This window comes from Chionomys nivalis, chromosome 14 (genome assembly GCF_950005125.1).
Source record: "Chionomys nivalis chromosome 14, mChiNiv1.1, whole genome shotgun sequence".
Taxonomy (NCBI): Eukaryota; Metazoa; Chordata; class Mammalia; order Rodentia; family Cricetidae; genus Chionomys; species Chionomys nivalis.
This window is the reverse complement of record NC_080099.1, coordinates 40183924-40328102: the sequence shown is the minus strand read 5'-3', so window position 1 is coordinate 40328102 and position 144179 is coordinate 40183924. Positions and strand designations below refer to the sequence as shown.

Genomic DNA, 144179 nt, shown 5'->3' with positions numbered 1-144179 from the left:
GTGTGTGTGGGGGGGGTGTCGGAGGTCGACCGTGTGGAGCCAGTGATTTCCTTCCATCTTTATCTGGGTGTATGCCTCAAATCTACACCAAACACTTTATTTGCTGGGCCATCTCACAGTGGTTCTGGCTTCCAGCTTTACGCAAAGCTTACCTCACAAGTTGTACTGAATCCACACACAACAGGAATTTAGTAATTGCAGGCGTCAGACTTGTCCTCGGTTATGCTCCCCAATAACTGACCCTTCCGGTAACTGCCCCAGAGCTCCCTGGGTAAGGCCCTAGAGAGCATTTCGCTGGATCCTGGATCCTACAGAATCCTGGAGTGTAAGGAGCTCAAATGTATGCTTGGGAAGAAGCCCTTCATGGGTGACTCCACCCCTTCCTTCAGCACAACCAGCAAATGGGCGTGGAAATAGAGGTCCGCTGCGGGGAGGAGGACCTTAATCCCAGCCTGGAATTCCAGGGGAGCTCTGGGAGGGACCAGAAGCTACCTCCCGGGCGAGGTCTCCTAGGAAGGTGTTTGACCCTGCAGGCCCCTTCACCACTCCTTCCCCTTCTGGCGTGCTCCCCAGGATCCTGCCCCACTTTTCCCCAGAACCGGTTCGTTGGAGATGAAAGGCAAGAAAACGCAACAAGCCGTCGGCGGCGCTCACTGGATTGATTTTTACACAAAATTTGCCTTCATGCACGAAGGATGGAAAAATGATCCCATAAATAATGGATAACAAAAACAAATGCAGGGAAGAAATCAATAGTCACACACTTGCTACTGCAGGGAGCTGGGGGAGGAAAATAAGGAGCCTGTTCCAGCCAAACGGCACCTCAGGGAACCCCTTCTAGCACTTCCTGCTGGGGAGGGAGAGGTACGGCTTGTCCCTGGGGACCTCTGAAGCCAGAGTGGGAGGTCCCGGAGGGGAGGAGAAAGAGAGTTGAAGCCCACGTACGTTTTGGCTTCCGAGGATCGTAGGGAGGTCTCGTTTTTTTTCTTTTCAGTATTCTTGGTCCGCCCTAGGTTAACGGAATCATCTGTCCCTTAAGGGATGCCCTGATTTCCAGTTCACGTTCCTTCTCTGTGCTGTCTTTGATCTCTTAGTAACTCAGGCTTTCCAGAGCTGCCAAAATAGCTTCCATGCTTTTCTGCGGTTCTCATTCAGCAGAAGCTCAGCCGTCTGCCCTACCCTCATTTTAAGCTACAGCAACATCCAGTGTGGTCCTGAGACAGGAGTCCGAATCCTGGTTCTCAATTGCTCTGCTTTCTGTCAGATGGAATTCCTACAAACGCTTAGCCTGCTGGGAGATCCATGGCTGGTGTGCATAAAATTCTGGTCATTTATATAGCAAATAGTCAAAACAGGTAAAAATTACCCACACATAATACCAAAATGCACTCTTTCTCTGCTTGCTGTCACTTCTAGACTGGACATATACAGTAGCCTTTGATTCTCTCTTCATGTTTTGTTCTCTCTCTCTCTCTCTCTCTCTCTCTCTCTCTCTCTCTCTCTCTCATCGATGTATCTTTAACATCATGTATCTTGATCCCATTCATTTCCCGGTCCCTTTGCATCTGCCCTCCGCCCCTGCACCCCCCAATAAAGCAAAATTTAAGAGAAAAAAGGGGGAAATTAAAAGTTTCATTATGGAAGCTGCAGTGTGACACTGTGAGTCATGCCATGGATCCCTTTGGTTCATAGATCTTTACTTGCAAAGAGTCATTGGTCTGGTGTGCAGCCCCTGGTCTCCACTACATAGTTGATGCTGGGTCCCCACTATTCCTGGGTATTCTGTTGTTGCCCAGTGTTGTGGAGATGCTGCAGCTTAGGGTCTGTGGGTCAGGTTTCTTCACAAGTTCTGGCAGATCATAGATGGGGTAGATGTTGGGTGGGCCAAGTCATACCCTGGGCCTGAGCCTGGTCCACCAATTGTAAAATGGGGACCGCTCTCCCATGTCCACTACTTCGGGACCAGCTCACCCACACCTGTGCTAACTGGGTTGGTTCTATTGTGCTGCCCCGGCAAGGTGCAGGGCCTGCTCTCCCAAGTGTCGCCGCTGGTGGCTTGTTTTCTAGAGTCCGTCCTTTACTAGAAAGCATGTTTAATTGTGTCCTGTGCATACAGTGATACGCAGCCAGATTCCTTCCTTCTATTCCCATCAGCCCAAACACCCACTGAAGATGTTTTATTAATAATAAGCATGAATGTTTATATGTGTGCATAAATACACCTATGTGTGCACGTCTTCATGTGTTCTTTTCTAGATGGCAGCAAATTGTCTATTAGTCTATACTTTTATTATCTTACATAATATATCTTGGTATTTATTCCCTACCTGTATGTCTTTTTTGTTGTTGTTGTTGTTGTCCTGGAACTAGCTTTATAGACCAGACTGGCCTAGAATTCATGGAGATCTGTCTGCTTCTGTCTCCTGAGTGCTGAGATTAAAGATTGTGTGCCACCACCACCACCAGGCATTTTTTTAAAAATTTATTCCACTCTATGAATGCACTATAATTTATTTAACCAATCCTCATTGATGGCGTTAATTTTTACCTAATATTTTGCTTTGAAGGTGATGCTGGTATAAGGAATCTCATGCTTCCTTTGACAGGTGTTCAGCGCATCAACAGGATAAGGTCCTACATGTGTAACTCCCAGGATAAAGGGGATACACACTTTTCATTTTTGATAAATGTCACCAGTTTGTGCTTCATAAAGAGTTTACCCCCTCTTCCCGTGGGAAAGCACCTATTCTTCTCCCCTCTTTAACCATGCTGAGGAAGTCTTCAGTATGCCTCATTCACCAGCTGCACTTCTCTCCCTAGCAGGAGCTGTCTGCTAAGTATTCATGAGTGTCCTCATTTCCCCATTCCTTGCCTGTTGTTGTAATTCACTTGCCCTTCCTCTGCCTGGCAGAATTCTGTTTACCCTCCAGAAAGCCCTTGCTCAGATGCCACCATGCCTGTGACACTTCCCAGTGCTCTCTAAGTAGAATCAGCATGTAGGTCCTCTCTCTGTGGTCCCAGCACTGTGTACTGAATGTTACCATGGAGCTTACCACAACTGTCATATTATTTACAGGCTTACACCCTGTTCATATTGTAAGCACTGAATTAATATCTATTGGACAGATGTGCAAGCTTCTATGCTAAACACTGTTGGGAGAGCTGTACCTTAAAAGGCCGTCTCCTGGCCCTCAAAGGACTTACATAGCTTTTTGGAACTCTGACTCTCTAAGTGAAGATACATATTAATAATTTCTGTAGCTGTCATATGAGACTGGACATACATTGTACACAGCAGTGGGAGAGTGCATTTGTATTTAAGAGAGTGGAGGTTTATTTATCAACCCCCCCCCCCGCCGTGTGTGTGTGTGTGTGTGTGTGTGTGTGTCTAGGCTGGTATCCAGAAAGGCCCCATACACCTCCCTTCTCTAAACCTCACAATGCTGGGATTATAGGTGCCTAGTTTGCTGCTACACAGGGCTTCTTAAATGTGAGCGCTAGGATCTCAACATAGGTTCTCATGCTCTTGCTTGCTAAGCCATTTCTCTATCTCCCACCTTAACCCCATTCTTTGCTTAAACAACTTTTCTTTCTTTTGTGGTGCTGGCGATTGACTCAAGGGTCTTAGACACACTAAACAAGTATCCTATTTTGAGTCATGCATGCCAAACCTATCCTTCTCCCTTCCTAAGCTCAGCCTCCCCTTTTCTCCTACTCTCCCTTCCTACCTTTTTGGAAAAGGTGTGGAAAATTGGCTTTGCTGGAGTAAGTGGGAAACACCGAACTATGGGGTCCATGACAAGAATGCGTACAGCTCCGCTTCTCAGGGAACACACCGCGCCGTAAGTCTGAATCAGAGGGTCAGAGGCCAGGAAGCAGCAGTGACACGTGCGGTGACAGTTCAAGAGATCACACAAGGTAAAGCTACAGGAGGCCGAAGAGACTGAACAGAGAAGGAAGCAAACGCTCAAGAGTTCCGTGTGAGCCGGGCGGTGGTGGCGCACACCTTTAATCCCAGCACTCGGGAGGCAGAGGCAGGCGGATCTCTGTGAGTTCGAGACCAGCCTGGTCTACAAGAGCTAGTTCCGGGACAGGCTCCAAAACCATAGAGAAACCCTGTCTCGAAAAACCAAAAAAAAAAAAAAAAAAAAAAAAAAAAAAGAGTTCCGTGTGTGCACAGCCGGACCAATCACTTAGCCGAAAAAGGTGTCAGTTTCCCCATCCCCTTGATAACCTGATTTGAAACCCCAAACCTATCAGAAAGCTTGATCCTTAATGTGGATTATTGTTTTATAAATTATTAAGGAGAGCAATATCTCTCCATTTACTGAATGTCATAACAAAAGAGATAGGAGGGAAACCAAGACATTGTCTACCCAAAGAGCCTAGCATTTGGACGGTGTAAAGTCACTAAATAATTCAGCAGCTATTTGAAAGTATAGTGTTTTGTAATTTCGACAGAACCATCTTCGTCTGGCTCTATGTAGTGCAGAATTTTAAAAAGATGCTTGCCTCCATAAAGGCCTGTTTCTAGGAGAAATGGGAGTTGGGAGAAACGCTGGTCAGGAGAAAGAGGGCTGTCTAATTAAAGAGCCTTATGTTTGCTCAGATTTTAAATTTTCATGAGACTGTGAGGTCTAACCATTTTCAAGTAATATCTTTGATTTCTTTCTCTGTGCCCACATGTCTACTATCTGATAATACCTATCCATGCCTTCTTTTCTTATTCCTCCTTCCGTGAACACCCATGGAAGGGGACCCAAGTGTGAGAGGTGATGTCAGTATACCATCCAAAAGGACAAGATAATGAATACGGCTACCGCAAACCATTGTGGTGGAACTGATCATGCCCTGCCCTGGCTTACTCCATGAAGTCAGAGCATGAAGAGAGCGCGAGGCGAAACTGAGGAGGACTGGCCTGAAAGGAAGCCATCATTCATGGCTTTTGGTTTGCTTATTTCTAGCGGATCTTACTAGAGAGGATTTATGTAGCTGACCGCAGTACAGAAAGCTAAAATAAAACACTGAGTATTACTGGAAGCCAGCAGAGCAGTGGTTCCTAACTTTCCTAATGCTGTGACCCTTTAATATAGTTCCTGATGTTGTGGTGACCGCCAACCATAAAATTATTTTTGTTGCTACTTTATCACTGTAATTTTGTTATTGTTATGAATCAAAATGTAAGTATCTGTGTTTTCCAATGGTCTTAGGTGACCTCTGTGAAAGGGTCATTTGACCCCCAAAGTGACCATGACCCACAGGTTGAGGATCACTGCAGTGGAATATTTTAGACAGGAGAACACATATGAATGTATAGAGTCCCTACCAATCACGTCTATGTGTGTTGATAATAATCTGTGTGCTTCAGTGTCCTGATCTTTAGGATATGTATAATAATTGTGTTTGCCTACAGAGTTGTCATGACGGTTATACCAGAAGATAAGGTAAAATGACAGAACACTTCCTGTCACATGTCCAACACATGTCAGCAGTTTCTATTTCTATGCCTCAGATCCTTTGGTCTGAAGACTTAGGGTCGGTAGGTAGCAAATTCCAACAAACAAGAGTTCTGCATTTAATGTGGCTATTGAATGAGAGAGAGAGACTTCTGTAAGTACTTATTGGCAAGACGAACCCTTGTGGATGAGTTATGTGCGTGGCATCCCAGAGGTCCCGGTATAGATGCAAACCAATTAAGTTAAGCACTTACCGCAATCACAAGTGCAGCTCATAGGTTGAAAAGTGGGATGAGAGCGCATGTGACCTTGGCTTTGCTTTGTCAAACGTATTAGGAAGGTGGTCTGTGAATTCTTCCCTCTAGCTCTTCTAAATTCTGGAGCACTTTCTGACTAACAAAGCAGAGAATTTCCTTAGCTGTGTAACCTTATTTAGGGTCTTTACAACTCTCTTCATTTGCAAGAAAAGAAAAGAAAATAGTTTCAGTGCTAGAAACAGAAGTCACTCCAGTAACTTTGAAGCACAAGGGGTTATTTAACATTGGAATTAGGTACCCATAAACTTATTTGGAAAGGATGAGATGTGGGCTTTTGATTAGGCATTTGGAATAATTCATAAAGTACTGTCAAGAGTCAGGGAAGCAACTACCTTTGCCATGGCAGGGATGGTAAGGGAGAAGCAACTTGCAACTGGGGCAACTGGGGGCTAGAATATATTATCTTTGGCCACCATTTGTACTTCACAATGTCTCCATTGCTTCTTAAGTCATCTGGTTACCAGACAGCTGACTAGCCACTCAAGCCACTAGCAGTACCTTTGGGAGCTGCAGATGAAACACTAGTCTCTCTGCTGGGGTATTTCTACTTCATAGAATTTATTTATTGCACATGTAGACTTTAGCTGCAAGGGAGTCCTGGAATGAATTACCTTTTTCACCTCTGAAAATAAAGAAAGGTTCCTAAAAGAAAAAAGTACATACCAACTTACTATATTCATTCTGGAAAGTAAGGGCCATAATCACACACACACACACACACACACACACACACATGATATAGTTACTGTGGGAGGTTGAATAAAATAATAAACTTTTTTGAACACTAGCAAAAAATGTGCAAACAATAAATTCATTATTTCTGTCATATAAATATAATGTGCTTCAATGTTTCAGCTTCTAAGAATATCTAAGGAGAATAATTCTTCAGTTGATAGCTGACTCTGATGCTAAATGTGGGAGAATTCTCTGCCTGACTCAGGGTCCCCAGTGGCCCCAGTGACTCCCATCTTTACCCAAGATAATGCCATAGATGCCTATTTAAAAGACTTTAGTCTGTGTGCCAGGGCCTCAGGGAACTTTCTACATGACACCTCCTGCCTTTCATCCTGGACCCTATCATTCTCATCCTGTTGCTTCAGGTCAAGTGTCTGAATCTCTGCTTGCCCTCTTCATAGTGACAGCTGAGTAGAAACAGATTGCTTGACTTGATCTCAGTTTCATATCTATTCTGTCCCCACCTGGCCTGGGGGACACAACACTAGAAACGGAGGCTAAGATTTGTAGCATAGGAGTTCAGCAAGGAAGCTATAAATAATTAGAAGCTGGAAGAAAAGACTGGGAATGAACAGATCAAGTCCGTCTGAAGCAAGCACATAGACAAAAGTTACCAGCACCCCTATCTGCTGCTCCTTGCTATTTCCTGTTTAAGTTTGTTGGTTGTTGTATTTGCTTATGTGAGACAAGATCTCATGCAACCTAGTGTGGCCTCAAACTTATATGCCTGAGAGTGGCCTTAAGTTTCTTAGCCTTCTGTTTCCTCTCCCTTGTGCTGGGATGACAGGAGCTGGCCGCCATGCCTGGTTTCCCATTTATATATCAGACTTCAGAATCACCTTTTCGTTCAGACATTCACAGTCAAGTTTACTTATTCTATGTTTCACCTTTTTGGTGGATCTTATAAAGTGATCACTTTATGTTCTCAAAGCTAACCTGGGCCTCAGTCTAGTACAGCAAAATTAAACCAGCATTTCAAGGGCATAGGTGAAATCCAGGCAGCAGAGGGCTGAAGAAGTTGCCCAGGAGTGACAATGATAATTGCTGCTGGCACTGAAAGTGTGGAGTGAATGAACCTGACAGAATGATGAGGGCTGGCACGTCAGTGGGAGCAAATGCCTTCAAGAACTGCCCCACCTGCGTGATTTGTTCTCCTTCACACGCACTATGTACAGTTAATACACAACTCAGAGAATGGATGCTGGACAGCATGCTTTTCAAGGCCTCAGAGTAGTGTAAAACAATTGGTACAGCCTTAAGATCAGGGTAATGTGTTAATATCCCCCGGTTATAGCAAACAAATGATTTCCCTACTGATTCCGAGAACCAGTCCTGGGAGTTAATACTCAATTCTCCATCTTTTCTTCTTTCCTTTTTTTCTTTCTTTCCTTCCTTCCTTCCTTCCTTCCTTCCTTCCTTCCTTCCTTCCTTCCTCCCTCCCTCCCTCCTTTCTTTCCCACTCTCCCTTTCTTCTTCCCTCTCTCCCTTCCTTCCTCTTATCCCCTCTCCTTCCTTCCCTTTCCTGTTTAAACAAACAGACAGACAAACAGACAAACAAACAAACAAATAAACAAAAACCCCCTCAGGATCTCATGTAGCTCAGACTAACCTCAAACTAAATATGTAGCTCAAGACAGCTTTTAATCTCTATTCCTCCTGCTTCTATCTTCCAAATGTTGGGAGTGTATTCATATGAACCATAGCTAGTGCTGGGGATTGAAAGCAAGCTTTATGCATGCTAGACAAGCAAGCAGTCTAAACAAATGAGTTACATCCCTAACACCTTAATATCTTTTAGTAAAAATAGTTTAACCTATAAAATGAGTTTGTATTTTATTCTCTATTTTATGTAATTCTGGGCAAATTACTGAACCTCTCACAGTTTCCATTTCTTTATTTATTTAATAAGAAAAATAATAGTAGCTATCTTAGAGAATTATACTGTGAAAATTACATGTAAAGTATTTTTTACATTTACAGCAAAAAATAAATTTGTTATTGAATCATCCTGAATTAATTGGCACAGTATTTAGAAGCCCATAGGAAGTAAGGTGATGTCAGTAAGTAGATAAGTGATCTATTCTTTGATCAACAGAAGGAATAAACGTATATCCCTTAGCCAGGTTTGGTGTGCACCTTTAATCCCAGCACTCAGGAGGCAGAGGCAGGTTCCAGGTCATCCTGGTCTACAGAGCGAGTTCCAGGACAGCCAGGGCTACACAGAGAAACCTTGCCTTAACAAAAAGAAAAAAAAAAGGCATCCCTTCAGAATCCCCTGGAGTATGATTCAGCATGGAATAACCTTGAAGGAAATCTCCGGCAAAGATAGCAAGTTTAGGGTACGCATGTGGTTGGTACAGTCCAGCCAACCTATGCTGTTTGTAATTTACCCAGTCAGTGAAACAAGTGATGTGTCTGAGGTTATTTGTCCCACCCTTTCACCTGAAACAGACTGCCAAGGTTTATCACGTGGCTAACAGCAACATAGATGAAGGAAAAGAGGGGAACCTCAGATGTCTTAAATACTCAAAGTGCACCGCAGTATGAGTGACCATAGGAAGATTCCACGGAGGTTATGGTGTATTTGATCACTGATGTAGCCAGTCACGGTTGTTAATATGAGACAGGTCCTGCAAGTGCTAGAAAGACAAAGGCATAGACAGGAACCCTACGGAGACTGACAGATAAAGATAATTAGTGAACATACTCCTGAAAATAATGGGGACTGGAGAGACGGCTCAGCAGTTAAGAGTACTGGCTGCTCTTCCAGGGGACCTGGCACCCACATAACAGCTAATAAAATCTGTTTCAACACTCCCACACAGGCATACATGCAGGCAGAACACCAATGCATGTAAGATAAAATAAGTAAGTCATTAAAAAAGGAAAATAATGGTCTTCATATAATTTTGTAACATGGAAGGGATAAGGAGACATTGAGTGTATTCTGTATAACTCTCTTGACTTTAGAGGATGCTCGGCAGGGGCTGAGAGAATGCTCGACAACATGTTGCTCTTGCAGAGGACCTGAGTTTGAGTCCCGGTACCACATAGCAGTTCACAACCATCTACAATTTCAGTTCCAGGAAATCTAATACCCGCTTCTAATCTCCTTGGGCAGGAGGCACAAGTGTGGTACACAAACATACATGTAAGGAAAACACTCATATACATAAAATAACATTTAAAAATCTAAAACAATGTTCAACAAAAATCGAAAGTATAGTATATAAAATGGTTCATCTGGTATTATTTTTTTAAAGTGGTAGAGTTATAATTACATGTCTCTCTTTAGCTGTCTCTTTCCCAAGCTTTCTATCTACATTTTCCTAGTGAGAATTCAAGTGTGATGTAGTTTTAAAAGCGACGCTTACCTATAAAGGTGCTGTGAAATCAAAAGTCACCTTCTTAGCTCTTTGCTGACTGCAGTGTGACATCACTGGTGGCTGAGGGCAGGTATTTTCCTTGGGAAGTAACAGTTCGGGGGGCCCAATTGAAAGAAGTGACTGAGACACAGGGAGGAAGAGCCACCGAGGGTGGGGAACATCCTTGAGCAGTCATCACCAGTGCTGCTGGCACTCAACCTCCCTGGGGACTCTCTGGAGACCTTCCCTGGGCTGCATTTTCCTTTGGGAGGCTGGGCATTTATCCACAGACTTCTATGTCCGTCAGCCAATGACTGCTATTGGAAGATTTACTTTCTACTCGGTGTTTATGAAGGAAGAGGAGGCAAGGAGAGCAGACACGGGACTGGGGAAACTCTAGAGTGGAGTGCTGCCGACCTTGAGCACAGAGCTGTCTATATCCTGACAGCAGGTGGGACAGAAAATGTGGACAAGGCAGGCAAGTCCCAGCAGCATCCTCACATACCTGTTCAAGGGTTCTGTCCCCATTTCTCCTCCCCAAGGTTTGTCAACAACTCAGAAAACCAAAAGGCAGGCTTCTCACGTTTGGGAGAAGGATAGAGTTGGGAAAGAAAATGAATCTAGTGAGTACCACCTTCTGAAAGAGCAGCTAGAAATAAGCAAGCCACAAATGATGGGGAACGCCTTCCTCTCAGGTTGGTCCTCCTAGGCTTTACATAAAGAGACATGCAAATTAAACATTTATACACTGTTCCTATCAATTGCATATGCCTTATGGAAAGAAAAATTTGTGCAACAAAATAAATGTGGGGTTGGGTTTCTATTTCCAGTAGAAATTTTGGCCAGCCTTATGTGGCAATTTCTGCACGGGATGGAGGGCTAAAGGAACATTTAATAAATGCTTTAAAAAATGACTGTTAAGAACTTATAAAGAAGAGGAAGTTTTCGGAAAGAAAAAAAAAGAAATTCAAGTTGGTTTCAATGGCCATAGTTTTAAACCCAAGCTTAAAAACTGATGACCTAAGTTTAATGTACAGAGTGCCTCTGGCACCCTCAGGGTGGTCCAGTATTGGTATACTCCCACTGGGAGAGTGAGCTCTGTGACACTGGCCACTGTCATATGGCCTTTGGCTGAACCCTTGGAGGAGCCGGCTCAAGGGCGCTATCAGTGCTCTACACTGGGGTATTCGCGGTGCCTTTGCTGACCCCTGTGCTCATACTAGAATCATCAGTGGTAAGGTTTCCATGGGAACCAAGAAAGGTTCAGAATTCTGTCTAAACTCCGAATCCCAGAGGGAAGAGACAAGCACCAAGGCAGCCTCCCCAGTAATGGTACACATTTTAAGTTGTCTTATTAAATATCAACCCCAGAGACAGAGCATTAATGGGCCTCCTATGTAAACTTTGTGTGTCTCATAAACACCCAGAAAGGGCTGCGGTAGAACATGCCAAGGAAAGTCTGCCCTGGGTGATCCCTGACAGGTGACACAGACAACTGCCCTGAGATCATCACCCTCGTTCTAGCTCCTTTGTTGTTCAGAATGGCCCTTCCACTGGTATTTGTGGTGATGTGGAGTGGGGGTGTTACAATGGAAGGCCTGAGGCCAATGACATCTTCTTCTGTCCTTTCATGTTCTCCTCAAGTCTCCTTTCCATCTCTGGAACCCCTAAGTACTGACTCTCTACCGTGGATGTCAGCAGGAGACAGCAGACATAGTGAGGTGGTTTCAAGGTTAGAAAATAAACAGGACACTTACTAGAATCAGGAGACGTGGGCTTTTGCATAATTTTTTTGGATGTGTCCATTGATGCTCTGGGAGCCTAGGCTCATCTTCTGAAAGAACAAAAGGAGAATATGATTTACAGTTCATTGATTTCTTACCAAAATAGTTTAAGGCTCTACTACCCAGGGCACAGGGGTGAATAGAGTCTGGTTCCTGCCTCTGTGGTCCCTGAGGATCTTAATCTGGGTTCCACGTATGTCTCAGCAGCCAAGAAGTGGCTGTTCCAGAGTGCATGGAGCTGTTATAACTTCAGAGGGGAAAATTCCTCTAGTTTCAGTAAGGTCTTAGAGTTAGAGTCCCAGGACTCCAACAATGAAGGTCCCTGGTCCTCTTGTAGTTCTCCCCAATCCCATGTCACATGTGTACTTTTTATCTGTGTCGCTGGTACAGAATTTCCTTATAATTTTCCCTTTAAGCTAGAATTGGATACATGACCATAGCTACTTTCATAATTTCATATACACAAAATTATGTGTTTGGTGATATATAATACAGATACATAATGTATGCTTTAAAATAATTCAGGTCCTAGGTTTCTTTTCCTTTTTATAGCTCAGTTGATAGGGTGTTTGTCTAGCATGCTTGAAATCCTGAGTTTGATCTCCAGCATGGCATAAATTGCTTGTGGTGGTATACATCTGTAACCCAGAATCATCAGAAATTCAAGCTCACCCTCAGCTATAAACTAGTTAGAGGGTAGCCCCAGATACATGATATCTTGTCTCAAATTAAAATTAAATAAACACTTTCTCCTTAACATACAGCAGTCCGTGTTCTCAATTCCCAACCAAACCACAGACCTCACCAGTGCACAACTTGGGAAACTTGCTCATGGTCCATAAAATCCATGCCCACTACAGGGACATACAGGACATTTCTATCTACTTTCCACCTACTCATCCTCCATTTCTCTACCGCTGGCCTTTAGGGCAGATATTACCGTCCCGCCTTTTTGCATTGCTTGACTTTGTGATCAGACATTGTATGAGACCGCTGTCACACCCCAGCGCTGTCTCAGTACCCAGGCTGGCAGTAGAGGACCGTTTTTTTTTTTTTTTTTTTTTTTTTTTTTTTTTTTTTTTTTTTGTTGCTGCACCTTGAGCATCCCCTCCCTGCTGCATGGGGAGGCTGCGCTGCTGGCCTTGCCGCTGCCTGGCAGACTTCCTCGTGAATGACAGGGGCTGGCAGAAGGTTGGCAGTGAGTGGAAGCGGTCCTGACACCCGAGCTGTGTGCCGCGCACTAATTACATTGATGTGGGGTCTGGGCCGCGTGGTCCTTTGCTCAGAGGAAGGATGCGAGGCAGGCGCGGGGAGCGAGCGGCACTACAGAGGAAACGCAGGAACAGCCGCACCTACGCGCATCCATAATTTATAAAATGCCAGCAGCAACAAAGGCAAACAGGGACCAGAAGCAGGAGAACAGAATGGCATAAAGCTTTTTAATGGTCGTTTTCTATTAATGTCAGATGGGCGACCGTTTTTCAAGTGGGTGGAAGGGTTCCAAGGCCCCCACGGTTCAGTCACAAAAGCTAAATGCTGCCATTTACCCCTCCTCCCAGAGCTTTGGGGATGAGCATAGCTGTCCTACAAGCCAAATGTAATCTTTGAGGTTCAAGTGGGCATCTGATCCTTCTAGCTGTTTGCTCTTTTAAAGGGGTTTGTAGCTGGAGAGCCGAAAACGCTCTTTTTACGGGCAGCTTAGCATGCTGTGCATAGAGAAAGGGGGCGTGGTGCAGATTTTAAGATTATAGGCTCCTCAGCAGGGCCGACTGGCAGTGAGAACGTGGTCCCTGACTAAACAAGGCTGTTTCCTCTTGGAAATGGTGGCTAACAGGCGACCCACATTTTGACAGTGTTCTGACGCTTGGGTGATAATGTCTACAGATTTTCTAACAGTGTCCGATTCAACTAGGACATTAGAAGCACTGCTAGATGATGCAGGCCTTTACCTACATTGGCTCTCCCAAAGTCACCCCTACTTTTTCTGCTGTTTATCACCCCCTGAAGTAACTATTACAATGAAATCGTATATATTGTACCCATGTACATTCACTCTCTTTCCAATGTGACTATTGTCAAATCTATGCTTTTGAGGTTTGTGGATGCTACCGCCCTTGGCTTCAGCTCATTTGGTGAGCTGGCTGAGTTGTGTGGAGTCCCAAGCCTGATCTCTCTACTTCCCAGTTGCTGTTCCATGATCCTGCGTCAGTTCCTTTACTCATGCTCCACTCTGTTTGAGCTCTCCTCTCCTCTTTCCTTGGTGGATGCTTCCACTTGGTTTCTCAGTACAGTTGTTATATCATGTCTCCGAAGAGTCTTTCTCAGTGGAGCAACGTTTTAGGTGTTTGAAGTAGGAAAAGGAGTCCTTGACCCAGGTTTCTCTGCTTCCGATCTTCCTGCTAGTAAGTTTCTCCCAGCAGTGACTGATAGAACACAGAGGCACCTCAGAATCAAGTATATTAATTATGGAACATCACTTACACTTTGTACTGTCTCCCCTAGAGCACGCACCCCAAAAGTGGGATCTCCCATATCAATGTGTGGGAGTGACCACTGTAAGTTATACTGAAGAATAGAGAACCTCAAACTGACTGTAAATGTTTTAAGGTGAAAGAAAGCAAGAGGGTTCAGTGCACAGAATTAAGGAGAGAACAAGCAACCAAGAACTCAAACAAACAAGCCCAAAGAAGTCACTCCAAAGGGCACAGGAAGACAGCAGCGTCAAGCGTATCTGAGCTGCAATACCCACTGCCTTCCTTGCATTTGGATGTCAAGTGGACTCATTGCAACGCATATTAATCGGTTCGCTGGGGCTGCTATACCAATGTTTCACAGAGCGGGTGGCCCAGATAACAGGAACTGTTTTAAGGGTCCCGAGTGCAGAAGTCCGACATCATTGTGTCAGCATTGGTTCCTTCTGAAGGAAAACCTGCCGCCAACCTCTCTCTGGAGTCCTATTGAAACCTGGCGTTCCTTAGTTTGAAGTGTACCATGCCAGTTCCTGTCCTCTCCTCTGCACAGCCTGCATGCAGGTGCACACCGGAAGAGGGCATCAGATTACAGATGGCTCTGAGTCAGCATGTGGTTGCAGGGAATTGAACTCAGGACTTCTGGAAGAGCAGTCAGTGCTCTTAACTGCTGAGCCATCTCTCCTTTTAATAAGGATGCACAATCCTCTTAACCTGATCATTCACAACTAAAGTCACATATACAGGGGATAGAATTAAGACTATCTTTTTCAGGGACACAACACAATGTGAAGTGTGGACTTAGAAAATACTTTCCACAACACCTGATCCAAATTCTTCCCTAGTCTCTAGAGGAGGCCTATTCTGTAACTTGTAAGTAGGGTTCATCACATATGCCTGCTGCCATGGATGGGGCTGTGCCACCGTGTGTTCCCTACTGTGAAGGACTGCGCTCTAGGAGTTTCGGGGTATTTTGATCACAGCAGTGAGAAAAGCAGCCAAACACAACATAAGAGTTTAAGATCCTGTGTCTAGGTTGTATGCGAGCACTGTGCCGTTTTATACAAACAATGGGTAGCTGTGAATCTTAGCATCTGTGAGAGTTCATAAAACTAATTCTCGTCCAATGCTACAAGGAGACTACTTACTGAAAACCACTGAATTATACACTTGACTTTAGTCTCATGTACTTGAGCATTTTGTCTGTCTGTCTGTGTCTCATGTGTCTGGTGCCCAAGAAGGACAGAAAAGCCCCTAGAACTGTTTTCACGAATGGCTGTGAGCCACCATGTGGGTGCTGGCATAAAGGACAAGTCTAGTCTGGGATAGCAGTGAAGTTTGTGAAGTTATTTAACCATAAAGGCATTAAGGTTCTCGGCTGCCTGCATGTGCCCAGTGCAAAGAAGAGTGGGTGTTTGATTACTCTCCAGTTGCTCCGTCTGGGGATTCAGGCAAATGGAACCATTAGATTCAGAACATACTCAGGGCCTGAATCTTCCATTCCAGCTCTCTCTAATAGTCAAATGAGGCAGCTGGGAGAGGTACCCAGTGTAGATGCTCCATCCATCGATGTCCCAGAATGAATTCTGGGATTTGAACTTTAATTCAGAGCAAGGAGGATGATTGGCCAGAGAAATAACAACAGTATTCTCATCCCTAGTCATGAAGAGTTGCCTCATATTTAAGCTCAGGGAAGGGGGAGAACGAAGATACAGGTAGGAAGGAGGCATAGACGGAATGTCAACAGCAGAGAAAGTGCACTGGGGGGGGGGGGGATTGTCTGTGTTTCTCTCGTTCAGGGCTCAGCATGACGCCTTGCACACAGCCAGACAAATGCTGACTATTGAGAACTAGTTCTTAGCCCCTTTACTTGCATATCCTAAGGCTACGGTGAATGTCCAGCCTGTTTCCCTCTGAGGCATCCTTGATGGAAATCTGCTCCACCTGTCATGGTATTGCCGGTTAAGACACATCCCTTCTCCTGGCCAAGGGTTAGCTTGTGGCCACCGGCAAGCTATACCCCAGAAGCCACACCTTCAATGATTGTGTCACCATTTCCTGCCATGAAGATGCCCAAACTGTTCTGGTTTCTGCCTTTTCTGCCCTTCTGTGTTTTTGTTTGTGTGTGTTCTCCCATAGCCTTTGGCTATATCCTTTTTGGGGGGAGGAGTCATTTCTTTGTTTAGCTAGTCCGTTTCTGTCACTTAGATGATGAGTCCCTACTGTGTTTCATGTTGCTAGGTTTCTATTTCATGATGCTTCAGTGATTAAAGAGAAATTCAAAGAATTTGGGAACCATTCTGAGGACAGTCGCAAGAATAATTAGAGGGTGATAGATTTGCCAAGTCTCACTAAAGAGATGCAATTTTGTTTCAAGAAAGGAAATTTGAGATGAGTTAGAAATACCTGTCATTGGCTCAGTCTGGGCTTCCAAACAAGACAGGAAGTTGAAGTTATTATCTTGAAGATCCGTGTAAAAATGGACCAGCATGTCACCTAGGAGATTGTTTATTTGAAGATAGGCTCCAATTTTCCCTTTACCCTCATTCACATGTAGGTACAATGAACTTTCTAAAATTGTTTACATTCATTTTCTAAAAAATGTTCAACTCCTGTTCCCCTCTTAATTCCCTGTGGCCTGGACTTGAGCCTCACAGCTGCTATGCTCAGATCTTGAGCATCCCCAAGACTCCTGCTATTTGGCTGTTGGCGTTGGCGATATTGGGCACTGTTGACCACGTGCTCATTGAGCTTCGATCACTCCTAATTCGCCTGACTTTCTCCTCTAACCTCTCCAGTTGGTCTTAGCTACTGGAAGCCCCTCCCTCCAACCTTCATTTACAGGCTGATGCTCCTCAAAGTTCTGACTATAACCCCTTCCTTTCTTGTACTCCACACAGCTGACAGCTTGTTTAATCTATCCCCATAGCTTCAGTTACCATCTATTCACAGAAAGTTGTTAAATGTGCCCTCCCTGACTCTGAGTACCAGATTCTATGCATAACTTCCTTCTGGAATATTATGTTATCTGGTTATGCTACAGCACTTCAGATCCAATATTCCCCCCAAAGATGCCTCTGATACATCTCTCTTGATACCCTACCTTTCCTTGACTCCATCAAGCTAGTAAACCGCAAAGACCTATCAATTCAATTATCCCAACCATCTCTGAGACCATCCACTTATCCCTGCTGCCAAGGATTAGCTCAGGACACTATTGTCTCACCCTGGTGTCTGCATCAACTTTTTAGCTCATTTTCTAACCCCCACCCAATGTGCTGCCTTCTTCCAACACTTTTCTCCCACCAGGCAGTCAGAGTGAACCTTGCAAGTCACAAACTGATGGCGCTAGTGGCCTTGGAGTGAAAACCACATTTTAGACTGGCTAGGCCTTCCTAACATGTCCTTACCGGCCTCTGCAGTCCCATGTAGTTCTCCAGATCCTGTGCTCGAAACATTGTGACTTTCTCTCACACCCCACTCTCTCTCTAGCAGGCTTTCATGCTGCCAGGAACACCTTGACCCTGCCCTTTTCTCAATTGCCGCCTCATTTTCTAGCTCTTCTGTTTTTGAAATTGTTCATGATCTTTTCTTTTTCTTTTATGTGCACAAGTGTTCTACCTACATGCATGTATGTATATCACATGTGTACTTAATTCCCTAGGAGGTCAGAAGAGGGCATGAGATCCCTAGGAACTGGAGTTGATTGGAAGTCAACATGTAGGTGCTGGGAACCGAACCCACGTCCTCTCCAAGAGCTGAGCCATCTCCCTAGTCCCATGATTTTTTTTTCCTTTGAGACAAAGTCTCATTATGTAGCCCTAGATGGCCTATAACTCAGTATGTACAGCAGGTTGGCCTTGAACTCACAGAGATCTGCCCACCTCTGCCTCCCAAGGATTAAGGGTGTGAGCCAACTATCCAGGCCCTCAGTTTACCTGTGATGGTACATTTTCCTGTTTCTCTCCTATGGCACCGATTCTTCCTTCATAGTCTCCTATTGGTTCCTCCCTCTTTCTCCAAGGTGTGTTGAGCGCAGCATCTGAGGCTTGCTCTTCACTCCTCCCTCCTGCTATCTGATCTGTTGGTCATCTTAACGCTTCTCTCCTCCGTGCCTTGACTCACACGTCTTCAGCGCAGACTTCTCTCTCCTGAACTCAGGATGTGTACATCTGACCAGCGACACCACAACTCCATTCAGAGTTCTGACAGACACAGATGAGGTCAGAGGCTCAAGTCCTGCACTTCTGCACTAAAGCCTCTCTGGACCAGGCATGCCCCCTCATCTTACTGTCTTATACTATCTGTCATTATAGCTGCTCGGATCCAAAACTGTAACATCATACTTCAGTCACTACAAATTCTGTGAGTTTTTCCTCTTCAAACATGTCTACCCACTCCTCACCACCCCTGGTAGGTCTCCTGATTTGCCTTGCCCCTCTTTATTCTGCTCTCAGCAAAGCAGCTAACACTGTGTAAGTCAGGTTGGGTCACATTTATGCTCAAAATAGTACTGTAGGGTGAATATTGAAGGTTTTTTTTTTCTTTCAGAGATAGTCTCATTTGGACCTTAAGAGCTCAGACCATTGCTCCAAATTGAGTCTCTGTCTCTACCTCGATCCCTCGCCAGATGAAGGTTCTAAGGTGATATGTAAGATATTCATCAGTATAGGCTAGGGTCATTTCAGGTTCCCTCTCCTCAGTTGCCCAAGGTACCAGCTGGGGACATCTCCCTGGACACCTGCGAACCCCTCTAGAGTCAAGTCTCTTGCCAACCCTAAGATGGTTCCCTTAGTTAGGATATATACTTCGCTGCTCCCATATCAACCCTTCCTTTATCCCAACCATCCAAATCCCCCAAGCTCCTCCCATCCTCCCCTTCTCACGTTTCTCATCCCATTTCCCCTTTGCCCCATGCCATCTCACCCGCAAGTTCCCAGTTTTTGCCCTGCAATCTTGTCTACTTCCCCTCTCCAGGCGGATGACTATACGATTTTCTTTGGGTTCACTTTCTTATTTAGCTTCTCTAGGATCACAAATTATATGCTCATAGTCTCTTCTGTGTGTCTCAGATTGTCCTGAAACTTAGAATCCTTCTGCCTGCTGAGTGCAGAGATTGTGGGCATGCCGTGCCATACCTAGCTTTAAATCCTGAAGTCTTTCCTATAACCCATCTGATTCTACACTGTCTAGATTTCTGCTTGCTCTGTATTTTCACCCTCCTCTGTCCTGGCTCATCCATCACACACTCTGGCCTCCTGGCTCTCAGGGGATGCTTCCAGCCTGTTGTGCCTTAGACTCTTGGCTGTAGCTGTTCTCTCTGCTTGAGCTATTCTTCCCTTAGACATCTGTCAGCCTACTTTTCTCAATCTAATACTCCCCATGACCAGTTCTTTTGGGCCTTTTGTTTGGCCGTTTGTCTTGTTTTTGTTTTCTTACATCAATCATTGTTGCCGCTGAGTATCTACTGATGTCTAATTCAAGCATCAGTTTCACAGTCCGCCTTAGATTTCTTATAACATTCCTATTCTATGACAGCTGGGGTGTTTGTGTATTTGCAAGGTAATTTCTCCAAACATCTAGACTAGGCTTTCTCATCCTTGGCACTACTGACCTTGGGGCTGCATAGTTGTTTGTGCTGGGGCCTGATCTATGCCTTGCAGAATGCCTGGTGTCATCCATAACCAAATGAATAGTTGTCGGTGACATCCTTAGTTATGACATCAAAAAATAAATGTTTGGGCTTTGCTCAATGTCCCTTGTGAATGCAAGTCATTCTCAGTTGGAAAGGACCATTCTAGAAGAGTGCTTGAGATGGTAGACATTTAATAATTATTTCTTGGAGGAGAGGAAGTAGAATGAGCAATGCATGGTTTCATTCATGTCTTCTGTATTCTCCCAGCATTTGTAATTTACCACAGCCACTACTGGGAGCACTTTCCCACCTAGGAAAGGACTAAATCCCAGGATTCAGGGAATGCACAGCACATGGCGAGAAAGACATGACATTAAGGGCAGCAAATAGAGTTCAGGATAAAGCCTCACTCAAAGGCTGCCTCGAAAGGCCTCTCTTCTGAGAATTATGTGGATTTGTTCAACAATATTTTTAAGGCCCTCTTCTCTTCTGATTCGCATGGCAACACTCGGAAACTGCATGAAAGAAATTTGTTGATCAGCCTTACACTTGCCCACTTTCCATCACTCATCCCAGGTCCCTAGACATTTAGTGAGTTCTGGCATTTCGCCCACAACTTGCTACTCCCCCTTTACCCTCTCAGAAAAAGTCTGAACACAAAGTGTCCTATGGGCACCGGGAAATAAAACCCAAATAAATGGACAAGTCTTGCTGAGGGGGGCCTTCGTCGGCTCCTTTAAAATAAGTACTAGTCCTTGAATTTCCCTCACGTGCATGCCTCTCCCTTCTTTCCCAGGCTGGGATGCCAGATGTACGTTGCCATGGTCCGAAGAAGGACCTGTGGGTCTCCCCTGGCAGATGCTGCCACTGTTTTAGCCTGAGGGCCCTGCAGGCAGCCCCTGGCAACATTTTAAATTCAGCATCAAACTTCAGCTTGAAATTTTAAAAAGAGGGGAGAAACGACAAGATGTCAACGTCTCAGAACTCAGCAAGTGGGGCTCGGAAATGCGCGGTCTGGGTTTCTTTGAGCTGGGGAAGTTTCTTGTCCTTTAGCGGCCACTGGGAATGACTGTGACCCATCAAAGAGACCCTAAAGGATGTTGTGAGAGCTGACAGGGGAGGCAACATCTCTAAAGGAAACCTCTAGACCCAGCTAGAGTGTGTTTTAACAAAACACTGGGCAGATGGAAAGCTGGCCTATGTATAGTCTTACCACCAAAAGGTAGGCTCTAAAATACTGAATTTAAAGACAACACAGGGCACAGGGTATATGTGTTTAAATGCACATCAAATAATTTGGAAGGCCCCAAGTTTTATCTTTTTAATTGTCTGAATATATATAAAACTTGTATAACTGGAAAAGACTTGAACATCAAAAAGGTAGCCAAGAGTTAGTCCTAGCACTCGGGAGGCAGAAGCAGGCAGATCTCTGAGTTCAAGGACAACCTGGTCTTCAGAGTGAGTTCTAGGATATCCAGAGCTGCACAGAGAAACCCTGTCTCTAAAAACCATTAAATAAACAAAAATAATGATAATATAAAGATAATAAAAATAACTTAACTAAAAATGGTAACAAAGTTGACCTCCTATTCCCTCAATACCCATTGAATCCTACAACAGAAAACAGCAAGCCCTGACCTGCCCAGAAGCTCAGTGTCGGGCTCAGATCTCCAGCCAAAGTTCAAGGACTTGTTCACCCAGCAAAACGTTTGATTCCAAGTGGGCATCCTCTCATAACTTCCAGAAGAATAACCATACAGTTCACCAGTGTGCTTATCATCTTTGTCCTCCACAGCATCTCTGGAAAGTTTAGGGAGCTGCTGTTTTTACTCCCAGTTTGCATGCAAAGAAATAGGCCCAGGGAAATTGAAGCGGTGGGTTTGGGCAGTAACCTCGTCTTCAGACCTGCCACATGGAGACATGTGTTTGTGTGGTGCACAGCTAGGGGTAATCTCATGAATTTCTGATACTCACTGCTTGTATACGGTGGTGGAGGGGGTAAGTTTTGCCAAGTAGAAAGTTCTCTGTTCCCTGAGCTGTGCTGTGCCACTTGTCTTCCAAAAAAAAAAAAAAAAAAAATTCTGCAGAATCTTAATGAACCTATCTCTTTTTTACTGACTTATCCCTGGACCCTAGCAAGGTAGCCAGTGAGATGGGATCCTTTTTTCAGGATAAGTGGATGAGAGTTTAGATTGGAGCTTCAGAAAAGGAAGGGCCTTCTTTCTCTTTCATAAGCTCCCTGGTTCTCCCCAGGGCTCAGCTCCCACCAGACTGACAACTTGTCTGCTGATCAGAACTCTGATATGGCTAGAGTGAAATGAAAGTAGAGGGAGGGAACCTAGGGAGTGTGGGAAAGAAGAGGACAGAGGGTAGTAAAACCCAAGATGTAAAACACGATCCTTTACTCCCCCATCCCCTCTATCCCAGTGGCTCTGAGACAAGCTATAAAAATAAAAAAAATGAGAAACAGAGTCGGCTGCTGTCATTTCAAATATAAATGGGCACGCACACCCAGCCTTTACGGCTAGGTAACTTCCCCTTACAGCGCTCCGTATTTATTGGTTTGGACTTATTGACAGAACATTCTGGGGCCTGATGTCCTCCTTCCCACAGAGCTAAGACACCATCAGCAATTGCTCTCTCCTCTCAACCATGAATAATACCATGGACGCTGATGACGGTGTTATTATTATCATTTGGTATTTAGCCAGCGACTTTCCCCGAAGTACTTAAAGCACTTTATAGGCATTGCCTTATTATTCCTCACAATACTTCCCCAGAGAGAGGGCCCAGAACAGAGATCTGATTTTCAGCTCACTGAGAGGAGATGCTGAGACCCAGAGCATTGAAAGGGCTCCCTCAAGGTCACCTGGAGAAACCGGACTGAGGTCAGGATGAGAACCAAGAGCTGATAATGGCTGTTTAAGGGCGCCTTCCCACTGGCCACCGGGGAGAATGAGTCATTAGCTCATTCATTGAGCTCTGAGTATAACAGGACATTAAAAGGGGAATTTTGGCAGACACATGCTCTAAGGGGAGGCACTAGACTAAAGTGCAAACACTTTTAGAGTGGATGGCTGAGAAACCCCTCACTTACCTCTAGAGCATTTTGTAAGAGCCATGGGTTGGAAATCAGAGGATTTTTGAAGAGGATTTCTTCACCCCAAAGGGAAGCACGAGAATGCGGTGCTTCTCAGCCCTAAGAAAGATGACTCCGAGGAGACACCTTAAGCAACTTTAAATGAGTTTGTGTAAGTGGCACGCCATGAGCAATGTGAGCTATTTCTGGACAGCGAAGGAGTGAGAGCCTAGCTGGAGAGACCCCTGGTCCCTGGACAGGAGCTGGGATTGGGGAATAGTTGCTATCCTAGAGGTCATCAGAACAAACATTACAGGAGAGCATCTCACTACTTGACATGGTCCACATGCAAGAGCAAGCCCGAGTGGACTGACTTAGCTGTTGCCCCACAACGGGACCATCCTATAGAAAGAGGACCTCGCTGGAAGGAAGCTGGAAGTGGGGTCTAAGATGCTTCGGAGGATGTGGGCAGAGCCAGGAGCTGTCAGCTAAAGAAGGAATGTACCTAAAAACCCGTGACAGGGAAACCGAAGCCAGCACACTTTGCTATGAATATCTCCAAGGAACTCATAGTAAGAGAACCATCTTTGTGTGTATGCCCAGTCCAGAGTACTGATCACTATCACGGGGAGTAATGCTATTGCTGCTGCCTCCGAGCCTTGCCTTGCCTCTGAAGTCTTAACAGATTCGACTGAAGAATGAGCGGTATTTAAGGCGGTATAGACGCCCCACTCTTTAGCTCCCGGTCTAAAGGCAGAGAGGAGAGGATGAGCATTTTGCTACAGTCCCCGCCCCTGCTGACCCCAGACCTTAATCGGCCTCCAGACCTTAGCCCAGCTGATGCCATGCCATGAAACCCAGCACAAGGACCGCAATACCTCCTGAAACAAGAACAAGGAGACTTCACCCATTAAAATCCGAAGTTCTGGGAAAGTCCTTGTGTGTATTTGTGGTTGTTTTTTGTTTTGTTTTGTTTTGTTGTTTTTGTTGTTGTTGTTTACTCTTTGCAGGCCCACGACCCAGCTCCCAAATAAATACACAGAGACATTTTTACTTATGAATGCCCGGCCTTAACTTGGTTTGTTTCTAGCCAAGTCAAATTATCCTGCTTCCCTTTAGCTACACTTTGCCTCTGGTCTTTTTACCTTTCCTTTTCCTATATATCTTTCTTTCCTTCTTACTCTGTGGCTGACTGTGTGGCTGCGAGGCTGGCCCCTGGTGTCCTCCTCTCCTCTTTTTCTCGCTCCTTTCTCTCCTCCCTAGATTTCTTTCTATTTTTTTCTCTCTGCCCACCAGCCCCACTTATTTCTCTTAACTGCCTTGCTATTGGCCAGGTCTTTACTAGACCAATAAAGTGTTTTAGACAGCAAAACAACACAGCTTTACAGAGTTAAACAAATGCAACATAAAAGAATGCAGCAATCTTTGCATCATTAAACAAATATTCCACAGCATGTATTCATCTTTCTTTTTGACTTCTCTCGTTCTGCTTCTGGCTCTGTTTTTGTTAACTGAGGTGTGGTTTTTGCACTTGAGAGCTCATCCTGAAAAAGGCTCAGGACTGCACAGGAGTCCTGAATACCAATATGGTCACCAGTGTGCTAATAAAACCTTTCTATTGGCTTGAACCCGCATCTGCATAGCACTCTCTGGTGTATACTTCACATTTCAAGCAATAGCAGATGAATTTCTTATTATATAGTGATTGGGCATCTTAGTTCCCAAGTTGAAGTGATGTTGTATGAGTTAAAATTAACAAAACTTATCTACCATTAAACAGAGAAGCAGTATATCCTATATTCTTCCAGTAGCTGGAGAATGCTTCCACAAGAAAATGAAATAGAGGTGGGCTGAGAAGACAACTCATTTGGCAAAGCATTTGTTCAAGAGGTATAAAACCCTGGGTTCTGTCTTCAGAACCACATAAACTAGAACAGCTAGTGCATGTAGGTAATTCTCAGGCCAGTCTGGGATATGTGAGATCCTTCTCAAAAACAGTGAATAGAGGAGGTAGAAATTGAACTGTATATTTTCCAAGACAAGATATATTTATTGCACAAAATGGTTGATTTTTGGGGGGGAGGTCAAGAGTTCTACAAACAGCATGGATATACCTGATGCACAGCATGTAGACCCAACTGTATTTGTATTATAACCAGAGCTACTTTTTTTTGTTAAATTATTTCAGTTCTTTAAAGGAGAAGTATTTTATTGACACAGTCATTCTGTAACTGGAGTTACAGAATTTCTCTTCACTCTGAGGTTTAATATTAATTGCAAACTTTTTGGCCTATTAGCTCAGTCTTATTATTAACTAGCTCTTACATCTCAACCATTTCTGTTAATGATAATCTATGTATTGCCATGTGGTCATAGCATTACTTCACATTTTGTTTTTCCAGTGGCTGCTGGCATCTCCTTGACTTTGCCTTCTTTCTCCTGGTCTCTCTGTTTGAATTTCCTGCCTGGGTCTATTCTACCTGGTCAAATAAGTTTCTTTATTAATCAATGTTAATAAGACATATTCACAGTTTACAGAAGGGCATCCCACATCATTATTCCTTGTTAAACTGGCAGTGCAAAGCTTTGACTCTCTACAAAGAAGGAAAAAGGACTCTGCCAAACTAGTTTTGCTGTCGTGGTGGAGGTCAGCGTCAGCAAAGGAGAACTACTTAGTTTGTTTAAGCTGTCCCATCAGGAGACAATCTGTAAAGCTAGTCCAGCTCTTCCAACTAGTTAGGCTTTCCTTTCACATCAGTTGAGATGCACACAAAAAATAAATAAATAAAAAATAAAACTCTGATTTTTAAAAAAGCATTAGCCAAGGACAAGACAAAAGAAGACTTTCAACTTACCAAGGGCAATGGTCAAAAGCCAAGGGAAGGTGGCTTTCTCCAGAGGGCTCTACACAGCTATCAGTACCTGCCATAGACCTAGAAAGCTACTAGCAGGGTAGAGAGAGGGCTCTGCCGTTGAAAGCCCTTACTGCTCTTCCAGGGGACCCAAGTTTGGTTCCCAGCACTCACATAGGATAACTCAAAATCCCCTTAACTTTAGCTCTGGGTGATCCAATACCTCTGTCTTCTCTGGGCGCATGTACTCACATGCACAGACCACGTTACATGTACATAATAAAAATAAATTCTGAGAAATTTATTTTTTAGAAGGCTTTGAGGCACAAGTGATGGGCCTTGTGAGAAACTCAGGATTCCATTTCTGCATTCTGTTTTGTTTGTTTGTTTCTCATGACAAGGTTTCTCTGTGTAACACCTCTGACTGTTCTGGAACTTGTTTTGTTGATCAGGATGGCCTTGAACTCACAGAGATCTGCCTGCCTCTGCCTCCTGAGTACTGGGATTGTAGATGTGTGCCACTACTACCTGGCTCATTTCTGCATTCTTACAGCTAGATTCTCTCATCTCTTCACTGAAGGCAGTATCATAAAAGTCATCTGTTCAGGAAAGATTTTCTTGAAGAAACCTAGAATAGAAGCCTCTTGTCAGTCATCCTCTACAACAGCACTCTCTTTCCTTCAAAGCAATGATCATAACCTATAGACAGAAGTTTCTGTCCTGCTGGGTCCCACTGTCATTTAGTCCCAAAGAAACATGTAGAGGCTTATATTAATTTTAAACTGTTTGACCTATTAGCTCAGGCTTATTATTAACTTGGTGTGGGAGGTCCTTCTGTCTATGTTTTGCTTTTATTGGTTAATGAATAAAGAAACTGGCTTGGCCTAATAGGGTAGAACAGAGCTAGGCAGGAAAAACTAAATGGAATGCTGGGAGAAAGGAAGTGGAGTGAGGGAGAAGCCATGTAGCCCACAGGAGACAGATGTCAGAACTTTAGCTGGTAAGCCACAGCCACATGGTGATACAAAGATTAAAAGAAATGGGTTAAATTAGTATGTAAGAATTAGCCAATAAAAAGCTAGAGCTAATGGGCCAAGCAATGATTTTTTTTTTGCAGTGATTTAATTAATACAGTTTCTGTGTGATTATTTTGGTTCTGGGCAGCCAGGATAAACAAGTGGTCTCCTTCCAACATTAACTAGCTCTACAACTTAAATTAACCCATAATTTAGCCACATGGCTTGGTACCTTTTCTTAGTGAGGCATTCTCATCTTGCTTCCTCTGCATCTAGGTAGTTAATGCAGACTGAGTCTTTTCTCTTCCTAGAATTCTCCTAGTCTGGTTGCCCCAACTATACTTCCTGCCTGGCTATTGGCCAATCAATGTTTTATTAACCCAATACAAGCGAACAAATCTTTACAGTGGACAAAAACATCTTCCCACAGCAATAACCTGGAATTATTTTGTGTTCATTCATTTACATGCCTGCCCACGACTTGTCACTTAGACTCTAAACTCTAAAATGACCAGTTTAATAATGAATCTCTATTAGAGGAAAAGGAGAGGAAAGGAGGTGGGGAGGCTACTATGTGTTCTTTCTGCCCTGGAGAGAGCTTTCTGATCACTCCATCACAAAGTGACTTCAGTACCACCCCCCAGCTGCTGTAGACATTGGCTGTTATTAACTCTCATACACTGATCCTTTCTTGGAAGGATTTGTCTTTGGTTGCAGAAAACCTCTTTGGTTGCAGAATGATGCCTGGGAAGTCATCCCATGAACAATGTGTAGCATCTGGTTGATATCAGAGCATATAATCCCAGTCCCATTACCCAGAGTGGACAATTTCTGAGATGCAGTAAGTCTACAGATCTCCCGGTATGTGACACTTTTCCTAAAACCTGTCTTGGTTTTTCTCCAAGTCCATGCCCTTCCCTACTCTATTTCTTTCTCTGCTTCCATCTCCAATCCTCAATACAGGTCTTCTCAGAGGCCTTTCCCTCAGTTAAACCCTTGTCCAAGAATCCATATCTCAGGCTCTGAGCCTAGAAAACCAAGCCTGGTGATAATGCATGGCTTTTGGAGTTGGAAGAGGGAGAGGGAACATGGATTGAAGCTGACCAGGGACTACCCCAGTCTCTCCCTCTGTCTCATTCTTTCCATCCTGGTTGATGGCACAGATGCCATAACTGCAGCATGCACAACCTCATCAATTATTGAAGAGTCCCCCCCAAAAGGAGCATGAATGAAGATGAAAGAATCTGATGGCAGAGAGACAGGTCCTACAGCTTGGGGAGGATCTACACTATTATCAAGATTGTGAAAGCAATCTTGTTTCCTGATGAGTATTGGAAGCCAAAGAAGCTGCTCTGGCAAAGGCAGGAAGCAGTGGGCTGGGCCAGTGCTCTGAATCATAACCCTGCTTTTGCTGATCAGAGGCAGGTGCTGTGTGTTGGGACCATTTGGAGTCCTGGCCTCCAGCTGCTCTCCCCCACTAGTGACCTTACTTGGCCTTCTGATTTGTGTTACTCAAAGCTGTGTCCAGCTCTGCTTCCTGAGCATGTGTTTCCTTGGCCTTGATTGAGGATCAGGGGATGAGGTTTTCACCTGTTGGCCCACCTGACTGTGTTGGGTATATAAGCCTCCGTGGTGCTCTTCAATAAAGGACTTCTTTATCGATAGAGGTGTGTGTCTGTCTGTGCTGTCTCTGTGTGTCTTTGTGTGTTTCAATCTCCAGCCCCTTGCCCGAGGCTCACGAATGGTCCTGTAGTGTAGGCACCACACTGTCAAGTAGAACAGGTGGACAACTTCACTGTGAGTCTGGCAGCAGCCCAGAGAAGGTAGCAACTCTTTTCCAAATATCCCCTGCTGGTGGGTGGATTGCTGTGCATATGTGCATGCATGCATGCATGTGTGCGGGCAGCTGTGTGTGTGTGTGTGTCTGCGTTTTGTGGTATACCTGTGCGTTCATTTACCTGTGTTCGTGTACATGTGCGTGCTTGCATGCAGAGGCCAGAGGTATTTTAGTTTTTGAGGCAGTCTTTACCTGAACCTGGAGCTCATCCATTTGTCTAGGCTGGCTGGACAGAGAGCTTTGGGAGTTCACCTGACTCTGCCTCTCTAGTGCTGGATTACAGGTGTTGCCATGCCTGGTTTTTCACATAGGTGCTGGGGATCTGAACTTGGGTCCTAATGCATGTGTAGCAAGCACTCTACTAACTGAGCTGTCTCCCCAGAGTCTCTGGCCAGCTTTTGCTTATTTATTTTTTGTAGCCAAGGCTGGCCTAGAACTTACAATCTTTCTGCCTCTTGAATGCTAAGAGTATAGGTGTGTACCATTGTGCCTGACCCCAAAGCCAGGAAAGAGTGGGAATTGAAACTGGGAATCCATTTGGCCTGCCACAGTCTAACTTCCTGAATGACATCTTCCAGAAGTCAGAGCAGACAATAATTGGTCTCTCTCCCTAGTCCTTGGTTCAATGTTTATAAAAGGGGTAGAAATGTTGTGTGCAATGTGAAATGGCAGGCTCTCCTGAATCATCTTCTGGCACTTGCATGAATGAAGGAGAGAAAATTCAAGTCAAACCAGAACCTTTTTTTCCTGGTACTAGGAATCAGACTCAGGTCCATGCATATGCTAGGCAAGTACTCTTCCTCTGAATTATATCTCCTGCTCACTTTCTCGTGTTTTATTTTGAGACATGGTCTCACTAAGTTATGCAGGTTGGCCTGGACATCATTGTAGCACAGCCAGGCTTTGAACTTTTGATTATTCTACTTCAGTCTCTCAGGTAGCTGGGATTATAGTCTGCTATACCCGGCTGGATTTTACCTGGAAAACTGTTTAATTGATTAATGTCTGAACGTATGTATATGTGTATGCATGTGTTGTATAAGTGCACATGTGCCATAGTATATCTGTGGAGGCCAGAATTCCTGACTCTTCTCTCCATTGACTGGAGGTTCTGGGGCTAAAATTTAGGTTGTCAGCCTCTGAGCCCTCCTTGCTCCTGGGATACTTTAAGAAGGGAGGTGTAAATGAGGTATTATTCACCCCAAGCAACTTCACCTTTTCCTCTTATGGAAGCATAAATGGAAAACAAAAAATAAAAATCAAACAAACAAAAAACTCAAAAAACCAAACAACTGACAAGTATTTATTAAGGACTAAAGCGAATTCAGTTACCATAATAGTCAGTGAAATAAAGGCCAGCCAAAAGCCAAGAACTGCTCATACTAGTTTTAAACTAGCAAGGAGATCTAGGCATGCCCACACGCGCTCATCCTCCCATGCTGAATCACTGAGCGGCCAAGTTTGTAATTTAGGACTGGCAGGGAGGCTGAGCAGCCTGCAAGCTTCCTGGGAGCAGGGGCTTTGCCTGCCTGCTGCTTCCGGTCTCTCCAGTGTTGAGAGCGAGGTCCGCACCTTATAAAGGACTCTTTGTGTGTAGTTGTGGGTTGGAGGAAGGTTAAGTGTGCTTAAGGCTAACTTGCATGTTTAGCTGATGATGGAGTTCTTTCCTTTTCCCCAAGGGTTCCTGGACTCTCTGAGTTTGTTTCCTCATGTGTACAGTGAGAGGACAGTGGCCTTTGTCTCCTCCGTCGTGAGTCTGTGCACGGGGCAGCGCACACACGATGGCTGCTGGTGTTCACCCTCAGTTTCTTATGACAAACAATAAAAATAGACTTCTACCTGAGCAAACATTGAATTGCAAGATTGGTAAATAAATAAAACTAAACAGATAATTAAATCCCAATTTTCCCGATGACAGAGCAAGAAAAAGGACCAAGAAAGAAAACCAGAGCCACTTTTAGTTGTTAAGAAATCTAAAGTGGCCATTGTGAAACGGACCAGGCAGTAACGTGCCATGAGATCTGACATGTCTATCCATATCTGTTTTAAAGGCTCAGAATTAAATGATCATGTAAAGATCTGTAAGAAATACCACTAAGGGAAGAAAGCAAGTTATCTAATTATGAATTTGTGCATTACATCTAATTGGAATACAAGTTTAACATAAATATATTCATTTATGATAAAAACCGAATGATGATTTAAAAGCATCTCATTCAGCTTTGATTTTTAGAGTGAAATGCCTAGACCGGCATACAGATTTGATGTGATGTGTCTAAGAGAGCCTATGAATATTCATAACAGGCACACAGACTACACGTCCACATCCATATAACAATCTTCTTATTCGAGCTGAAAGACACACCCTTTCTCCTCCGGAAAGGAGATAATTAGTGAGGTTGAATATATAAAGACCAGAAACAATCCCTTAAATAAAAGTCACAGTGTCCAGAGGGGCTGGGAATCTAACAGATTGTTTGTTTAACTTAACTGTAAGGATGAAGCTGACAAGCCAACACCAAGCTTAAAGGGAAATCTGCCAAGGTGGCCAGTGTGCCCGGGGTGTGGACTGCCTGAGGCACCTCCATCAGCAATAATGAAAGTCTCAGAAGCTCCAGTGCGCTCTGCTGGAAGCAGAGACAAAATCCACTGACCAATGTCAGTCAGAGATCTTGCTGGGCCTCTTTCAACCACAGGCAGCCTTGCTCTCGGGGCCCAGGAGATTCTTCTAGACTTCATCTTGCATCTGCCTGCACCATCTCCCAAAGACCTGCCCTGCGGAGATATCTCAGATTAGAGTGCGGGTTTCTCAGCAAGGGTGTGCACACGCACACACAGGTCCACTTTGGTGTAGTCTTCAGTTGTGCTCTCTCTCTCTCTCTCTCTCTCTCTCTCTCTCTCGCTCTCGCTCTCGCTTTCGCTCTGTGTGTGTGTGTGTGTGTTCCCATGTGTGGGCAGGTGCACACACATATGTGTGCTGGTGTTATGGAAACCAAAAGTCAACGTTGGTTGGGTCTCCTTAAAATTGCTATTGCTTGGCTGGGAGATGGTGGCACACGCCTTTAATCCCAGCACTCGGGAGGCAGAGGCAGGTGGATCTCTGTGAGATCGAGACCAGCCTGGTCTACAGAGCTAGTTCCAGGACAGGCTCCAAAGCCACAGAGAAACCCTGTCTCGGAAAACCAAAAAAAAAAAAAAATTGCTATTGCTTTTATTTTTTTAGATAGGGTCTCTCACTGAACTCAGAGTACACTGTTCTCCTAGACTGACTGACCAGCAAGCCCAAGCAAGAGGTGTCCCTATCGCTGTCTCCTCAGCCCTGAGACTGTGGGTGCTCCTTTTTAAATGGATGCTGGCATTGGGATTTAGGTCTTCAGGCTTGCTCAGCAATCAATTTACCAAGTGAGTCATCTCTCCAGCCCCAGTTATGGTTTTTAAATATTTCCCAAGTTGATTACTATTACTATTTCCCACACGTAGGAGAACGTGAAAGGGTTCTATAACAAATCCTTTTAAAATTAGGAATGCTTGGGGCGCTATCTTCTTTTTTTCCTGCAACTGTACAGTAGAACCTAGTACAGTGACAGCCAGCACTCAGTCCTGGGGAAGGACTTAACAGTGAAATGCATGGCTCTTAGGGCCACCTCTCTCACACTTGAGTTTGTATCCTACAGAGTAGGCTTACAGAGCATCTTGGTAGAAGAACCTTCATTTCAACCGTGGGAGTGATAATATTTGCCCTGGAAAGGAGCTAAGGGCATGAAAGAAGCCTGCCTTACTAATGCGAGAAACACTCCCTAAGTACCAGCCCCTAGTAGAGCTGATGCTTCTGAACGCTCCAGATATTCCCATGCAACTCTGCGGGAGCCAAGGCGATTAAGACGGTATTGAAGACTATGGAGACCCTGGGACTCCAGGGTACTCTTTCCTGCTCCATTCATCTCCGCTCACCTATCACAGCCTCCTCTGATTGCACTATTTCCAAAGTTTGCCTCTAGTTAGCAAACTTATCACATGGTTCCAAACCCAGTGCCTTCCACTTTCTACTTGAGATATTAAAAAAAAAAAATCCAGAAATGTTCATGTTCTCATTTCCCAATCCACATCCAATATCTCTGTCAGACTTATTACTATCTGCTTGGCAGCTAGGTGTTTTTTTTTTTTTCCTTTGTTTTGTTTTTTAGGAGTAAAGTATTTACCTGAGGAGTGGCTGGCAGGGCTGAAACTAACGCTGGTTGTTGTCCCCCCAGTTTCTTGTTTCCAAATTGTGGGACCCCCTCCCCCACCGGCCAATGGCACACAAGCCTCAAACACGTGGCCACTCACGTTGAAAAACCTGTTCCCTTTACAGCCCCTGAAACACTGGTTCTGTCAATGGCAAAGTTCCACTTAGACTTGATCTTTTATTTCTCAGCTCTGGGGAGTGAGCTCAGCATCTTTCTCATAGTCGGTAAGAGCGTTACCTAGCCTACATCCTTCATACACCAGCGTTAATTTTTAACAGTTTTTCCCTCTTTCTGTTTTTAAAAACAAAGCAAGCACAGGTCTCAGGCTCAGGACCCATGACAGGTGTAAATCACAGGCTAGAATCTGAGGTGATTCTTTTCATTCGTTTATGACAAGCATACTGGTGGTTCATTTATGTTCCAACATTGTTTCTTTTTAATTAAATTTAATCGTTGAAGTTTAAAAAGTGCTGATTTCAAACAAATGCTAAGGCTAGGAATATAGTTCAGGGGTAGAGCACTTCCTTCTGTGTGTGAAGCTATCTGCTTGATCCCTAACCCTACATCAAAACAAAACCAACAAAAGGCATCCCCTCCACACATGCACACCAAATCCTAACTCACCAATACTGTGTCTTGTGGATATGCACAAACTGTGGTAATGGTACCCTTACACACTGTAGTCTGGGAATAACCCATTGACCAGCAGAAATAGGAGCCTGGACAGGAGCACGAAGGGATGTTCTCACTTCTTTTTTTGTCTAGGGAAGAAGAGAATTGGCTCAGATCCTGTCTGTGTGACAGACTTAGTCACTATGTTCCAAGATTCTGGTCTTCAGGTAAAGGTCCAGGGATTCACACCAAACTACTTGACGTTTCCCAATCCTGTGTGAGGAGGAGGAGTATGGAGTATGCAAGCCTGCCAACCATTCTTCCTTAGGTAAGACTATCCCCTGTTACATAATCATGTTCTCATTTTTTGTTCTTTTGTGTGAGTTCGTGAGTGTGACAGTGCCCACTCTTCAGTGACTTGTGGAAGGCAATAGATGACCGTCACCTATTTGGCAAGCATAAAAGCCAGCGACCTTGTCTTACCAATGCCCTCTTCTGTGCTTTACTCCATATATCATTGAACCTCTGTTCCAGGAGACTTCAATTGCAGGAAACAGCTCACATTCTGTTGCTAGAGGAAAGAGATATTGATAGAGCCCACATTAGAATTGTGGTCACTAGCAATGCAAAGCAGCAAGCCATAAATCCTCATGAGCTCAGACCGTGCTGTTTACCATTAAAGGGATCCTTCTTCCTCTCCAGTGTAACTAAGTAGATGGGAGATTAGTGAAACAAGATAGCTGTTAAATTAAAGAGGGAAACCGTTCAAGTTACAGAGAGGCCGTTAGGAGAACAAACACCCTACCAGCAGCCCTCAAACTCCTACAGCAATGATGTGGCTCTCAATGACTTTGCAGCCTATCCTTTTTGGAGATAAGGGAGCTGATGACAGTTCATCAGTATGGCAGCTCCACCCCTCTCATACTCTATCCATAGAAATGAACGCTGGTATAAATGAGAGTTATAAGGATACCAATTAAAAATACTACTCAGTACTCAGGAAAGCTAGATACAGCTGAAACATCCAACACCTAGGGATTGGCTATGCAGACTGTGTAACCTTTCCATGCAAAACAGCAAGTCTAGCCAGTTAGTGGTAGTGTGTGCCTTTAATTCCAGCACTTGAGAGGCAGAGGCAGGAGGGCCTCTGAATTCAAGGCCAACTTGGTCTACAGAATGAGTTCCAGGACAGCCAGGGCTATACAGAGAAATGATGTCTGAAAAACCAGAGAGAGAGGGAGAGAGAGACTAAATATATATAAAATGTGTTGTAGAAAAATACTCAATATTATCAAATCTGTAAAAATGTATTGTTAAAAGGGAGGGGAAAATTGTAATCATAATCAAAAGTTATATCAAAAAGAGTCCATGGGTTACATTTTATTCATTGAGTCTTTTGTTAAATGCCAAAATTATTGTGAATCTACCACTAACATGTTGCAAAAAGAACCAAATAAAATACTCTTTATTCAGAAGAAAATGTATTGTTAAGGTCAGCAGCCTGGTTCATCTGGGAGCTGTTATTCATCATCGAAACCAGCTTCAGCAGGGATTTTTCCAGATGAACCTGAGCAAACTCCCACCCAATCTTTACGCCTCCATTTAGACGTCACTTTTCCTGGAAGTGCACCTTGACCCATGTCCATGTCAGCCTGACTGTTCTAGTGATGCAGATCTGTCTTCAAGACCTGGGAGTGGAGGACCGGAAAGAACGGCGCAGGCTGCGATCTAACGCTGTGGACAACTTTATCAGCTACAGTGCACTTTATACACGAGCGAAACAAAGCAATGACCCAAAAAGGGCTAATTTAGCTCAGAAAAACATGATCAGAAAGACATGTAAGTAAATATCAGCAAACACATACTCAATATCAGTGGGGATCCCTTTTCCAGAACTTTCTCGGGGCAGACCAGTTTTAACACAATTACCTGGTACGTATTATAGATCATATCTGGGAAAACATGAAAGCAAGGCAGAAGGCCATATCTGGATTCAGGGGACACTGAGGACAGCTGCTCCGCATGTCCTTTCACCAGACTGGGCTCTGTGGCGATGTTCCGACATCCAACAAGAACAAACATGTCTTATAAACTGAATGTAAAGTTTAACATAGGAGGCAAGAAATCACGTTCATGAACAATCCAAGAGACAAAATGCACCTGAGGTAAAAGGCCCTCTGCCTTTTTCCTGGAGTCTCTCTCACCTTCCTTCCCCAAGGCACCATTCACCGTGTGTCATTCTGATGGGCTTGAGTTCAATTCCTGTTGCTCACAGTGGTCAGAGAACCGACTTCTGAAAGTCATCCCTTGACCTCTATGGGTGGGTTGTGGTACACGTGTGTACCTGCATGGAGAGGCACACATACACACACACACACACACACACACACACACACACACACACACATGTCCCTTGACCTCTATGGGCGGGTTGTGATACACATGTGTATCTGAATGCAGAGGTGTGCACACACACACACCGCAAGTAAAATAAAAATTTAAAAGAGAATGTATTGTTAAGTGAGAAAAGCTAAAGAAAGAAACTATGAAGACTCAACATAGTTTGGCTTGATTTTTATTTAAAAGATGATACCGTGCACAGCACAGCCGGTGTGAAGATGAGGGGCAAGTTCTGTTCTCTTCTTTTCTTGCAAGGGTGTTTTCTAAAATGTCTGTGCTAAAAGTGTACACGTTTACTCTAAGAAAAAAGCAAAGCCTTTAAATTGGCCCCGTTTAACCTGTTTAAATGGGTCAGCAACCCTACCCTTCACCTTAAAAGTGTGCTTGTGGCCTTGCATTTCGCAGGGCTGATGTGCTTCCCCAGAACCAAAGGGAGACACGAAAGCTCTCTGCTAACTCTTTGTAGATTCCCATCTGTGACTTGATGAATATTTGATGCCGTGGCCAGTCAACATGCCTGCATTAGTGAAACTTCTGCCCAGGAGCAACTGCACAGCTCTCAGCAATGAGACCAGAGTAAGTTAAAAGAGTGGATTCATTAACTACTTCAAAGGCTTTGGGCTTTTTTTTTTTTCCACTGGCAGTTTTGTGGGCTGGATTATTGGCCCTGCTGTCTATACAGTGAGGACCATAACCTCTACTGTACGGAGGAGCTTGCCTTCCCCTGTAGCAGCACCTTCTTCTTCTTCTCGTGTTCATAGCCGAGGAGCAAATGCAGCACAACACCCCACCCGCCGCCCCCAGCCCCCGTCTATCTCTTGGTTAATCAGCTGTGGATATTGGTTATAAAGTAAGTTTAGGATCTGCATGGTAAATCTGCAGTCTAGTTCCCATATCTGACACAGGGTTTAGAGAGCTGGATGGCCCACTTTTCCCTCTCTTTCTCTGTGGACATGGCTGATTCTATAAAAATCAACACATCTCTCCCTAAATACTCAGCGGATGGACAAGTGGAATGGGTGAACAAAACGCCGCTGAAACTGGCTGTAATCCTAAATGCAGGAACTTTTTGATTTTTCAGGTGAACCTGAGCAAACGCCAACTCAATCTAAGCTTCCACCTGGATATCACTTCTTCCTGGTAGCCCGCCATCCATGTCTCATGTCCACCATGCCATCTCCCATGACGGTCTGCAGGCTGTGTTTGAATCAGATAAGCAAAAAAGTTGAATAAAGCCACACATGAAGACGGCAGATCCTCAGTGAATCGGGGGAGTGATGAATCAGAGTGTCTTGTCTTCTTCATGCCTGTCCTCATTTTTTATGTTTCTTAGCTGCCCTCTCAGACCTTGCTTTCCTGGTCTTAGCGGAAGGTCACAGGCTGGTTTAAGGCTCTGCCTTTCAGACCAGGAGTCCGAATATCATGACAAGGTTGTTGTGCTCCACAGCAAGGACCATGACTCTGCTGAAGCATCATCTTTATTTTAAACCTAATGTTTTCATATTAAGAATATTATAGGGCATGGAACAAACTTTCATGTATGGCTTTTAGGAGAACCAAGACTTAAACTGACCAGGGCCTTTGGTGTTAGACCTCTGACTCCTGAAGCTTGAGAGTTTCCTTCTGTCTGATGGGATACTTTGGAGGGAGAAACGTTGAGAAATATGCTGGCTTAATATTGCCATCTTTTTTAGGCCATGTGTGTACATAACCACAGGTGTGTGCGTGTGTGTGCTGAAATAGTGTCTTGCTATACAGCCAAGACTGGTCTGGAACTTGCTGTACAGCCCCAGCCTGGGCCTCTTCATCCTTCTGCTTCAGCCTCAAGAATGTTGTGATTGCTGGGCAGCGGTGGCGCACACCTTTAATTCCAACACTCAGGCAGAGGCAGGTGGATCTCTGTGAGTTCAAGGCCAGCCTGGTCTACAAGAGCTAGTTCCAGGATAGGCTCTAAAGCTACAGAGAAACCCTGTCTCAAAAATCCAAAAAAAAATTTGTGATTGGAGGTGTGGGTCATCATGGCCCATCCACCTTGAACATAAACGTCTGTTTCAAAGAATTGCTTTACAGAGGCTAAGAGGGCTTTGAAGCCAAAGGCACCAATTGTGGAACTGGGCCAGGTCAGGTTGGAGGAGAGGCGTGTGGCTGACCGGAAGAACACCCTGCATTTATGGAGCTCCTCCGTGTCCTGTTTCCTTCATTCAAAGTTCCCACTCAGGACGAGCCATTGTTCATTCGATGCAGCACTGACCATGTTTAGGCAAGTAACTTAATCCTTCTATGCCTCAGTTTCTCCGGGTCCCATGGCTGTGCTAGGAGAGGTGTTTTCAGATATGTTGTATGGAAGCTGCTATCTAAACACACCTGACTCAGCTGGGCAGTGGTGGTGCACGCCATTAATCCCAGCACACCGGAGGCAGAAGCAGGTGGATCTCCGTGCGTTCGAGGCCAGCCTGGTCGGCAAAGCCAGTTCCAGGGCAGCCAGAGCTGTCACACAGAAAAACACTGTCTTATAAACCAACCAACCAACCAACAACAAAAAACCCAAAGCAAACAAACAAAAAAACTGACCTGATTTACAGCCTAGCCAGTTATTGACACTTAAATATCACTTCTTATTAACATTAGTGATAAAAAAAAAAAGCTCATGAAGAGCTGTAGGTCTAGTGCAGATATATAAACAAAGAATTAGATGTCAATATAATCAAGAGTTCTAAATAAGCCAACAAACTACTAAACGTCCCACCCTTCTGCTTGTTCCTTATTTTAGAACAACTCAGCAAAATAAAATTCTGGCTTATTGTTGGACATTGTTTCACACATACATCAAACAGGCCAATAAATAAATAGATAAATAAATAAATAAACAGCAACTTCATAGACAAAAAAAAAAAAAAAAAAAGGAAGAAAAAAAAACCCTTTTATCTTTGGCCTTTTTAACCATCTCATTACAAAGCAGCTACTTATAGTACAGCCAGGTACATACATACACAAAAACACTTACTGGAATGCTTGGAATAAGATTGTTTTGTTGTTGTTGTTGTTTGTTTGTTTTTACAATTTTTTTTCTCCTTTGAGAGTATAATGAACACAGTCACTCAACACATAAGGACAGAGAACACTCTGTAGGCTGGTTTGGTCACCCATTATCATTAAAAATGCTGACCCCTAACAATATGTACAAAAATATAAAATGTAAATGAAAAATACAAACAAAATTTCCTTTTAAAGTATTTTTAAGAAAAAGAACAGGACCTTGGAAGTTTGGTTTTTTTCCCTCCCCTGTTGCAAATTCATGTTGTGGTTTTGGTGGGTTGGTGGGTGGCATTGCCCGCTGTGGGCGGGCGGGGCATGCTCCTCTACTCGAAGGTGACCACGTTTAAATTCTGAGACAGGAAGTGGCGGGTGACTAGGTCACGGTGGTCTTAAGTTTAGCTTTTCCTTTTAGCTGTCCAGTCATCCTCATCAGTCTTCTGCTTCTTGGTGTCAATGCCATCTTCCTCATCATCTTCAGCTATCCGCTTCACGTAGGAGCCTCAGCTTCTTCATCTCCATCCTCTTCCTCACCGTCACCTTTTCCTCCCCTCCACTTCCTCCCCCACCTTCTTTCTCTTCTTCATCTACCAAATTGTCGCCTCCTGCTCCCCATTTTCCTCATTAGCATTCCCATCGGCAGGTGCACCTCTTCCATTCCTGCCTCCCCCACAACTTCCTTCTCCTTCAAGTCCTTGGTGGTGATCTCGGAGCTGGTGGCCACGGGTGCGTCTGACATGGTGGGTCAACCGGTGATCCGATGCAGAGAGTAAGAAAGGAATCGAGTTCGACGACTCTGGCGAGATAGCTGCCCCATAGTCTGCCGCGGAGTAGGGGGAGGAGGTGGGCAGCAAAGGGAGCACGGAGCAGGACCCAGATGGCTTTTCAGAGCAGCCAGTCCTGTTTTCGGTTTTTTGTTTTTTCTTTTTTCTTTTTCTTTTTCATTTTGAGGGCTTGAATCACTAAGAGCCTCAGCTGGCCTTGAACTCTTCATTCTCCGGTGTTGGTCTCCTGAGCGCTAGGATTTCCAGACACCTGCCACCACACCCAACAGGGACAGGTTCTTTGAGACCTGGTTTCATTATTTAGCCCAGAAACTCACAGAGATTAACCTGTCTCTGCCTCCCAAAGACGTGTATCACACTGGGTGTTTGGGGTGCACACCTTTAATCCCAGCAAGGCCAGCCTGGTCTACAGAGTTTCAGGACAGGCTCCAAAGCTACAGATAAACCCTGTCTTGAAAAGCCAGAAAAACAAAACAAAATGCAAAAACAAACAAAGACATGTATCGCCATACCTGACAGTGCAAACAGATTGTTACATGACTGAATACTGAATATTAACATTTTTAAAGATTGTTACATGACTGAATACTGAATATTAGCATTTTTTTAATTTCACATTTATTTCTTGTGTCTATGTTTGCAATCACGTGTGGGGAGAAGGGAGTGCTTACCATCCTATGTGGAGATCAGAGGACAACTTTCAGATACTGGGCTTCTCCTTCCATCATGTGGGTCCTAGGGGCTCAAATTCAGGTCGTCATGACTTGGAGGGCAGGGTCCTCTAACCCTGGAGGCATCTCTCTGGCCTCTCTGGATTGGTCTTCAATGTCTTGCACCCTTACTAGAGTTCTGTAGTTTGGCTGAGTAATGACAAAGGTGCTCAGAATTTCATACATTGTTATACTGCTATATATTTATTTTATTACACTACTTTTCACCTTAATTTTTAACAAAACCACCGTTTATGTTATCCTCAAGAATTTTACACAAATTTTTAAAGAAAAGAATGCCAAATTAGACAACCTTTCCTAGGTCAGTGTTCCCTTATTTTAAAAGTAAACGCGATGTGGAGAAAACCTGATTTCAAGTCAAAAGCAGCCGTGATTGTCGGCGAAGCTACTTCAGCAGAGTTTCTGTCCAGAAATCAAGAACAGGTTTCACAAATCACATTCACACTTCATAGTGTGGTTGGAATGAAAATGGCCCCCAAAGGTAGTGGCACTATAAGGACATGTGGCTTTGCTGGAGAAGTGTGTCATTGTGGTGGTGGGCTTTGAGGTCTCCTTTGCTCAAGCTATGCTCAGTGTGGTCGACAGTTTACTTCCTGTCGCCTTCAGATCAAGATGTAGAACTCTCAGCTCCTTCTCCAGCACCATGTCTGCCTGCAAGCTGCCGTGCTTCTCTCCATGATAATGACGGACTAAACCTCTGAACTTTAGGCTAGCTCCAACTAAATGTTTTCCTTTATAGGAGTTGCCATGTTCATGGTGTCTCTTCACTGCAATAGAAACCCTAAGACAAATTGTATGATGTTGGGCAGAATATTATCATAAAAATATTATCATAATTTCAGCATACAAATCTCTCACATTGCAATTTTCGTCTTCTCTAAGAGAATATGTTTCCAATAAAAATTAAGTTTTTAAAGCAATCTTCAAGGCTGGGTTTTTATTTAAAAAATCATAACAAAAAACTATTCATGTTCCATATTGATCCAAATGACTCTTTAATGGAGCCTATTCTTTAATCTAGAACAATTGTTTGGTGGAAGAGCCAAGTAGTACATCCATTATAGAAACAGCATGGAATTTCCTCAGAAAATCAATACTAGAACTATTATATTATTCCCAATGCCAAGTATGTATCCAAAGGAAATGAAATCAGCATGTCCAAAGAGATGTCTTCACTTCCACGTCTGCTGTAACACTATTCACAGAAGTCAAGTAGTGGAAATAGTCTAAGTATCTGCAGTGAATGAATGGATAAAGAAAATGTGCATATATATGTACATGCGCCCATGTGCATGTGCGTGCACACACATCAAATACTATTCTGCCCTGAAAGGAAAGAAATCCTATCATTTGTAACAACATGGAAGAAACTGAGAACGTAAAATTAAGTGAAATAAGTTGGGTATACAAAGATAAGTTGTGCATGAACTTGGAATCTAAAAAAAATAAAAAACTGACTGGGCAGTGGTTGCACACGCTGTTAATCCTAGCACTTTGGGAGGCTAGCAGAAGCAGGTGAATCTCTGAGTTCAAGGCTTGTCTGATCTAAAAAGTGAGTTTCAGGACAGCAAGGACTACACAGAGAAACAAAAACAAAAAGCAAAACAAAATGACAAAAAGTTTCACAGACATAGACAAGAATTTTATTTACCAGGGGTGAAGGGCTATAGGTGGGGGTGGGAAGACTATGATCCCATGGGTACTATGTTGCTGGTTTATATGAATAAGAAGCTGAGGGAGGGGCTGGAGAGATGGCTCAGCAGCTAAGAACATTGACTGCTCTTCTAGGAGATCCCAGTTCATTTCCCAGCACTCACGTGGCAACTCTCATCTATCAGTAATTCCCAGTCCAAGGGATCTGATGCCCCCTTCTGGTCTCTGTAGACACTAAGCATGGTACAGAGACATACATGCATGAAAGACATCTTGGCGGGAAGTTTTGCGTTGCTTGCATGCATGAAAAACACACATGTAAAAATAAATAAACATTTTTACGAAGCAGCAGCTGTAACATGCAGATTTACAGGAGGGTGACTCTAATTAGAAACTGTGCTGTAGCCTCAAAATGCTAGAAGAATGGAGAGTTCAAGGCCAGCCTGGATTACGGAGTGAGTTTCAGGACAGCCAGAGCATCACACGGACACACTGTCTCGAAAAACAAAACAAATGAACAAAATTCTAGAAGAATCGATTCTGAATGTCTCTGTCATAAAGGAATGATAAATTTTTGAAGAGATATGTGTGTTTGATCTGTTGACTCAAGGTACACATGTGTGAAATACTTCTCAGCACCTCATTAATTTACAATTAGTGTTTTATGTATCCAGTAGGCAAATCATTTTTAAAAATCCTTAAGAAAATTGTTATCTTTATCAGAGGAACCTGAGGTCAGTTCTCAGTACCCCGCCCCACACAGGCTGTTCACAATCAACTCCAGTTGAGGGTATGTATATACATGTGCGCGCGCATGCGCGCGCACGCGCGCGCACGCACACACACACACACACACACACACACACACAATTACAAAATAAAACAACCCTTTAAAATGTTATTCTAAAAAAAAAATGTTATTCTCCACATTAGTTTTTATGACTCTTGCAGGCTTCAACATCTTGGTGGGAAGTTTGCATTGCTTTTTTTTCTACAAAACTAGATCATTTTCATTGTCTTCTGTGAATACTGTGCTGTTGGTTTCACACAAAGCTGGGCTAAATGTGGACAACCTAACGCTGTTTTTCTAAGCCGATTATCGTGAGGCAGCAATGCCCATATCTGCATTTGTTTCCTTCATTGCCTCTGATTGTTGGCTATTATTTCGGACTTTTAGTTTGTGGTCCTAGTATTTGTCCCTTGCCTCATTCTTAATGCAACTAGCATTTTCTGTTCTTTCAGTTAAAATCCTAAATCTTTCTGGCTGTGAACACCATCACTGGGGGAGAGGGATGGAGAAGATAGATGGAGGATTGCATAGCAACAGCAACAGCGTTCTTTGTCTTCCCACTTTAGAAAGCTGTTACAATTTCTCCTTTCGAAAATATTCTACCATGATAGGAAATGCTAAACTTTCTGTCAGTTTATACAGTGAAAATCAATAATCAATGATTAGAATCAGCTTGCCCTCCTGGAGACGTGCTCCTGAGTTCAGAAGGCTTGACTGCTTCTCCGGGCGCTCCTCACGATGAGAATTTATAAAGATTGAGAACTTTTCTCTTCCTTTCCATATTCACCAATTTTCCTGCGCTTTATCTTCAGGAAGAGGATCCATGTCAAGAAGAAAAACATTCATAAGTAAAAAAAATATGAGGTGAGAGAATTTTCTGGTCTATGAATTTTCTCTTATTTTACTTGCTTTGCTTAGTGACTAAATCTTCATTAAACGAAGAGTTTTTCAGACTTCCTTGTGAGTTTTACGTAGGCTATGCTTGGTAGAAGGCTGCTTTCTGTCACTGTCTCCAGGTTAAAAGGATACAGCAGGACAGAACTTTCTGAGCATGCTCGGCTTTCTCCTTTTCTGCCCCAGTTCTTCTGAGCATCTCTTTCTGAGTTTGTTAATTCTGTCCCAGCCTCATTTTGTTTCCATTCTCAATGATACAAAGAAATAAAAGAGGGGTGGGGAGACTGCTGGGTAATAGTGCTTGTTGGGAAAGCTTGAGGACTGAGTTCAAATCTCAGCACTTGTACCAAAAGGTGGGCGTGGCTGCGCATGGGGTTACAACCCAGAACTGTGGGAGGTAGAGACAGAAGAATCTTTGCAGCTGTGACCAAGTTCCAGACTCAGAGAGAGACCTTGTCCCAAGGGAATAAGGAGAGTGACAGAACTGGGTACCTAACATCCCCCTCTGGTTTCTGAGCATGCATGGTATATGTACACCCACTCACACACACACATACACACAATTAAAATATCTCACTCAAAGGCCTTCAAGCCTGAGTATTCCCCATCAAAGATGTTTTGGAAGTAGATATTGGGATACCAGGAAATTAAAAGTATTTTTATATGTTAGAACCTCAAGGTTATTTTTCTTCTAAAACATCTAAAATTATTGATTAGTACATAATAGCAAAATACAAATAGTAATTAATGAATGTTTACACAAATTAAAATTTTTAAATAAAAATAACTATTTACTTCTAAAGAAACTTTTGCTAAATGTTTTTATAAATATGAATTATTAAAAAATTTCATTTTTTTGTTTGAAACATATCAGTGGTAAATAAATAACATCATGTCATCATGCTGGTTGGTTTTTTTGTCAGCTTGATACAAGATAGGGTCGTTTGGAGAGAGGGACCATCAGCTGAGAAAATACCCTCTTCTCAATTCTTTTTTTTTTCAATTTGTCTATTTCTTTTTTTTTGAGAGTCTATTTATTTATTTATTAAAGATTTCTGCCTCCTCCCCACCACCGCCTCCCATTTCCCTCCCCCTCTCCCAATCAAGTCCCCCTCCCTCATCAGCCCGAAGAGCAATCAGGGTTCCCTGCCCTGTGGGAAGTCCAAGGACCACCCACCTCCATCCAGGTCTAGTAAGGTGAGCATCCAAACTGCCTAGGCTCCCACAAAGCCAGTACGTGCAGTAGGATCGAAAACCCATTGCCATTGTTCTTGAGTTCTCAGTAGTCCTCATTGTCCGCTATGTTCAGCAAGTCTGGTTTTATTCCATGCTTTTTCAGACCCAGGCCAGCTGGCCTTGGTGCATTCCCGATAGAACATCCCCATTGTCTCAGTGTGTGGGTGCACCCCTCGTGGTCCTGAGTTCCTTGCTCGTGCTCTCTCTCCTTCTGCTCCTGATTTGGACCTTGGGATTTCAGTCCGGTGCTCCAATGTGGGTCTCTGTCTCTGTCTCCTTTCATCGCCTGATGAAGGTTAATATTCAGGAGGATGCCTATATGTTTTTCTTTGGATTCACCTTCTTATTTAGCTTCTCTAGGATCACGAATTATAGGCCCAATGTCCTTTATTTATGACTAGAAACCAAATATGAGTGAGCCTCTTCTCAATTCTGTATTAGATACTTTTCTGTTGCTGTGCTAAGATACGATGGGGGCAACTTATGAAACAGTGGTTTTCAACCTGTGGGCTGTAACCCCTTTGGGGTTGCATATCAGCTATTTGCATTATGATTCATAACAGTAGAAAAATTACAGGTATGACATAGCAACAAAATAATTTTGTGGTTGGGGGTTACCACAACAGGAGGAACTGTATTAAATGGCCAGAGTATTAGGAAGGTTGACAAGCACTGTTAAAGAAAGTTTACTGGGGGCTTACAGTTTCAGAGAGTGAGTCCCTAAATATCCTGGTGGGAATCATGGTAGCAGGCAGGCAGTCATGAAGCAGGAGAAATAGCTGAGAGCTTAATTCTTGAGATACCACCACAATGGAGAGAGAGAGAGAGACAGAGACAGAGACAGAGACAGAGAGACAGAGACAGAGAGACAGAGACAGAGAGACAGAGACAGAGAGATAGAGAGAGAAACACTAACTGGAAATGCTGTGGCTTTTGAAACCTTAGAGCCCACCCCTACCAGTGACTTACTTCCCTCCAGGGCTACACTTCTTAAACCTTCCCAAACAATCTACCAACCCTAGAACAAGCATTCAAGTATATAAGCCTCTGGGAGCCATTCTTCTTCAAACTACCACATGCCTCTATCAGATTGGCAGATTGGCCAGTAGGCAACCCTGTGAAGTATTTTATTGGTTAATGGTTTATATGGGAGGACCCAGCCCCCTGTGGGCAGTGCCACCTCTGGCAAGGTAGCCCTGGGTGATATAAGACAGCAGACCTGAGCAAGCCATGAAGGGCAAGCCAGTAAGCATCACTCCTCCGTGACCTTGCTTCAGTTTCTGCCTTTCATGTTCCTGCCTTGAGTTCCTGACTTCCCTTCTTGATGGACCACAAATTGTAAGGCAAAATAAGCTCTGTCCTCCAAGTTGATTTGGCCATGGTATTTATCACAGCAATGGAAGGCAAACGAAGCCAGCTTTCAGTGTACTTTGTCTATACTGTTTGTGAAAACTAAGAGTAAATGCTGTTTAATATTGCAAATATTCGCTGGCCACCATGTACAGCTGTTGCAGACACTGCACTAATCCCTGAGTACTTATCGGGCCTGCAAATTGGAACTTGAAGAAGCAAGAAAGTGGATGTTCATCACCCCCTGGGAAACAATACTTTATTATGCAAGAATCTATAGCATTCATGACATCTGAGAGGAAGGATTTGACAGGTTAATTAATTGGCCTTTTCTCTTACCTAAATGCTGCCACAGCTCAAATTCTTCTACTTAGGTCTGTCCTTCCGTGGTGTTGGCAGCGGCACAAGCCACAGTCTTCATGACATATGGAGAAAGTCACCTTCTGCTTCCAGGACAGGAAGCAAGAAAGAAAAAGGAAGAAGGCAAGGGTAGCAATTGAGGTGGTGCATGCTGAGGGCCATGGCTGTACCATGGAGCAGGCACCATGTGTTCTTTAGTAAGCTTGCCTTCCATTGTGAGTCTGTGATGTGCGACTCCAAGCAGAACCTTTGGGGTGGAGCCTCTCGTCCAGGTTAAAAGCTGTCCCAAGCTGGGTACAAAATCCATCACCCTCAACACGGTAACTCCCATATGGGGAGTAGAAGGAGGCTCAACCCACAAGTATTGGAATGTTTGTTTTGATGTTTGTTTTTCTAGAAAAAAAATACTAACTTGCACACACATTATTTTATGTATTTTTTTTTTAATTTTGATAATGATAGTGATGGTTTAGTTTTTATGAGACGGGTTTTTCTGTGTAATCTTGGTTATCTTGGAACTTGTAGATCAGACTAGCTTCCTATTTAGGGCTCCACCTGCCTCTGCTTCCTGAGTGCTGGGATTAAGGCATGCGCCACCACACTGGGACTTATGTATCTTTTCAAATAGACAAGGAAAGTTACAATATAAAAGCTTTGTTGGGCTTCTTTCCCAGGTAAATACATTTGTAATACTTTCCATGTTGGTACTAAAATTTTGTTGGTTTTCTATTTGTAAGATTGCAAGCATTTCTTCTTTGTTGATATTTTTCTTCAAGTTTGTCATTGTAAAATTAATATAGAAATATTCTGTGCAACTGATTTGGTCTCTTTTTAAACTCATAGCTGCTCCAGTCGATTATAACTAGTTTATAAATGTTAGAAATTAATTAACTATATCTGCTGTAAAATTGCTTAGTTCTTACTAATGGTTTTCATCTTCTGAAGAATTTTCTGAACAATTATAAGTGGAAACTTTACATTAGGATGGTCTCTCTGATACCCAAGGCAGGTGACTATAGGAATGTGTTCATTTTAACTGGCAACATATTTATAAATTCAGATTGGTAATAAATGTTAATGGAAAGCTATGGAGAAACCCTGTCTCGAAAAATCCAAATAAATAAATAAATAAATAAATGTTAATGGAAATCCAAATCTACATATACACATGTAAATATTTAATGTATGTTATACATTATAAGACATAGATAAAGATCTTATGATAATATGTGTATATGCTTACTTATGTGCTCCATAGAAACACAATTAAGATTGGGGATACAGCCAGGTATTCGAGGCTGTCTGGTCTACAAAGAGAGTTCTGGGACAGTCAGGGCTGTTACACAGAGAAATCCAGTCTCAAAAACCACAGAAAAAAAAAGATTGTGCATATATATATATATATATCATATATTACATATATACAATTCATGCACTGGTTATATATGCATACATAAATATAAATATATTAAATATATATATATATAAATTATATATATGGTTTATATGTGTTGGGGCTTTGTGACTTGGAACTAGAAAGCCAATCCACGATGAACAGTCAGGTTTGACTGACTTCCAGGCTGTAGCCTTGCCCCTCTATCATATATTCTACTTGAGACTAGAACTCAGTGAAGGCCTCAAGGGTCCTTTGAATATTTTTAAATAAATTAAAATAAACCATGCAGTTCCATTTAAGGTGTAGAGGGGGAATTAAAGAAGAGATAATGGGAGTTTTAAACATTTCTGTATTTCTTAACTTATTTAAATACTAAAAATGGATTCATGTTATACTTGTCAAATCTTAAATATTAATAAAAACAATCTTTTACGTAGTTAGTTGGATATGAAATGCCATGGCCTCTTTGGAAACAGCTTGGTACTTGCTTATGGAGGTAAGCACACGTTTAACACATGACCCAACAGATCATCTTTAGATGTTTACCAAAGAAAAATGAAAAGGTATGCCTTTGGAAAAATCTGTACACAGATGTTCATCACATATTTATTCATAATCTCTGTAAACTCTGGAAGCAATCCATATGCCCACTCACAGGTGGCTACATTCATAAATTGTGGTACAATCTTACAGTGAGACAATGCAGTGGCAACAAAACAAAACAGTAACAAACTCCATGTGTTACAATATGGCTGAGTCACTAATGCTGGCTGAAAGAGGCCTGGCACCAAGGGTTCCTGTGTTATATGATTCTGTTGATATGGTAGTGAGGGGAAGGGAAATGACTTGGTTAGAAGACAGGTTAGTGGTTGGTGGTGGTGGAGAGGAACATTGACTAGAAAATGCCTTAGAAATTTTTTTGCAATGATGGAAATTTTCTCCATTATTGGTTATGTTGGTGATTATACAGCTGTATATATTTGCTCAAACTCCTTAATTCTATCCCTAAAAAGGCTCATTGTAAACAAAGTCATAAATTGTAGCTTGTGTCATGGTTATCTTATAGCCTATTGTTATTGTGGGATAGCTGTACACTGTGTGAACTGTATTGCTGTGATTGGTGTAATAAGAAGCTGAATGGCCAGTAACTATTCTGGAGGTATAGGCGGGACTTCGGGGCAGAGAGAGAAAGGGGGAGGAGGAATCTGGGCACACAGGAGAAGCCAGTAGACACGGAGAGGAAGTAGCAGGTACAAGATGGAAGACAGGTAACTCCTCATGATAGAACATAGATTAATACAAATGAGTTGATTTAAGTTGTAAGAGCTAGTTAGGAACAAGTCCAAGCTATATGCTGAGTTTTTATAACTAATAAGAAGTTTTCATAATTAATAATAAGGTTCTATGTCATTATTTGGGAACTTGCTGGTGGGACAAAAAGTGACTTGTTACATATAGTCTTTCTCATCTAACAGCATTTATTATACAATGTTACAGATTATCATATTGGGTAATAGCACATAAAACACAGGCTATCTATCAGGAGCACACAAAGGCAGTTGGAAGCAAGGTCCTGGAAATGGATCATCAGTTCAGATGACAGTGTCATATGGGCTTAAATGACTTCATTGCAGTGGTAGTCGGGGCTGAACAATTAGCTAGACTTTGAAAGCTAATGGTGCTAAGAGAATCTGAGGAAGCATAATGTTCCAATTCAGGGCTCAAATTAGTGTTTAAATAATGACTTAAAAATAAGTCAATGGAGAAAATATAAGAATATGGTAACACAAGCAACAAGGCTTGTACATCCTTCCAAATCCTCTTATTCTATAAAAAAGGACAGTTTAGAGGCTGGGGAGAGGGCTTAGTGGTTAAGAGCACTTGTTGCCCTTCCAGAGGACCCAGGTTCCATTCACAACATCCACATGGTTGGTGGGTTACAACCACTTATAACTCCAGTTCCAGGGATTCTAACATCGTCCTCTGACTTCTGTAGATACCAGGCATGCATGTGGTACACATACATACATACAGGCAAACACTCATATACATAAACTAAAACAAATATATTCTTACAGGACAGTTATTAGTAACATCCATGGCCCAGTATCAACAACTTAAAGCTAACTCAATGAACATGACGCCCCCTGAACACCCAAATCTGAGCAGGTACCTGAAAGTCAACAAAGATAATGAAAGGTGTACATTGCATCAGTGTCCACAGATGAGAACAATGAGGCATGTGGCAGAGCTGAAAGAGAACTCAGTGATGGGGATGGGTCATCACTGAAGAGCAGTGGAGGGCAGGTTGGGAACACAGTTGAACACTGCAGTGGATGCAGTGAATATGTGGATGACGTGGATACATGGGTACAGTGGATACATGGATGCATGAATGCAGTGTATATATGGGTGCAGTGGCTACATAAATGCAGTGGATACTTGGATGTAGTGAATACGTGGATGCAGTGGATACTTGGATGTAGTGGATACGTGGATGCAGTGGATACATAAATGCAGTGCTCACATGGATGCGGTGGATACATGGAAGTGTGGATGCAGTGGATACATGGATACAGTAAATATGTGGATGCAGTGGATACATGGGTGCAATAGATACATGGAAGCAGTGGATTTTGGATGCAAAGGATACATGGATGCAGTGTATACGTGGGTGCAGTGTATACATGGATGCAGTGGATATGTGGATGCAGCCGATATGTGAATGCAGTGGATTTATGGGTGCAACAAAGGGAAGGGCTGAAGAAGAGCTAGTCTTGGCTCTGTGACCTTTTAAAACTGAAAGTCAAAAGTCTCACACCAAAAGTAGACTGTGTGTAGAAAGCAAATTCTAAAAGGGGAACCCATAGTATTGAAGTACAATTAGTAAAAACTCAGAGACGGATATTGGGGTTCAACCTGAAGAACAGAAAAGCAAAGCAGCCAGCCACTGTTTACTTTGACCTCTGTTTGAAAATGGTGATCCTGCCTCCAGGAAACCTCAGAATGAGATTGAGACGGAGAGCTTTCTCCTCCCATTTTAGAACCCTCTCTAGATGTGGGATTAAAGGCGTGCACCACTACAGCCTGGTTTCTATGGCAACTAGTATGGCTACTGTGATTAAAGGTGTGTGTCACCACTGCCTGGTCTGTAAGGCTGACCAGAGGAGCTGTTCTACTCTCTGATCTTCAGGCAAGCTTTATTTATTAAAATACAAATGAAATGCCACCACATAGTCCGACAGGAAGTAGAAGACTCAGGTTAAAGGAGAGGAGCCACACACTATAAAGTTCTTTTAAGAGCCCAGAGAGGAAGTGATGAGGTTGGGATGCTAGAAAAGTTATTCTGACCCATCTTTTATCATAAGAAAATTGAAGTTTGTATAAAAATGACCAGAGAGCCCTCAAATAACTTGAAATAAGAAGAAAAGCAAGCACTGGGCAAAACAGCATTCTAACAATAAAAACATACCAGAAGAAAATATTTACGAAGACAGTGGAAAAAAGTAGCTTACAATTTGAAGATGATCTAAAAATCTAGGAAAAATAACATTGGGAAAGAAAGGACCATTGAAGTCAGAATTAGAGACCTCAGAAGATAAGACTCACAACTAAAGTCAACATTAATCATTTTAGAAGTGAAGACTCAAACAGAAGGGAGAGGAGAGGGAACAGACACAGCAGATAATGTCTTAAAGCAAGTTAAAGTGAAAAGACACAGAAGGTAAACCGGAAGGCATCCCAACCATCAGAAGAGACGAAGACTGAAAAGGATTCAAGGCAGCTGCTCACAGGCCTGCACCACTGAGATCTGTGAACTCTTCCGAGTTATAAGTCAGAGAAGAACTTCCCCTGTCCCCTTTCTGTCTCTTCTTTGGATAGCCACCCAAATGCTAACTGAGTATGCTTGCCCTAACACTCTGGGTGTCTCCCACTCTTTTCTCTAAAGGCCTTCCCTCCTTCTCTCCACAGCAGCTTGTAGGCCTCCACTGCTGACCCTAGCCCATGACTACTACTTCATCATCTCCTGCCTCTAGGAAGCTGCCAAGATTTATATGGCGCCTGTCAAGTTGTTTCTCTATTGAACTTCAGTAAGTTACCCACCCTCCCCTGCAAGGACCCTTTGTATATGAGCAAGTATACTCTTCCATACGTGAGTGTATTTGGATGAGATCAAAGAACAACCTCGGGGTTTATTCTTCAGGGAGCAATCCACCTTATTTTTCAGACAGTGTCTTTCATTAGCTGGAGCTTGACCATTAAGTTAGGCTGGCTGGGCAGTGAGTCACAGGGATCCATCTCTTCCTCCAGTGTGTGAGGTTACAAGGCTGTGTCACCATGCCTGGCTCTTAATATGGGTTCTGGGGACCAAGCTTAAGCCCTTGTACTTGAAAGACAACACATTATTGACTGAGTTATCGCCCCAGCCCAAAAATTGGCATTTAAGATTTTTGTATTAGATGATAGCATAATAAATATTAAATCTATACTAGCAATAATCGCGATAATAGCAGCAACAATTCAGTTCTGCATAAGAATGCCCTTGTTTCTTAGGAGGCAAGTGCCGAAGAACTTTAGACTGAAAATTCACTGAGTGTCCAATTTCCTGCCACCTAGACTCTATCCTAGGACCTAAGTGACCTGGCCTGAAAAGATGAGATGACCTGCATTGGTCAGGATCATCTGGGCTTCAAGTAACAAGACACCTGAGTCAAGGCAGCTTAAACTGTAAGGACACCTCATGTAATAAGAAGTCCAAAGGTAAACGGCTCCAGGATCGTTGAGTCGCCAGTCCCAGGATATAAAACCCTCATCTGTCACCTTTCCCGCATTTCCCTCAGCTTTATCTCTGTTGTGAGATGCCTACACAATTTCATGTATCATGTCCTCGTGTGACATGCCCGAAGAAGATGGGAAGGGTGTTGGTTAGAACCCTCTCAGGTTTGTCGTCTTGTGTGACAATTCTTCCCCATAAGCCCATCCCCCTAAGATTTCCCTCACACCTCCTTGTCCATACAATCAATCATCACTCACCACCTGGCAAGAGTCACAAGAACAAAACTAAGGAGGGATGGTGGCTGAGTGAGCAGCCAGCCATGTTCTGTATATGAGCTGATCAGACTCACCTGCTTGGGACTCTATGGGAAGAACCCCAAGCAGCCATTGCTGTCAGCAGGTAAGCTGGCAAGGCCAGGCCAGGTTCAAGCCAAGAGCAGGCTCTAGCAACTACCAGGACCCTGGTATTTTCAGCTTACAGTTTCAGTTCCAAGCCACAGAGAATGCACCAAGTAGAACCCCACACTGGCCAGTAACAGGAAATGTGAGAAGCCCCACCCCCTCACAAAAGAGGCCATGGTTATAAATGTACGGGGATGGCTTAGGCCACCAAAGGCTGACATGTAGCTGCGCTTCAGAAGGCGTTGGGGGCAGATGGAACTCACACCAGGTGCCCACTTAGTGCCTCTTGCCTGTTTCTTATTCTTATCCAGGCATGAGGGCAGGCTGTCTCCATGTCCCTATGCTATCACCTCCTACACAGAGACACACAGACACACACACACACACCTTGTGCATTTGCATTAAAGCTTTGACCTCCACTAGGAACCCGTGTGGTGGCTGGTTTGTTCCTTGATCCGAGTTTCAGATTCCCAGGGGAGAGAAACTGAGAGGTGAGGTCAGGTCAGGTGTCCAGTCCACCAAGTCCAGAGGCTTCAAGTGACAACAGATACACGTGGAGGAAGGAGAGCAAAACTAGACCCCAGAGTCCTTGATGCCAGGCCGCAACAGTATCTCTAAATGCCCTACCACGGTCTCCTTAAAGTAGCAGCTCAGAGGGTTGGGGAAGAAATTTCTTCCAGGGGATAGCTGGCAACATCTGGAGACATTGTGGTTATTCCAGTCTGTCCATTACATCTGGAAACATCGTGGTCATAACAGCCTGCTTGTTTTGGCTAGTTTTATGTCAACTTGACACAACCTGGAGTCAGCAGAGAGGAGGGAGCCTTAATTGAGAAAATGCCGCCACAACATCCTGCTGTAGGGGTTTTTCTTAATGATTGATGGGGAAGGGCCCAGCCTACTGTGGGTGGTGCCATCCCTGGGCTGGTGGTCCTGGGTTCTGTAAGAAAGCAGGCTGAGCAAATCATGGAAAACAAGCCAGGAGGCAGCAACTCGCCATGGCCCCTGCATCAGCTCCTGCCTCCAGGTTTCCGCACTGTTTGAGTTCCTATCCTGACTGTCTTGGATGATGAACTGTGTTGTAAGTGTAAGTCAAATAAACCCTTTCCTCTCCAACTTGCTTTTGGTTATGGTGTTTCCTCACAGCAACAGAAACCCTAACTAAGACACTCTTGGTGGGAACCAGGGATGTCATGAACAATTTAGAATTCTCCCATATCGTTATGTGAGAATCACCCAGCCCAAAATGTCAGCAACACTGAGGTTGACGATCCTCACAGCCCATGCTTTAATCACAGTACTGAGGATTGAACCTGGTGCCTTGTGCTTAGTAGGCAAATACCCTGACGCCGAGCTACAACCCCCCAACCCTTTTTGTACTTTTCATTTTGAAACAGGATCTCACTAAGTTGTCCAGTTTGGCCTTGAACTGGCTCTGTCACTCAAACAGGCATTGAAGTTTTGATTCTCCTGCATCAGCTGTCAAGGAGCTGGGATTCTAGGCCTGAAGTAACAGGCCTGGCTCCTTGTGCCCCTTTTGATTACACTTACTGTTGTTTCAGTCAAATGCAGCACCTCTGCCCACAGGACACTGACCTACGTCCGACATACAGTAAGAATCAAAGGGTGTGCTAGCAGAGGGGAGTGCGGACGTTCTATGTCTGATGATCCGGGTTTAGCGTGAACTCAGTAAAAGTACCCTGGCAGCCCATAAAGGCGGGAGACTTAGACCTTGGAGTTTTCGCCCTGAAGGATTGGGAATTCAAGATGTGAGAGAGAGAGAGAGAAAGAGAGAGAGAGAGAGAGAGAGAGAGAGAGAGAGAGAGAGAGAGAAATAAGCAGAGACAGATTCAGAAGACTGAAGCAGACACACAGCTTGCTCTTATTGGTACTGAAGTACAAAGGGCCACTGCTGCAGCCTAGCTGGTACCTGCTCCTCCCCACACACCATAGGGAAGAGCTGTAAAACCCTAACAGCTGTGAACTGTGAAGTAGGCTTCTCCTCCCACTCCTGGTCTGTTAGGCAGGCAGGTACAGGCGCAAAGGCTTCAGGCTTTGGGGCTTCTATTTGGCTTAGGCTATATAACATCTGCCTTGTTTCTTAAGGGTACATTGGCGGCTTGAAATCTTTAAAACAAACAGAAATGACTCGTAAGTGATTCAGAGTGAAGAGCAGTCCATGAACGAGGGAAAGAAAAGAGTCTTGTATGGGTGAACATGTTCCTTAAATTCCTGATGAACTCCAGCTTGCTCTTTGACAAAGAGCAAACTAAACGATTTAGAAGTTTTGAGCGCAATGCCAGTATTTAGAGAATTCAAGGTCTTTGCTGCCCTCTACTGATTAAACTGAAGATTGCAGGTGGTTTGATAAGCTGTCTTTTCTGCCTTGTGCTGAAAATGGGCTTGAGATCTCTCTTCAAGGAGAGCTTATATGCTCAAGGGGCAGGCGGAAAATGTTTTAAGGGTGTTTAGAGTACTCTGGAGTGGAGACATCGCTACTCAAGATGGATCTGCAGCTAGTGATGGAAGGATAGCCGGGAAGCTTTGTGCTCTGAGCCTGGCCCAAGAGCCTTCCAGGAGTTAGAGAAGTGCATGGAGTCTCCCGGGACAGGAACCAAGGGTATGAGAAAGACAGACTGGGGAGATGTGAGCAGGGGTGCCAGCTGTCACAAAAGAAGCATGGGTTCTATTCTGGATAGATTTCTTTTATTCTGAAGAAGTTTTCAAATGGTTTCAATTAAAATTCAATATTTTCAACTTAACAAAACCTATGTGTGCTGTGTTTGTGTGTGCATTCATGTGGGGACCAGAGGTTGCCATTGGATTTCTTCTGCACTGGCTCTCTACTTTATGCTTTGAGACAGGGTCTCTTATTGAAGTTGGAGTGCTTACAGACTGGCTAGACCCGGAGGAAGCTTGCTCAGTAATTTAGCTCAGTCAGTAATGGGCTTAGCTTGTAAACATGAGGGCCTGGATGGGATCCCCAGAACCTGGCTTGACAGAGCATTGTTTTCCACACTTGTAACCCCAGTGCTAGGAAGATGAAGACGGGTGGATCTCTTGCTGGCCGGGAAGTCTGGCCTACTTAGCAAGCTCTAGGCCAACGAGACATCCTATCTCAAGAAACAAGGTGGACGGGGCCTGAAGAATGGCCACTGGGGTCATCGCCTGGAGTGCGCATGTATACACACACACCATATGTTTCCTACAGGCTATCCAGGACAATTTGCCCCCAAATGTCAGGAAGTTACGTTCAGTAAGTAAACACTGAGGTGACAACTGTCCCCCAGGTGGATGATGGTAGTGGCAGGAGAGGAAGTGGGTAGTGCCGGGAGTAGGGTAGGTTGCGGGGTGACAGAAATAGAAGGTTTAGGGGTGCCTTTGAGGTCTTGGCTTCAGGATCCGTTGGTGACTCAGATATGGAGGACAGAGTTAGACACAGTGGCTGAGGCCACAGAGGACAGCAAGTCAGCTCTGGTACATTTGAGAAGCAGTGAAATCTGCAAACCCTCTTCCTGGCTCCTCTGGGGCCAGTGGGCCACCGCCACTGGCATGGACACCTTGCTCTGTCCTTCGGACTAGCCTGGGAAATTAACCCCCGCAGGGCTTCGCAAGGTAGTTCTCATAAAGACAGCCGGGAAGCCTCTGGCTCACATTAAGACACCACAAACGTCAATTTGTTTGGAGAATTACAGCCCCACAGGCTCGTAAAAGAGAAAGCGTGTCATGGCTCGAGGAAGCCACAGCTACTGCGAGGGCACCAGGCTGTCTTTCCGAGCTGTATTTTAGCTGCGGGGAGAAATAAGTGGAGGAAGCAGAGAGCTGGCCGAGGTCAAAGTGGCCCCCAAAAGGCCCTTGTTATCAAACCCGTCAGCAACGCTTCCCTTGTGCTCAGGGCTGCTTCAAGGTGAAGTGGGACATATTTTGAACTTGTACTAACTCAGCCACGAGGAGGAGAAAAGATAGTAACAAACTCTGCCTCAGGCAGCCTCGGATGCTGGGGAATAAGCAGCATCCAGCGTGCTATCTTTGCCCATCCTTGACCCACCTGTCAGTTCATTAGCAGGAAGCCCAGGTGTTCTCCCTGCCTTGATCGGCTCCCCTGCTAGCCATCTGTCCAGTTGGCTTTTGATGCACCCCACATGTCCAACAGCCCTGGCTTCCAGCCTCTTTCTTCTCTCCCTTTTTATTTCACTTTCTCTTTGCACGCAACTGCCGCCGACTGGAAATCAGTAGGGTCTGATGTTAAGCGTGGCATTGTGTTGGGGCCCTGGAACCAGAACAGGGGGAGGAAATGTGATATGAAGAAGCTACTGCAAAGGAACTAGCAGTCGGCTATGTGAGTAACTTCTAGAAATGTGCACACGCACATGTGTGCATGCACACACACAGAGACAGAGAGAGAGAAAGAGAGGATAGTAGCTATTTTTAAAACAAACACTATTATTTGAAAAAAATTGCAAATAAATAAAAGCATCACACGCCAGAATTAACTAGACACAAAGACCAGGCAACTTAATGAACTTGCAGAGTTAGAGCTGCCATAGCTCATATCTGCATTGAGGCTGACCACATGCCAGCTTGCCTGCCAGGGGCATTGTCTCTGTGGTCTTACCATAACCACAGGAGGCAAGCGCCACTGCAGTTTCCAGGTTCAGAAGAGGAAGCTGAAGCTTGGAGGAAAGGGTGACTTCTTCAGGGTGTCCCAGCTAGTGAGTGCTGGGCAGTTTGGACAGTATTCAGTTAGAGGCATCAGTCATGGCCAATGACAGGGTTCCTGAGAGCATGGGGACGGTCTGCAGGGTGCCCAGTGCGGACACTGCCCTTTGTTTCCCCCAGCATCTTTTCTGTGCACATGCATCCCCAGTCTGATCTAGACCCCAATCATGAACCCAATCCTCTGCATCCTAGTAATAAACTAATAATGAATCAAAATTGTATAAACATAGAACTCTTTAGATACAAACACCAACAACCCTAGAAAATTTCAAGAAACTCAATAAATAATAAACTGCAATATAGACAAGTGCTTTGGCCCGAAGAGCCTTTCAGAACTGTTATCTATATCAGATGCAACTTTCCAGGGTAAATTTATTTGTTTTGAATCAAAGTCACTTTGATTTTCTTTAGTCAATACTGCATTTAACTTAAAATGACTATGCAAACATTTTAAGTTTTAATTTGTGTTAGTTAGCATTGCCAGCAAAATCCAGATGAATTGAGCTGCAGTTCATATCTATTTCTTAGCTAAGCTGTAAGACAATTGAGGGCATTCTGTGCTACAAAGAGGACGAGAAAAACAGATTTGGACACAGGCATGGAGAAAGAGGGAAGATGTCCCAAGTGATGATGATGTGGGATTCCCCTGTGTATGCTGTGAATATCGTTGGTTAATAAAGGAACTGCTTTGGGCCTATAGCAGAGCTATAGAGGAACAGAGCTAGGCGGGGAAAACTAAATAGAATGCTGGGAGAAAGAAAGGGGAGTTAGAGAGAAGCCATGTAGCCACTGCAGGAGACAGATGTGCTGAAACTTTGCTGGTAGGCCACGCCCTCGTGGTGGTGCACAGATTAATGGAGATGGGTTAAATTAATATGTAAGAGTTAGCCAATAAGAAGCTAGAGCTAATGGGCCAAGCAATGACTTAAATAATACAATTTCTGTGTGATTATTTCGGGGCTAAGCGGCTGGGAACTAACTAGCGGCCTCCTCCTACATGATGGCTAGGGTTAATTGTCAGCATGCCCCTGGAGGATTATCCTGGTTATATTAATTGATGTGGGAGGAGCCATCTTGACCATGGATGGGAATGTTCCCTGGGCAAGGGATCCTGGAACAGCAGATGATGCAGCAAGCTGAGCTCTAGTATTCATTGGCAATGCTCTACTTCTCTTTTTTATTTTGGAACGTTAGCTCACGGGTGCTTATGTGCCATGGTGTACATGTGGAGCTCAGAGGACAACTTTTAGGAGTTAATTTGCCCCATCTCTTCTGTTGAGGTGGGGTCTTTCTTGCTTCTGGTGGGACACTGCATACTCTAGGCTAGCTGGCTTCATGATCTTCCAAGAACTCTCCTACCTGCATTCTCATCTCACTGTAGGACTGTGAGGATTGCAGATACCACCACGTCCAGGTTTTTATGTGGGTTCCAGGGCACCAGCTCAGGTCGGCAAATACGTTTACCTGCCGAGCCGTCTTTGCTGCCTGTCCTCTGATATTTGACTGCCGATGCAATGTGGCCGGCTTCATGTTCCAGCTTTTCATGTTTCCTTCCTTTCCTGCCGTGATGGAGCATATGTGTAATCCTAATCCCAGTTTTCATGGGGTTGAGACAAGAAGGATCACACAGTCAGACCCTGTCTCAAACAATAACAACAAAAAATAAAGACATCAAATGGCATTTATAACCAGGCAGTGGCGGCACATGCTTTTAATCCCAGCACTCTGGAGGCAGAGGTAGGGGGATCTCTGAGTTCAAGGCCAACCTGGTCTACAGAGTGAGTTCCAGAGCAGTCAGGGCTACACAGAGACACCCTGTCTCGGAAAAAAAATGGCATTTATAGTAGTGCCACTTGTTAATGTTTATTAGGACTTACTTTGAGCTCGCTCTAAACTCCCCAAATGATTTACATTCACTTAACCTTCAAAGCAACGGTTTGTAAAAATACAGTTATTCCCTCTGAAGATGTGTTAACCCCAGAAGCAAATTGCCCCCAAATCCCATGGTAAGAGGCAGATCTCGGATTCAAACAGGCTGAGTTGGGATCCGGGGGCTGCAGCTGTTTGTGTACATTGCGTGTGTAGTTCTTCATACTACTTCATAGAACACCCTCTGCAACCAAACCTCTCTGTCCCTGCCTTGTTCTCCTAACCACCTATAACAGTTGGACACCTCCTCCTGGGGACTTAGCCTGGTTCTGGTGAGCAGGGCACTCCGCCTACAGGCCTGAGTCCTGCCCTTTCACGGGTTGACTCCCAGCACCTCAGCTAATCCCTGTTGGCACTCTTTTCATCTGTGCCTCCAGTTTCTTTCGTCTCTTGGTCAAGGTCATGGAGATTTAAAGTGCTGATAAGATTGGGCTGTGGGTAAATAATTTTATTTCCACATTCTTTACTTTCTGTTTTGTTCCAAAAAGCAGATAGGACCTGGTGAAAGGAGAGTTCGTTAGTGGGGGTTGGGCTATTATTTAGTGTAAAACAGTCTCAAGTGAAGTCTACATAAAACACACTTGTTCTTGGTCTGAAAAGTGAGTAAGTTAACTCTACATATTGAAATCTTTTTTAAAAAAATTCCCTTTATTTTTATGTTATTCTTTATGTATATGAATATTTTGTCTGCATGTATGCCTGGTACCACATTTGTGGCACCAGACCAGCTGGAAGAGGGTGTTGCCTTCTTTGGGACTGGAGTTACAGGTGGTTCCAAACTGGCATTTGCGGGCTAGGAATCAGACCAAAGTCCTCTTGAAGAACAGCCAGGGCTTTTACCTGCTAGGCCGTTCAACTCATCACCTTGTTTTTATTGAATCTAACTTCAAAATAACTCCTGAAATATTCCCCTCCTTGTCAGTCCAGGATCTCATCAAGATCAATCTCAAGAGCTTTGGCCCAAGCCAGGGGGTGGTGGTGCATGCCTTTAATCCCAGCACTCGGGAGGCAGAGGCAGGCAGATCTCTGTGAGTTCGAAGCCAGCCTGATCTACAAGAGCTAGTTCCAGGACAGGAACCAAAAAAAAAAAAAAAAACTACAGAGAAACCCTGTCTCGAAAAATCCAAAAAATAAAAACAAAAAAAAAAAGAACTTTGGCCCAGCTCTCTAACCATAAACTTGCTTGGCTGTAACTCTCCATTCTCATTGTGCTCAAACTGGTGTGTCCAAGAAGCACACCTGATCTGTCACCTGACCCCGAAATCCGTAAATATGCATGCTCTACTACTCTGTCTACCACTCTAGGCCGTTCTCCTGCTACCCTCCCCTGTCCCGGTACATCAATGCTCCAGTCTTAGTAACACTGTTACTGTTCCTAAGGTTTCTTCCAAAATGATGTCTCTAATGTATCCTTTAGTGTAGAGGAAGACTGCTTGTTTGTTTCCCCACTGCTCAGACCTGAATAATCACACAGAAACTGTATTAATCACAACATATGGTCAATGGCTCAAGCTTCTTATTAACTAACTCTTACATCTTAAATTAACCCATTTCTATTAATCTGTGTATCACCATGAGGATGTGGCCTACCGGTAAAGTAAGGTTCCACTGGGTATCTTTCTCCTTCAGCAGCTACATGGTGTCTTTTTGACTCTGCCTACTTTCTCTATATACCTCTGTTCAGATTTCCTTCCTGGCTTTACTCTGCTAAGCCATTGGCCCAAACAGATTTATTCATCAACCAATAAAAAAGCAACACTTATACGGAAGGACATCCCACATCACTTTGGTTATCCCTGTTCACTTGTTTTCCATAAGAGCTCTCTCCAAAGAGTCCCTGTGTTTTTGTTTCTGCCTAAGCTCTATGCAGTATCATATTGGAATCCAGAGAAAAACATGGTAGTATGGAACTGCCTAATTATATTAGCTTGAGTTTTTGGCTAAACTCCCAAGCCTCATATTCCTTGTCTGTGAAATGGTTATAAATAGTATCATACAGTATTGTCATGAATAGTTAAATGAGAAAATTCATTTAAGATGTTTGTATATGCTAACCACATAATGAATATTAGTCTTTAGTCTTGGCCCATATTTGGCTTATCTGTCTCCTGCTAGACTGTGTGCTTCATGGACTCAGTGTCTTTAGCAAGCGTGATATTTTGATATTTACTGACATAATCAACAGTACATTTAATGTTTGACAAATTGACAAGTGAATGGGTGGAAGATTACCTTCTGACTACAGATTTGGACTACTGGATAACATATTTGATTTTTGGAGAAGAATCAGGAAACTTGTGAAATGGTGAGCTAATTCTGTAACACTAAACTATTACTATTCCACCCCCCTGTCCCGAGCCTGAGGTGGCTCCTGATGACACAGTAGAGGCACTGAACTTGGCAAACTCTAAGAAGTCATTGTAATGGAGTCTGATTCTGTTGAGGAACACGATGTTGCAAAGATCTGGGTTCTGGTTCATTCTCTGCCATTAGCTGGGCACGTGATCATTAGAAACTCAAACTCATTCTTTGGGAAAACACCAAATGGTGGATGAGGCAAGCTTCTGCAGAGGGGTGGGCTGTGGTCTTAGAGGCCGCAGGCAGTTGTGACTATAGCCATGGCTGTGGTTGAGACCACAGGACTTGTGGAGGCAAAGCGAAGACAAAGAGTAGATTCCCATCACCAAACTGGACCACCCGGTCAAGAACAGGAAGACCAAGTCCCTGGAAGAGATCTAGAGATCTACCTTGCTTCTTGCCCATTAGGGGATCCAAGATGATTGCCTTTTTCCTGGGAGCATTCCTAAAGGGTGAGATTGTAAGCACTGCCAGTGCAGAACCAGACTTGGCTGGCCAGCAGACCAGGCTCAAGGTTCTTGTCAGTATTAGGGACTACAATGGTCATATTTATCGTGGTGTTAGGTGCTCCAAAGACAAAGCCTTTGCTGTCATTCCTTCATGGAGGGCGTACTGGGGCAACAAGATTGGCAAGCCCATAACTGTTCCATGCAAGTTGACAGGATGTGTCTCATCCCTGTCCCTACAGGCACTGGCATTGTCTCTATTCCTGTGCCCAAGAGACTGCTGCTTATGGCTGGTATTGATGACTGCCACACATTGATCAGGGATTACACTGCCACCTTGGCAACTTGACAAGGCCGCCTTTCATGCCATCTCCAAGATCTGTAGCTACTTACCTGATCCCCCTCCCCAATGCCTGGCAAGAGTTGATATTTACCAAGTCTCCTTATTGGAAAACCACTGACCGTCTTTTGAAAACTCACACTAGAAGCTAAGTTCAGAGGACCTAGGACCTATGGCCACCACATGGCTTTTATACCAAAAAAATTAAGTGAATAAGTCTGAAAAGAAAAGAAAAAGAGGGAAAGTTTAACTCCTGGGTCTGGGGGACAGTTCCATTGGTAATGTACTTAACTTTCAAGGGTTCAGTTCCTCAGAGCTGAGGTAACAAAAACTGGGTGTAGTGATCTGGGCTTGTAATTCCAGCCGGGGAGGTGGAGACAGGTAGATCTTCTGGGTGTGATAGCCAGCCAGCCTAACCCTCTTGACAAGTTCCAAGCCAGGGGAAGATCCTGTGTCACAAATAAGGAGGTCAGCTCATATAGAGCTACACCTGGGGCTAGCCTCTGTCTCCCCAGACCCCAGTTCAAATCTCAGTCTCTATTTCCTTATTTGTTGAGCTAAAGTGGACAAGGCAGTCTTACAAATTTTTTCAGTCCTTCAGCCAAGTGTTTTGTGACTTTTCAAGATGGTTCTTTGAGGAAATTATAGAGGAAAAGAAGTAAATGAAATAATTGTATTTTAACAGTCTTGAGTATTATCTTTAAGTGATGTATACAAGACTTGGTTGCTATCAGTTTTGGGAAACAAGAAAATGTTAGCAGTGTGACTTTAGAGCTAGAATAAAGGGTGAAAGAGGGCGCCGTTGGTGTTACAGGAGAGAAAGAGATGGGGGAGTCGACTTTCTTTGCTCACAACATTGGAAGGACATGGAAGTACCGACTTTACATGGAGGGTTTGATAAACTGTTTATGTTAATAAACTACAAGGCTACAAATGTGTCATTAATTAGTCTAGACATATTCAACATTTCTGAGAGTAAACTAGCAAAATGAATACACAATGGACTGGAGCATAGCTGTCTATTGTTAATAAGCCAATTGTAAATGTGTGGTTATTTATCCCAGGAAAACCACAAACTCTGTTTACAGAATATGCTCGCCATTTGACTGAGTAAGTGGAAACCTAAATAATCATATGGTATCTTATTAAGAAAAATAATTATGGAAGCAAACAGTCATTTTCCAGCAATATAAGTCATTCTTCAGCCATACAATCTGTGGCTCATCGATCCCAGGTGGTTTATGAAGTCATATCGAGGGCCTGCTACTTCCTGAATTCGCCAGCCATTGTCAGTTGCTTGAACCAGTCAACCGTGTCGGTGTCCTCCATGTTCGATGACCAACAAGTATGGTTTCTTTATCAATAATGTTTTACCATTAAGTTCTGGTGGGCACGCCATAGCAATAGCTATAGTCTGTATTGTTGTGTGTGGGGCAGGGTCTCTGGGATACCTCGAATCAACAACTCAAGGGGAAGTATCCCACATCCTTCTGGGCTTTTAATCTGGCAACCCATGGGTTGCAGGAGGAGCATAATCCCCTATGTAGGGTAACTCTAATTGGAAAAAATAAGAAGACATTTTTATATATGTTTAGTCATTCCGTCTCTCATTCCTCCCATCCCTCTGTGTAAATGCCTCTCTGAATCATTCCCTCTGCTCCCTTCACACCATCTTTGTCCTTTACCCAGTCCTGTAAGATTTCACTTCCTCTTCCCGTCAACCCTTCCTTTCTGGGTGTTGGATTCTATGGATACTCCAAGGTCAATATATATGGTATAAGTGTTTGACTTTGGGGGTAAGGTTACCTCACTCTGTATAATGCTTTCCAGCTCCATCCATTAACTGCAAAATAATTTAATTTTTCTTTACACCTGAATGACATCCATTGTATGTAGGTATCACATTTTCATTACTCAGGCCCTGCTGGAGGACATGCAGGCTGCTTCCTTGTCCCAGTGTCTTAGCCCGTGTTCTATTGCTGTGAAGAGACACCATGACCACGGCAACTTTTATAAAGGAAAACACTTCATTGGGGCTTGCTTACAGGTTCAGAGGTTTAGTCCATTATCCTCCTGGCAGGGAGCATGGCAGTAAGCAGGCCGACATGGCAGCTAAGAGTGGTAGTACATTCAGATTTGCGGGCAGCAGAAAGAGCCACACCACACTGGGCCTGGCTTGGGCTTTTGAAACCCCAAAGCCTACTTCAGAGATGCAGTTTCTCACACAAGGCCACATCTCCTAATCCTTTTAAGGAGTGCTGCTCCATAATCATTATATATAAACCTGTGGGGGTCATTCTCATTCAAACTACCTCATCCAGCTACAGTAAATAGAGAAGCTTTGAATATGGATTAGCATATGTCCCTGCAGTAGGAATCAAAGCCTTGGTTATAGCTGGGTAGCTGGGTCATGTGGTAGATATATTTTTAGCTTTCCGAGGAATTCCCACACTGATTTCCATAGTGGATGAACCATTTCTTACTCCCACCCACAGTGCATGAGGGTTCCCAGTTCCCCAAATCCTACCAGCGTTTGTTGTCTTTTGCTTTCTTAATCTTTGCTGGTTCGGATAGGGAAAATGAAATCTCTTGTAGACCAGGCTGGCCTCGAACTCACAGAGATCCGCCTGCCTCTGCCTCCCTAGTGCAGGGATTAAAGGTGTGCGCCACCATCGCCCGAAAATGAAATCTCAAAGTAGTTTTAATTTGCCTTTCCCTAATGGCTAAGGATGGTGAACCGTTTTAAAGATATTTCTAAGCTATCTGTATTTCTTCTTCTGAGAACTCTGTTTAGTTTCACTGCCAAGTTTTTAACTTGGTTGTTGGTATTTAAGGCATTCAGCTTCTTGAGTTCCTTGTATATTTTAGAAACAACCCCCCTGTCAGATGTGTACCTAGCAGAGCTTTCCCCCCTCACTCCGTTGGCTGCCTCTCCAGTCTGTCACGTCTCCTTTACGGTCCAGGAGCTGCTACTATCACTACTTGGATAATGTGTAGAGATTTGAGCATCAGAATGATTGGTGACAATTGAATAAAACCTGCTAATTACTGAAAAACAACTTTGTTTATGCTATCATTTAAAGGAAAGGGAAATTACCACACAAATTTGAGTATAGTTGACATGACTATCAATACATCATTTCATCTTGACAACTGACAAAGAAGAGTTAGATCTTTGTGTTCATTTTAAAATTGTCTTAAAAATTTATTTTAGGGGCTGGAGAGATAGCTCAGAGGTTAAGAGCATTGCCTGCTCTTCCAAAGGTCCTGAGTTCAATTCCCAGCAACCACATGGTGGCTCACAACCATCTGTAATGAGGTCTGGTGCCCTCTTCTGGCCTGCAGGCATACACACAGACAGAATATTGTATACATAATAAATAAATAATTATTTAAAAAAATTTATTTTATGTGCATTGGTATTTTGTCTACATGTATTTCTGGAATTGGAGTTGCAGACAGTTGTGAGAGGCTGTGTGTGTGCCTGGTATTGAGGCTATTATGAAGGGTGTTGTTTCCCTGATTTCTTTTTTCTTTTCTTCTTTTTTTTTTTTTTTTTTTGAGACAGTGTTTCTCTGTAGCTTTGGAGCCTGTCTTGCAAAGATTCACCTGCTTCTGCCTCCTGAGTGCTGGGATTAAAGGCGTGTGCCACCACCATCCAGCAGGCTTCCTGATTTCTTTCTCAATCCATTTGTCTTTTGTATATAGAAGGGCCACTGAGGTTTTGAGTTAATCTTGTGTCCAGTCTCTTTGCTGGAAGTATTTACCAGCTGTAGGAGTTCCCGGTGGAGTTTCCAAATACATACATATATACATACATATATATGATTTTATTTATATAATCATATTATCTACAAATAATAATACTTGGACTTTTTCCTTTCCCTTGATCTCCATCAGTTGCCTCTAGTTAGAACAAGCCTTGTCTTGTTCCTGATTTTAGTGGAATTGCTTTGAGTTTCTTTTCATTTGATTTGATGTTGGCTTGCTGTAAACTACCTTTATTATGTTTAGATATATCTCTCATATCCTTAATCTCTCCAAGAAGGGGTGTGGATTTTGTCATACATTTTTTTTTTGGCATCTAATGAGATGATCATGTCTGGTTTTTTTTTTCTTTCAGTTTGCCTGAAACTGGTGGGTTTTATTTACTGATTTTCATATGTTGAACCATCCCTGCATCTCTGGGATGATTGATCATGGTGGATAGTCATTTTTGGTCTGTTCTTAAATTTAGTTTGCAGGTATTTTATTGAGTATGTTTACATCTATGTTCATAAGAGAAATTGGTCTGTAATTCTCTTTCTTTGTTGAGCATTTATGTGGTTTGGGTATCAGGGTAACTGTGTCCTCATAAAATGAATTGGGTGATGTTACTTCTGTTTCTATGTTGTGGAATAATTTGAGAAGTATTAGTATTACCTCTTCTACAAAAGTCTGGTAGAATTTTGCACTAAAACTGTGTGGCCCTGGGCTTTTTTTTTTTTTTTTTTTTTTGGTTGTGGTGAGAGATTTTAATGACTGCTTCTATTTCACTAGGTTATAGATCTATTTAAAATGTTTATCTGATCTTTATTTAATTTTGGTAGATGCTAGGTATCCAGAAAATTACTCATTCCTTTTAGCTTTTCCAATTTTGTTGAGTACAATATTTTAAAGTGTGTCCTTAGGGTTCTCTGGATTTCCTCAGTGTCTGTTGTTATGTCCCCTTTGTCATTTCTAATTTTGCTAATTTGGATAGTCTTTGTCTTTAGTTAGTTTGAATAAGGGTTTGTCTATCTTGTTGATTTTCTCAAAGAACCACTCTTTCCTTCATTGGTTCTTTGTATTGTTCTCTTTGTATCTATATGATTGATTCCAGCCCTCAGTTTGATTATTTTCTGCTGTCTACTCCTCCTGGCTATACTTACCTTTTGTTCTGGAGCTTCAGGTGTGCTGTTAAGTCGCTATTAATCTCTCTCATGTTTGTATGTGGGCACTTAGTGCTATGAACTTTCCTCTTAGCACCACTTTCACAGTGTCCCTAAAGTTTGGTTATATGGTGTACTTATTTTCATTGAATTCTACAAAGTCTCTAATTTCTTTATTTCTGTCTTGACCCACTTTTTATTCAGTAGAGAGCTGTTCAATTTCCATGAGTTTGTAGGCTTTCCGCGGTTTCTGTTGTTGTTGATATCCAGCTTTAATCCATAGCATTCTGATAAGATTCAGGGAGTTATTTAAGTTTTCTTTATCTATTGAAGCTTGTTTTGAGTCTGAGTATGTGGTCCATTTTGGAGAAAGTACCATGAGGTGCTGAGAAGAAGGTATATATGTTTGTGTTAGGGTAAATGCTCTGTAAATATCTGTTAGGTCCATTTGGTTTATGATACAAATTTGCTCCAGCATTTCTCTGTTTAGTTTTTGTCTGAATGGTCTGTACATTGGTGAGAGTGGGGTATTGAAGTCTCCCACTATCAGTGTGTGAGGGTCAATCTGTGGCTTAAGCTGTAGTATATGACAAAATCCAACACCCTTTCTTAAAAGTCTTGGAGAGATTAGGGATATAAGAGACATATATGTAGACAAAACACCAGTGCACATAAAATAAAATTTAAATTAATTTTAAAAAGTGAATAAGGATCTAACTCTTCCCTTTGTCAATTTTCAGAATGAAATGATATCTTGACAGCCATGTCAACTATATTCAAATTAGTGTTGTAATTTCCTTTTCCTTTAAGTGCTATAGAGATTTGCATTGGTATGGATCTTGGTTTATTGATCCAAATTTAAGGCCAATTTTGTTATATGTGTATTTCTGCTCTTGATTAAGGTGTTGTGTTTATGCAACTCATTTAAAAATGTAATGTATAATTAAGAAATACAGGTTAACAGATAATCATCTATAATAGTCAAGCTTGTAGTCACATTAGTTACGTTTTCTAGATATATAAAGATATATTTCAGTTAGATAGATAATCTTCAAACCTTTCAAAGACCTACGGAATATGGCATTTAAAATGTTTTAAAAACTGAGGATTTTCATGAGAGTAAAACTCATCTGCTCCTGGTAGCACCAATCTACTTCAAGAGGATGATGGGCATCAAAGAGGCTCTTTATGGAGTTTGTTGGCCATTTGGGCAAGAGACTGTTCCTGCCTGGACTGCTTGATGTTATGCTGTATGAACTGGATATGCAGGACCCACAGAAAAATGACTGCTGAAGTTGCCTAAAGAAGGAGAGAGGGTCCTTCAGGGATACTGCTTCATGCAAGAGACTGCCAGACATTCTACAGGATACAGAAGAAAGTGACTGACAAATTGACAATATAGGCAAAACTGTCTTTGAAATTTCCAGCTTCGTGGAAAAGTCTGCTGGATATTATGGGCCTGTAGGCTGAAGATGGATGCTGCAATGGTACAGAAAAACTTTGGATGACTGTCTGGGCAGCGAGATGTCTCTGCCAATTCTAGAGTTTTGGAAGTTGTTTACAATGTACTTCTGGTTTACTTAGGTCATATTATATCCTTCTGGAGTCTTTAATGGAGTTGAAGAATAGATAGTTATAATTATAGTTTTCTTTGGTTATGATAAAAGATAAAGTAGATATAAGTATTGTAACTATAATTCTTGCTTGATGTCTGTTTTGTTATATGTAATTTTACTATGTTAAAGTTAAAACCTTCCTTTTTTATTTAAACAGAAAAAGGGAAATGATGTGAGAGGTCCATATGTGTTGCTTTTATTGGCTAATGAATAAAGAAGCAGTCTTGGCCTGTGATAGGGCAGAGTAGAGCTGGAGGGGGGCACTAAACTGAATGCCGGGAGAAGAAATGTCGAGTCGCTAGATGCCATGTAGCCCCAGTAGAGATAGATGCCAGGGAAGGAACTTTACCCAGTAAGTCACAGCCACGGGGTGATAAACAGATTAATGGAGATGGGTTAGTTTAGGAAATAGGAGTTAGCCAAAAAGACACTTAAGTGATTGGCCAAGCAGTGATTTTAATTAACATAGTTTTCTGAGTGATTATTTCGGGAGTCTGGGTGGCTTTCTGTGAATTCAGTTATCCACGTTGGGCGTCATTTTGTAGTGAGGAACAGCAGGCTGCATTCCTGCCATCCGGCTCCCGGCCACTGGCTAGCTTTACCCAAAATAATTATACAGAAACTGTATTCATTTAAACACTGCCTGGCCCATTAGTTTCAGCCTCTTATTGGCTAATTCTCACATCTTGATTAACCCATTTCTAATAATCTGTGTAGCACCACGAGGTGGTGGCTTACTGCAAAAGATTCTAGCCTACATCCATCTCAGGTCAAAGATGGATGCCCCAACGGTACAGAGAAACTTTGGATGACTGTCAAGGCAGTGAGATATCTCTGTCATTTCTAGAGTTTGAAAGTTGCTTATTTCTTGTTTGCTTAGGTAATACTGTATCTTTCTGGAGTCTTTGATGGAGTTGAAGAATAGTTAGTTATAGTTATAGTTTTCCTTAGTTATGATAAAGATAAAATAGATGTAAATATTGTAATTTTTACTTGATAACTGTTTTGTTATATGTAATTTTGCTATGTTAAAGTTAAAGCCTTCCTTTTTTTTTGTTTAAACAGAAAAAGGGGAAATGATGGAGGAAGGTCATTGGTTAAAAAATAAAGAAACTGCTTGGCCCTCATAGGTTAGAACATAGGTGGGTGGAGTAAACAGAACAGAATGCTGGGAGGAAGAGGAAGTGAGCTCAGACTCGATAGCTCTCCTCTCTGGAGCAGATGCGATGAAGCTCCGACCCAGGATGGACGTAGGCTAGAATCTTCCCGGTAAGCGCACCTTGGGGTGCTATACACATTATTAGAAATGGGCTAGTCCAGGTGCGCGAGTTAGCCGAGAAGAGGCTAGATATAATGGGCCAAGCAGTGTTTAAAAGAATACAGTTTGTGTATTTGTTATTTCGGGGCATAAGCTAGCCAGGTGACCAGGAGCTGGGGCAGCAGGAACACAGCCTGCAGCTCCTACTACAGATTCTAGCCTAAATCCATCTTGGGTCGAAGAATCATGGTGTCTGCCTCACTGCCTTCTTCCTCCCAGCATTCTGTTCTGTCTTCCCCACCTACCTATGTTCTGACCTACCAGGCCTAGCAGTTTTCTTTATTAATTAACCAATGAAACCCACAGATAGATAGAAGACCCACCTACATCATTTCTGATGCTCAAATCTCTACACATTATCCAAGTAGTCTTTGTAACAATCATATGCAATACTACTACCATGCTTTTTTACTTACCTTTCATGAGACAAACAGGGTTAAATCAAGCAACTGAGAACTAAGTATCTAAGAAAGTCACTGACTTAGGTCACTCAGAAGTAACTCCAACCAGCAGGTGGATACAGACTCAGAGTAGGGACATGTTCATGTTGTTTAAAGCCATTCCCCTGAATGTAGCTCAGTTCAAGGCAACAAACAGTTCAATGAGCAAATTAATAATAGTTTCTAATTGACACAAAAATTACTCAGTAGTTCTCAGCCTTCCTAATGCTGCAGCCTTTTAATTCAGTTCCTCATGCTGTGCTGACCCCAACCCTGAAATGACTTCATTGCTACTTCATAACTGTAGTTTTGCTCTTGTTATGAATCATAATGTGGATCTGGTGTGCAACCCCAAAGGGCCGAGACCTGCAGGTTGAGAACCACTGACTTAGGTACAAAAACATATGCGGATTAGCTTCAAAATTCTCAAGGAGGGAGCAGAAAGGAGGGAGAGGGAAGATATGGAGGGGGGGACATAGTTGACAAACACACAGCTGTCTATAGTGGAGGATTATCCTTTTACATTTATTTATCTAGGCGGTAGGCAGCGTGCCATGGCCTGCATATGGAAACTAGAGAACAGCTCATCAGGAGTTGGCTCCCTCCGTTTCGCCATGTGAGTCCTGAGGCCAGAACTCAGGTCATGGGCTTGACAACAAGCATCCTGACCTGCTAAGACCTCTCGCCAGCCAGCCCGTCATGGATGAGTCTATTAAAATGATTTATTTTTATTCCGTGTGCATTGGTGTTTTTGCCTGCATGTATTGCATAACGGTGTCAGATCCCCTGAAACTGGAGTTACAGACAGTTGTGAGCTGCCCTGTGGGTGCTGGTAATTGAATCTTCTCTAGAAGAGCAGCCAGTGCTCTCAACCACTAAGCCATCTTCAGCCCTGAGGCATTTTCTTAATTGAGGTTCCCTCCTCTCAGTTGACTTTAGCTTGTTCGTCAAGTTGACATAAAATTATCAGCATAGTACTGGCTTTGGTTGGATACCTTGTTCAGCCTAGATACAGTAGAGAGGGCCTTGGACCTTCCCCGATGCAATGTGCCTTACCCTCTCTGTGGAATGGATGGGGGGTGGGGTGAGATGGGAGAAAGAGGAGGGACTGGGAGGAGGAGAGGGAGTTGGAACTGGGATTGATATGTAAAATGAAAAAGGGTAGTTTGTTTTCATTTTTAAAAAAATAAAATAATAACTGTGCAACCATACCCATGACATTTAATCCCACATTTTCATCATAAAAAAGAAACCCCATTAGTAGCCATTTTCAGTTCCTCAGATTCACTTCCTTACAATAACTGAATCTTTCTCTTGAGTTGCCTATTCTGGACATTTCATATAAATAGAGCAATACAGCAGTGGACTTTTGTGTCTGGTTTCTTTAACTTAGTATACTGCTTTCAACATCCATCCATCCATTTTTTTTGTTTTGTTTTGTTTTTAGGTATTTCAAGTTTGAAAAATATTCCATCATTGAAGAAGGATGCTTAAAAGAAATCCCACACTAGCTCAGAATGGAGTATAATAGAAGGTTATTTATTTAGGGGTAGACTCACAGATCACAGTCCTCTGCTGGAACAAGGAACAGCAACCAAATCCCGCAGCCAGAAAAGAGGGTGGACGAGTTCTTTACATTGGCAAAAATTGTATAAGAGACCACGCCAAGTGGGCGGGTAACTTAAATGGTACTGGTGGTAGGAATGGTAGGAATTCCTACAGTACGTCATAGGGCTATATCGCACTTTAAAGCCATGTACCAGCTGAGAGATGGCATCTCCTTTTTTAGCACTGTGAATAATGGTACAACGACCATTAGAGTACATGTTTTTTTGTTTGTTTGTTTGTTTGTTTGTTTTTTGTTTTTCGAGACAGGGTTTCTCTGTGGTTTTGGAGCCTGTCCTGGAACTAGCTCTTGTAGACCAGGCTACACGTTTTTGAGTTGGGAGAATCACTTTGGACCACAGTGGGACTTTGATGTTGCACTGCCTTCGGTTTAAGGCCAAGATGTATCACTTACTAGCTGCATATGTTGAGCAAGTCATTTAACAACTGTGTCTTATTCTCACCTATAAATTATAAGTATTTGTACTTACCTGTTCGTGGATTTCAAAGTCGAAAGGAAACAATGCATGGCCAGGATTTAGAATAGTGCATAGCACATATATTAGGTCTGTGTAAAATTTATTATTAATTTGAGTTCAGTAATGACAGTGGCCATTTTCACTATTGCCATTGAAATCCCTGGGTCCGATTTTTTTTTTTTTTAAGGTTAAACACATAGCATACTTATAATTACTTCTGGCATCAGGCCGTGCTGATTTAGACAGCTTTACTTTGAGAGTGAAGGAGAAATCCTAAAGCTGTAAATCGCAGAGGCTTCCCTTCTCCAATTTACTTACTTTAATGCAGTAAATTATATAACAAGCCGCCTGCTGTTGAGTAGACAAACTGGAATACCTTCCCGTTGTAGTTAATGCTTGTAATTATTTCAGAACAAGCATATACAGCTTAGGGACTTACGCCTCTTGTAAACTGCAAGGGCGAGAAATACCGCTTTCCCTGACAACCTGGTAATCGGTTCAGGTGCGCCCCAGGTCGATTTCGATTGGCTCAGAGAACGCACAAGCTCTCAGCCTGAGCTATTAGTGGCCAATATGGCTCCACATCTGGCCGCAGCCAGTCGCGCAGACACGTGGCTGCGGTAAGCAGGGCGGTACTCGGGAGGACCTAGCTTTTCTCTCCGCCAGAGGGCGCCACCTACTCCTCCTTGCCACCGTCTCATTTCCCATGAAGCCTACGAGCGGCCAATCAACGGACAGCCTCAATACCGCTTTCAAAGTCGGCGGGCCCTTTGCCCAATAGTTAAGCAAATGCCGGCCTAGCGTCAAGATTGATGTCTCGCTTCTCCAATCATCTTATAGATCCCGTGTAGTCCCACCTCCTGGGTGTGGGATTGACGACCCTTCCGACCAATTGGGGACGCCGGGTCGGCGGGTGGATGAACGCGAGTGTCTGTAATGGCGGAGCGTGGCGGGGACGGAGGGGAAGGCGAGCGATTCAACCCGGGGGAGCTGAGGTAACGGGCGCTCCCTTTCCTCCCATCTCGGCGCGCTGGCGTCCCAGGGGCTGGGGCTGGCTGCGGAAGGCCCGGGGGACGGTGTGGGGACAGAAGCCGCGGCAGTCCGGGGCCGGCCGGACCGCGTGGGGCAGGCCATAGGGGGAAGGGAAGGCGGCTTGAATGAGAGCCGGGCCGGGGCTGGGCTGCGGCCTCCTGCGCGCGGCGGGGCACACCCGCGTCCTTCGGGGCCCGCAGCCCCGATCTGTGCGCCTCCGCCTTAGGCCGCGCTCCCCGGCCTCGCCTGGCGGCCCCGACTGGCCGCTCCCCTCCACCGCCCGGCCCGGCCGGCACTGCCCGAGCCGCCGTGGCCTCCTCCACGCCCTCCGCGGCCTCGCGCCGGCCCGGCCTCCCACTCCCCCTTCCTCAGCCTGCCCTGCTTTCCTCCGGCCCTTGTTCGCCATTCCGTTTCTTTTGTGAGGGTTCGCAGCCCTGACCGTTTGCTGGGCCGCGACGGCTGCATCTTGAAAGCGCTCTCTTCCCCCCGGATCCTCACCCCGGCTCTGAACGGGTTGCAGGCTCCGTTCGCGGGCCAGAGGCGGCGCCAGGCCTGTCACTCGTCCCCCTTAGTGATCGAGGGGACTTCTCAGAGGGGTTGGGGTGGTAGAACGGGTAAAGGTTGGAATGGTGGACTCAGGAAGTGGCTTGATGTGCCCGGGTCCCTAGCCTGCCACATCGCTCTTTGCTACCCACGCGTTAGCCCTACAGAGGCACTGACCTTTCTTCCTCTGGGACCTCCTCTCTCAGTGCCTGTGCAATCCGTGATTAAAGTTTGATCGGAGTGACCGGGAAATACCATCTCTTTGTAGGTGGTTTTTGAAGAGAAAGAGAGGTGACTTTTTTTTTTTTAAATATAAGGGAGAATTGCCATTTCAAATATTCAGCTCCCATTCTGAATCGTGCCGTTTTCCCAAAGGAAAACAGCAGTGTTGGTTTCGAGGACTCGTGTTTTCTAGAGTGAGGACAGAAACTTTCTAAGGAAATGGAGATTAGTCTTGCTTGGAAGAAAATAATGGGTTTTGGGTCCAGAATGTCACACACACAGATTCTCCTCTTTGGCAGGAACAAGGTTTTGTCTTATTTCTGAGGTGAATCTTGACCCCCTTTTATCCCCATACGTGTGTAATGAATGGTGGAGTGCGTTTTCAGGGTCTTCCAGTATTAGTGATAGGAAGTTTATTTTTGATTGTGGTCTCAAGAGGTTACCTTAGCTAGTCTCAGTGTCTTAGCAGAGCCTTGTGGAGAGTGTCTTCAACTTCACTGTTAGTAGTCCTGTGAACTCAATCCTGATAGTCTAGACTCTAGACAGTATTGCAAAACTGATTTTAATAAGGCTTTAATTAGATGGCCTGCTGCAAGTATTTGGTACCTTAGCTTCTTGGTTTCGAAGTTGCTTATGGATCGATGTATGGTGGCAAACACTTGTTAATCCAGCATTCAGGAAGCTGAGACTGTTAGATTTCAGGCCAGCCTCGATTACTGTGACTCTGTCTCCTTGCTTTGTAGATAACATTGTAGAGGGTTTAGCACTGCTCTAGATTTATGATAAGCTGGCTTTTTTGATGACCGAAACTGGCCTTTGTCTTGTATTTGCATCCCATATATGTTTCATAATAGTGTCTATCATAGAATCTGAGAAATTCAGTGTGCAGTAGAAATGTGGTAATAAACCAGTGTTGATATGGCTGCCTTACTCTACTACACTTATGCAGTCTGTGACAGTTACTGGCCTAGGTCCTGGCAGTAAAGGAAAAAGTCCTCTGTTCCCAAAGACCTTCCGTTTTAATTGAGGTTGGTCAAATTTGAAAGGAAACTGACCCTATCAAATGAGGAACCATTCTACAGGTGTGAAGCATTGTGGAGCTAGTTGGCTGGGCTGGGACGAAGTCTTGGGTCCCAGCTGACTGATTGTTTCAATTGATTGTTTCCAATACTCCTGCCTGTATGTAAGTAGGTAGCATCTTTAGTTCCTTGCTCATTCAACTAAAGTGTTTTCTCTGAGGATTTTGCTTGTCTAGATAGATTACTTCTAAAAAAATAAATTTGTATTTTTCAGGATGTCCTTTTGAAAAAAATTAGACATTTTTTCTTCAGGCACGTAGACTTCCCCCAAAATGTTGGGAGTTGGTGGGATCTCAAGTCGCTTGCAGTCCCTGAAATTCAGAGATCCAAATGTCATTCTCTGGTTGAGGACCCTGAAAGTAACTTGCAGACAGTTTTGTGCAGGGGGGCTTTGTTTACTACTAATACTTAGGACAAAGTACCCCAAACCTCAGTTTCCTTGCTGGTGAAAACAGGAACGAGAATGCTCTGGCATTACTATAAACCTGCCGCCGTAGCAAGCTACTTTTTTCTTTGTAAAGATGGCATTAAACTCACTTGAGTTGTAAGAATTTAGAGAGTACAGAAAATGAATGCCAGGTAACCGTGCTGGTGAAGAGGAAGTGCCAGCTCATAGGCACTATTAACGGTGAGAGCAGTTCAGTGCACTAAAAGAGCTGGCCACTGGCAGTAAAGGTCAGTGGTGGAGGGCTTCATAGCATTTGCTGTGCTTGAAAGAGAAGGTCTGCGAGACAGACCCTAGAGGTGGGGAACAGGCTGAGGTGACATTTGGGCTGAGTCTGAATAATTAACAGTTGGATGTGGGAAGCACATGCCAAACATGGGAACTGTCAGCATAAACTTCAGCTTAATAAAGTTGATGTATTTGAAGATCAGAAATACTGGAGTCTGGGAATGCCCGCAACATCCAGATAAGAACGGCTTGATAATAGCTGGGTAGTAACAACTGACATTAATATCAACAGCAGTAATTTAATAGCATGGGACACTAATGTTAATGCAATAACAGTACTGAGTGCCTAGTGCTTTAAAGCATTTCTGGTAGTTGCTCTTCCAGGTGCTTCATCTGTTATTTAGTCCTCTCTCTAGGCTTGGATGAGGAAGTGTTGAAGTAATGTATATAAAGGTCTCAGGACATGTTCTGCATGTAACTGGCATCAGAAAATAGTAAGCTTAGGCTATTGCAGCAGGAAATTAGTGGCAGCTTTTAAACAGAAATCTGGGAAATTAACTAAGTGCCTTATTTATATAGGTGAAGCTTTGTGAGACATTGGGAGTAATTGAAAGTGCTAATACAATTTTCTGTATGTTGGCTGGTACCTTAAATTGTTTGACAGGGTTATCTCATTGAGCAGAACTGTGGGGTAGCTTTCATTTGTAGTCTGCATTCATTTCTGCGGTAGGAAATTCAGACTTGGAAATTATTGTAACTTGCCTGATGAACAGAGCGGGTATGGTTTCGTGGTCCTAGAGGCTCAATGCTTGCCTTTTTTTTTTTTTTTTCAAGCCAAGGTTTCTCTGTAGCTTTGCTGTCCTGGAACTAGCTCCTGTAGACCAGACTGGCCTTGAAGTCAGAGACCCGCCTGCCTCTGCCTCCCTAAGTGCTGGGATTAAAGGCGTGCACCACCACCGCCTGGCTTAAAGCTTGACTTTAGCCGGGCAATGGTGGCGCACGCCTTTAATCCCAGCACTCGGGAGGCAGAGGCAGGCGGATCTCTGTGAGTTCAAGACCAGCCTGGTCTACAGAGCTAGTTCCAGGACAGGCTCCAAAGCCACAGAGAAACCCTGTCTCGAAAAACCAAAAAAAAAAAAAAAAAGAAGCTTGACTTTAAGTTAGGGTAGGAGATATGAATTCCAAAGAAAGAAATACTGTAGGTTTTTTGAAAAAGGAAAAGTTCACTAAAAGAATATTTGATATTACGGTACATTCTTTTTTGTTTTTGTTTGTCTTTTGAGACAAGAGTTTCTCTGTGTAACAGTCCTGGCTGTCCTGCAACTTGCTTTGTAGACGTACACCAGGCTGCCTTCACACTCCCCAGAGATCCGCCTGTCTCTGCCTCCTGAGTGCTGGGATTAAAGGTGTGCACCATCAAATAGAAAAACCAACCCCCACTCCAAAGAAAGAAAGAATATTATTGCTAATCTAGTTTTTTAGGTATGGAAATTTAGATTGTGCGTAATGTACAGACTTAGTTTAGCTACCTAGAAGATCTGGGTAGGTACTCTAATTGACTTTGGCAAGTTGAAGCTTTATAAATAGGTTTTTTTTAAAAAATTATTTATTTAGAGATAAGGATCTTGGGTTGCCTAGATTGTACTCAAATTTATGATCTATTGTCCCCCCCCCCCAAGATCTCACTATGTAGTTCATCTTTCTGTCCTTCCTTTTTTTTTTTTTTTTTTTTTTTTTGGCAAGGTTTTCTCTATATAGCCCTCGCTGTCCTGGAACTTGCTCTGTAGACCAGGTTCGTCTTGAACTTGCAAAGATACTCCCGCCTCTGCCTCCCAAGTGTTGGGATTAAAGACCTGCATCGTTATGCCTGACCTGCCTCTGTCTTTGAATAACTAGGATTGTGGGCAATAAACACCATGTCTGGCAGTAATAAAAATAATTATTGTAGGTTCTGTGTCTCATCCTTGTATGGTAGCTTTTGTATAGTATCACTAAGGTATGCATTGGTTCATATGAGTAGGATTTTTTGTTTTTCTCTGTATCCCTGGCTGTCCTGGAATTTACTCTGTTTAACAGACTAGCTTCAAACTCATAGAGATCTGCCTACCTCTGTCTGGAATTTAAAGGTGTGCACCACTATGCCTGGCCATATGAGTATTTTTTTAATTACTTATTTTTATTTCATGTGCTCCGGTGTTTTGCCTGCTCGTATGTCTGTGAGGGTGTTGAATCCTTTAGAACTGGAGTTGAAGAGAGTGGTGAGCTGCCATGTGGGTGCAGGAATTAAACCTCTCGGAGCAACCAGTGTTCTTATCTGCTGAGCCATCTCTCAACCCCTCATATGAGTATTCAATGGGCCCATACTGTGTCTAGACCTGGCAGTGTGCTGGGGAAATGAGTGAACAGAATCCCCTGAAAGGGTTTATAGGACATTGACATTTTAATTCTTGCTTAACCACTGAATCAGCTGTGAGGCCTTGGCCACGGACACGGTATTTCACTTTTGTGTGCCCTAGTCCTTACCGTAAAATGGGGATAATGGTAGTGTTCACCTCATATTCTCATAGAAGTGTCACTAAACCAGCAGTATTTGAAGAGCATAGCATACTCCCTGGCACGTTGTCAGCACTTCTAGGGATTTTTTTTTTAATCACTCGAGGCAAAGGTAAATAATAGTACTTTTTTTCCCTTTGAGGCAGGGTTTCACTGTGTTGTTAGCCCTGGCTATTCTGGATCTCACTATGTAGAACAATCTGGCCTGCAATTCAAAGAGATCCGTCTGCTTTTACCTTCCTAGCTGGGATTAAAGGCGTGCACCACCACCACCTAGCTATTTATGATGTTAGTTATTTACTCAAGTGCCGTAGAGAGACTACACTGAGATATTTGGCCATAGCTTGTGGTAGAGGTGCAGTGAAGGGAAGGTACACGATATTTGAAGTGTTTTAAGCTACTTCTACTCTCTTCTAATAAAAAGAAAATTCTCACTACATAATATTTTTTGTGTGTGCCTTGATGTCAGGACACTTGCAGGAATTTGTTATCCTATCATGTAGATCCCAGGGATCAAACTCAGGTCGTCAGGCTTGGCAGCAAGTACCTTTACTTGCTGAGCCATTTCACCAGCACTCCATCATCCTCCCTTAAAAACTTTAATCTCAGCACTCAGGAAGCAGAGACAGATGAATTTGAGGCCATTCCAATCTACATAGTGAGTTAGTTCTAGGACAGCTAGCGCCATGTAGAGAGACCATGTTTCAAAAAAAAACAGTTTAAGAAAGCCGGGCGGTGGTGGCGCACGCCTTTAATCCCAGCACTCAGGAGGCAGAAGCAGGCAGATCTCTGTGAGTTCGAGGCCAGCCTGGTCTACAAGAGCTAGTTCCAGGACAGGAACCAAAAGCTACAGAGAAACCCTGTCTTAAAAAATCCAACACAAAAAAAAAAAAAAAAAAAAAAAAGCCGGGCAGAGGTGCTGCACATCTTTAATCCTTTAATTCAATTCTGCCTTGCGAATCTGGGGAATCAAACTTAGGGCACCAGGGTTGGCAGTAAGTGCCTTTACCTGTTGAGTCTTTTCTCTGCCCCAAACATTATATATTTATTATTAGATTGAAGTTGTATACTCTTGGTTAGAATATGTGGGGTGTTCCTCTCAGTCATATCCTTAGACAACGTTAATTATGATAATCTGGTATTGCTTAATTTTCTGATTTGCTTTTCAGTCTACCTTATGACTATATGTACTGTTGTGGAAAGGTTTTAAAATCATCAAAATTTCCTTCCTCATCTTCATTCACATCTCATTTTACAATGCAGTTGCAAAATAATGGCTTTTCAACTATTGCTTGCACTTGAGTCCTTTAAAAATTGCTCTAGTTCAGTATTAACTACTTTTGTAGTTTTGAGAAACTCTTCAATGTTCTTCCGTACAGGATGGCTCAACAGCAGGCCTTGAGGTTCCGAGGCCCAGCTCCCCCACCAAATGCAGTGATGCGAGGCCCGCCACCTCTCATGAGACCTCCTCCTCCTTTCGGCATGATGAGAGGCCCTCCACCACCACCCAGACCCCCCTTTGGACGGCCTCCTTTTGATCCTAATATGCCACCAATGCCTCCCCCAGGAGGAATACCTCCACCCATGGGCCCACCACACCTCCAGGTAAAGAATATACAGATTGCCATTTCTTGGTTGGCATCAGAATCAATTTTATATATAGATTTTGTCTTAAAAACTTGATTCTATTTGTTTTTGTTTAAAGATTCTTCATGTGTATGAGTTTTGCCTACATGTATGTATATGTACTGAGGCCAGAAGCGTGTATCTGATACCCTGAATCTGGGTTAAAGACAGTTGGAAGCCACTGTGTGGGTGCTGGAAACCAAGCCATCTTTCCAGCACCTAAAGATTTTATTTCATTTTTTGAATGTTTTATATTTTAGTGTGTGGGTGGGTGGGTATCCAATGCCTTCTGATGCTGGAGTTAACAAGCAGCTGTGAACCACTGGACATGGGTACTGGAGAACACACTTAGCTTCCCTAGAAGAGGAGCAAACATTCCTAACTACTGACTCGGTTCCTGTTTTTTTATTTTTTGGAGACAAATTCTCTGTAGCTCAGGCTGGCCTTGAATTTACTGTGATTCTCCTGCCTTAGCTCTTAAATATAGGTGTGAGAGATCTCATCTAACAAAAATTCAAGTTTTCAACTTGAACTATAGAACTATAGAAAATGACACTTAAGGAGATGTGAAGTTATTAATACGGGAGATCAGCAGGGAGTTAGTTGGGTGGTGACAGAAGACCATTAACACACCTGCCTTACGGCTAGTTTATGTTTATCCTCAATAACCGGTCTCTTCTGTGACCGGTCTGCTGTGTGAGAAGACTTCCACATCTTAGTGTGCTGCCTGGAGGGCGCTTCTCCTTCATGGCCTATGTTGCTAGCAAGTGTATAAGAGATGTAGATGTCCACTTCTCGAAACAATCCTGGGGTAGAATCTGGAGAATGATAGCAGATTTAGATTTCAGTTTTTTTATTTCTTTTTTCCCTCATGATGTACTAAGAGGTGTTTATGTTCTTCCTTCTTTCTCTCTCTTTTTTTTGAATTTGATGGGGACTTGCTGTTTAGCATAGGCTGGATTGGACTTGAATTTACTGTGTATCCAAGACTGGCCTCTGGGTGCTGGAATTGTTGACATGCACCACCATATAAAATACGCTAAACTCATATTTAACTGGAGGCTTATCTATAAGTGATGTGGCATTATATTTACTTGAAGTTACAAAAATCCAGTTTTCTAAGTAGTGACTATAAATTTACTGTATATACATTTGATCTAGTGCAGTTGATTTAAAACTGTTAGTTGAATATTATTACAATATGTAGTCAGTAAGTGTGCGCCTCTAGTAGTGGAGTCACATGTCTTAAATGCTGTGATGCTGCTTTTGGTCTTGATGGATAGTTGTTTTGCTTTACATTAAATCCGCTGAATTATTTGTTGCTTAGGGTTCATGGGACATTAGGGTAGATCTTTTATAAATGGAGTCTTTTGGTGCTGAAGAGACATAAGCCTTTGTATGGAACAGAAACAAGTGGGGTAGAGGGTACTTTCAGGAAAGTGGGACTCAGTTCCTTGTCCAACTTAAGTTGTTTTTGGTAATTGAATTTTTATATTACATTCAAATTATAGACAACATCTTTTTATCCTTGTTCAAAATGGCAGTCCCAATATTCATTTTATTTTTACTTCTGAAACTGATGCATAGTGTAAACTTAGTTGAAGAGTACTTTATTATGCTAAAATTACCAAGCCTAGGTATCAGAAGAAGCAGCAACTTCTCTTGCTTCAGATGCAGCTTTGTGTGGGATCTTGTTAGTAGTCACTGATGACAGTGGAGGAATTTTCAGGTTCTGTGGACTCTGTTATTTCTAAGGTTTCCGCTAAAGAGTAGGATGAGAGGGGCTGGAGAGATGGCTCAGTGGTTAAGAGCATTGCCTGCTCTTCCAAAGGTCCTGAGTTCAATTCCCAGCAACCACATGGTGGCTCACAACCATTTGTAATGTCTGGTGCCCTCTTCTGGCCTGCAGGAGTACACGCAGACAGAATATTGTATACATAAATAAATAAATATTTAAAAAAAAAAAAAAAGAGTAGGATGAGAGGCTCATGCAGGGGTGAGTTCAATTCCCAGTGCCAACACCAGACCAGAATAAAAGAAGCCCGAAGATAGAGTGGACAATTTTGTTTTCTGTATTTGTGACACTCACTGACATTTAAAATGAGTTTTATTACTATTGTAGGAAAAATAGGATAGGAAAATAGCTATATAGCTACATTTTTTTTGAAGTAAACAATGAAGGGTTATTGCTGTGTGATTTTGTAAAATAATGTTTGTTAGTAGCTACTGTGAATGAGTTTAGGTCATTGATAAGCTTAGTATTTAAACATAAGGACTTGGGATATAGTTCAGGTGTAGAGCAATTGCCTAGCATGCACAAGGCCCTGGGTTCAACTTCTACCACCACAAAAAAAAAACATGGAAAAAAATCCCCAGAACATTCTAAAAAGTCAACTTTTTTCTTTTAAAGCAATCCAGTGTATGAAAAATGCAATGAAATATAAAGAACAAAAAGTTTACCCGTGATGGTATAACCTAGAAGTAGCACCTGTCAATATTTTGACATTCTTATTACTAATCATTTTTATTAAAGATTAATCATTTTTCTTATGCAGTAGCCAAATGTATTTGAGCAGACAACTGTTTGCTTTTATAGTTCTTTGCTTATGTATAGAGGTATAATTTACTAATAACCTGGAGTTTATAAGTGACCATATTGTTCTTGTGCATTCACAGAGACCACCTTTCATGCCTCCACCCATGGGAGCCATGCCTCCTCCTCCGGGTATGATGTTCCCACCAGGAATGCCTCCTGGGACTGCTCCTGGTGCCCCAGCACTGCCTCCCACTGAGGAGATATGGGTAGAAAACAAAACTCCAGATGGGAAGGTAAATTACAAACATATTCAGCTTGTTATTTCCATGGTAGTGAAAATTTGATAGATTGAGATTGTAGTAGTTCTGTTCATTAAGAATGAGCCTCCAGCAGGGGCTAGGGTATAACTCCAGAAGAACTGGCTGCATTAGATTTTGCTGGAGTTACAAGGTTGCATGGAGGCCTGTATTTTAAATGATGTACCACAGATTCTCAAGACTATCTTTAGGCATGGGAATCATTAGCAGGGATCAGTGTGTAGTTGAACTGTAGTAGCTGAGACTACGGTGAAGGAATACAAAACTAACAGAGAAGGTGCCTGAGGTAAAATGTGACCTAAGGGAAACGTACCTCAGCTTACCACAGTCCTCTTAAGGAATGAAACTATGTGTGCTTCATTTTCTTCAGAGTAGAGTGATGACCACACATAAGAAGTTTTTCTAGCAGCATGCTTACCTGAGTGAGCCTAGAGATTTTCTATGGGGTTTTTATTAGAGGTTGGTCATACAATACCATTAGTCTGGCGTTTCCTAAAATTCCAGACTCCCAGAAGGAAAAGAGACTTTCAGCATAGCTGCATCGTTTACATACACAGTTTAGGCACAGTGCATAGCAACCTCAAGTCCAGTTCTGAACATACTAGTCAACGGCCAATATTGTCAGCAAGGCTTTCCTCTATTTGTAGTCTCAGGCCTTCTTTGTTAACTTCCTTTGCAAAATACTACATTAGCTTTCCTTTCTGTTTTATAGACACATAGACTCATATGAGTATTTTGTAACCTTCTCTAAAGTTACTTTAAAAATCTTTTAAGACAAAATATAGTAACGTTATTTGTAATATCAGATATTGTGATTATCACTTTTCCCCCATTCCTTTGCAGGTTTATTACTACAATGCTCGGACACGTGAATCTGCGTGGACCAAGCCAGATGGAGTAAAGGTTATTCAGCAATCAGAACTGACACCTATGCTTGCAGCCCAAGCGCAGGTTCAGGCCCAAGCCCAAGCCCAAGCCCAGGCTCAAGCCCAGGCCCAGGCCCAAGCCCAGGCTCAGGCCCAGGCTCAGGCCCAAGCTCAAGCCCAGGCCCAGGCACAAGTACAAGCGCAAGTACAAGCGCAAGTGCAAGCGCAGGCAGTAGGCGCCCCCACCCCTACAACCAGTAGCCCAGCACCTGCAGTTTCTACTTCAACACCATCGTCCACCCCATCCTCTACGACAGCTACCACAACAACTGCTACTTCGGTTGCACAGACAGTATCAAGTAAGTACTGGCCTGGTGTGGGTTTGTATTTAGGGGTGTAAAACCAAATAAATACTGTATTCTGAAAAGGTAATTTCTGGCATTACCTTTAATGGTACTTAAAATATGTTTTGACATTAAAATTTCTGAGTTAGAGAAAACCAGGCATTTGAGTAGACATACTCTTTCTTGCCCAAGTGTAGTTCTTTAAAGTTAAACTGTAAAAGTGTAGCTATTTTAATTGACTAACACTAGTGACTAGGGAATTACAAAATTGTGTTCAACCTTATTTTATAGAGTTTTTAATTGAGACTTGAACAAAGGTCAACAAATGAGGATTGATGTGGTTTATGGGATTGGCAGGGAAGTTCTGAAGCAGGACAGTTTATATTGGTCAATAGACTGCGTGAGAGCAAGCCCAGGGGATGGATAGTTTTAAAAAAATCAGACAGATGTTCTGGAATGTTCTTTAGGTGCTAGGTCTGGGTGAAACTGAAGTGAGAAGGCTGTTAGGAATTTTACTTTTTTAGAGATGGTGGGCCCTGAGTAAGTTATTTGTAAATGCAGGGGAAACAGTAAGAAGGAAAAGAATTTTCCAGTATATAGTTACATCCCAAGACTTAGAACTTTAAAAAATAAAAACAAGAATGTATACATACCAGATATAAGGGCTGAAGGGGGATTTTTTTTTTTTAAAACAACTATTCTGTATGTTGGTGGTCTCACTCTGGAAACAGACTGGGCCAGAACTCTTGAAATAATCTTGGCGTGATCATTGTTACTGCATTGCACTGACTAGATTTCCTTATATGGGATATTCCTGTTGTTTTACTGTCTGGACAATGGATGAGAAAAACAAGCCACACATTATACTTGGTAGCTTCAGAAGCTTGGGAATCAGTAGTGTAAAAAAATACTGAAATATACAATCATAATGGATTCAAATTTGAGTATACCTTATTGATTGAGGAAGTAAGGTATGTGTATAGGCATATATGTCTCCCTCCTCCCCCCAACCCTGGTGATGGAACCCAGGGCCTTAATGCATACTAGACAAGCACTCTACTGCTTAGCAATGAATCCCGCCTGGAGACAGTTTTTAGACATTATTTAGTATTTTTAGACAAACTGGGGGAAATGTATGAAACAAGAAAACATAGATGTTTTATGTTGTGCTGCCTAACTACGTTGTGATCTTTAGCTTATGGTTTTTATGCTTGAGTGTCCAAGGCAGAAACCTGCCAGTGATTTATGGAGTTCATGGTGGTAGTGGGAGCAGGGTATTAGAGGCAATATAGCTCTCTATGGAGCCTCCTGTTGCTTAAGGTCTCTCTGATGGCTTGGGAAGGATGGTACTTCGTTTGCTTTAAGGAGTGTGGTTATGTAGGTATTTCAGTTGTCCTGTGTATGCGCCTTTTTCTGAGTGCTTCAACCTTTACTGCTGTAATTGTCCTGAAAGGACCTTTATTCTCAACATAAGATAACAAAGTCAGTGCTCTCTTCGCTGCTAGAGTACCAGTTTTTATGTTGTGTGTCAGAGTTTTCTGGTGCTGTGGTTCTAGTCTCACTATTTCTCCGCCTTCTCTACATGGTCACTTGTCTTGTTAGAATCCCACCCTGGGTTAAAAAGCATGGGTTGAGATGTAGCGCATTGGTAGTTATTTGAGCACATGGACCTCATAGGAACTTATTGATTGGCCTTTCTCCCAGGTTTCCCTTTGACTGTCCCTCTAAGCAAGTTCAAAATACCCTGCTGTGGAAAGATGAGTGCATACTATTGCCATCTCCTTGATTGTAATCTTTTCTGCTTGAACTTTTATGTCCCTATAAACTCATTTTCCTGGCATTAGTGCTTTGGAACATAATTTTAGTAATATGAATACAAGTAATACTTTAAAATTAGTTCTGTAAGCTAGAGTATAGATCTGTGGATACATGGGACTAAACATTCAAATGATTTATTTTACTTGAAGTTGAGCAAAGCTCAATTTTTGAAAGTTTTGGAAACTGATCATAAAGTCAACTTCTCAGAGAAATTGGGAAGAAAATAAATAGACATTATACTGGTCTACAGTTGTTGAATGGTGTATGGGACTGGGCAAATGTTGCATGTACTTTGTATTTTTCACACTGTTATAAATTATATTAATATGATACTGTACCCTAAGGCTAGGTCTATGCTAGACCAACAATTCATTCCTGGGCCCCTGAAGATACTTGTTTGGCCCTGCTGTCTATTTAGCCAAGGTGAGTTCCTCATTAACAAGTATGAAATTACTCACATCTTCTGAGCCTAAGTGAGTTTTTCATTTTTAGAAGCAAGAAGGTGGTAATGGATAGATTTTTGTTGTCAGATGGACAGTACAGTTGGATGGTTTGTATCCAGCTCTGTGCTTTTATTTAGAATTGAAGTTGCTTAAAGATTGGAAAAGCACTGTTATTAATTTGGCGGGTTTATTCTTAGTCTAATATAGGTAGAGTTTGATACTTTCCCTTTCTTTAAAAAATGTGAAATCTAGTGAATTATCACAGTGGATTTTACTTGGAACTAGGTAAGTTATAAATAAATACTATGTTTTAGTGAATGAGCTAAAACCTTAGAAATGTGAACTATAGATTTTTTTTGATCATTTCTATTTTAAATGTGAATTCAAGAGAAGAGTGTTTTATTTTAAATAATTAAAAATGTATTAGCAGAACCTAGATTACCCTGAATTTTACAATTCACCTGGATATACTGTAGATAGGAAATACGTAAAATATTTTCTTAAATTTTGAAATAATTAAAGAAGGCATGAGATGTTTTCTGTCTATTCATTCATAGCTAGAGTTTAATTGTTTGCATATTCTTGTTCCCTCTGTTCTTACTTGCTTAGATAGTTCCGGTAATGTAGTTGATTTCCCTTCTTCTCTTCTTCCTATGTTAATTCATCACATGAACTCTGTTTACATTTATGAAATTATGCTAATAGTGTGAGAAGACACAGTTATACGCAGTGGTGTCCATTTTCCAACTCCATTTTGTCTGCATAAGTGTGGCCCTACCCAGCAAAGAAGTACAGACTTTGTGACCCTTCCTTACTCAAGGCTTCTTGTTGGGATGCCTGGTGTCTTAGGAGTCGAGTGCTCACCTGCGTTTTCTGAACACTTCTGTTGCTCTGTCCTCTTTGCCTTCACTCCTGCTTCTTTTACTACTTGCTTGAATTTCATTTTGCTGACTATTTTCAAGCTTCTTGAAAATGGATTTTGTGAAACATTTCTGCAGTGTATGGGATAATGGGATAACGGGCCTTTACATGCTGCATGAGTGAGTGATAGGTGGATACAGTAAAAAGGTTCCCGAAGGAGTGATACATGTTTTCTCTTTTATCAGCACCGACAACACAGGACCAGACTCCAAGTTCTGCTGTCTCAGTTGCCACGCCTACAGTTAGTGTATCAACTCCTGCTCCTACAGCCACACCTGTGCAAACTGTACCCCAGCCGCACCCCCAGACGTTACCTCCTGCTGTTCCTCATTCAGTACCTCAGCCAGCAGCAGCCATACCTGCTTTTCCACCAGTAATGGTGCCTCCATTTCGTGTTCCCCTTCCTGGCATGCCAATCCCACTTCCAGGTAAACAGCAGTCCGCGGTTGCTTTTCTAGCTCTTCACGTTGTCACTCTGTTCTCATGTGTCTGTTACATTTGAATTTTGCCTTGAATCTCACCTGTTTGAAACGTTTTTGAAAGATTCATGGCTAACTGCGATTATTTTTTTTCCTAAGTTTTGGTAAATGTCTTTTTTGTTGTTGTTTACATATCTTAAAATTAGAGTCACATTTAAAGCTACACTTATTTTGGATAATAGCCTCAGTGAAAGAAATGATTTTTTTGTTTCTAAATGTGTTCTAAATGTAATTTTTAAAGGGATTGAGTCTATAAAGTTGATAAGTTACAAGCTATAACTGCTAGCACAGGTTGAATAATGTACACAGTATATTGCTCTAACACATGCATTCAGTCTTAAGTTTTGAACCATTTTAGGAGGTAGGTACACAGACAAGTTAAATTACTTGTCCAGTGTCACCTAGCTAAGTGATAGGGTTAGGTATGGATCTGGTACCCTCCGGATCCAGGTACCAAGCTCTTAATAATTACGTTGTTCTGAGAAGAAAATGTGAGTCAGTTAAGTGTGAACAGATCAGGGTAAGACAAATCAGAAGGTTTCTGCGTAACATTTATGACATGCATTAGTTAAAAGTTTGTTATGGCAAATTTGTGTGTGTTGTGATATGAAATTATGAAGACTAGAGAAGGAGTTAAAAGACTTGTGGGTAAGTTTTCTGTCAGGGATTGCATAATAGTGTTGGGCATTCTGATTTGAGTGCGTTTGCTGTTGTCAAATGCCTGGATTTAATCCTTGATCCATGATTTATTCTTTATGTGCTGTAGTTGAAAACAGTGATACCTGTAGACAAGTTCACAACGCTAGTTTGGTGAGGGTGAAGAGAACCCAGCTTCTGGTTCTAAGTTTGACACTTCCTGAGATTACTGCCATTTTGTTCTATCAGGTTCTGTGTAAAAATAGAGATGTGCTGCAACTACATTTAAATAGTAAACATTTGCAAGAACAAAAAATTTAAGAATTGATTTTTTTATTCTAATAAAAATCTTTTAAACATTATTGATATACTAAATAAATATTCTATATGTGAAGGTGACAAAACTCTAGTTATTTAAAAATAAGAAAAACAGAAGTTGTTCAGTACTAAGGATTGCTTTTTTTCTCTTGAGTTATATTTGAGAAGCTGAGTACTTTGTTCTACTGCTGCTTACTACTATTATTGTTATTATTTATTTATTTTTTGGAGACAGGGTTTTTCTGTGTAGACATGGCAGTCTTGGAACTCTCTGTGTAGCTCAGATGGGCCTCGATCTCATAAAAATCTGCTTGCTGAGTATTGGGTTTAAAGGTGTGTGCCAGCTCCCAAGCAGCATCTTATTTTTGTAGGGAAGTAGCAAATGGGGTGTAGTTTGACACTTGTCAAAAGCTCATTTTTTTTTTTTTTTTAATTATTATTGAGAGATATAGTGTCTTGCCGTGTAGGCTGTCCTAGCCTAGTGTTCACTTTTCTAGTCGTAAACCATGAAATGGTGGTCTCTTTTATGGTTAAGGACAGTATTGGGGCTAACTCCAGGTTTGAGTATGGAAGTACTGAGCTGTTAATTTGCAGGGACAGACTGAGAGGTAGCATGATGATGCTTTCACACTATTTTGAGAGACTATTGTCTTCTGAAAGGATTCTTTGTTCTAGTGTTCCTACTTGGAGCAGAGAAAAGGTAGAGGGTATACACACACACTAGCAAGATTTGTGTGGAAGTTTGCCAGATTCTTCATTTTCATACTTCACTTTCTAAATTTAGAGTAGGTAGTGATGACCACAAAATCAAGACGATACTTTTGAAGTTTGGAAATAAATGACAATACATGGCAGCCACTAATAACACTTTTTAAGTTAACTGGAAGGAAACTTGGCCTCCCCCTGTCTCTGTCTCTCTCATTCTTCTTTCCTCTCTGTGCGTTGTGGAGTGTTTGTGTGTGTGTGTGAACATGAGTGCAGTTTTGGGAACTGAACTCAGGGACTTGTGCATGTTAGGCAAGTACTGTACTTCTGAGTTATACTTCCAGCCCAAGAAAACTAGCAGTTGGGCTGTCCAAGATACCAAAATTCTTTGGAGGGTGTCTTATAGAAAGTAACAGTGATATTTGTTGGTATTACGGTATTTTTGATTCAATATTCATCTATTTTTCTCATTACCCTTTTTTTATTCTTTTTTTTTTTTTTTTTTTTTTGGTTTTTCGAGACAGGGTTTCTCTGTGGTTTTGGAGCCTGTCCTGGAACTAGCTCTTGTAGACCAGGCTGGTCTCGAACTCACAGAGATCCGCCTGCCTCTGCCTCCCGAGTGCTGGGATTAAAGGCGTGCGCCACCACCGCCCGGCTCCCTTTTTTTATTCTTAAGTTCTACAAATTAGTTTAGTGAAAATGACCAAAACACTTAGTTTCTCCTCCCTGTATTTTTTATTCTGTACAATTAGATCCTATCTTTTCCCCGTTTTAATGTCAACTTTGAATTAAGGTAAATTGGAAGGTTTTTTGTTTGTTTTGTTTTTCTTTTTTTTTTAAATATTTATTTATTATGTATACAATATTCTGTCTGTGTGTATGTCTGTAGGCCAGAAGAGGGCACCAGACCTCATTACAGATGGTTGTGAGCCACCATGTGGTTGCTGGGAATTGAACTCAGGACCTTTGGAAGAGCAGGCAATGCTCTTAACCACTGAGCCATCTCTCCGGCCCCTGTTTTGTTTTTCTTAAATGATTTTTCAAGACAGGTTTCTCTGTAGCCCTGGCTGTCCTGGAACTCACTTTGTTGAATAGGCTGGCCTTGAACTTACAGAGATCCGCCTGCTTCTGCTTCTTGAGAGTAAAGATGTGTGCCGTGGCCTGGCTAAATTGGAAGGAATTATTTTGTTGTTATTTTAAGACAGGGTCTCTCTATAGCGTTGGAGCCTATCCTGGAACTAGCTCTTGTAGACCAGGCTGGCCTCAAACTCAGAGATCTGCCTGCCTCTGCCTCCCAAATGCTGGGATTAAAGGTGTGCGCTACCATTGCCCAGGAGTGATTTGTATATTATTTATTTTGCAGCTTGAAATTCTTTAAAATAGCATCATCTGGTTGTAATAAAGATAATTAAGTAAGAGAAACATGGTAAAGGAAAGTAGTGGAAGAATTAGATGAAATACAAGAGTAAGAGGTAGGATTTGAGGGTGGTAACAGATTGGGGTTAGGGGGTGTCTGTTTTTAAAACTGAAATCTTGCCTGCAATTTTAAGAAATTTACTGTCACTGACGTCAGAATTATCCAAAATGCTAAGTGGAATTTTCTAACTTCCTAATAGAGCATATTTTGAGGACAGCATAATTTGTAGGAAAAGTGGACAAAAGCTCCCCCTTTAAAAAAGGTTAGTATTTCAGATATGTGGTTATTTTGTGAGTATTCATAATATGCTTGTAATTGTCAGGGAAAGCCTTAGAGTTATCGGTTTAGCTTATAGTAAGGTGGAAAGACTAGAGTTGGCTCTGTTGATTTTTATCATTGGTAGTTATGTCTGACTATGAAGATTTGATTCATTTTAAGTTACATAGTGAAAAATTTTTTGGAGGCTAGTTTAGAAGGATAGAGATGGGAATACAGTATGTATATTCTAAGGGAAGTGGTGGTTTAATAGGTTTGGTGATCTTGTAGGTTACAATATTCATATTAACTTAATATTTACAGCCTGTATGTAGTTTCTTTAGTGAAGTGAATTTTTCTTTGCTTTGTTTCAACGTTAGTGAAATAATGCTACATTTAGAGCTTTCTTCACTCAGCATGCTTTGATAATTCAAGGATTTTATATTGATTTAAGTTAGTAGAAAGTTTAGTGTTAATATTCTTTATGTGAAATGGCAAAGAAATTAAAGACACTTCAAAAATGTGTGTGTGCTTGTGCGTGTGTGTCCAGTTTAAATTATTTGAAAACACAGTTTACTTTCTGAATTAGGAGAGACTTCTTTTCCCCACCTTCAATAGGATTTAATAAATAAAATAAGCAATAAAGTTTATTTTTAGTAAAGGATTTTAATTTTTTAGATTTGTAGTACCAAACTAAGTTGAGGTTTTTTCCAGGTACAAAAAAACGTATTTCCCCTGTATTCAGACTTACTTTTAAACATTTTGAAATTCACATTCAATTTTGAACTTCCTCGGTTTTCCAGCTTTTCTTTTCGTTCTTTTTCCGTCATTGTAATGCCTTATGATGAGTCCTCCTTCTTCTCAAAACTGTACGTAATATCTGTTCTTAATACATGGGCTACTGTAGCCAGCAGAGTGACAGAGGTGGCTGCTGTTCCCAGCAGACAGTGACTGAGAACATTAAAGGGATGAAGTGTAGTCTTGGCCTGCCTCCACAGTGCTCCTTCTGTATTCGTGCCATTCCATGTTGTGGGCACCAAGCAGATACTTTGACATTGGTTGAATGCTGCTCTCTCCATCTATGCTTTTGTTTTCACCATTATTTGCTGTGGGATATTTGAATCCATTTTATGCCTTATTTTCTTATTTCCCTTGCCCCTCTGCCCTGTCTCCCTTTCTATTTTTGCATAGTTGTGCTCTATTCTTCAGACCCAGCCTGTAGTTTCAAATGAGCATCAGCATAGCAAAAGTACCTTGTCAGCACAGTGCTGCGTGCACTGCCTTTTACTGGCCTGTAAGCAACCACAGCTGGGTTTGGTGTCTGGTGGGAAAAGTTCCCACATGAGAATTTATTACATATGTGTGACAAAGGGGTTTTCTTTCGTTGAATTTAAACTTTGAGACTCCTTCAGATGTGAGAGCTGGTAGGTAATTGGTGTTATAGCTTAGAATCATTGGCTTTGGACCACTTCCCACCAAATGTCAACTACTATTTATTCCATTCTTGGTCTTTCTCATTGGAAATAGATTCTAAATTGTAGTGGTAAAATAGTTCCCTGAATCCCAGTGGTAGCCGACATACAATGGCAGCTTTCCAACCAATGCTTGCTTATCCATTTTACAGGTGTAGCAATGATGCAAATAGTCAGCTGCCCGTATGTAAAGACAGTCGCTACCACCAAGACCGGTAATTTTAAAACATCTTAGTTTGTTTTGTCTGTAAGTTGGCATGGTAGTGAATGTTGTTGTTTATCCTTTTATTTATTTTTTGCCCTAGTGAGTGGAGCTTAAAAAATATTTTTCTTTTTAATGAGCAGTTTAAATTCAGTTATCATATTTGGCCAACACTTAATTTCCCAATTGCCTGTAGTTTTAGCTTCTTTGGTTCACAAAAGCAAATGAGGTCAGATCACTTTATATCTTAATTTATGTAATAAGTGTAAACAACTTCATTCTCATATTCATAACATTTAATTTTATTTTTGATGTATGTTTTTAAGTTAAATATAAAATGTCATTTCCATGTGTAAAATGATGTGATTATGCTTGCATGCAAGTGACTATGTGCGTGTGATATTTGTATATAGCATATGTTTGCATTTTAAAGTGACCAAAGTAAGACTGCCTAGAACATAAATACTAGGATTTTGTTTTCCATTTGGATTCTTGTATCCATATTTTAACAGTATTTTAAATAATACCGGCTTATTTAGCATTATAAAAAACAAAAATTGTGGCTTGTCTTTTAAAAATAGATTCTGTCTCTGACTTCTTAAGGGAAAGGATGATCTGATAGTCTGTATGGCTTATCATTTGCAGTTACTAAGTCATTTTTCTTTAAAACGAAGAATTTTTATTCTGAGAAGTAGGGAATTTGTGTTGGGAATTACACTCAGTGAATTGTTATCTCTTAGAATTTGAGAACTTAAAAAAGTATATTTAGTCTATCATGGTATTTAGACACTGTCATAGAAGACACCTAAACTTTTGACTGTTCTTAAGGTTTAACCGTATCCAGTTGAATTTAGACATTAGAGTCAAAAGACCAAGGAGATAGGGTGACTAATATTTAGTTCACCTTTTATATACTATTCTTGTTCTAAGTATTTATTAATATACTAGGAGGATTTAGCTCGTGGTTTTATTTAGTAGTTGGATCTAACTTTTTATTATTCTTTTTTAGGTGTGTTACCAGGAATGGCCCCTCCTATAGTACCCATGATACATCCCCAGGTTGCTATTGCAGCTTCACCTGCTACCTTAGCTGGAGCAACAGCAGTTTCTGAGTGGACTGAATATAAAACGGCAGATGGGAAGACGTACTATTACAATAATAGAACACTAGAATCAACTTGGGAAAAGCCCCAAGAACTGAAGGAAAAAGGTATAGTTGTTTTGTGGCTTAGGATGTAGTATGAATTGTAACAAGTAGAATGCTATTTGGAATTCATATTTTGTAAGCTACAAAATAATTTTTAAATGTTCATGCATATTACACATTTTTCAGTTATGAAGCATTGTATAATTATATTGTCCTTGTGGAGACTGATAACACTGATTAACCAAATTTAGGTCTTTGGCCATTAGTATGTAGCAGGTTTATAATGCTGCGTGTTATGAGTCCTTGCTTCTCCGCAGCATAGTTCAGTATTTTATGGGTAGTTGCTGCAGGCGATAGACATGACCTGAGAATATGTTCTCTTGAAGTCAGCAGGTTAAAGAGTTTTCTAATTATATTAAGAGACAGTACCAAGAAGTACATTTTATGTGTATGGTTATCATTTAGAAATAGAGCATCTCAACTGCTTACTCTGTGCAAGTTCTTTTAAAAATTACAGAAAACTGTTGAATGACATTGTCTTAGTTATTTAACAGAAAAATTAGATGAGAAGATTAAAGAGCCAATTAAGGAGGCATCTGAAGAACCACTGCCAATGGAGACAGAGGAGGAAGATCCTAAGGAGGAACCTATGAAGGAGATAAAGGAGGTAAAGGGCCAAGGCATGCTAAACTGGGGGCCAACCTGTGTTGTTTGTAGTATCTACACAGAACTGAACGTGTATTTGATGGATATTAAAAGAGTTTCAAATTTGACTTTTGAAAGTGTGGGGTTCTTTGAAGTTTCTAATATTTTCCCTTTGAAAGGTTCATTAATATTTTAGGTGTAATAATCTTTGTTTTAAAGTGTGGGTGTATTTTCATTGCATATATATGTGGATACCCTTGGAGGCCAGAAGAGAGTAGGTGTCAGATCCTTGGATCTGTAGTTACAGGCAGTGTAAATTGCTTTATCTGGGAACTGAACTCAGGGCCTTGGGAAGAGCAGTATACACTCCTAACAGCTGAGCTATCTCTCCAGCCCTTTCCTTTTTTATACTTAACTGAGGTCCATTGAACGGTAAGGTTTTGATCTAGAGGTTGAAACTAATCTCCAGCCTCTTGACCTGTAGACTGGTTCATGTTAAAGTTAGAAGTACAATTTACTGTTTGAAGAATGTTGAGTGTATTTCATCTGCCCTCCCCACTGTCCACTTAGTGTGGAGTGGTCCCTTTGTAATCTTGAGTTCTCGTTTGGGGAGCTTCTTTCATTCTCTAAGATGACAATGATAGCCATGTTTCAGTACTACAAAAATTAGAAGAAGTAAGAAACCATGTTAAAGGAAGAGGTCTCCTAATTTTCTCTACTCTAGTTATTTCTGTTGTAAGCACATGGCTAGTCTGTGATATAGGGCTGGTTGCTGCTGCTCGTTTCTGCTGATGTGAGATTCAGCTCTTAATGTAGGGCAAGGATGTAGAATTTTATAGAAATTCCTACTCAGAATCTTAAAGTTCTTACAATAGGTCTTGGGTTAGTTTCCATTTGAGGTATTTGTGATGATACTTTATTTTTCATTTGTCGTATACTATTTATTAAATAAAATAATATTTCTCTTAGGAGCCCAAAGAAGAAGAGATGACTGAAGAAGAAAAGGCTGCCCAGAAGGCAAAGCCAGTAGCTACTACTCCTATTCCTGGTACTCCGTGGTATGTACTTAACTGAGGAATTTTATTTATTTTACTTAATTCTTAAATGACTTCTGTAGGAAGAAAAAAGGTTTTTAAAAGTATAGGTCATATTTTTTTAACTGTTCAATTTTTTTTTTTTTTTTGAATTTTCGAGCCAGGGTTTCTCCGTAGCTTTTGGTTCCTGTCCTGAAACTAGCTCTTGTAGACCAGGCTGGCCTCGAACTCACAGAGATCCGCCTGCCTCTGCCTCTCGAGTGCTGGGGTTAAAGGCGTGCGCCACCACCGCCCGGCCCTTAACTGATCAATCAGTTGGCACAAATATTTTCCATAATTATCAAACAAATATCTTCTTCCCTTTATGGTCGTGTCCTGATAGTGCGTATAGTTGTGTATTTGAACCACTGTGAAATCTTGAGCCTGCTTTTTATTATTTAATGTTTTAAATTTATTTCTACGTACATATAAATATGCATATGTAGACTCCACTATGTGATTATTACAGAAATCTGTAAAATTACAACTTTTAATCCAATTATGGAATAATCTCCTTACTCTTCTTGGGCTTGTTTTTTGCTTCTTGGGTGTGGTTTTTCTCTTTCTTCCTCTGCCACATTAGTGTTTCTTCCTTCTGTTCCTTCTCACTTATTTAATCCATATCCACTGCAGTACTGTGGTGACTTGTTTCTTCTTGAGGCTTTGTACTATTACATAGAGTCTTTCACAGCTTACTTTTGTTGCTACTTTTGTCCCTTTCCCTCTCTGCTGCCCCCCTCCATTTTTTTTTCCTGTGATGACCCAGCATCTGTGTTTAAAAACCATGTCTGTGAGATAATGTTAAATAGGTTCTTTTCTTTTTGAATTTCCCACAAAATAGCAAGCATTTCTTGAGGGCGATGACATCCCTAGACTAGATTCTATGTTATTAAGGGATGACAGTGGTATGTCCTTCTATTAGCTCTTTTTCTATTTTATTAATGGAAATATCTGTGGAGAGAGACCCTTATTAGCATTGCTATCTTAAGGGGACAGACTGTATTAGAAAGGATTTAGCAGTTCCAGAATAGTTGACTTAAATGTCCTTATGTTTCTTCTGGTGGAGGTATTATCTTTACTGATAGCTCATCTTTGGTTCTTAAATCACTCCTGATTTGATTCTTTCATATTTCTGTTTCTTTCTGTTGTGACAAGATATTGAGCCTTGTCTTTCTGTATTTCTGGTTTTGGATTTAGCTATTTTTCCAAGGAGACCTAGTTCATTTTTGTGAGCAGTGACATTTATAGGTCACAGTGTTAAATCTTGGGATAGTGCTGCTGTTGAATTCTGAATTTAAAAATGCTGTGGTAGATTTTGGTGGAAGACTCATATTTAAAGGTACAATATGACTTTATACCATTTCGTGCCACTGAGTTTTACAGCACCATTTTTCTGAATGCATCATCTGTCTCATATCTTACTGAGTTCCTCTGTTACTTGCTGTGAAAATGGCTGTTTCTCAATGATGGCAGCATAATTATACTATTTGCCTTTCTCACACTGGTCACAATATCAGTATTGACACTGCCTCTAATGTAATTGACACTTCTCTAATGTATTTGCTAAGGCAGTTTAAACTTTTGTAATTTTGTGTGTAGGGAATATCACTAAGGCTTGTAGTAAGAATATGTTTTAAAGACCCTAGGTATGGTTTTCTACATATATTATTCAATGATTTAATAAACTTAATAAACTCATTTAAAAGTAATTATGCAAAATGTTTCTATATAAAATCAGAGTTATGAAAATAGTCTGTATTTAATACGCATGCTCCTGAGTTTGGTTTATCATGATAAAACTGGTAACCAACCTTATACGTTTGGGGCTACATGCTCACATGTGGACCTGTTGTGTAATTATTGCTTCTTTATTTTTTTTCTGTTCTGAAACAGTTGTAATTTATATGTCTAGACATTTGGATCTAGTCTCCCTCCAAACCCTTAACTGTTTTTTTTATGATTTATATCTGTAGGGTTGTTTCTCTCCAACCCCCCCCCCACACACACACCACTCCATTGACCTTTTAAGACTTTAAGGGGGTTAAAGCTTGAGGTTGAGGGTGGGGAGGAACTGAGCGGGGCAGATCTGAAAGCAAGGTAGTAGGTGAGGGATTTAAGCATTCTGGGTCTATGGCCTCCCCCCCCCCTCCAGTCTGCTCAGACTCCCATTCTCATCTTCCGTACCAGTAGTCTAATGCATCCCTTAAGGTAGAGGTTCTTTTTCTTTTTTTCTTTTTCTTTCTTTTTTTTTTTTTTTTTTGATTTGTTTATTTATTATGTACACAGTGTTCAGCCTCCATGTATGCCCTCAGGTCAGAAGAGGGCACCAGATCTCATTACAGATGGTTGTGAGCCACCATGTGGTTGTCGGGAATCGAACTCAGGACCTCCGGAAGAGCAGTCAGTGCTCTTAACCTCTGAGCCATCTCTCCAGCCCAAGGTAGAGGTTCTTAACACATGGGTTGCGACCCCTTTTGGTGGTCTAATGACCTTTTCACAGGAGTTGCCTAAAACCATCAGAAAACAGATATTTATATTACAATTCAAACCCAGAGGTTGGCCTGTCTTTGTGCTGGGATTAAAGGCATGTGCCACCACCACCTGGCTGGTTTTATATTTTTATATTTCAATTTTGCTATGGTTTATACAAACAGCTTACAATATCATTTTAAATCTACTCTGTTAGTTCTTGTTTTTATTTGGTATAATGAAACTATTAACAGTTAATGTAAATTTTGATAGCATTGAATTTGAGATATAATTATTTACTGGTTTTCTTTTCTAACCTTTTGTTCCTCTATTCTCTCTTAATTTATATTTGATTTGTTTAGCATTCTGTTTAACTTACTGGCTTTTTGAGGACATCTCTTTTGTCATCAGTCGTTACTTCAGGAATTATAGTACCCATATGTAATTCCACATTCTGTTTAAAGCAAATGTACTGTTGTATGGATAAACCCTTCAGGGCAGGTCCCTTTAAACCTGTACACACTGGCTTATGTCTTAGTTATCTTACATATAACTGCTGCGTGCATTAAAATTCCATCAGGCAAATAGAATTTCAAAGAACTTAAGAAGAAAATGATATTTTGTATTGACAATTCCTGCCTTCATTGCTAAAGACACAGGCTTTGTTGAGTTATCAGCATGGAGAACGTTCCTTTTCAGACTGGTCTTCTGGGTTGGAACCGCTTAGTCCCTTTTCTTTAAAATGCTTCCCCCTTTTGGTTCTGTAGGATGTGAAGTTCTGGTTGGTAATTTCTTTTCCCAGAACCTTAATGATCCTTCATATTTTGGTTTGTGGGGCTCTTGGTAAGGATTAAAGTTCGCTCAGAGAAGTTTTGTCATTTCTTTCCCCCATCCCTAGTTATCGTGATTTTTGTGCTTTAACAGCTGGTCCTGTCTAGGCCAGGTGTTTTGAATTTATTTTGTTTGAGGTTTACCTGTCTGAGCGAAGTCTGTCCTTTATATAAGCCTTTGGAAATATTATGTGTGTGTGCTTTGTCTTCATGTGTGTCTGTCTATGCATCATGTGTGTAGTACCCAGGGAGACCAGAGGAGGGCATTGGAGCCGTTGGAAAAGGAGTTACCTGTGAACTGCCATGTAGTGTTGCTGATTGAACCAGGTGCCTCTGGAAGAGGAGTCAGTGCTTTTAATTGCTGAGCCATCTCTCCAACCCCAGTTTCAGTTAATCAATTTCCTGTTTATCTTTAAAATTGTTTCTATTTCTTCTCTGAAAATGGCTGTTTTCTTTTTTCATTAATTTCAGATACAGTTTTCTTTATCTCATGAAATTTAGTTGTTACTATGGAATCTGATTATTTCACCATAGGATCCTTTTCTCATTTCAATGTCCAGGTCACTTTGAACTTGACAGCTGTTAATTTTTAATTGTCTAGAGAGAAGATCTGGTTTCCTTTGGACTTTTAGCTGTCTGCTCTTATACAAACTATCATCAGACTAGAACTTGTAAAGGGGCATAAATGGCTACTTTCCTTATAGTTGCCTCTGTAAATTTTGAGTCACTGTGCTTCTATATATTTATTATGAAACTTATAAATCCTTTCTTATGCTTGTTTTTTGTTATGACTTGAATTTTCTAATTATAAAAACAGGATTAATAGACTGTAGTGGTTTGTGGGGTTCTAGTGTAATTTTTTATATTTTATATCACCTGTAATTAGATCATGTTTGCATTTGATATGTAATTTTGCTTTATTAAGAAATACTAAGAATTTATTGGGTACTGTGACTTGCTTTTTAAGCTATAGAGTTTTTATGGTGTTAGTTTTTTTATTATTTAGAGAATACTTTATTAGTTTTTGTAATCAAACCCACGTAGATAAGACCTTATATATTTAATACAGTGTGTTACCCCTGAACAAATGGAAAGAAAAATTAAGTTCAACATTTTGAGACCAATATGGTTGTTAATTTCTGTACAATGCCAACTCAATGCAGTAAACTGGGATACTTTTTCCAAAATTGACGGCACAGCTAAAGTTTCCAAAAACTCAAATTATATATGTGTATATATTTATACTTATATAAATAAATCAATAATAGCAGTGTGTTTTGCATCAATAGCAGCAACAGCTTTTTCAGGTTCTGCAGTCATTAGAACAAAATTATTATAGAGACATCTAGCACACTATAGCATTTTTGTTGCCTTTGAACTTTAAATAGTTTAAAATTTAGTGCTGTCAAATTGTGTGAATTCAGTTTGTAAGCATTTTAAACTCTAACCACACATTGGTTTGCATTTTTGTAGCTACTTAGCCCTCTTGTTCTGAAAGCCATATGAAAACCATTATTAATTAGGATCTTTCCTTTTCTCACTACTTACTGACCTTTTGTCTTCTGAGAGTTAACATTAAAAGACATAGCCATCAGAGTGCATTTTTGTAATACAGAAAAATGGTATTTTATCTTAATCTTCAGGTGTGTTGTTTGGACTGGCGATGAGCGGGTCTTCTTTTACAATCCCACAACTCGTCTTTCTATGTGGGACCGACCTGATGATTTGATTGGAAGGGCAGATGTTGACAAAATTATTCAAGAGCCCCCTCATAAGAAAGGATTGGAAGACATGAAGAAGCTAAGTAAGTTTTAAATTAGGAACTCATTCTCTGGATTTAACCCCTTTTTATTTTTTGATGGAAGTATAAATGCCATTTAAAATATTTAATGTTTAAAAATAGACTTATTCTAGTTTGATACAATAAATGAGAAATGTGAAGAATTTGGAAAAGGTTTTGTTTTGTAGAACAGTCTTAACTTTGTGCGAAGGTTTTCAGTTAGTTTGAGATTTTGGAATTGTTGCTATTGGCTTAGTGCTCATCAATACCACTTGAAACACTCCTTAGATAGCTTTCGTCTCCTTTTGTTACTCGTGATATATTTTGCAATAATCAGACTATGCAGAATATTTTTATTTTGCTAAAATTTTGTATACTACAAAATGCAAACTTTTATGAAAATATAAGTAGCTAATCCTGCGGTGGCATGTACCTTTAACCCGCTGTGTGTGGGAGGCAGAGGCAGGTAGATCTCAGATCCAGGACAGTCTGCTCTGCAGAGTTTGTTCCAGACCAGCCGAGGCTACATACATAGTTACCTCCCAACCCCCAGAATCATTTGAACTGAATAATAACTTCCTTGTTGAATAAAGAAATTCTTATCTCTTAAGAGATTTTGAAATCTACTTCCTGTACTGATAGTATTTCAGAATATTGGGTCAAAGATTTGTGTATAACTTTTTGTTATATATTTATTACACTTATATTTATTCAGTATTTTATTCAGTTTTTATGGAACTCATATTCATAAATAATGTAGAAACATGGTAAGCAAATAATTTAAAACTTCTAATGTAATAAATCTTGATGTGGTCTTTAAAGTGGTTAAGAACTTTACATGGAATATACATGTATATATATATATTATTTCTGTTATTTTGTGCTTTAAAGTACTTTGCAGATCAGTATAACTGCCTATCTGGTACTCTGGTACCATCTCTTTTTATCACCTTCAGCAATATTTACTTTATAGGCATAATGATGTTATTTATAATCATAGTAGTAAATGGTGCCAAAAAAATACACAATTTGCTTTGGGGTTTTTTTGGGAACATTTTCTTTATATTTGAGTCACATTTGTTGCATAATGTTCATCTAAGAAAGCCTCTATGAATTATGAATCAGGAGTTTTATTTATTTGTAAAGTTAAAACTGGGAAAACTTGTACCTTTTAAAGTTAAGGGGTAGGTAGGAAACCTCAAAGTAATCACTCTGAAGGGAGGATAAATTGAACTGTAGAATTGTCTTACTTGGCTTAGTGATTGTTGGGTAGATATTTTACCCTGACTGCATTTTTTAAAAAAGCTTGTAAATATGTGTATATAACTGTTGTAACAGTGTTTGAAATGTCTTTGCTAGGACACCCGGCTCCAACAATGCTGTCCATCCAAAAGTGGCAGTTCTCGATGAGTGCAAGTGAGTGCAGTAACTGTGAATGCAGCGTTTTCATGCATGAACACCCGTGTTCTGATAATCATTAGCAGAGGAATCAAGGCTGAGAATTCAGTAGTTATCTGCTAATGTTTATGCAGTCTTCTAAATTTTATCTTACAGTTAAAGAAGAACAAGAGTTAATGGAAGAAATGAATGAAGATGAGCCTATTAAAGCAAAAAAACGGAAGTAAGTAACACATAGTTTATGCATATCCAGGTAGATTTAGAGTATAGAGTTGATGAAATTATCAGTTTGTGATTGGAAGTTAAGTGTGTAGTATTTGTGATTAGGGAACAGTAGTCATAATTGTCTTCTTGGACCTGATATTAATCTTGTTTTGTAATGTAGAGATGATTTCCTTTCTGTTGTTAGAGTTCAGAATACGTGGTTATACAAATAGATATTATGAGGCTAGCTGACATTTTGGAATTCATTGATTAATTTTCTACAGTCTTAAGTAGGTCTAGATGTTATTAAAAAATAAAATTTCTCTCTTATCAACCTACACAAATGCCATTCAAGGAGTGATATTAAAAATGGACATCTTTTGCTATATGTGCTTAGAGTATGATCTGCCTATTCCTAGAGTCTGGTCATTATTTCCTGGTGGGGAGTGGACTCAGAAAATACTGTGAGAGACATTGGAAGAGGGTTGTAGCATTGGTGTGAATAGTCCTCTAGAACTGGGCAAAATGTGATGTTACTTTTATGGGTGGGAGTAAAGTTGGAGTATAAAGTGTATGTAAATGGGATTATTATTTTGCAGCAAATAAGAAAAGTTTGAGATCATTACTAGGGACTGGTTGATAATAGTTCTGATTGAAAAAGAACAGATTGACTGCAGCCCGGTTGTGGCAAGATGAGTAAAGGAACTGTAAGAGTGGTTCCTTTAAATACCTGTTTGTTTATGGGCAGCAGTGTTACATTAAGGTCTTATTAGAGAGAATTACCGTAATCTGCAACTGAGACAGCTCTTATTTTCACAATTGACCTTTTCATTGCTTAATCAAATGTATTTTTACTAGTTGTGGTTATTTTATGTTCTTTTTAGAAAATTGTAGAATTAGACATTTGTTTTCTTAATTATTGTAAATGATTGTATTCATTCTGTTTATTTGCCATATTTTTAGATATTTCTGTGATGTTAAACTTTTAGATTGTTTTTAATTGTTTGTTCTTATAGACATCTCTGTAAGGTTTTTAACTGCTTTTATCAGGAGAATGTCAAAGAAGTCCTTTATGTGGATTGCCCGAGCTTCTCTATTTAGGTACAAAGCTAAAAGCCTGTTTTTTCTGGCTTAGTTTTCTTTTTACTTATCTTATTGAGCTAGATAGTGATAGTTTGTATTGTGACATTTAGTATAATTCTGTAAAGGTTGATTCTATTATATTTGTTTGTTGTCTTTGAACTCCTTTAGCTATTTAAATAGTTCTTCAGTAAAGTAAGAAGGAATATTGCTTGGCAAATTGCTTTTCCTGTTTATTTTGTGCATGTCTTAGGTCTCAGACTGTCTTGCTAAGTTCCTGTAGGTCATAGGTGGTGTTTTCTGTTTCTTTTTGAGGCATTCCTTTATTCCCCAATTGCTAATTACCTGTCACTATTAATTATAGGCTACCTATAATATACTTTTGAATTTGCAGTAACTTGTATAGGGAATATAAATGAGTAATATTAGTTTTATATTCTTAGCAGATCATATTTAAGAAGGAAGATCTGTTCAAATACATTTGAATACATTGGTTTTAGTTTTTAGATTAGATATACAAATATAGTTCTTTTTCATAGTGCACATGTTTTGAGAGGTCACCTGATTCGTGTTTACAGTCTCCTTGTATACATACAAGTAATAGGCCCGACCTTAACCCTGAAGTGCATTTTTTGGATAAACAAGAAGTAAGCTAAGCCTTTGGTGAACCATTTTATTTCCTACTGATCCCTCCCACCTAACTACTCCTGTGCCCTTGTTCTCTGTGACCTGCCCTTCAACTTAAACTTCAGCTTGACACCCAGAAAGTGAGTAATAAAAATGTCGAGTAGGTAAGGTGTTTATCTCAGACATCATACACTTGGCCAAGTTAGAAGATACTTTAATTTTATTCCTAAAATAAATATTTGAAATTATTAAGACTTTTTATCATCTTAATAGATTTTTAAATATTTTAAGAATTTATAATAAAATATTTTGGGAAATGCTAATTTTTTCTATGTATCAAGAACTAAAACTATATTCTATTTAATTCTATCATAATTTTGCAAGCAATGCCTGAAAAGTTTTTTCATTTTAGTTTACCTTCTATATTAACTGGAGTAAGAGAGAAAGTACACTAACTTTTTTTTGACCAGTATAGCCATTGTAACGTTAGAAATGCACTGTAATTTTATTATTAGAATGAAAGCTATGCCATATATTTTATTTGAGATCCTCAGGATGATTTGTTTAGTCAAAAATATGCTGCTTAGTAGTGCCTTGAAAATTCCCCTGATTTTAAGAACTTAGTAAGATTTGTATTAATACCACCTTACGATTTATTTTTTTTATAGGAGAGATGATAATAAAGACATTGATTCAGAGAAAGAAGCTGCCATGGAAGCTGAAATTAAAGCTGCCCGAGAAAGGGCCATTGTCCCTCTGGAGGCTCGAATGAAGCAGTTCAAGGACATGCTGCTAGAGAGAGGGGTCAGAAAACAATCTTTGGGGGAGATATTTCTGTTTTATATAAGTAATATAAATATGTCTTGCTAAAAGGTCAAATCTAAGGTTAGTGCTCATAAAATTGGGGTGGGAAGGATAAGGGAAGCTATTAAATTACTGTACACTTTTGAAGTGGCCTTTTCCTTGGCTTATATCATGTTAAACTAAGTGGCATTTTGCTGTCCTTAAGTAAAAATAACATTTAACATTTGTGGGGTCATATAATTTCGGTAACATGAATGAGTATTAACGTTGCAGAATTGCGGACTGCTTCGAATAGGTAAGGTATATATGATTCTTCCACTATCTTCAGAGTGGCTTTTGGCGAAAGAACCGATACTTTATGATATTGAAAGCTAAATGAGAAAGAAACTTTGGTTGTATTCGCAAATGTGTTTGAATAAGTAAGCCATTCTATTTTAAATCACTATATTGCTTTTAAGATTGCAGTTAAGGGTGTGAAATCAAAATGCAAATCTTCAAGGCCTTTTCTGATGTACTAAGGTTAAAATGTCACACAGTAGTGGTTATTTTAATGAGCAATGAAGTGTGTGTTATTTCTTTATAACAAAGAAATGGTCAGAGCCAATTAATGTGGAAATTTGCTGTTGCTAGCCTCCCACTGCTTATCATTTATTAGTGATGGAAACTTCACTATGGTTTTAATGTCTCCTTTATAAACAGATGCCCTGTAGATTTCAAGCAAAATTATGACCTTTCTGCTTAATTATGAGGCAATGCTTTCTTTTTATTTTAAAGGTGTCTGCTTTTTCAACGTGGGAGAAGGAGTTGCACAAGATAGTATTTGACCCTCGGTACTTGCTTCTCAATCCTAAAGAAAGAAAACAGGTAAAAGGAAATAAAATAGTGAGAACTTACTTAAATGAAATTTGATGTTTTAAGTGTTTAAACAAGCTCCCAGACTGGCTGAGCTCACAGTCCTTCTGCACTGCTCTTGTGTGCTGGAGTCACAGCACATATCCTTTAACCTCCATCTGTTTTTTTTTTTTTTTTTTTCTTTTTAACAGTACTTCACAACATACTTTTGCATCTTAATGCTTAGGTCAGTGTGGAAGCTTTCCCAGTTCAGAAACAAGGTTATTTTTGCCACTTTCATATGAACATATATATTATGCCTTATACTTAATGAAGTTATGTCTGCATTTATCAATTTGTGCAAATGATGCAAATTTAGAGTAGAGAATAACAAAATAGAGTTTAAGAAAGAAAAACACCCATCTGTAATTCCCAGCAGACATGACCACTGTTCACTGCCTTCCTAACCAGTGTGCCAGTTTGTCTGTGTGTGTGAATACTGGGAAGTGTGGTACTTGGAATGTTTGTGTGCATGAATACTACATGTCTAAGCCACAAAGATGGACTTTTATCTTGTAGCCTCCTTATATTTTTTAATAGCCCCCTTTCTTTTTTATTCTTCTTCTTCTATTTCTTTCATAGTCAAGTTTTTCTACATAGTAGCCAAGAGTCATTTAAGGTTTAAGAGAAATTCGATTAAGTTGCTATTCTTAAAATTGTCTAATGTATTCTATTTCATTTAAGGTAAAACAGACTCTTGACATAGAATGTTTTACATGTGGTCATTGCTATATTCCTCTAAAGTTCTTCTCTGTGCATATTATAGCCACACCAACGGATAAGGCAACACACTTCCTTTGCATAATCAGTTTGTATCAATATTCTCTTTACCTTTTGTAGTTTTGTTACGTTTTTTGAATAGCACTGATAGCTCTAATTGTCTGAAATTAGTAGATTGGAGTTGGCAGGGTGACTCACCTGACCTGAGTTTGATCTGCAAACTCACATGATGGAAGAAGAGAACCAGTCCTTGCAGATTGTTCTCTGATCTCCATACATGTGCTGTGGCATACATGCCCACATACATACTCCACAGATAGATACACATATATACATACAAATAGATATGTGGAAATAAAATAAAATCACATTGTTTATCGTATGTTTCCCTCTTCTGCAGGATTTAAACTCTGTAAGGGCAGCAGTTTGGTTCTTGTTCTATATGGTGTCTGGATCAGTGACTATTATATAAAAAAAAAAAACCTAGAAGACTTAGCAGCACATTTTTTACATTACTAGGTGTTAAAATTTCTGTCTGAGTGAAACCCAAGTACTATTTAGAACTTAAGTTCTTCAACTTCTGGAGCATTGCAAGTTGGTAGAGATTGAGCTACTTCCTAGAACTGCAATACAGCAGTGGGGATGCTATTTCATATAGAGCCTCTGTGGAGATACTGTCTTCATAAAGCTGTAGTAGTAGTTCTGAGGGGAAAGAGAAATTCATATTTGGCACTCAAGTATAAATATATATCTTAAGTACTTGGTTTTATTGTTTGCATGTGAATAAAAAATAAAGGAAAAAGTAAATAGGTGCTTACTAAACATTTGCACATCATAATTTCCTATCCAAGTTTGTGTTTGACTTCACAAAAATCTCAGTTTAATGTCTTAATCTAAAATTGCATCCTTCAGTTCTAATCATACGTTTTAGCTTATGGTTTGTCTTTAATCTTGTTTTGGATGAAAGGTATCCTAAAGGGTTAGAAATTTTTATTATATGTTGTGACAAATTATAAAATAGTGTTTTCACAGAAGTCTGTGGAGGAGTTTAGGCTCTGGTGTAGATAATTACTAACATTTGGATGAGTTATTGCTTTAATGTATATAATTCAGAGTTTCAGAAAATTGACTGTTAGGATCACATTGCCAGCATGATTCTTTAGGATTGTGCATATAGGCGATATTGATATGATAATTAGATAGTCTCATGTTTTTGTAAACATACATATTTATGCAGGTGTGAGTGCATGCATGTGCAAATGGAGATTAGAAGTCAAGGTTGGGTGTCTTCCTTCCTCGTTGTCCACCTTAGTTTTGTTAGTCTCTTGTTGAACCTGGAGCTTACTGATTTGGCTAGACTGGCTGGCCAGTAACCTGTATGGATCCTTTTGTCTTCATACGCTCCCTCCCACCAGAGCCTGAGGTCCAGATGTACACCATTGTTTCTGATTTTCCTGTGGGTGCTGGGAATCTGAATTCAGTACCCATGCTTACACTTTACTGGTGTTGCCATCCTTCAGCCCCATAAACTATTTTATGAAGAAAAAGAACACTTAGAAAAGCAAAAAATGATGAGTGAATATTTACAAGAGGAACATGTATGCATGTAAGTTACCAAGATCAAGAAATGTTACCAGCATCCCAAAAGCTGCCTAGGTGGTATAGTCCTTTTCTAATGTAGTTTAAAACCTATCCACTCTCATTGTAACTGTTGCATTCATGAGTTGAAATTAAAAGAAAATGATGGTTCAAAATAGGGCACATTCAACCAAGTATATTGGAAAGCGTGATAGGAATAAGGAGCTATTTGACAGCATAGGAGAACCCTTATTTTCTATGATGTGCATCTCAGTAATTCATAGCATTGGTCTGGACTACCTTAAAGGAGGGGATATACAATTCTTTCAAGTATCGAAAAAGTTGGTAGAGGCTGTTGTGGTAATATTAACACTCAGAAAGTAGAGATACAGAGGCTTTCATTTATGTTCCTGCTTCAAGGAAAGAATTTACTTTTAATATATTATGTAATACTTGGGTGATTAGGAAGATAGGAGAAAAGAGGCTTTCCTGTGACTTAAGGAGTGTTGTCTGTCTCTGGCAGGGTAAGGTAATCTAGAGTTTCAGTACATACAGTTTTGTTGATGGTGCTGTGTGTAGACTGGCCTGGCGAGAGGCATTTTAGGAAACATTTTCTGTTTATCTCATGTGTATTTATGGACCTTCTGATGCTGGAGTGAGACATTTTCCCCCACAGCTCTCTGAATTCACCTTCTCTTTGGCTGTCATCTTCAGTGATGAACTCTGATCATTTGGAAGGCCTCTTTAATCCGTTTGTAGGGTTGGCTCCATCATGAGGTTTTTGTCTGGTTTTCATTGGGGTAGTACTGTAGATGAAGGTGTTCTATGTACTGAGTAATGCTCTGCTACTGAGCTCCTCCTTGGTGCGTACATTTAAGATGGATATTCCCATGTAGTCTGGGCTGCTTTCAGAATTGTGCTCCGTCTACCTTCGTTGTGCCCAATCAGAGGTGGTTTTTGTTGTACTTATTTTTGCTGCTTTCATCCCTTTTTAGCTTACAATGAAGTGGGGGGTGGGTGTTGATAACTTACTGAGTTTTACATATTTGAGGAAGCCTTGTTTGTGTCTTTTTTGGCACTGTAGAGCTGGCTAAGTATTGTTTCTTAAGGATTTTGCATTGCTTTTTAATGTTCAGAGATATTTTTGAAGCTGTAGTGTTACCTATTGTTTTCTTGATTCCCCTTAGGCCCAGTAAGTATGTACATTCTCTCTCAACCCTTTGTGATCTGATGGTGTTCCAGTGAGATTTGTCCGAATAGATTACATTATGCAATATGGAAATTGCCGTCTTTCAGTTTGGGGAAATTCTCTTTCATTCATTACTTTTGTTGTCACTATTATTGTTACTTTTTGAGAGTTTCATACATGCGTGCAATGTATTATAATATCAACCCCAGCTCTTCCCAGACCCTCCGTTGCCATGACTGCTTCCCAGCTCACGTCCTCTTTTCATAGCCCACTGAGTCCAGTTCAGTGCTTTCCTGTGTGCAAGGGTATAGGCCACTGACTGGATCACAGGTAACCTAGTGGGCCATTCTACTCAACAGTCCTTAATTGCTAAAGTCTTCATCTTTATGTAAGTCCTGTAGCCCTTCCTCTTTTGTGCTGGACTTTGCCCTGGGCTGGTCTTAACCAGTCTTTTTCAGGCAGTCATAGCCTCTGGCTCCTCCTCAACATCTGCTTTAGGGATAGTTCCAATTACTCTTCCACAATGCTCCCTGCACTATGGGAGGAGTGTGATACAGGTTTAGGATTTAGGATTGAGGACTCTAGAGCTACTCATTCTTTATTAATAGCCATCTACTGCAAAAAGGAGGTTCTACGATGAGGGCTGAAAGCTTGAGTAAATTTGGGGTATAGAGATAAGTGTTTAGAAGAAAGTTTGACACTATACACGTTTATAAAAATAATACTAGGTTCTCTATATGGTGCATGAACTTCCCAGTCACAGTTTCTCCAAATTTGTTTTGTTTTGTTTTGAAGCAGCAGATTTACTTTTCTGAGTTCTGGGTTCATCCCCAGCCTCTCTCTTGCACCTTTTTTCCCCATTCCCCTTTTTTCTGTGGTATTGGATATTGAACTCCCGATCTTCCACGTGTCAGGCATGTGCTCTGCCGCTGAACTAAATCCATAGCCCTCATCCTTAAATTCCTGTTCTTTTCTCTTGATTCTTTTTAAAATGTGCTTTCCCTCACTATTGTCAGCCAACTTGTTCAGTTCAAATTTTACTTTTTCCACATCAATTTCTAAGTTTTTTTTAGGTTTCTTTTATAGTTAGTTTCATAAATTGTTTAAATTGTGTGTGCCCCCCTCCCCTTTCCTTTGGAACTTTGATTTTGACAGAGTCCTAAACCGGGTTCCTTTGAACTCTTGCCTCATGGTGAAGAGTGAAGCACCAAAACAGCCTGCCATCTGGGTGTGCTCCCATGGTGACACTTCTACAAAGATGCTCTGGTTATGGCTAATATTGTCAGTTTGACAGAATCTGGACTTACCCCGGAAGACAAGTCTTTGGGCATGCCTGTGAGGGATTAGTTAGATTAGTAATTGAGGGGAGTAGTCCCAACCCCCATAGTTCAGAGAGAACTGTGCCTCAGTTCTGAGATCCAGTTCTTATTCTGGCATGCTGCTTTCAGAAATCATGTTGCCTCAATAGGAGACACTCATTTATTTGACCTTTTAGAACAAGGAGCAAACTTCTTAAGGGCCAGATAATATTGTGGGGTTTTGTGGTCCAGTTGAAACTGTGAACTTGTTATTTTAATGTGGAAACATCATAGACAATATGTAAAGCAATGCGTATGCCTGTTCAAACAAAACGTTATACACACCCAGACATTTAAATCTTAGTTAACTCATCTTAGTTGTACAATACCAAGTGGGGAGATAGTATAGAATAGACTTCAGTATTGAAGTAGAATTAAATTATGGACTCTGTGCTGCTGACTTTCCTAGAATGAGTTCAAGAGGACTATGGTTTAGCCTGGATGTCTCTGTTTGAAATACTTATATACTGTACCATTGGGAGAAAATTATGAAACTTTTCTTTGTTTCTCTTTTTCTGTTTTGTCCCAGACTGCTAAGCAGAGAGCCATATACTTGTGCACTATTTTGGTGAAACTTTTAAGTGAGATTTGCTGGAGATAACGTACTGTTAATTATCTATACTTAGTATACAGTCCCTAGTACAGTTTGGATGGAGTCTTTGTTTTATAATTTTCTATTAAGACTGCATTATAAAATTGGTATTTTTTTTTGTGTGTGTGTGTGGTAGGTGTTTGATCAGTATGTCAAGACCAGAGCAGAGGAAGAACGCAGAGAAAAGAAAAACAAAATAATGCAAGCCAAGGAAGATTTCAAAAAAATGATGGAAGAAGCAAAGTTTAATCCAAGGTATGTGTTTTACCAGTCACATCTGAGTATGTATTTCCCCCGTAATCAAGTGTGCATGTGTGGCAGAGTGAGTGAGGTAATTAAGTTATACCTACCTATTTTATAGATAAGGACAGTAAACAAGCAAATTAGGTGGTGGTGATAAGAGAGAGTTTGCTGTTGCTCAAAATAGTGCAGGTAGGAGTGGCTTAGTTGGACTTTAGTGGTGCTAGCTTGCTGTTTTAACACAGAAAGTAATGTATTTTAGTTTTGTATTGACATGATTTTTAAAGGGATAAATAAGCCTTTTCCTTCCCACATGAAAGTGTTTTATTGTAGGAGTAAATCTCATTGTATAAGCTTTATAAAGAATGCTTTGTATTCATGGGAAAATTACCTTTTTCCTGTTTTTGAAGTTTGAGTATAGTTTTTTTGGATTAAAGAAAAAAAAATCCCAAGCCAGGCAAGCTGTAAATCTCAGCAGCTGCCTGGAGGAGGAGAATGAGAAGATCCGAGCCATGTGAGCAGGCTCAGAGATCAAATACTGGTTAGACAGGTGGTGCATGATGGGGAGACGCTGCGGAGGAAAAGTAGAAAAGCCAGAAGTTCTGGTCAAAGCCCACTTTGGTTCTGGCCAGCATCTAAAAGAAAGAAATAGCACAGAGGACAAGTTGCACCTTTCTGTTAGGACTGAGAAAGGTAGTCAGCCCCAACTGAACCTCATGACTGTTTGGCTTGTAGGAACTGCCCCTTTACCTCATTATATCCTTAGCCTAGAGCCATCTTTGTAGTTGACCTTCTGGGGTTGGCGAAGATTTTTAGAATTAAAAATTGGTATTTTTAATTAAATTTGGGAAATTCCGGCTAGTGATTTTCTGTCCTCATGTACTCTTGGCTCTTTGGGGATCTGCCTGTTCATGTATTAGTAAGTAGTGCTATGTTCCTGGCTCCCCACCGTCAGTCATTTCTGTGGCTCATCCTTTGTTACTGATCTCACGTTCACATAAATGACCTTCTTAGTGTGTCCATTATAATGTTAAACATACTCAGTTAATCTTTTTTAATGGTTTTAATTTTTGTAAGTATTTTTTCTGGTTTGGGTGTGCATGCATTTAATCTCAACACTCTGGAGACAGAAGCAGGTGGATCTTTGTAAGGTTGAAGCCAACTTGTGTGTTGAAACTTCTTATTAATTAAGATAATTTTCAGTTGTTTGAATTTATTTTTATTTAATTTTCTAGTGTAATTATAATAGCTTGAAAACATTGATTGGTTCTTAGAACAGTATCTGGATGTCTGTCTAGGGTTTGTTTTCCCTGAAGCTATGTACATAATTCTTTGTATGTATCATTTTTTTTTAAAAGGAAGAATTTTATTGTGGAGGTCTCAAAAGCCAAAATTTAAAGAAAAGGAAAAGGAGGGAGAGAGAAAGGAAGGGAGGGAGGGTGTATCATATTTTTTAATATTTAGCATTATGGATTTTATAAACTCTGTACTCTTCTATCTTCCATTTGCTAAGCAGACAGTGTAATTACTGGCTTGACTTTTATGTTTTACTAGGGTGGACTTCTGCAAATGGAACTATCTCCCTTATGGGTTTGCTTGATACTATTCTTTCAGCACATTTGAAAGTCTATTATCTCTGTAGTTTTTTATTTTTAATTATGTGTGTGTGTGTGTGTCTATATGAGGGTGTGAGTGTAATGACGTGCAGACACCATAAAGGGTGTTAGATACCCTGGAAGTGGAATTATAGGTGGTTGTAAGCCATCTGAGGTAGGTGTTGGAAACCAAACTCAGGTTTCTCTGTGTTAATAGCTCTGGCTGTTCTAGAACTTGCTATGTAGATAAGGCTGGCCTCGAACTCAGAGATCCGTCTGCCTCTGCCTTCCTAGTGGTAGGATTAAAGGTGTGTGCCACCATGCCCTGGCGCTTTTTCACTCTTAGCTGTGATGACAGCAGAGAAAATGGTTGTGCCATGCTTTTCAACAGGTAGGTTGTGTCTGAAGCCCCATTGGGAATTACCCCTCAATGAGTCTTCTGGGGGAAATCTTGTCTCTAGGACTTCTTCCTCTGCTCTTTTAGTGCACAAATTCTTGTGGCCACTGTGTTATATGCACCCAGCTCTGCACCTTGGGCAGTTACATGAAGATATATAACAGTATGGTATACCTCATGAATTCTCTCCTTTCAGGTACCATTACTCCTACCTGTTATCATCTGCTGTACATCAGTTGCCCTATGTACTTTGTTCAGTTTAGGAAGAGTCGGTCAGATAAGCTGTCCCATTGTGTTTGAAGCAAGCGTTGGCTACAAAACTTTTGGGTAGTAGATGAGTTATTAAGCCTCTAGATACATTCTTTATCTTGGTGTGCCTTTATTAAAAGGTAATTTATTACATTCCCTGATCTTGGCTGGTGGCATACAACCACCAACCACATTGTCAGTTAGGGCCTCTTTCTTTCCTTACTGTGTGTCACTATTGAGATTTGGGGCCTACACGTCTGTGGCACATATTCTTGTTAGGAAAATGGTGTGTTCCTTTTATGCTTGTTTTACAAACAAGTAGTCAACTAAAGCTAGCATACTGACCATTTTCTTACAGAGCTACTTTTAGTGAATTTGCTGCCAAACATGCTAAAGATTCAAGATTCAAAGCAATTGAAAAGATGAAAGATAGAGAAGCATTGTTTAATGAATTTGTGGCAGCTGCAAGGAAGAAAGAAAAAGAAGATTCGAAGACCAGAGGTGAGAAGGTAAGGTGGTTTATTTCTAGTGGCCTGTTTGGTGGAATGAGGACTAATTATTATACTATTTCCTAACCTTGTTTGTAGGCACAAGCAATTGGATCAATGTTTTGCACAATTGTTGGTATAATATATATTATACATATATATTTTCATAATCCTTATTTTAGAAACCTCAGTAAACTATTTTGAATTGCTATTAAATAATGTATCTGGTAAACCTAGAACTAGGTTTTAGAACTACATGCTCCATGGTAACTAAAGTGTGTTAAGATTTCAGAAGTCTTTATAAATACTAACATTTGAATTTCAAAGGGCTTCTTAATCTTTTTATTGTATAAAATATCATTTTAGTAAGTTCCTAATCTTTCAGTAAATGTATCTTACATATAAATTATTGCTTTTCAGAATTAAAGGTCAGCTATTAAAGATTAATGCATCTGAAATGTCATTTGATAGCAATGTCAGGAATAGAGAGCTCACCACTGTGGAGGCAGAACAGTGGGGAGATGGCACCAGTGGTGTGTGAGCCATCAAAACAGCTACTCTGCTGAGTGTTTCAGTATGCTTTGTAATGGGGGAAATAGCCCCTCTGGAGCCTCATCATTCCTGATACTCAAAATTGCTTCCTATTGTGGGAAGCTAAAATGTTATAAATTCTATTAAGAAACGTTGTTAGGGAAATCATCCCAAGTCTCATTGTTGAGAAACCTCTTCCAATTAAAATAGTAAGAATATTAGATGAAACAGCTTTTGATAGTTATAGGATAACTCTGGTTATCTGATATGTTGGGCTTCAAAGTAAGCTTTTATAGAATTACTTTAAAGATAATTTTAAATGATTATGCTTCTTAAAAGAAATGTACAGAATTATCATGTAAACAGAAATTACATGAATATTTCATATATGTTAGGATCACATAAATGAATTGCTACTCTTTTTTTTAATGTGTTTTTTATTTTTATTTTATGTTCATTGGTGTTTTACCTGCATGTATGTTTGTGTGATGGTGTCAGAAACCCTGGAACTGAAGTTACATTTAGTTGTGAGCCGCCATGTGGGTGCTGGGAATTGAACCTGGGTCCTCTGGAAGAGCAGCCATTGCTCTTAAACTGCTGAACCATCTCTCTTGCCCCTACTTTTTTTGTTGGGTTGTGTTTTGTTTTGTTTTCTTTTTTTTTGGTTTTTCGAGACAGGGTTTCTCTTTAGCTTTGGTGCCTGTCCCGGAACTAGCTCTTGTAGACCAGGCTGGCCTCGAACTCCCAGAGATCCACCTGCCTCTGCCTCCCGAGTGCTAGGATTAAAGGCGTGCGCCACCACCGCCCGGCCTCTTGCCCCTACTTTTGACTTTTAGAATAATGTATTTAATTAACAAAAACCAAACGATCATTTGCTAGTATATGATTACACTTAATGTAAATTGGTTTTTTAATAACTTAATTTTCTATAAACATGTTTGGAATAACTTAATTTTATTTTATAATAAAACTTTGCAGTTTTATTCTATGTGGTCCCCCCCCCCCCAGTTATAAACTGATTGGCCCAGTATTTCAGGCTCTTCTTATTAACTAATTCTTATAACTTGTATTAGCCAATACTTGTCTATTTTGGCCACGTGGCTTGGTGCCTTTTTTGGCGAAGCAGTCACATCTTGCTTTCTTTGTGACTGGGTCACAACTGCCTTTGTTTTAACTGCCGCCCTGTGCTGCTTTTGGTATTAGTTGTGCTGTTGTTGCTTTAGCATCCTGAAGTTCTGGTACTTGCATATGTTATTTTTAGTTTTTCCCCTGATATCCCTACAGTGTGATGTCCCCAGTCAAGAGCATTCAATAGACAGGACAGCAAATAAATCCGAATAAAGACTTCTATAAAATCTTTATCCTCTAGATTATAAAGACAGATTGAGCTAATTTAAAAAATGCAAAACAGATTGCTAGACCATTGCTAGATTGCTAATTTACAAGGGTTAAGTGTAATAGATTTTATGTTCACATTTTGTGGTATTTAGTTAATAAATTTTATCTCTTTTCCTCTGTATTGTTTCGGTTAATCTTAGACTTTAAAAAGTGTCACCTTCTTATTGGTAAGACTACTGGCAGCAGTAGCAGGGTGTGGATAATTAGGGTCTGTTTCACTGTAGCTTTTCATTTTGTAAAAATTATGCCCTTAGAGTTGATTGGCTTTTACTTGATGGGAGTATGCATTTTGTTTGTAAAGCCAGTACTTGAGCTTTTGTTTACTGCTGCTTACTGGGAACACTTCATCCTTTATAACTACATGTTTGAAGGCAACAGTAGTGGAGTTAATCATGTTAGGAAATTTGCATTTTTTTCTGTCTAAAGTTGTGTGCTGTACAGTCTGTTTTTGCTGTGATAAGGATTAAAAACGGGCTGTGAGTGAAGCTGATGGTAAATTTAATTTTCCCCATTCATTTATTAACTACTTTTCTTCATACTTAGCAGCTTTAGTAGACTCGTCATCGTAATACCAACAATGAAAAGATTTTAAGAGTTTATAGTGTTTGTTTATGTATCACACATGTTAAAAACTGTAACTACTTTATATAGTTTACGTCTAGTGTTTGAAGAGTTTTAAGTTAATATAAATTCCCATGGCTTCGAAAATCTTTTTTGACACAAAGTACATGTGTTATTTTAGTGTAAATTTCACCTTCTAGTTACCAAATACACCTAGGAATTTGGTTTATTAGATACAAAGTTGACACGGTGAATTTTTATTATACTATTTGCCATTATATCAAATGCTTTAATACTTGAAAAACTGGGCTTATGGGCATTTCTTAATAATTCAAGCTAAGATAAGGTTCAAGTTTAATAACAAATTCATGGCTGATTGGCTCAAAAATATTTCTGATACAGAAGTTCTTTGTCTTAGAACTTTACAAATGATTTTCAAAAGGAACGTAACTTCCCATAATCCTGATAGGAGAAATGTGATTCTGAGGTGTCCTACGATTCTAGGAATAGACAGAAAGCATCATCCGTTCATTCTTGTGCCACACATCTTAGATTATTCTAATTCCTCCTTCCTCGGTCAGGAGAAAGGTAGAATATTTAAATCCCAGTGGTAAAAGGGAGACTTAACCGGAATCCTTTGTTGAACTGACTCCGGGTTATCTTCTTTTGTAACAATACGTAATAATCAAAGGATGAACATGTAAAACCCAGTGGGGATTCATAAAGCAAGTGCCCTCCCACGTTTTCTCCCCTGTTAAACAGACCTCTCTTGGGGTTGAGGTCTGGGTTTAGTATTACTTAGGGCCTTTGACACTGAATTTGATGATAGTACTTGACAAATGTGTATACTCTAAACTTTATTACAAAGTGAATGTGCAAAGTAGACACTGGAATACTTTTGTAAACTAATTGCAATTATAAAAATTTGTAGCCGGGTGGTGGTGGCACACGCCTTTAATCCCAGCACTCGGGAGGCAGAGGCAGGCGGATCTCTGTGAGTTCGAGACCAGCCTGGTCTACAAGAGCTAGTTCCAGGACAGGCTCCAAAACCACAGAGAAACCCTGTCTCGAAAAACAAAAACAAAACAAAACAAAAAAAATTGTTTAATTTACTTAGGAAAGTAGGTATAAATATTGTGTTTTTAAAGCAAATAGAAGTTTTAAATTCTTTTATTTTAGACATTTGATAGCAGGTCATAAAACTTGCTATTTATGTTTAGTGATTTCTGGATTCTCTCTTAATTTTAATGAATGAAAATTATTCATCTAGTTGTTAAAGTGAATCGTTCTTACCATCTTCATCTTAAAGTATTTTGCTGTGACCTCATAAGCCTGGATCTTGCTAACACTGTGTGCATCTCAGTTCGAGTTGATCCGTATGAAAACACGCAGCCCTGGACTCAAAGGCTGTAAGCAACTAAATGCTGTTGTCTGTATAGTTTAAAATATCATGGTGGGAATTTGGCAGATTTTAAGTAGTCTGTATGCATCTTGAGTTTTATCTTTCCTTAATAATGGGGGGAATTGCTCTTTCAGTAAGATTCACTGCCCTCCAAGTAAGTGACTTTTAAAAGTTACTATGATCATGTTTAAGGTAAGAAGTAGGTTGTTGGGTTGTTAATTACTTAGACAAGGAGAATTTCTCATAGTGCATCATCTTGCTCCCTCTTGTTTTAAAATGTAGATTAAATCGGATTTCTTTGAGCTGTTATCCAATCATCACTTGGACAGTCAGTCTCGATGGAGCAAAGTAAAAGACAAAGTAGAAAGTGACCCACGGTACAAAGCGGTGGATAGTTCTTCAATGAGAGAAGACCTTTTCAAACAGTACATAGAAAAAATAGCCAAGGTAACAGTTATGCTCCCTGGTATTATACCCTTGGGTATTACATTGCTTAATGTTGTTTAAGGGTGTATGTTCCTTGGATATTGGGGTGGAATTATGAATCTTGTAGTTGATTGAGAGGACATGCTTAGAAATGTTCTGGGCAAAAATTACACTTGAATACTTGTTGACAAGGTGTTTTATGGAAAAAAAAAATCTTCAAGACAGAGTTTCTCTGTAGCCCCTGGCTATCCTGGGACTTGCTCTGTAGACCAGGCTGGCCTTGAACTCATAGATCACTTGCCTTGCCTTCAAAGTGCTGTGACCAAAGGTGTGCACTGCCACTGCCCAACTTATGAAAAAAATCTTAATGATGTTAGTAAGGAGGATAATGTAATTTTATTTTTACAGAATTTAGATTCAGAAAAGGAAAAGGAGCTAGAAAGGCAAGCCCGAATTGAGGCAAGCCTCCGAGAACGAGAAAGAGAAGTTCAAAAAGCACGTTCTGAGCAAACTAAAGAAATTGACCGAGAGAGAGAACAGCACAAACGAGAAGAAGCAATCCAGAATTTCAAGGCTCTTCTGTCTGACATGGTACTTTTCTTCTGAATACTGGATGTTGGAAGTCCATTTTATTACCAGTGTTCTGTAAATTGATTATGAAATATTTCTTATTTGCGGAGCATTTAAAAATTTAAGTCTTGGTATTAGTGCTATTGGCATAGGAAAACAAGAAGTTTCAAAGTTCAATGTTTTACAAATAAAAATTTATAACTTCAAAACAATATTTAAGATAGGTTTTGGTGAAAGCCATCTTGAAATATTACATACTGCCATTGAAATGCTGAGCATAATTGGACTTTTTTCTAGATGTTTTAGGGCTAGTAGCTCAATTTTCCAAATGCTGTGACCCTTTAGAACAGTTTCTCATGTTGTGGTGACCCCAACTGTAATTGTTTTCATTACTACTTCATAACTGTAATTTTGCTACCCTTATCAATCATAATGTAAATATCTGATATCCAGGATATCTGATATGTGAGAACCACTGGTTTAGGATCATTGTGGTGATAAGAGACATACAGTAGATGGTGTGAGATACAGTGCTGGGGGGTACTGGCCCAAGAGATGGCTCTGAGACTTTCTTGAAGGTCCTCTCCCTTAGTCCTGAGCTGTTGAGGTGTGTAGAGGACACTGAGAGTTGGGATCGTTCTGCTGTGTGCCCCTCCTAGTCATTGTCTTTCCTACACTGTCTCCTGCTGTCACTTCATTTCTTCCTTGCTCTGCTGCGCTCTTTTGTGTTCTGTGTCCTGACATTTTCAGTAGATTGAGATCTCTTTCCTTATGGACATTCCCCTACGGCTTTTGCTTTAATTGCAGTAGCAATGATTTTGTGAAGAGCAAACCTCATTTTTTGTCTTTCCTGGCTCTGGAAGGAGGCAAAGACTCTTCATACTCCCAGCAGCTGCCTGCCAGTCAAGTTCAACTCCTGACTTTTATTTTGTTTTAAAATTCAGTTCCTTTGTTTGTTTGTTCTAGGACAGGGTTTTCCTTTGTTGCCCAGACTAGTCTCAGTGACTGATCCTCTTACCTTGACAGGTTTGAAACCCCATATCTAGTTCAGGTCCTTGGATAAAGTTCCTTGTCTGCACTTCTCTATCACTCTTGAGTTCCTCGATCCTTGGTGTGCAACTTTATTTAGCCTAAGGAAGCACCTTCTGTCTGTGGCAGTCCTTCACCTTCCTACCGCAGTGACACACTTTCTCATTTTTGAAGCGTGCACACTGACTGGACGGTGGTGGTGCATGCATGCCTTTAATCCCAGCACTTGGGAGGCAAAGACAAGTGGATCTCTTGAGTTCGAGGACAGCCAGGGCTACACAGAGACCCTGTCTCAAAAAACCAAATAAATAAATAAGCTAGGCAAAACAAAGAGTGCATACCACCCTCTCCTAGAGGCTCTTTCTCGCCCATAGCTCCTTGTGTGTAGCGTACACCACTGTCATACTTATTACATTTGTCCTATAGAAAATACAAATTCAGAAAGAAATGACAGTTGTTATCTTACTTAGTTGTGGTTCCAGGGCCAAATGCATATTTAGATGTTTGATAAGTGATAAAAGTATTTGTATACTTTTTCTTCTTTCCTCTCGGTCTTTTCATTTTCCCTATTTCCTGTCATTGTAGTGTGTCTTAACTTTTAGTACTGTGCCGTTGATACTGTGGTGGATCAGCTGGATTTGTGATGCTTTCTGTTACTTTGTCTGTTGTTTCCATAATTACATTTTGAAATTTTGAGTGTTCTTTGTGCTCAAAATTGTCTTGGCTCTTACGGTCTTGTGACTCCATAGGAAGTTAATCTGCGGGCACAGAATATTGTTCAACTTGTTTGTACTTTATTCAGTTTTTCTTTTTGTCAATGTGTAATAGTTTTTAGCATACAAGTAAATTCCTACTCCTGGCTTAAATTTACACCACTGTTTATGGGAGAGTGTTGTTAATGTTCTTGCATGTGAGATTTTTCTCATACTTTACATTTTGGTTGCTTGTGAGATTATACTAACATTTGTGTGGTGATTTTTATATCCTTTTAACTTTGCTAAATTTATCATTTTTAATAGTGTTTTGGTGGAGTCTCCAGTTTTTTCTATAGGTAGGATCATGTCATAACTGGAAGATGATCAGCTTCTCATTTTTACCCACTACCCCCAGCTTGAGTATTATTCATCATGTAATTGATCACTGGGAGTTAAGGTGTCTGTTCTAAAATAGGTGTTAGGTGACTTCTTAACTAAAATGGCATTAACCACAAGGTTTTTGCTGAAATTACTGGAAATGTACATTGCTTGGTTGTTGATTAACCTGGTGGTAAACTAATCTCCTGAACAATTTACTTTCAAAATGTTGTACGTAAAGTGGTCTTTTACCACAGGATTCCTTTATGAGGTAATGTAGTCAAAAGGGTCGTTTGTTTTTCAGGAAATGTATTTTAGTTTTGAATGTGACTACCTTTGTAAAGCCCAGGTGAAGTAAATCATTCCTAACCACAGTGTTGAGCTTCTTATTGTGTAAATACACAAAGTCTACTTGGTGGTGTGTGTGGGTGTGCGCATGCATGTGCACACACCAAGCACGCACATTGTTCTTTGTTTTTAGGTACGTTCTTCTGATGTGTCATGGTCTGATACAAGGAGAACCCTCCGAAAAGATCACCGCTGGGAATCTGGGTCCTTATTGGAAAGAGAGGAGAAAGAGAAGCTTTTTAATGAGCACATTGAAGCACTTACCAAAAAGAAAAGGGAGCACTTTAGGCAGCTTCTGGATGAAACTTCTGCGGTGAGAATCCCTTTCTTTTACTTCTGGAATCTTCATTTATGGTTTGATAGTACAATATACTGACATAGTTTTTGGTGTCTTGGTCAGACCCATTTTTGAATTCTTAGGCTTTATGACATTCTCTTCTGATTTTCCCCCCTTTAAAACATGCCACTATGTCTCACTTGTCAGGAATGAATGAGTTCTTTTTGCAGCTTCCAAATGTATAGCTGCTTCTCTGGGACTGAAATGCCCTTAGCTGTGCATTACCAGTGGGCTCTACTTCTTTCCCTCTGTCTGCAGTGTGTGCTGTAGCCCCTTATCTGGCAGTTTGTATACTTTGTTATCCAGGTTTTGTTCCTGTTTATCTGCTCTTTTTAGTGATGGTTTCTTCAGAAGTTATGATGTTTGCCCATGTAAATACAGGGTTTGCAGGTGATTGTCTTAGGCCACCTTGAAAGTATGGCCATGAAAATAACTCTTGTGTCAAGCCAGCAAAAAGAAATTGCATTAAAGCTGCTCCCTGTCCCTAACTAGTCCAGTTACGCTTGGGCATTACGAGAGATTGCAGGTCAGTGTGTAATATTATGTACCATATGTGCTGCAGTTTGACTCCCTGAGTAAAAGGGAATTGTATTAATGTTTTCTCTTCATTTTTTTTTTTTCCCCAAAGATCACCTTAACATCCACATGGAAAGAAGTGAAAAAAATAATTAAGGAAGATCCTCGGTGCATTAAGTTCTCCTCTAGTGACAGGGTAAGAGGATTTGGGATATCTCTTTATGGCACTTGCATTTGCATGGAATTAACTATGTCGCTTAGGTAGCACTCTGTAGCCTTAGCTTACAGAGTGCTGAGACTACGGATGTGCACTACAACACCTTGAAGTTTATAAATAACTAATAGGTGGACATGTCATTAGTGGCTCGACCAAACATGAAACTGATTTTTACAAACATGATTTTAAGTGAAATAAAAACCAGGATTTAGGTACATTTAATTTATTTGCTTTGTTTTTCAAGATATGGTTTCTCTGTAAATTCCTTAACTGTCCTGGAATTCACTCTGTAGACCAGGCTGGCTTCGAACTCATAGAAATCCACCTGCCTCTCTGCCTTCCTAGAGCTGGGATTAAAGGCATGTGCTGAAATGCCTGGCTTTCAAGTACATATTTTTAAAAATTGTGCTCCATACATTAACAAGAAAGCAGTAATCTAAAGCTTAGAATTTTAATTAGTAGGGTTGAGTTTGTGTTTAAGGATCTTACCAATTGAAAGAAACTATACTTAGTTTCTGGTAGGAGAATATTGGGCTGGCAGTTGGTACTCATTTCCTTTGAAGTCACTGACAGTGTGAGGTCCTGAGTTTCTGCCAAGGAGACTACAGTAGCAGAGTCTCCTGTGCATGAGATTTTAAAAGCAGAGCCAAGTTTTTGTGCACTGGCTTCTGTGTAGGAAAGAAACTCACCTGATGTCTCATATAGGAAATAATACAGCAAAATAATTTTCCATAATACACCGTTTGTCCCTCTGCTATTACTTATTTTGTCACTGATCGGTATCCCTAGGTCTGATCTGACATTGAAAAGCCCAGAGACTGAATTTCTCAAACCTTAGTCAAACTTGACTAAGTTGAATTTTTGATGTGTTTACCACAAAATACGTAGAACTAGGAAAGAGTCATAGACTGATAGCCAGAGGACCCACTGTCCGTTCCTAATTTACCTCACTGCTCATAAGGAAGTGATAGCAAGGTCTATATAGATAATACAGAACTTTCATTACAATTCCTCACGAGAAAGCCAAATGCACAGTATGTACTTATGTTCTGAGTGTTCTCTTACTCTGTATTTCCATACATTATATGGCATTATTCTTTGTGCTGGACGATAGACACGCTATAGGAAATGAGTGCTTGATTTTTAGTGCCTTTTTTCTCTTGTGCTTACTTCCTGAGGACATTATGAAGACAGCTTTCATTTTAGCTGAGTGAACTTCCACACCCTTGTGGTTTTCTTTCTTTCTCCTTAAGAATGTGTAGGTTAGCCGGGCGGTGGTGACGCACACCTTTAATCCCAGCACTCGGGAGGCAGAGGCAGGAGGATCTCTGGGAGTTCGAGGCCAGCCTGGTCTACAAGAGCTAGTTCCAGGACGGGCACCAAAGCTACAGAGAAACCCTGTCTCGGGGGAAAAAAAAAAAAAAAGAATGTGTAGGTTATAGCCGGGCGGTGGTGGCGCACGCCTTTAATCCCAGCACTCGGGAGGCAGAGGCAGGCGGATCTCTGGGAGTTTGAGGCCAGCCTGGTCTACAAGAGCTAGTTCCAGGACAGGAACCAAAAACTACGGAGAAACCCTGTCTCGAAAAATCCAAAAAAAAAAAAAAAAAAAAAAAAAGAATGTGTAGGTTATATACTACAGTAAGTTCTATAGAAAAAAAATATCATTTCTTTCATTTCTTTGTCTTTTTCTATTCTGAATTTTATTACAGGACTCACAGATTACTGCTTTAATAAAGAAGTTGTTTTAAAGTTTGTGGGTTTTCTCATTAATCTTATTTTTTTTCCCTATCCCTGTAGAAAAAACAAAGGGAATTTGAAGAATACATCAGAGACAAATACATCACTGCCAAAGCTGACTTCAGGACACTCTTGAAAGAGACCAAATTCATCACGTACAGGTGCGTGCAGTCAGGTGTTCCACTGGCAGCGGTGTCTCCTAGCCTGTACTCTGATGGCAGAGCATACTGTTCACTCACACACATGTTGACATTGTGAGTTGTAGGGGTCAGAAGATGCCAGCTCTCCGCAAAGGCAGATACAGGCTGTACCACAGTACCTTTTTGATTTTGTTTTGTTTTTTTAAAGAAAGGGCCCAGATGTCAATTCTTATTTTGTGTTGTCTACATCCAGTTTTTAAGTACACTTTTATTTTTACTTCACTGCTTCTTTTTACTTTTTTGAGGACCCTCAACTCTTTAAGAATTGTAATTCACGAAGAGACTTGAAATGAATTCTTCACTATGAATTATCTTTGCCTCCTCTGAGGACTGCTGAGTGTGGTTAGACTGTCAATGCCTGAAATCATCTTGTTAAGGCAGAAAAATCATTTTTTCCCTCTTGGGAAATCAGTTTGCTGGATACACTTATTTTTTAAAGAATTAAAAAAAATCAGAGCCCTTACAAGAAGGTTTTGGTGTAGCACACCCAGTAATCCATCACCACTAGTAACCTTTCATCAGGAAATCAGTTTGGCATTGCCTTCAGTCATGTGCAAGGAACTAGTTATGCTTCATGCTCCAGCATTTCTTCCTTTAAAGACAACCTTGATGAAGGGTGTGCACGGGAGGATAGATAGTGCTGAGGGTGTGGTTCTTAGGTGTTTTGTCATTTGGATTTTTTGGTCAGGATCCTTAATGTTTTGCATCAGCTTGGGCTTTTAAATTAGATGTGAAGTAAGACTTCTTTCTACATTTTTATAGTTAATTTAGTGAAAGATGTGAAAGTGAAAGCTTGTGAAAGATGCTGGGATTGGCAGCCCCGCAGACTGAAGTCCTCTGTTCATCCACAGAACAGGTACAGCACGGGCAAGATTTACCTACCCACCCTCAGCCCTGATCTGGAGGGACCACCAGTAGGGGTGGGAGGGTAATTCAGCTTCTGAGGCCCTTTCACTCCTTGGAGTCTTTGCCGAGGCGATTTACAAAGGTGACTGCTGCAGTGAAATTTTTCTTTAAAAAAAGTGGAAACACAATTAGGAACTAGATGGACATTTCCAGCTCATTTCTGAAAGACCAGTGAACAGCAGTCATTAATTCTTGTACTTTTTTTCTTATTTCAGATCCAAAAAGCTAATCCAAGAATCTGACCAGCACCTGAAAGACGTAGAAAAGATTTTGCAGAATGACAAACGGTATCTAGTACTGGACTGCGTACCAGAGGAGAGGAGGAAACTCATTGTGGCCTACGTTGATGACCTGGATCGCCGGGGGCCACCTCCACCTCCCACAGCGTCAGAGCCCACTAGACGGTCAACAAAATAATTCTAAATACCCTTCCCTGGGCTCTCTGTTAATTGAAAACGCTTGCATGAGCCAAATGTTCAGGTTTTTACATACATGTGCATTAGTCAACCTATTGCAAAACCACCTGATGAGCAGAAGAAGCAATTGTGAGCAGTCTCTGAACAGAACACTTTGAAAATAGTTAATGCTTTTCTTTGTGTGGCATGACTGACATACATACTCAAATATAGGCTGTCTAGTAAATTTAAAATCTTGAAGCTAAAGGTCATCCTTTTCTGAGGTGTGGAAGTCAGTGACTTGGTGGTGTTCTCACTAGCAGTGTTACTCAGCAAGACAGGAGCCTTTGTGGTTGGAGCTTGCAAATACCACAAACTCCAAGAAAACTAAGGGGTTTGTTTTGATTTTGGTTTTTTTTAAGCGGGTAAAAGAGAAAACACTGAATTGAATTCTTGCGGAGACTATGACTATTCTAATGGACACACTTTGACCTTTGTCTCTAAAGAACAGTTTAGTTGTATTTGTTTACTTCTGTGCTTTGATTCTCCCCTCTGAGTTAGAGGCCAAGTCTTGTTTAGCCCAGGAGAAGATTTATTTAGTAATTTCTTCTCAGGTATGAACACATTCTTAACTAACATATTGACCAGAATAGAATCCTGGTTAAACATACTTTATTCTCCAGTGAATGATCTTTACCGAAATTCTGAATTAGATACAAAATTACCTTTCTGGGTGTTCCCTGTAAACTACTCCTGTTTGAATGTTGAACTTTTGTTTCTAAAGTTTAATTTTAAGATGTTTGAATGTTCAGTTTATGTATTTGAACTACAATAAACCAACCCTTTTATATATGTGGATTGTAAATGATTATTGTTACACAATATATTTTATAAAAACTCTTAAACCTGTTTTTTTTTTTTTTATTTTTTAAAGAAAGCAAGTGAGATTTGAGACAACTGACTCTTGGATAGTATGTAGTTTTTAAAGGCTTGACTATGATATTGTATTTCCAATATAAAAGACAAGAAATTTTGTAGAAAGCCTATTCTTCCTTTTTCCTTTGTGTGCCTGTGTGTTTAGAGTCTTTTAATGCTACCTGGTGCTTAGAAGCAAGAATATTGTTATTTTTGTTTTCTTGTTTCTATCTTAACATATCAAAGGTTTGTGCCTTTTGGGCTTCCTTTCAACTTGTCATGTATATACCATGAACTTTCCTTTGATGTTCAGTTAAATTCTCCTGGCTTTCCCTTTTCTCTGTCTCTCATTATCTTGCTCTCTCCTGTTCTCTCTTTGTAAATCCTATGTTGTTCTCATAGGTTGCTAGTACCAGGGTGCCGCATAAATAAGATGTGTGAGAAGATAGGTTACTTACCTTACCTCTAGTCTCCCGCCTTCCAGGATGGCAACAAAGCCTGAGAAAGGAAGGAATACCCGCTGACCTATTTGTGTTGTGTATGACATTCCTGTCCATACTCTTTAGTGTTTGGTGTCATAGACACTATGTGAGCTGTTGAAGCCTGGTATTGATGAGCAGACTGAGCTCTAAAGCTGTGAAAGTGATAGACAAGTAGAATTTGTACACCACCCCTTTTCAAGTTCACGTTTATAAATTCAGTGTTTTTGTTTTGTAAGGAGTGAGACAGACTGAATGCTTGCCAAAAGGAAAACTATTACCGAAGTGTGCCTCCTTCCCTGAGGCCTTCATTCTGAGTTCCGTGTGGTAGTATCTGCACATCCACCACATCTGTCATAATAGAAAAGAGTAAAGAAACAACTCCATGAGATAGAGCTCCTGCTTCCTAGTTTGGGCACACAGTCTTTGTGTGGACTGTTCTTAGAAGGAACGAGTCAGTTCTTCCCATGCAGATTTTTAAAGAGATCAGATCAGACTCTGATGTTCTTAATGAACGATTCATTATAATTATATGTTGTTTTATGTGTAGCTTAAGGTGTTTACTGCAGCTTATCTAGAAACCTGGGACTTTGTCACCCTCAGGCTACCTCATAAAGCCCTCTTGTTCTCAGTGATGGTTTGAAATGCTAATTCAAGACACAAGACGGCATTAAGTCTGTAACACCTGTCAGAAGTAAAGCATTGCTTTTATTTCTTTACAAGTCAAGATGTCATATACTTGAAGCTTACATTCTACATATTATGTCTATAGAACAAAAGCTTCTTTTCAGTTCCAGTGGCAGCTCTTCATGTATCTGGATTCACAAAGCAGTTATTTTGGAATCTTGGGCTATACTATGATTTATTTTAAAATGACAGCTTCGAATCCAGTTTATCCTGAAACAAGTGGAAAGGAAGGCAGCTTTGTCTCTGTTGAATACCGCAGCCTTTTATAGTAAAATCATTTCAAGACTGAATGTTGCAAATGACAGTTCTTGGTACTGTACAGAATATTCCCCAAACTCCTCCCTTGCTTGTTTTAGAGGCATTTTTATTCTCAGAAGTACCCAACAGTGGAAAAATCCCCAAATTCCATTAACAGAGCAGCTAAGAATCCTAAGTGTCTTTTTATCTTTAAAGGGGATGTGATCATGCTTCATTGGCTGGCTGCTATACTCAGATTTTCCACATCTAGGAACTCCGAGTGCTTGTGTTCTTTGCTTTGCATAGGCCTTGGGACCATTCTCGTCTTTCCTAAATTTCGTGTTATTATTTGCTGGGTTCTTTCTCTCTGTTTTTGAATGTGTACTATTCCATTTTGTTTCACTTGATTATATATCTTAGAAGCCCTACAATATTTTAAAAGTTGAGGGTATTCAAGTTTGATGACACAGGGAAAGTCCCCCCTCATTCTCCTTCATGCTTGCCTTTAACCAGTAGCTAATACCTGTATCATTAGCTTCAGCTTACAGTTTACCTTAAAGAACAGAGATCAAGGAGAATACATTTCAGCTTGTAGAAGAATACTCTTAGAAGAGACATTATAGTTTGAAAATTTTCTGCATTGTGATATATATAGAATGTCATGTTAGGCTGCTAATATTCTCAGAATCTGAATTCAAAACTCATTCAGGTATATTTTTCAAGATTGAAACAGCTTTTATACTGTAAGGCAAAACTTGAATTTACTTAAACTTGGGCCCCCCCAAAGGCCATGGTTTGAAGTTAGCCCAGAATAGAAGATGTATTCATTATTTTCTAGATTTTGCTCAGGAAAATTACATGGACTTGGTATTAACATGTACTAAAAGCAATGGAGAGAACCACAAGTAAAATTTACACTTTTAAAGAAGCCAGAGGGGACCAGACTTTGAGCTATGCTTAGGTGAAATGTAACTTGCTGACTGACTTGAGGCTCAGTCTGATAAACTACTCCAGCCAGTGCAGTACCCGGCTGTGTTTAGGGGGCACCCTGGGCATATGTTACTGTGAACCCAATAATCACTTAACATAACCCTTGTAATGAGTTCTTTAGAGGGAACTCTGAAGCATAAGCACTGCATGCCAATCTACTTACCAGTTGAATGGTTTGGAAATGCAGATAGAAACCTTTGCAATATCTAATGGTAACTGAGAGTCAGGATAAGGCTAAGCAACAGCCCAAGTAAATACAATAATCACAATTTGTTTTTCTTTGAAAATCAAGTCCATTAATTGCAGCCCTCTGTCTCTTGGCCTTCATGTTCCCAGGGTACAGGGTCATTGTCCTGCGCTGAAGGGACCGCATCCCTCTCATGCCAAAACTGCTCAACGTCAGGGAGGACAAGAGCCACTGCCTTGTCAGTTTTCTCTTTGCTGGAGTTGGCAAAGTCAGGTCTGTTTGTCTCTTGAGTGGATGTTTGGGGCTCTGGAGACTGAATCTTGTCAGGGAGGGCCTCTGTGTTTCCAGCAGGTGCCCCCTGAACCTCCGAGGCAGCTGCAGGCGTTCTGGTTATCATCCATTTCCATAGGCCTTTCAAGCCTGCCTTGACCTCTTCAGACATCACTAGAAAGATGAGAGGGTTTGCTGTAGAGGTGGAAAACATGAGAACTTGAGACAGGGCTATAAAACCCTGTGGTGGCAGCGGACCTCCAGCCTTCAGATGCCATACCCACAGCCAGGCTACCCATTCAGGAAGCCAGAGAAGAGCAGAGGTCACTGCAGTGCTTAGCAGCATCACTGTGAGTTGCTTTGAGCGCATCTGGTTTCTAAGGCTTTTCGTTTTCGTACCTCGCTTTTTGCATTGGTCATAAGCTCGCCAGAAATAGAAGCTGGCTAGAAGTAAAGGAAGGCAAAACACCAGGAGAGGGTAGAGCTTACCGAACATTGACATGAATTCTTTGGCCACAGCTGGCACATCCAGGAGGCACATTTCCACACCTCCGTGAAGTCTGGTGGTGCTAAAGAACCATTCTGGCAGGGGAAGCAGGCTGGCTACAACCCAGATGGCCACCAGCACTGACCAGATGGTGCAGTTGTGGATACTCACTTGCTTGCCTGGGTCTCTTGCATACATGAAGCACACTTTGGCAACTACAACAGTTGTCAAACTCTTGGCTGCCATGCATGTGTGGATGAACCAGTCAGAGGACTTGCAGACAAACCAGCCGAGATCCCAAACACCTTTGGAGTATGCTGTAGCTCGGACAGGTGCAGAGAAGAGCAGGAGAGAGATGTCAGCCAGGCTGAGATTCAGAATCAGGGAGTGGATCATGGATGGCTTGCTTTTCCAAACACCATGAAGGAGGATGCCAATCACACATAGATTCCCCACGAAGCCCACCAGGCACACAGCCACCAAGAGAGCCGGAATGATGGTCCTCCAGTCCTTGGAGTCAGATGGCAGGTACCCTCCTGCAAAGTGGAGGTGGGCAAACGACACGTTCATGATGCTGGAATTGGAGTAGGCAAAGACAGCGGCCAGCATTGCCTTTCCCATGGAGCTCCTCCCTGTAAATGTTAGCTTCTGGTTTAGGTTGGTCTTTCTCTTAGCCCTTTTGCATAAGAAAAAAAAATACCCTCTGTCGTCCACACTGACGACACTTCTGGACCCTCCCCTTGCGTGTTCGCTGACAATGGAAGGCTGGCCGCTGAGCTTCTGTGCTGCACACAGTATACCTGGAACTGCATGGAATGACGGGCAGCAGGAGCGTGTTGATACAGCTCATTAGCAAGTCTAATACTAAATACCAGCTTCATGAGGTGATAACACATTCCCATAAATGATAAATGAGTCGAAACATACACGTAAGTAGGGGTGCTCCCCTGGGGTGAGGGCAGCCATGGGAGGGGAGGATCATTAGAAGAGGTATTTTTCAATCAGTTATTTCTAAACTCTTGACTGGATTTCTAAGTACAGCCTGGTCTGTGGTTCAGTAGACACTACAGGAATCCAGGTCCTTTGAATTTTCACATGCATCAGGATCCAATAGCTTGATGTTGGTCTAGACAGGGCTCAAGAGTTCTCTCCTACCAAATTCCCATCAGGTGTTGCTGTTGCTGCTGCTGCTGGGAGAACAAATTTAACCAGTATTCTCTCCCCTTTTGTCTTTCCTCTGCAGACAGGAACATTCTCTCTCCTCAACCCTCACTAGCGTATCAGTTCCATGATAGCAGGCACAGCTGGATAGTGAAGAAGTTGGAACAGTGTTTTTTAATCCAATTATGGATGACCTAAGTTTATTGTGAATTTTCTAGAGGTACTTTTGGAGCTCTGAACTAGTTTCCATACTAATCAGACCTCAGCAAGTGATGGTGATGAAGCCAAGTGGGACATGAAGCTTTTCAGAATTTTTATGTTGAAGACTTTTAAGGGGTTTGAGAGAAAGTACCATTTTAAAGCGGAAAAGCCAGCAAGGTGTCACAACTAGTAAAAGCAGTTGCTTTGCAAACTCTGGCGACTTGAGATCCACTCCCCAGAGATGCCCTCTGCCCTCCACAGGCGCGGTGACGCACTTGGCTGTGCATATATATCATGCACAAAATATACAGTGACAAAAAGGTTGGGGGAAGTAAAGCTCAGGTGAGCGGAATTTTCCAGGCAGAGGACAGTGGAGGGAATCAGAGGAGCTGGCATTGCTCAGACAGAAATAGCCAGCAGATGGTACAGTTATTCGGGGACTGATCTCCCTAAAAGGTTTATGGAGAAAGTGTGGTCTAGAAAGCCCAAGGCCTAAAGGTGGGAGCAGGGAGAACCGTCCCACTGAGTGTGGCTGCTCATAGGCTTCTAGCTCTAGTGGCCAGATCAGAACGGCCAGGCTATGACTGAGTCACGCCTCCGGGTCCTAGTACTAATTGTGCAGTTTTTCCTAGGGAAGGAAAAGGAGGGCACAACAAAAACCCTGGATGCCGCAGACATACATGCAGGCAAACACTCGAACATGTAAAGTAAAAATCAATAAAAGAACCAAAACCAAACCAGTGAGGTGTGTAACCGTACATCCACTGAGAAGGCTGGCTGTGGTGCTGGACTGCAGCTTCTGTTCTTCTCCCACGTATCTACGAGGTGGAACTGGGACGGAAAGGACCAGTGATAGAAAGGGTCCTCTGAGCTATAAATCGGCACAGTGGGCCTTCTTTTGGTAATGAGAATATTCTAAAATTTTATTGTGGGGTTTTCTGAGCAATTAAATGTACCAGTTTACCTTTGATTATATATTCAGAAAGTGCTAATTTGATTAATGTGAAGAATGCCTCGGTTTTTGTTTGTCTTGTTGCGGTTGAAACATAGTCTCACTATGTTGCAGTTCTGCCTGTCCTGGAACTCACCCGAGGTGTAGACCAGGCTGGCCTTGAAACTCAGAGCGGTCCGCCTGCCTCTGTCTCCCGAGTTCTGGGACTAAAGCCCTGTGTCACTACACAGTTTGTTTAGTTTTAGTTTTTTAAGAAAATAGTTATTTGGGATGGAGATAAAGTGAAGATCAGATTTTTTTGCCTTTAATTTGCTGAGTAGCCACAAGCAGAAGGAGCAGGGAGAAAGACCTAGAAGGTAGGGAGTCGGTAGACAGCATGCCTGGCTTTTCTGGTTTAACAATGAGCCTTCGGAAAAACCTTGTCTGCTTCTACCCCATGCTCGGGTCTAGCACAATGTAGCTGCCACCCCCAGATTTTCTCAGCTGGGTCCCATGTGACTTTTTTTTTTAAAGATTTATTTATTTTTAAACAAACTATCTTTTTTTTTCGTTACACATACCAATCCAAGTTCCTACTCCCTCCCCTCCTCCCATTCCTTCCACATATCCTCCCACCCCACCTCTATCCAATCCTCAGAGAGGGTAAGGCACATTGCTTTGGAGAAGGTCCAAGGTCCTCCCTACTATGTCTAGACTGATCAAGGTATCCATCCAAAGAGAATAGGTTCCCCAAAATCCAGTACATGTAGTAGGGATAAATCCTGGTGCCACTGCCAGTGGCCCCTCAGTCTGCCCCAGCCATGCAACTGTCACCCACAATCAGAAGGACTAGTTTGGTCCTATGCTTGTTCCTTCCCAGTCCAGCTGGAGTTTGTGAGCTCCCATTAGCTCAGGTACATGGAATTAGAAAACACTATCCTGAGTGAGGTAACCCAGACCCAAAAAGATGAATATGGTATGTACTCACTCATAAGTGAATACTAGCTATAAATAAAGGATTTATATATATATATATTTAATATAAAATATTTAAAAAATATATAAAATATATATATACACAGACAGACACACACACACACACATATATATGTGTGTGTGTATATATATATATATATATATATATATATATATATATATATATATGTGCATGAACAACTCGATGCCAGAAGAGGGCATCAGATCCCACTATAGATGATGGTTGTGAGCCACCAAGTGGGTGCTGGGAATTGAAGTCAGCGCCTCTGGAAGAGCAGCCAGTGCTCTTAACTGTTGAGCCATCTCTCCAGCTCCTCATATGATTTTTCCATGACCTACCTCAATGTTGCCAAGATGTACCCTCGAAAATTGAGAAGCAGTGATAAAATGATAAAATATCTGAGCTATTGACATTTTCTTATTTGGAGATGGGTTTCTCCACACTGAAGAAGAAATGGGTCACTTTTAGGCTGGCCTTAGGAGAATAGGACCTTCTCAGAAAGTGGCAAGATGTTTTTATGGGCCCAGAATGGTCCTGGTTTATCATTTAAAGTCCAATTTAGTTGTTAAAAACAATCCATTGCCAGAGCAGTATGGTAGCACACTCTGAAGGCTGAAGCAGGAGGATTGCAAGTTCAAAGTTAGCTTGGGCTATATAATGAGATCTTGTTATTTTTTACTTTAATTTTTGAATTAAAATGGAATATTTACTAAAATACAGAAATATACCTTTCTCACATTACATTGTTCTTTTGTTGGCTTTCCCCTCACCCACACCACCTTCTTTCAAATGAGAGATGGCTCAATGGTTAAGAGCCCTGGTTGCTCTTCCAGAGGACCTGGGTTCAATTCATAGCACCCACGTGGCAGTTCAGAGCTGTAACTCCAGGGGACCCGACACCGTCACACAGACATACACACAGGCCAAACACCAATGCACACTTTAAAAAAAAAAAAAAAAAACCAAATCTGAACCCTTTATTTAAGGTAAAATTCCAACCGAAAGAAGTCATGTGACCAAATGAACAAGACCAGAATAACAAATCTTGCCCTTCCATACAGTCTGGAATAGGCTTGGGGTGCCGGGTCAGCTTCCTCTCATTGTGCCCCATTCCACAATAATCCATGCAGAATTCATTCACATGTGTCATTTCTGTTGTACTTCTGGATTTCGCTTGTGTGTGTGTGTGTGTGTGAGTGAGGGGGTCATGCCTTGGCACAACTGTGGCGGTCAGAGGGTAACTCTGTGGGGTTCGTTCTCTCTAATGTGGGGTCTGCTGATTGATCTCAGGTTGGCAGGCTTGTGCAGTGAGCACTTGACTCAATGGGACTTCTCACCACCCCCTTTAAAAATCTTTTTATTTGTATTTTAAGTTAAATTTCAAAATGTATTTTCTTTATTACTCTTAGTGTGGTGGTGGTCACCGAGTTCCGTGGAGCATGTGAGGAGTTCGGAGGACAACTTTCTGGAGTCGGCTCTCCACTGCCATCTTTATCTGGGCTCTGGGGGTCCCATTGAGGTTGCAGAGGCTTGGGCTGCAGTTTCTTTTCTTTTCTTTTCTTTTTTTTTTTTTTTGGCTTTTCGAGACAGGGTTTCTCTGTGGCTTTGGAGCCTGTCCTGGAACTAGCTCTTGTAGACCAGGCTGGACTTGAACTCACAGAGATTCGCCTGCCTCTGCCTCCCGAGTGCTGGGATTAAAGGCGTGTGCCACCAATGCCCGGCTTGCAGTTTCTTTAAATACTGAGCCACCCTCTGATAAATAGAACTTGTCTCAAAGATAAACAAAAAAGGAGGAGAAGAAGAAGAAGAAGAAGAAGAAGAAGAAGAAGAAGAAGAAGAAGAAGAAGAAGAAGAAGGAAAACATCACAGAAGCCCATTGAATAACTGTTATATAACTGTTGCCACATTTCCAGTAGCCCTAGTGAGTAATAGTTTGTGTATTACAGAATTCAGTCATCACATTGTTCAATTACAGGTTTTATAATGTTTCTATTCCTTCTAGTCAGAGCGGCCAGTCTGTGTGATGATCTCTTTGGCAAACGGGAGCTGTTTCCATGGTTACTAAACCCAGCGGGACCTCTGGCATCTTGACACACATTTTCAGCATCCCTAGACATAACTAGCTCCAAGTGTTGTGTGTTCACTACCTTAATTTCTTGGTGGCGCGACAAGGAAGCTACACTGCCCTCTTCGAGATGACCGCGAACTCATTTGAGACCTAGAGATATCCTCTGCTGTGCAGGCCATGGGTATTAATTGAAGTTTCTCCCTGCCTTAAAACAGCCCTAAATCCTACCCTTGAGGAGGAAGATGAACTTCTCCCAGCTCTCCCTGTGGCCACATCATGAGTACTTTTTTTTTTCAGAAGCGTTTTTTACTGATGGGCATTCCTTTGCTTAGGTAACATTATTTTTTAACACTGCCAATTACAAAATGTATCAGAAAAAATTCAAAGGAAGAATAGCTCTTCTAATGGAGCAGAGAAGCTGTAGAATCTCCTGCTAAGTGTTCCCCACCGGGTACAAAATGTTTGTGAATCACCGTTTCTGCTGAGAACACTGAGACGAAGAGCTTGAAGTACCCCTCCTTTTCAGTGCAGTGCGTGGTGAAGCCGACAGCAAAGTCCGTTTTCACCAGCATTCTTCTACCTTATTATTTATCCCCTTTGTATTGAGAAATGGAAATATCTCTAATCTTTATCTTCCTAAGTTTTGTTTTGTTTTTCCAGACAGAGTTTCTCTGTGTGACTGCCCCAACTGTCGCGGAACTTGCTCTATAGACCAGGTTGGCCTTGAATTCAGGAAGATCCGCCTGCCTCTGCCTCTTGATGTTGGAACTGATGTGTACCACCATGCCTGGCTCCTAACTTGTTAATTAGCTAAAGGAGTTGATCATAAGCATTTTATAGAAGAAGGAAAAGTGCCTCGGAGATGGTGACCTGCTTATGGTTACAAAACTGATTAGTTGCTGAACTGAGACAATTCTTTCTTCCCCAGATGAAATTTAAGGTAAGGGGGTGGGAATCTGGATCTGGACCACGTGAAACAGGTGTTGAGGTGGAACCATAGCCCTTGGTTCGGAAGTCCCACTCCTCTCCTGTTGCTGCACCCTCTGAAACTCTGATGGGCTGTACGAGTCCTGGAATCTTGAAGAGCAGCCGGGCGGTGGTGGCGCACTCCTTTAATCCCAGCACTTGGGAGGCAGAGGCAGGCGGATCTCTGTGAGTTCGAGACCAGCCTGGTCTACAGAGCTAGTTCCAGGACAGGCTCCAAAACCACAGAGAAACCCTGTCTCGAAAAACCAAAAAAAAAAAAAAAAAAAAAAAAAAAAGAAGAGCAGATGGTGGCACAAGTCTAGAAACCCAGCACTTAGGAGGCCGAGGCAGAAGTTCAAAGCTAGCCTGAGCTAGATGAGATCTGTATCAAAAAAATTGCTTTTAAAGATAAAATACAAAGGAAAAACAGTTTTAAATGCCCAGAGGCAGGAGAGTACCTGGGTCTGCCGGGGGAGGCTCTGTGGCAAAGGTGAGATGTGATGCCTCCCAGATCTCTCCGTCTGCCTATTTCCAAATCCATTTCACCCTGTAAGTGATTTTGAAGGGACCACAGCCTGTACTGGTGGCGGCGGCGGCAACAGCAGCAGCGATAGAGACCTAGCTTTGCCGTCACCCACGAGCCTAAGGTGTTCCCCGAATCAGACACGCTGGCTCAGGTCAAACCAGATGCTTAGCTTCCACACAGCAGAAAATTTCAGGACAAGCCAGTATGAAGTAGAGATGAAGGTCATTAGGCGACATTTTGAAAAAGAGTTCGGAAGCACAAGGCTCCAGGGAATGAGGACACCTGGGGAGAAAACAAGTCACTCCTGAGAGTGTGACTGTGGGTCTCTCTGTGTCGCCTCGCTGTCTCTAGCCTTAGAGACCATTTGGAGATCTTGAGGTTATCTTCAAAAGGTTGCTAAGGAAACTATATGAGGTCACATGTTGCTCCCCGAAAGGCCACCAAACAGGATCTAATTGGTAAGGTAAAACTCTAGGTCACTGGAAAGCTGAGGAGTTGGATGGCTTTACTGTCAATAGTCAAGAGTCCTATTTGTGGGTTTCTCTGAAAATGAACGGGAGGGGAAGGAGGCCTGTGCTGGCTGGATGACAAAGCGACACGGGCTAGCATCATTCCGGAAGAGGAAACCTCAGGGGAGAAAATCTGCCGCTAGACTGACCTGTAGGCAAGCCAGTGGTGCATTTTCTTAATTGATGATAGACATGGCTAGGCCTATTCCACAGGGGGTGGTGCCAGCCCTGGGTGGCATAAGAAAGCAGGTTGAGGCAAGCCATGGGGGAAAGTCCGTGGGGTAAGCGTGTTTCTTCATGGCTTCTGCTTTAGTTCCTGCCTCCAGGTTTGCCTTGGGTTCCTACCCTGACTTCCCTTAGTTACAAAGTGTGACCGATGAGTTGTGTGCCAAATTAAATATTTTCCTCCCAAAGTTGCTTTTGGTCATGATTTTTAAACATTTATTTACCTGTATTTTATGTACATTGGTGTTTTGCCCACATATATGTCTCTTTGAGGGTGCCAGATCCCCTGAAACTGGAGTTACACAAGTTGTGAGCTGCCGTTTGGGTGCTGGGATTTGAACCCAGGTCCTCTGGAAGAGCAGTCAATGCTGAGTCATCTCTTTAACCCTGGTCATGATATTTTATCATGAAATAGAAAACTAACAAAGACAAGACCCTACATAAGGTCATGTGCTTTCAGGCCTGTGCTGGCTAGTTTTATGTCAACTGGACACAAGCTACAGACATCTAAGAGGAGGAAGCCTCAACCAAGGAAATGACTCCCTTAGACTGGGCTAGAACCAAGCCTGTAGGGCATTTTCTTAATTAGTGATTGATGTGGGAGTGTCCAGCCTATTGTGAGTGGTACCACCCCTTGGCTAGTGATCCTGGGTTCTACAGGAAAGCAGGCTGAGCAAGCCATAGAGAGCAAAGTCAGTAAGCAGCTCTCCTTCCATGGCCTCTGCCTCAGCTCCTGTCTCCAGATTCCTGACCTTGAGTTTCCCTTGTTGGGCTACATAAGCCAAATAAACCCCTCCTCAAGTTGCTTTTGGTTGTGTTTCATCATAGATCATAGCAATAGTAACAGAATTAGGACAGAAATTGGTACCAGAACAGTGGGATAATTCTGTGACAGATATGATGACCATGTTGTTTTGGGAAGGATTGTGGAAGGACTTTGGAACTTGGGGCTAGGAAAACCGTTGAGAGTTTAAAGCTTGGTGAGCTTGGAAGATAAGAATGTTGAGAGCAATGCAGACAGTGGAGGCCTGGCTTGTGACATTCCAGAGGGACGTTTGGGAGTCACTTACAGACTTCACCATTTTGAATAGAACTCTATGGTTCAACTTAGCTAGGGCTGAACAACCCACTGAAATAAACAAGAGACCAGACACTGGTTAGTTGGAGGTAAGAAATGAACAGTGATTAAGAAGAGGCCAGCATCACTGAGGTGTCATCTGGGAAGTGTTTCCTCAGAGTTAGCCTACAGCTGTGATCCTGAGGGGCCAGGGTTGCACGCTGCGCTGGCAGCTTAATTGGTGATCTAAGAGTCACCCAGCCGGTCCTGGTTTTGACGGCATGAAAGGCAGCTGAGGCTTGGCGCTGTGAGAGGCCGGGGTAGCCTCAGTGGAAGCTGAAGTCCCAGGATTAAAGGAGTCATAGAGAGAAGTTGAGGCTTGGCGCCTTAAAGAGAGCTCAGGACAGGCTATTAGTGAAACTGCAGCCCTGTTACCAGCATGTTGGAGACGCCAGTACCAAGGGATGACTACCAAGACCAGCAGCAGCGCAGTTGAGAGACTTTAAACTTTTAAAAAAGAGGTTGGGTGGTTCACAGAGACTTTGAATTAAAAAAAAAAAGCCTGGATATTTTTAAGGAGACATCCTTTGATGTGTTTGATTTTGTAAGGCTGTGGGGCATTTTATATTTATAAAATGTTTTATGTTATGATGTCTTTATTAATAGGTGATGGTGGGGATGAACAAGAAAGGAAAGGTTGTGGCTTAACAACGAAGTGTTTGTGTGTCAAGGTGACCAGGGGTCAGCTGTGCTGGCCAGTTTTATGTCAAACAGACACAACTTGAGTCATCTGAGAGGGAACCTCAGTTGAGAAAATATCTCCATAAGATTGGGCTGTAGGCAAGCCTGTAGGGCATCTTCTTTTTTCCCCTTTCTCCTTCCTGCTTTTTCTTCATCATCTTCTCCCTTTTTTCTTCCTTCTTCAATTTTTTTTTGAAAATTAAATTTAATTTTTTTTTGAGACAGGTTTTCCCTGTGTAGCCCTGACTGTCTTGGAACTCACTCTGTTGCCCAGGCTGGCCTTGGACTCAGAGATCTACCTGTCTCTGCCTCCTGAGCGCTGGGATTAAAGGTGTGCATCACCACTGCCTGGCCGGCATTTTCTTAATTAGTGATTGAGAGTGGAGAGCCCAGCTCATTGTGGATGAGTTCACCCCTGGGCTGGTAGTCCGGATTCTATTAGAAAGCGGGTTGAGTAAGTCAGTAAGCAGCTCTCCTCCATGGCCTCTGCATCAGCTCCTGCCTCTAGGCCCCTGTCTTGTCTTCCCTCAATGGACTGTGACTATGGATCTATATACCAAACAAACCCTTTCCTCCTCAAGTTGCTTTTGGTCGTGGTGTAATAGCATACCTGTCTAGGACAGGCCTTAGGCCAGGTTCATTGCTATTTTAGCATATCAATATGTAAAAACGATTTACGGCTCTGTGTCTGCAACCTTCACAGTAAACATTGTACTGGCATTCTCGCTTCCTAGCTGATGACTCAGCCTGTAGGGGTGAAGGTTACCTTTTCCTCATGTCCCCATAATTTCCCTGTCTTTCTATCTTGTTTTAATACGATTGCGAGTTTTCTTTTTCCTCTTCCTAATATGTCATAGGTAACTTTTGTTTTTTAAAGATGGCTAGACTCAGACTTGCTATGTAGCTGAGGGTTACCTTGTACCCTTGACCCTCCTTCCTCTTCACAGGTGCTGGGACTACAGGCGTGTACCACCACATTCAGAATAAGTAACTTTCTATGCTGTCAGTGCTGAGGACGCACAGGGTTAAAGGGGCAGTGTTCCCTTCTCTGAATGTGAGAGACAAAAGGCGGGCCGGGCAAGATGGGTGTGTTCTTTAATGATCTCATGTTACTGATGGCCAAGCCACCTCATCAGTGTTGGGTATATTCCTTGCTTGGAAACAGCAATTATTCCTTAGAACGGAGCATCCAAACCTGAAAACAGCAAATAATGTTAGACATCAACGGCAAGGCGTTAAAAGCTTGGCGTAGCTTTTCTTTCCTGCTTGTCACTTCGCAATGAATCTGTCAGTTCTAAAGATGGAGAGAAAAGGCAGCGGCACAACAGTAGGGCAGGCAGCCCGAGATACTCGGCGGGACTCACACAGCGTCTGCCTTTTGTTTTCCCAGCTTCCTTCCACCGTTAACTCGGTTCCAGTAATTACACAATCGCCCAGCATCCCAGAGAGCGCTGCGGTGGAGCCTGAGATTAGTGAGCAGCGCCCCCTTGTGACGATTTAAAATACTACTGCCGAGCCAGGAGAGAAGGCAGCTTGAAGAGCCCTGGGTAGCGTGAAAGGAGAGGTCTGGAGAAAACAGGGGACTATTGAAGGGTATATGAATGGAGTTACTGAAGAATTTTTAATCAGCATAAGAATATTTATAAACAGGAAAATGAACACATGGGTTAAAACGAGGCCCAACATGATGGAGGAAAAGAATCAGCTTCTCTTCTGACTTCTAGGGTGTGCTTCACACGTGTGCCTACACACCCACACCCCCACCTCCAGGATCACCCCTGTCCCCAACCTCACATCCCCTCCATCCCTTCCACGTGTTAGAAAAAATTCACAGCATCCATGAGGAGAAAGGTACAGCCTTCACCATAGTTTGAGGGCGAGCAGCAGACTGACTTGGCATCTTGCTGGACGAACAGAATCTCTGGCCCCACACTGATCTTCCGAGTTAGAACCCAGAGTGGGTCAGCTCACGCGCTCGCATGCGCAGTGGAGCACAGCAGGAGTGTTTACTGCGTGGATTCTAAGCTTAGCTTTGGGTTGGCTGCTAGCACTACTTAACCAGCTGTGGGAGATTGGGTAACATGTGCGCCTCAGTTTCTTAATTGTGACGGATGAATACTAGTGTCTGTATTGGCAGACAACCAACCCCACCATCGTCTCCAAGGTTTAACGAGGAATTATTACATTCTAGGCAAAGTTTGAAGTGTTTCCACTTTCTTATTTTGGTATTTTAATTAATGCTTAATTAATGTTTCCTCCCAATAGTTTTATTTTTCAGTTAACATACAAAATCATAGATTATAATTTTATCCTAGGGTTTCTATTGCTGTGAAGAAGACACCATGACCACAGCAACTTTTTTTTTTTTTTTTTTGGTTTTTCGAGACAGGGTTTCTCTGTGGTTTTGGAGCCTGTCCTGGAACTAGCTCTTGTAGACCAGGCTGGTCTCGAACTCACAGAGATCCGCCTGCCTCTGCCTCCCGAATGCTGGGATTAAAAGCGTGCGCCACCACTGCCTGGCTGACCGCAGCAACTCTTATAAAGGAAAACATTTCATTGGAGTGGTTCGCTTACAGTTTCAGAGGTTCAGTCCATTATCATGGCCTGGAGCACCGTCGGGGTGCAGGCAGACGTCATGCTGGCTACGCCTTGATCAGAAGGCAACAGGCAGTGGACTCAAACTCTTCAGGGTATATTGAGCGAATGAGACCTCAAAGCCTGCTTCCACAGTGACGCGCTTCCTCCCACAAGGCCACACCTCTTAATAGTGCTGCTCTATTTGGGGGCCGTTTTCTTTCAAAACCCCACAAATATTTTCATAGTATTCGTCATTGGCCTTAGCTGATTTTTGCCTCCCCGCTGCTTCCGAGCCCCTCCTCCCTGTCTTCAGAGGTCCCCTCACGTTCTCCAGTGTTTCGTTTCATATGCAAACGTACATGTGCGCATGGCTAAATTTAGATCTATGTATGACAGAAAACCGGCAGCATTATGCCTTTCTTCCCTCTCCCAGGTCCCTTTCCCATCCTTCCCTTTCCATCAGGTACTTCCCACACCACTTCTACTTTTGGGTCCTATTTTATTAATTTAAATTAGATAGATTCAAATGCTTAGCCCTAGCTCCCTTATGTGAGAGCACATATTTGTCCTTCCAGCTGTTCAGCTGGGCTGACTTTACTTGGCATTAACGGCATTTGGTTCCAGTCACTTCCCAAAGGGGGCATTATTTCATTCATTGTGTGTGTATATACCACATTGTTCTGTCCACTCAAGTGGGGATCTAGGCTGTGGGGAACCCAGGTGGGTGCTGTGTTGGGGGTTTTGTTTTCTGCGGCAGGGCCTCATGTGACCTATAGCTTGTGTAGCTGAGGATGGTCTCCAGCTCTTGATCCTCTGCCCCTACCTCTACACTGATTTTGCTTGTGTCTCCTAATAGTTGATTAGAAGCCAACGTTGAAAGTGACAGCAAGGGGTTGGAGAGCGATGGCTCAGCGGTTAGGAGTGTGGGCTTCTCTAGAAGAGCACCTGAATTCAGTTCTCAGCATCTAAGGCAGGAGTCCCACAACCACCATAAACTCCAGTTGCAGGGGATCAGGCACCCTCTGATCTCGCTTCTGCGGGTACTGCACTCGTGTGTAGCGGCTCATGCGCATATACAATTTTTAAAAGTTAGAAAAAGCCATCCATTATAGGTTAATAAAAGTAATGATGTCTTCATAATAAACAGATTTTCAAGAAGCGTT

General features: G+C 41.5%; 2 protein-coding genes and 1 pseudogene across 6 annotated transcripts; 1 reads left to right on the top strand and 2 right to left on the bottom strand.

Annotated features, from left to right (window-relative positions):
- Positions 1 to 39213: 39213 nt before the first annotated feature.
- On the bottom strand, positions 39214 to 39554 carry LOC130887024 (prothymosin alpha-like; annotated as a pseudogene).
- A 34695-nt stretch (positions 39555 to 74249) lies between these two features.
- Tcerg1 (transcription elongation regulator 1) lies at positions 74250 to 127751 on the top strand. 5 transcript variants are annotated; one of them, XR_009058296.1, is made up of 24 exons: positions 74250 to 74343; positions 80830 to 81055; positions 83753 to 83905; positions 84773 to 85154; positions 88507 to 88749; positions 93756 to 93818; positions 94815 to 95015; positions 95507 to 95619; positions 96567 to 96655; positions 101613 to 101773; positions 103109 to 103165; positions 103304 to 103370; positions 104402 to 104452; positions 105727 to 105862; positions 106637 to 106726; positions 112327 to 112445; positions 115030 to 115180; positions 119334 to 119498; positions 119886 to 120068; positions 122631 to 122810; positions 123463 to 123546; positions 125365 to 125465; positions 126267 to 126360; positions 126626 to 126752. XR_009058296.1 is itself a non-coding variant. In XM_057788536.1 (23 exons), exons 1-23 carry the CDS (start codon positions 74285 to 74287, stop codon positions 126825 to 126827), a joined length of 3276 nt encoding a protein of 1091 aa, XP_057644519.1. In that variant the 5' UTR covers positions 74250 to 74284; the 3' UTR covers positions 126828 to 127751. The 5 variants fall into 5 exon arrangements, 4 of the variants coding, with proteins under 4 accessions (XP_057644519.1, XP_057644521.1, XP_057644520.1 ...); XM_057788536.1 differs by lacking the exon at positions 126267 to 126360 and having other exon boundaries at positions 126626 to 127751; XM_057788538.1 differs by lacking the exons at positions 93756 to 93818; positions 126267 to 126360 and having other exon boundaries at positions 126626 to 127751.
- A 2658-nt stretch (positions 127752 to 130409) lies between these two features.
- On the bottom strand, positions 130410 to 131678 carry Gpr151 (G protein-coupled receptor 151). The gene has a single exon (XM_057789340.1). It carries the CDS (start codon positions 131676 to 131678, stop codon positions 130410 to 130412), a length of 1269 nt encoding a protein of 422 aa, XP_057645323.1.
- Between the last annotated feature and the right edge of the window lie 12501 nt (positions 131679 to 144179).

What these genes read in the sequence shown, in the direction of transcription:
- Gpr151 (XM_057789340.1), bottom strand. Translation starts at nt 131,678, where the DNA reads ATGGGAAAGGCAATGCTGGCCGCTGTCTTTGCCTACTCCAATTCCAGC.
- Tcerg1 (XM_057788536.1), top strand. Translation starts at nt 74,285, where the DNA reads ATGGCGGAGCGTGGCGGGGACGGAGGGGAAGGCGAGCGATTCAACCCG. An exon ending in TTCAACCCGGGGGAGCTGAG is followed by an intron (nt 74,344 to 80,829) that starts GTAACGGGCGCT and finishes TCTTCCGTACAG; the next exon opens with GATGGCTCAACAGCAGGCCT. An exon ending in AGTCGCTACCACCAAGACCG is followed by an intron (nt 93,819 to 94,814) that starts GTAATTTTAAAA and finishes ATTCTTTTTTAG; the next exon opens with GTGTGTTACCAGGAATGGCC.